This window comes from Anastrepha obliqua, chromosome 2 (assembly GCF_027943255.1).
Source record: "Anastrepha obliqua isolate idAnaObli1 chromosome 2, idAnaObli1_1.0, whole genome shotgun sequence".
NCBI lineage: Eukaryota > Metazoa > Arthropoda > Insecta > Diptera > Tephritidae > Anastrepha > Anastrepha obliqua.
This window is the reverse complement of record NC_072893.1, coordinates 23,487,672-23,631,850: the sequence shown is the minus strand read 5'-3', so window position 1 is coordinate 23,631,850 and position 144,179 is coordinate 23,487,672. Positions and strand designations below refer to the sequence as shown.

General features: G+C 36.5%; 8 protein-coding genes across 17 annotated transcripts in view; 3 read left to right on the top strand and 5 right to left on the bottom strand.

The window, feature by feature from the left end:
• The first annotated feature begins 46,105 nt into the window (after positions 1-46,105).
• LOC129238048 (uncharacterized) lies at positions 46,106-48,776 on the top strand. The gene is made up of 2 exons (XM_054873089.1): positions 46,106-46,771; positions 48,720-48,776. Exons 1-2 carry the CDS (start codon positions 46,106-46,108, stop codon positions 48,774-48,776), a joined length of 723 nt encoding a protein of 240 aa, XP_054729064.1.
• Positions 48,777-52,989: 4,213 nt separating this feature from the next.
• On the bottom strand, positions 52,990-56,708 carry LOC129238486 (zinc finger protein DPF3). Its single transcript, XM_054873515.1, has 2 exons — positions 55,887-56,708; positions 52,990-55,811 (listed from the first exon to the last, which is right to left on the bottom strand). The coding sequence occupies exons 1-2, from the start codon at positions 56,189-56,191 to the stop codon at positions 54,989-54,991; spliced, it is 1,128 nt and encodes a 375-aa protein (XP_054729490.1). The 5' UTR covers positions 56,192-56,708; the 3' UTR covers positions 52,990-54,988.
• Positions 56,709-69,027: 12,319 nt separating this feature from the next.
• LOC129236783 (AP-1 complex subunit gamma-1) lies at positions 69,028-106,141 on the bottom strand. Of its 9 annotated transcripts, none has more exons than XM_054871002.1 (16): positions 105,718-106,141; positions 101,516-101,876; positions 86,912-86,973; positions 86,146-86,287; positions 85,821-86,009; positions 85,128-85,366; positions 84,847-84,923; positions 80,780-80,797; positions 75,879-76,135; positions 75,420-75,804; positions 74,915-75,333; positions 74,516-74,795; positions 73,940-74,401; positions 73,730-73,873; positions 70,018-70,125; positions 69,028-69,949 (listed from the first exon to the last, which is right to left on the bottom strand). In XM_054871002.1, exons 2-16 carry the CDS (start codon positions 101,530-101,532, stop codon positions 69,848-69,850), a joined length of 2,901 nt encoding a protein of 966 aa, XP_054726977.1. In that variant the 5' UTR covers positions 101,533-101,876; positions 105,718-106,141; the 3' UTR covers positions 69,028-69,847. The 9 variants fall into 9 exon arrangements, with proteins under 9 accessions (XP_054726977.1, XP_054726978.1, XP_054726979.1 ...); XM_054871003.1 differs by having other exon boundaries at positions 105,771-106,141; XM_054871004.1 differs by having other exon boundaries at positions 105,854-106,141.
• Positions 106,142-115,238: 9,097 nt separating this feature from the next.
• On the bottom strand, positions 115,239-116,323 carry LOC129236785 (ADP-ribosylation factor-related protein 1). Its single transcript, XM_054871010.1, has 4 exons — positions 116,070-116,323; positions 115,760-116,012; positions 115,520-115,691; positions 115,239-115,446 (listed from the first exon to the last, which is right to left on the bottom strand). Exons 1-4 carry the CDS (start codon positions 116,160-116,162, stop codon positions 115,362-115,364), a joined length of 603 nt encoding a protein of 200 aa, XP_054726985.1. The 5' UTR covers positions 116,163-116,323; the 3' UTR covers positions 115,239-115,361.
• A 3,672-nt stretch (positions 116,324-119,995) lies between these two features.
• Positions 119,996-123,119, bottom strand: LOC129238700 (NECAP-like protein CG9132). 2 transcript variants are annotated; one of them, XM_054873819.1, is made up of 5 exons: positions 122,917-123,119; positions 122,188-122,393; positions 121,928-122,118; positions 121,640-121,845; positions 119,996-121,575 (listed from the first exon to the last, which is right to left on the bottom strand). In XM_054873819.1, the coding sequence occupies exons 1-5, from the start codon at positions 122,997-122,999 to the stop codon at positions 121,515-121,517; spliced, it is 747 nt and encodes a 248-aa protein (XP_054729794.1). In that variant the 5' UTR covers positions 123,000-123,119; the 3' UTR covers positions 119,996-121,514. The 2 variants fall into 2 exon arrangements, with proteins under 2 accessions (XP_054729794.1, XP_054729795.1); XM_054873820.1 differs by lacking the exon at positions 122,917-123,119 and adding an exon at positions 122,617-122,798.
• Positions 123,120-128,792: 5,673 nt separating this feature from the next.
• LOC129239046 (transcription factor IIIA) lies at positions 128,793-130,309 on the top strand. The gene is made up of 3 exons (XM_054874317.1): positions 128,793-129,117; positions 129,176-129,471; positions 129,531-130,309. Exons 1-3 carry the CDS (start codon positions 128,935-128,937, stop codon positions 130,285-130,287), a joined length of 1,236 nt encoding a protein of 411 aa, XP_054730292.1. The 5' UTR covers positions 128,793-128,934; the 3' UTR covers positions 130,288-130,309.
• Positions 130,310-130,345: 36 nt separating this feature from the next.
• LOC129239048 (39S ribosomal protein L22, mitochondrial) lies at positions 130,346-131,302 on the bottom strand. Its single transcript, XM_054874318.1, has 3 exons — positions 130,970-131,302; positions 130,683-130,896; positions 130,346-130,622 (listed from the first exon to the last, which is right to left on the bottom strand). Exons 1-3 carry the CDS (start codon positions 131,186-131,188, stop codon positions 130,405-130,407), a joined length of 651 nt encoding a protein of 216 aa, XP_054730293.1. The 5' UTR covers positions 131,189-131,302; the 3' UTR covers positions 130,346-130,404.
• Positions 131,303-142,287: 10,985 nt separating this feature from the next.
• Positions 142,288-144,179, top strand: part of LOC129238047 (post-GPI attachment to proteins factor 2-like) — an 8,219-nt gene continuing 6,327 nt past the window's right edge. The window contains exon 1 of the mRNA XM_054873088.1: positions 142,288-142,362. Coding sequence (XP_054729063.1) covers positions 142,288-142,362 — 75 coding nt within the window. The remainder of the gene's footprint in view (positions 142,363-144,179) is intronic.

The window sequence follows — 144,179 nt, the reverse complement described above, 5'->3', positions numbered from 1 at the left end:
TCATTCTGGGGCTTTGTAGCCAAAATTGCGAAATATTCTTAACAGTTTTGTTTGTGTCGTAATTGGACATTAAAAACAATATTACAGATAGACAGTTAATTTTAACTGGCTGACAGCTAGTAATTATGGTAGTTCTGGGAAAGCATAGCTGGAATTGGTGCACATAATTATGTTTTATTATAAGTGGCAAACGTGGAAAAGTGTCGACAAGCGAGCTTTAAACTTGACATTCGTGTGAAATTTTAACCGCTTGAAAGTTTCGAAAGAAAATAAAATGTCACGAATTCGACATGGCAGTCGCACTAACAGAAAAAAAAAAAAAATAAAAAAATGTAAAAGTGCATGAGAGCTTTTCGTACAACGCAGTTATTTTCGAACTTCATTTTTAGTTGTACCTTCAATCAATATGAAACACCTTTTAGTTACAGGGTGAAAATAAATTAATTATTATTATTATCATTTATAGGGAATATACAGGGTTTGATTGAAAAGTAATTAGCCATATTTTTTTTAAGCAGTTTTATTAAACCTTTTGGCTTATACAACTAATATTCTTCAAAATAGGACTCTTGAGCGTCAATACACCGCTGGTAACGGTCCGTCCACTGCAGGAAACATTTTTTAGACTCATCCGCCGCAATCGCGTTCAATTCGGCTGTCACAGTTTTTTGGATCGCCTGGATGGTGTCGAAACGTCTTCCCTTCAGCTTTCTTTTCAAGCGCGGGACCTAGAAGAAGTCCGGAGGGGACAGGTCTGGGCTGTGGGGAGGGTGAGGAAGCACCGGAAAAAGATGATCAGCATGGTTTTGACCTTAGATTTCGACATGCGCGCCTTCTTGGCGACTGGCCACCGTTTTACCTGGGCACTGGACAGAGATTGGTCCACGTAAGCCTCCTTGAGTAGCCCAATGGTTTCGGTACTCGTTTTGTTTAGCTTTTCGCAAAATTTGACGGAGTAACGTTGCTCCAACGATCGCTGCATTTTCGCCACTGCAAAATCCTAACACACTTTTAACACGCAGCTTAACAGCTTTCACGCGCGGAGCGATGTTGACTGCACCGCTGTTACCAGCGAACTGGGACCGGTTTCTAGTGGAAGGGGAAGGTCCAACGATCATTTTCCCCCACCAGCCGATTCGGTTGATCGCTTGGCAGACGCTCCGCGCGGGAAGGCTCATTACTTTTCAATCAAACCCTGTATACAATATAAACCTAACTTAATTAGCACACTGGCTACTAGGAATAAATTAATTATTACTTTGAAACTGTAAAAAAAAAGAATTTGATTATAATTTTGTCTAAAGCAGTTGAGCAGCATCAAATAGACCCTGTCGTTCTCCCAGTACGATTTACACCCAACCAAGGACTGTTACTCTGGCAGCATTCCCCTTACATGTAGGAATGTTTATGCTACTACAGAAACAACAAGACTCTGTTCTCTCGACAAAAGGGGTAATTTACGTATAAATATGAGCACCTATAAAATTTGAATTACAGACTTTTTTAAACTTTGTAATTTATTAAATTTAATCAAAACCAACAAAAAATATATCGAAATAATAATTGTAAATAGGGTTTCATATTATATTTAAGGCTCTGTAAATTTTCCATTGACTTATTTAGTGATTTTTAGGTGCAAAAAAATTACCAACTTCTTGAACAATTCGCGATTTCACTATTCAGTGTTCTTTCCCCATCTTTCAGAAACTATCTTCCCTTTCGATTAAATGTACAAACATACAGACACGTGTATGAATATAAGTAAATACATAGTTGCAGCTGCAGTCAAGTCAGCTCAACCAACTTCCTCTTCACATTTGGCTGTTCAGCACGCCACTGTGCACCCCGACAAACCAACACACACACTGCCCGACTCTTAATTTTCAACTTCCTGAGTGGAGGATTTGCTTTGTTAAAAAGTAACGTATTTTCGCCACTTAACATGCAAAAACATTCCGCAAATCAGCTCTGCAGAAATTAAGTGACGAAAAGGGCAAAATAAATATAAATTCACAAGAAGTTTTCGTGGTGTAAGAAGGGAAGCCTAAAAGCTGGAAACTGATGTTTGCTAATAGTAAAATGAACGTGAAAAATTCGCAATGCTTCATAAAACAAATGAAGCAAACAAAAATTAAGTATAAAAGAAAACAGCTGAAAAGTGGTTAAAGAATCCATAAGCACACAAGCGAACGACCTTCACAGTCATTGGACCCAGAATTGCAGACTCCAAAGCAGGCAAAATCAGCGAATGACAACAACATCAATGGCGAGTAGCGGCAGTAGATAGTAACAGAAAGCGGGCAGGCAGCAGGCAGGCAGGCTAGGCAATCAAGACAGCGAATGCCGCGCTCTGTGCTAATCTGGAAAAGTGACTGGGGAAGTTGCACCAATAAAATGAGAAAAAGTTAAAAAAAAAAAGAAAATAATAAAATAAAATAAAGAGAAAAAGAAAACGACAAAGATATGTAGAAGAATTGCCATCGCCGCTGTTGCTTCTCTTGCGACTTTGCTTTTGCTGTTGTTGGAAGAGCTGCAGCGAGTTGATTATATGCATGCAAAAGCCAGAAAAACAAAAACAACCACAGCAACCGGCAGTAGAAACTCAACTTTTTAGCAAGAAATTAAGAAAGAAATGTGTTTTTTTTTTGTTTTTGTTAATTCAAAATACAAGAAATAAAACGTCCGCGACGTTGCTGTTGCGCTTGACGAACTTTACGCGCTCAGTGTCGAGAGAAAGGGGAACAAAATTTGCTAAAGAGACAGTAACACAGAAGGGATGAGAAGAAGTTGAGTGGAGTAGTGAAGGCTGTCGTAGACGACTTTGCGAATGCGTAGAATGTCAGTTTGTTTTGTTTGCTATAAATTTCTGCACTGTCTTGCATATAGAAAATATGGAGAAAAAGCACAATAACAATATTAAAGGTAAGAAAGTTGACAAGCCGCAAAAAATACGCAAAACGAAACGTTAAAACAAACAAAATCAGGCAACAAAAATTTAAAAAGACAATGGAAAATAACAACAAAATATATGCAATGTACGGAAAAAGGGGGAAGTGTTTTTGCGCGAACGAAGTTTGCAATCGGTGAAGGGGTAAATAAAGACACATGCGAGCAAAGATATTGCGAAGTGGTAAATAAATGGGAAAAAAGTCAAGAAAAGAAAATACAACGCTGACGATAAGACGATGGAAATGTTGGGACTTTTAAGGTTAAAGCGAATTTAACCGACAGCAATTAAGAGAATATTTGTGAAGTTTTTTGTTAAATGGCAATCGCTTGAAATTTGTTTAGTGCCGATAATATAAAAAAATAACTCGCTTATTTTATTTGAACAACAATTCAATTAAAACATGTTGATAATGTTATAATAAAATAATGATTTGAAGACTCAATAAGTAAAGAAATACAATGAGTTAAGAATTAAATGACTATAGTAACGGCATAAAGTTGCGGTCCAACTCGAAAAATTCCAAATGTTCAGGAGAGGAAAAAAAACAATTCCATTACAGTCAAATTCAGTTCCATAAATAAGAAGACTTTCATGAAAGCCAGCTGTGCTGAAGTTTTATTGATTTTTTTGTTTTTTTTTTTAATAATTTTGAATTATGAAATTTTTCATTTCGCTAGTGGTTGCTTAAGGGGTTACATGGGTTTCGTCGGGTAAAAAAGGCCTATTTTCAATATTTTTTTTTGCTATGTAAAAAATTATTTATTTAATTCTAACTTTTTTTCTGTCTTATAGATACATACATACATATTTACATATTCTAGTCTAGAAATTGAAAAATATCGAAAATTGTTTTTTTTTTAATTCGATAGTTTAAGTATTCAAAAATATCTCCCTAAAAGGCTTTTTAAAATTCGAACTATTTTCGAAGTTACAACTATTTTAGACTAGGTTTGAGCGGACAGCGAACTTTAAACGTGTTTTTCTCGGAACTACTTCTTTCGAAGCGGTCGACACGATATCTCAAGTTCTAATCAACCGATTTGCTTGAAATTTATCGTGAATATTCTTTAAATATATCTCTATCGGATGAAGAAAATGATCAAAAACTGGAAATCTCAATTTTTTAATATGTGTAAACAATTCAAGAAAGCTTTAAAATTAGGGAAAAATCGAGCTCAATTTTTGAGTGGCCGTCATTTTATGAAAAAAAAAAAAAAATGTTTTCCCTTTTTTTCTGCGTCATACGATAATGACATTCATATTAATTAAGAATTTGCCATCGTGCTTTTTTTCCAGGTGGACACAATGGTAGAAATCGTGACAACGAGGACACTGCCCCTTCCACTTCAAGGACGCATAATTCTATGATTTTTTTTTTGTTTTTTAAATCCATTTTGTGTGCTCTTAATATATAAATAAATAAATGATAAAAAAATTGATACTAAAAATATCAATCAATTTGTTTTATTCACCGTCAAAAAATGTTCGATATCGAGCCTCTAGATTAAAATACCCCCTTAAGCTTAGAAAACTTGCATAAGCTATTTCTCTAATATTATTTGACAGCTGTTTATATGTTGAAAAGAATTCAGCAGGAGTGGCCAGCGTTAGACCGTTAACCTGTTCATAGCAAATTTGAAGGAATCAACTGAAATACTGACGTAACAGGGGATGTGATATCGGCGTTTGGTTACGAGAAAACTGAGATCGTGTTAAGTGCATACTATATTATTTTAATTTATATGTATATATATTTGTAGAAACCAAATCGAGAAGTTTTTGTAATTTACTTAAATTATAAAAAAATAAAATTCCTTTGCGCCAAAGAAGAAATGAACTAATGACGAAAAAAAAATTTAAAAAGAAAAACCAGCTGCTTCGACTCAATCATTCCCCTGACAGTCGGTTCTACGTTACCGGAACGACCCGGTTTTATATCCGGCCAACGGCTGTCACTCCAACAACATTCGCCGTGCATGTGTGGGGAATGTTTGTGCTGCTACAACAACAACAACAACAACTACAACTCAATACAAACCTTGGTAGTTAGGCTGACAAGAAAAGGCCACCAGCGTTCTAGGTAATCACAAAACCTTCTCTATTTGTTAATGTAGTTTTACGAAAATAAACAAACACACAAACGAACATCAGATGGGCTGAGCAAAGAATACAAAATGAGGGCTTAATTTCAATGTACACAAAGATTGCCACTGTGCAAAGCGGACGTTATGAAGGAAGTTCGTGGCAAAATATGAAAAGTGCATATGCATTTGGATACAGTAAAACCGCGATATAGCGAAGCTGAAGGGGATGGATAAATATTGTGTTATATCGATAAGTCATTTTATCATTTTAACCATTGATTATTTATGCATAAATCGAGTAATACTTCGCAGAAGCTGTAAAATCTTTTAATTAGACTTTTTGCGGCATTACTTCATATTTTCTCGTTAAATCTATGCAAAATTTTTGTAATAAAAACTAAAAACTAAAAATTTTTCTATCCAGGAACACAGCAAATAATGCCTTATGTATGGATTCCACTGTACGCACATACATACTTATGCAAATAATTCTCAGTGGTATGTGTGTAAATGTGTAACGCGAGTACAAATATTTATGCAAATTGAGAACACACGGCTTGGCCGGCCTCAGTCTTAAAACTAATGAGTAACGATATACTTATACATGCATGCATACATACACATACAGGTAAATTTCTGCAAAAACGCGCACATGCACACACACAGAGGGGAAAAGCAATATTCATTCAAAACAAATAGAACAGGGCACTGATGTGGCGAATGCAAAAAGGGCGAGTCATTACGGCAGCAGTGATGTTGAAGCAAAGGAGGTGCAAATTCAGTTACATATTCGAAACAAACACGAGCACAATTATCTCATAAGCAACAAAAAAATGCAACAACCAAAGAGAACGATATACAACAACAGTCAGACAGAACAGAGGCAGAGGTATAGGTGCTAAATGGTCAGTAAACAAATGCAGATATTAGAGTTGCTGTGCAGTTGTTGTTATACGAGTATTTATTAGAACAATACTCAATTGCAGATATGTATGTATGTATGTATGCGCGTATGTACTTCCACACCCTAAGATTACCTTCATTTCTTCAATATATATTCTGCTTGTGTTAGAAAACCAACAAAATTGCAAATTTTGCTAAACTGCGATATTCAAAATAGGCAAAAAATTCAACCAACCAAAAGAAAATGAATAACAACTCAAGAAATATAGCAACTAAAAAAAACATGCAAGTGAAATAAAAATAAAATGCGAGCACAAAAAAAATCAAAAACAAAGATAAAAAAAAAACGTAAACAAAACTCGTTTGTGCAGTTGTCTGCGCTTGAACGTACACTCTGTTGGGCATTGGTCGAGCCGGGTCTTGTTTTATTGGACTGGTCTTGTTGATGTTGTCTCGCATCGAATTGCTATAGCTTTCGAGTTGGACTACTGGCAGTTGCTGCTGATGCCGCTGCTGCTGCTAACGACGTTGTCTGACCACCACCAGTGACGGTAACGGCGCGGCTATGATACCATGGACATGTAGCAGCCAGCCAATATGGTCGCTCTAACCGGCGCGTCGCAATGCATAGTCCCTCTAAACGCGACTGCAGTTTCATTTTACGACTTTCTTTTAAATGCTCTGACTGCTGTTGTTGTCGTATTTGTTGCTTTCGTCTGATTCAGTTTTCGCTTTTGGTTACCGAAATCGTCTTCTCAGTCATCCTCCGGCTACCTTTGTTTGCTTTTGCTGTATTTAGCAAGTTTTCGCTAACCCATTAGAAGAAACTGAACTGATGCCGGTGAGACATTTCATATTTATATGAGGTTTCAAATCATGTTTTTGAGAGGTAACATGAAATGGATAGGAATTACTATGTACATTTTGAAATGTTATTTTTTTGTCTGTGGAATTTGAAGGCCGGCACAGCAATTAAAAACAGTACATAGTACTAAAGGGTGATTGAATTGGAGGTACTTTTTCGGTTTTTGACAGATGACGCGTGAGTAATGTCAAACTAAATACTATATTTTTTTCAGTATTCATTACATTTCATCATGGAAAGACTTACGTCTCAATAATAAATGGCCTCAAATCGTATAATGGATTTACTGCGTCATCGTTTCGGTAAGGAATTTATGTTTTATCTCGGACCAGTGGATTGGCCACCAAGATCGTGAGATTTCACACCCTCGGACTTAAATTAAATTTATTTGATAAACGTCGTTTCCCGATTAAATATGGATAGTAACAGAAAATATAAAATGCAGAATTTTACTTAAGCCGATATTTCAAAGACGATTGTTAATGATTTTAAAATTGTTTTTTTACATTTTACATTTCTTTATTTCATATTTTCTATTTTTTTTTTATATTTTTCATTATTATTATTTTCTTATTTTTTATTACTTCTCTGATTTTTTATCATATTTTTCATTTTTTTCTTTTTTTTCGTTATTTTTTTTCTTTATTCTTTTTTTATTTTTTTCATTATTTTTTTCAGTTTTTTATTTTTTTTCATTATTTTTTTCAGTTTTTTTATTTTTTAAATTTTTTATTTTTTTAATTTTTTTAATTTTTTTTTTATTTTATTTTTTTAATTTTTTATTATATTTTTCATTATCTTTTTTTTCATTTTTTACTATTTTATTCGTTTTTTTCTATATATATTTCTTTTCTATTTGTATATATTTTTTTATTAATTGATTTAATTACTTTTTTCTTATTTTTAATTTTCTTATATTATTTTATGTTTTTTATTTATTTATTTTTATTTTTTTCTTATTTTATTTTTATTTCTTATTTTATTTATTTTTTTTCTTATTTTATTTTATTTTTCTTATTTTATTTTATTTTTTGGAAAAATAATTCACCGCCAATTTTTTTCTCTCTTTAATACAGTAATCATAAAACCAACATTTCGCAGACACTGCCAAGAGAATGTGGGTTTGGTCTTAATGTCAACAGTGTTGCTTGTCAAAGCTGTTAGGTAGCGTGGCTTAATTAGAAAATATGATACCAATGCCCACAGACAAAAGGAGCACAAGCAAAAACACGCACTCGCTACTCGCAGTTGACCATATAATACTCGCCACAAGTGGCATTGACTTCCTGTTGTCAGCAATTTGTTACATTCTGCCACGCTGCTCTTAATTTAAATTATGAAACTGAATGCATTTTGACAAGTTCATACATGCATGCGTATGAATAGTAAATGTGATACATTATTTATGCAAATTACGAACAACAACAACATACACATTGGCAAGCTGAAAAGCGCAAGCGATAAATTCAAATCTATGTAATTAAATTGCATGTTCATTCAGATGTACGTAAATATTTATGGCAGGAACCCATCATGATATGCAGGTAAAGATGCGCTATGCAAATAAATTTTATACACTAACTCATATTTGGTAAATGCAGATACATAAATATGTGAGGAGCCCACGAGTGAAATTTTTATATTCTGAAAATCTGAATGTGACACTTCTTGGTGAAGCTAAACCCACTGGAATGTTATCACATTAGATAACTGAAGCAAAGAGATATGCAATCACAATTTAGACAAAAGAGTGTATATGCATACATACATAAGTACATACATACCTGTGTACATATATACCGTAATAGACCATTCGCTCATGACACAAATTTATGAGATTACGAATTCTAATGGCGATTTTGTTTCTCACAAAAAATTTTGCCTTTTCATTGCCCTCTAATTCAGCGTGTTCGATGCAAAAATTAGTGTAATGAGGCGAGAGTGTTCTCTTTTGAGAAGCTTTGTTGTTGTTGTTGTAGCAGCATAAACATTCCCCCTACATTTACGGCGAATGCTGCTGAAGTGACAGTCCTTGGTCGGATATAAATTCGGGTCGTTCCGGTTGCATAGAACCGACTTCGTTGCCCTGAAGATTAACTAAGTAGTCAGTTAATTTTACGAAACACGGCAAAGATAAAAAATTACGTATCTATTCGCCAAGGCGAACTGAGCACTGATGGTGGCATCTTACCAAAATAGTTACTTTATTTTTCGCGTCAGATGTCTTTCGAATACAAAAGAAACTTACAAAACAAACAAAAGGAGGAAAATTACATGTTTGTGAGAATTCGATGAATGGCTTAGCAATATTGTGATTTGTGAGATTTAAGGGGGTCTTCTGGTCTCCAGCGAAAAAAAAATCGATTTTTTTTTTGCATAATTTTATTGTATGTGTATGCGAGAATACGCCACAGAAAGGATTTTTTGAAAATCGCATTTTTTCACATTTTTCTGGGCACCGAAGTGTACCCTCCTCCGGCCGTTTTATCATAAACTTTATCTTTAAACGCGTTTCCCCGAAAATCGTGTTTTTTAAGCATTTTGGTCACACTTTTCATAGTAGTTATACTCCGATTTCAATGGTTTTGGTCTTAAAAGGTTCGGAAAACTTACCGCTAAGTTTCCCCGTGTACGATTTTTGAAATTTTTTTTCATTCCATTTTTATAACCTTTTAAAGTTCAAAAAATGAGCAAAAAAAAAATTTTTTTTGCAAATTGTTGCATAACTTTTGAAAAAAATTAAAAAAAAAAAATCTATCACGGGAAAACTTAACCAGGGCAACTCTGAAGACAACGCATATCTAATTTTTGCTTTCTGATTACCCAGGTGGAAAAACCGTGACCAAAATGGAGACCTGTTTCGTTTGGAGGTGGACGTCTTCAGCGCCATTTCAAGGTCGCGGGTGTTAATTTTTTTCAAAGTCAAAACCATTTTTTAAAAGCCAAGACATGTACCTTTAAAATAAAAAAATTTTTTTTTTAAATATTCACAGGATTTGTCACAATCAATCCCCAAAAAAACCCTTCATTTCAGGGCCTCGAGACCAGAAGACCCCCTTAAATTAAATAAACTAATAAAAATGAAGTACTGCGTGTTAATCTGTGAAAGTACAAATTAATATAAAGCCTAAAAATGCAGTTTTTTCGCATTTTTATTCTACCATTCTTGACTACTCGCACAGTATTGCGCTTTTTTTTGGGTAGGCAAAGCACATGCCCATCTTTTACAGAGTCGAGTGCAACATTGAACAATTTGTACACCGGGGAAGGGCAACACTTTTTCCTAGGAGAGAAAACTGCACAAACATACATACACAATGTGGCGCAAAGTTAATCATATAATTTTGTTTTTGAATAGGTTTTTTGTTTTATTTTTTAAGAAAATAATTCTTTTCAAATAAAATAATTTTTTTTAATCAAATATTTTTTTTTAATGAAATAATTTTTTTTTAATAAAAGAATTTTTTTTAATCAAATAATTTTTTTAATAAAATAATTTTTTTTAATAAAATAATTTTTGAGTAAAGTAACTGTTTTTTAATAAAATACTTTTTTTTAATAAAATATAAATATTTTTTTAACAAAATAATTTTGTTTTAGTAAAGTAACCTTTTTTTAATGTAATATTTCTTTTAATAATATAACTTTTTTTAATAAAATAGTTTTTTTTTAATTAAATTAATTTTTTTGTAATAAAATAAGTTTTCTATAATAAAACAATTTCTTTTAATAAAATAATTTTTTTACTTTAATAAAAAATATTGTTTTTTTAATAAAATTTAAATTTTTTGTTTTAATAAAATAATTTTGTTTTTAATAAAATATTTTTTTTAACATAATACTTTTTTTAACATAAATGTTTTTTAATAAACTAATTCTTTTTCAATAAAATCATTTTTTTATATTAATAAAATAATTTTTTTTAATTAACTAATTTTTTTTGTAACAATATAATTTTTTTTTAATAAAATAATTTTTTTTGTAACAATATAATTTGTTTTCTTTTAATAAAATAATTTTTTGTTTGAATAAAATATTTTTGTTAACATAAATGTTTTTTATTAAAATATTTTTTTTTAATAAAATAATTTTTTTTATAAAATAATTTTTTTTAATAAAATATTTTTTTTTGTATTAAAATATTTTTTTGTTTTAATAAAATAATTTTTTTTAATAAAATAATGTTTTTTAAATAAAATAATTTTTTTAAATAAAATAATTTTTTTTTTCGATAAAATAGTTTTTTTTGATAAAATATTATTTTTTGTTTAGTAAAATAATTTCTTTTTTTAATAAAATAATTTTTTTTTTTAATAAATTATTTTGAGTGATGTAAATCTTTATTTTGTCTTTCACGCGCTTTACAGCTTCTCTGTTCGTTTGCTGAAGCTGTCGTACGTACGAGCATTTGTGAAAAGTATAAATCTTCCTGTAGGGTGTTTAATTTTGCGCCACCTTTTATTAGGTTCGCATTATTATTGTTTTTTTATTCAGTCTAGGAAAACCGAAATTCAGCACTAAAAATTTTGTGTGCATTGTCAAAATATGGTTCCTAATTCACACATATATGCTTATGATTTTTGGACCACGCAGGCAAAACACGAAGCATAATAATAACACCAACACTTTTGCAATTCCATTATCTCATTCAGATAAAATTCCAACGACTTGTGAAAAAAAAATACTACAGCTTTAGGTTTGCTTCGTTTCATTAGGTAGCCAAGATGCACACACTAGATTAAATACTCGCATTAGAAGCAGGCAAGAGCGCAGAAATAATTGTAGGGAAACAGCGAAAAACAAAAACGCACACAAGCGCACCAGCAAACAAACAAACGAACAAAACAATGCAACAATGGAAAACCACCTGTTTGTTAACACTTTCGGCGAGTTATTGCTGTTGTTGTTGTTGTGGTTGTTATAGCTGCTACTGCTTATTTCAGCGTTTTCGGCACATAAGAAAACATCTGCGTTTGCATACATACATATCTACATATGTACATATGTATGTATATTCTATATAAAAACAAACAAACACACACACAAAGAAATGGCAGTGAATATGTCATGTTTGCTTTTGACAAAGTCTATAAAGTTGAGATGACAAAATGTTATAAATTAGCAGACTTTTGCCAGGTTTTTTTTGTACAGAATGAATAAATAAAAACCAAGAAGTTGAATAATTAAAACAACCAAAATAAATTGTTAACTACCTTTAAAAGTTAAGTACACATTTAATTCCTGAAAAGAAGTGACATTAAAAATGATGATAAAGCAATGATGAGGACTTATATACATACAAACAAACGCGCACAAATACATCCATATGTACCTATATGGATATGCACACGCAAGAGCTGAACGAAGAGCTTTGAGAATATAACTGCAATACTCACACTTTCAGCACACACACACACACACACACACATACAATGCATTGGTGCAAAAACAACTGGCCACCAACAACTGAATAACAAACTAAAAAATCTGCTAACAAAGCAAATTTAAATCGCACACGAAAAGAATTACGGCAATTCGGTTTGTCCAACTGACTGTCAGGTTGACTAACAGAATAGATGCCTTGCTTTGGTGAGCGATCATTACCTGTGTGACGGAAAAGAAGACTAGGCATTAAAACAGCTTTGCGCGTTAACCAGTTATAAAATATTCGTACATACACTCATACACACACACAAAAGTTTCCAATAAGGTTCCGATAGAAACCTATGAACGTATTTAGCTACAGACGATTGCGAAAAAGCAGTTGTTCACTTTTGTGGGAAGCGACAGCGAAAAAATCGCAGTTAATAAGATATCTTTCTATTTTTTTGGTTTGATTTAAATTTGGAAGTGACGAGATTCAAAAAGAATCCGTGAGACGACACGGATTGGAAAAACTACAACTGGGTATTATTGAAAAGTTGATCAGTTGAGAGGAGAAGAAGAACAAAAAAATATGGGTTTAAAAAAATTGGCTTACGCCTTATGTTTTTTTTATATTTCGACTTGGAGATGTTTTTTACCTTTGTATACTAAAATTTTAAAATTACATATTTTGCCTTTGTAACAGTGTTGCCAACGCCAATAAATCCGAGTCGCTAGGGCCAATATCAAAAGTCGCTAGAAAGTCGTTAACTTCATCAGGGGCGGATCCTAAATTTCATTCAAAATAATTTGGTTACTCATTACAATTGTGTGAAACAAGGTGTAATTGAATTGGAATATATTTTATTATTTCTTAATACAACGTATGATTTTTGTTAATTTCATAAAAAATTTTAAGTTAAAAATATATTTAAAATTTCAATTATAGATCGATAATTTATCGACGATAACACACCAATAGGTAGTGCGTTATTGTGTCTATAGTCAGTAAATTGTTACTCTAGAGTATGGAAGGTAAAGGGCACACACGGGTAATCAAGTTAACAGAAAAATATCTATTGCCAAAAACGGTTTTGATATGCGCTCCAAAAGTTGTCAGATAAGTCGCTAAATCATTTTTGTCATCAAAACTTTTTTTTTGTCGCCAAAACTCAAGCAAAAGTCGCCAATTCTAGCGACAAAGTCGCTAAATTGGCAACACTGCTTTGTAAAAGTAAATTTCTAAAACTTTTTTTATATTTGCAGCTGTTGTTGTTGTAGCAGAATGAACATTCCCCATATATATACGAGGAATGCTGTTGAAGTGACGTAGAACCGACTGTCGTGGAACAGCTCGTATACTTCTATTTGGCTGAGGTTTTCCTCCTATTTGTAGCGTGTGTCTTAATGTTGTTCCATAAATGAAGGGTCCTACAATTTTAAGTCGACTCTGAACGTCAAATGGTTTTTTTATGAAGAGCTTTGATTACAGCTCGAAAATACCGTACACAATAATATTAAACTGTTTTTTCATGGAAGAAAATAATGTTTTTATTGTTGTAGCAGCTTATTAAACCCTGTCAGTGCGGCGCATTTACCGTCATCTTCGTCTAACGCTAGACCCAGAAAATGTGCTACTTCGACAATTTGGGTCCAGAAGTAGAAGAGAAAAAATAATCTTAAGGCCTGCTGTTGTTGTTGTTGTAGCAGTCTAATATTCCCCATATACATATATACGGGAAATGCTGCTGAAGTGACAGCCCTTGGCCGGATATAAATCTGGATCGTTTCGGTTACGTAGAACCGACTGTCATGGAACTGGATTCAAATGCATTGGCTTATTTTTCCTTTTCTTCGTTAAGGTATTTATTTATAATAATAATTTATTAATTTATAAAAATATTTCTAGCGCTTAGCAGAATTAAAAGCGACAAAAGCAGCTAATTTATTTTCCCCAAAAACTCGGGGCTTAATGCAATTTTGTGTGAAACCCACAAAGGTATTCTTCGTAAAAGTTTCAGAATAAATCTAAGCGGAATAAACTTAAAGGGCAACACCACTGTGATTTTTCAAAAAAAAATAGATTTTTATTTTTTTTATTATCTTAAAGTAGTTACATTCAAAAATATATACAAAAAAAATGTACCTTAAAATCTTGAAAATTTACGTAGTTATACCCAATACAATAAGTGCACGTAGTGAGTTACAATGGCCAATGAAAACGTTAAACGCGTTTTTCTCAAAACGGCTGGCCTCGATTTCTGGAATACTTATGAATCGATTTAAATTTTTTTTTTTAATTTTCGTACATGTATTGGCTACAGTCGTATGTAACCGTTTTTAAAAATTCCAAAAATTAATATTTTTTCAAGCCTTTCGAAAACAAAAAAGGGTAAAAGCACAAACTTATTTTTCAAAGCTGCACCATTTTCTCAAAAAAAAAAAAAAAAATTAAATTAAAAAAACCGGCACGTACGACGATAGCCATTGATGTATACATTAAGAATTTTTTCAGATGATTTTTCACCGCTGTATCGTGGCCATCAGGTTGCATCAGTTTTTTATGACGTCATTGCATTAATATTAATAACAACTGTAATTTTTAATATTTTGAATAGTATAGTTGAATATATGTTAAATAAATTATAATTTGTCCGATCCTCAAATCCTCAATCCCTACTTATAAATCACTTAATTTTCCCGCGTTCAGTGGTATTGCCCCTTAATTTAATTTATAGGAGAACATGCTAAAGAAATACCTTTGAAAAATTTGCACAGTTTTCGTGACTAAATAAAACCATTTATAGCGGGTGTTTTTATTTAGCTTAAAAATTGTGGAGATTTGTTTTGAAAAAAAAAAAAAAGAAAAATAATTATATAAAAAAATCTGTTCACGCAGTCCATAGAACGAAGTATCGAAGAACCCGACGTCGTACTCAACTTGTTGGCTCTTGACCTTCGACTACGAAACTTCGCCTTGGAAAGTTTTTCGCAAGAATCTTGGCCTTGGAATCGTATGTGCCTATAACAGACAGCTCGTACCAAGCCAAATGACCATCGTTTGCGTCGCATTATTGCTGATTGAGCTCATTTAGATTTATTATTCAGATTTATTGAAAAAAGTTGTCAAAAATGGGACTATTTAACTCGTAGCCGCGCCCCACATTTGCCGTATATCAAATAAAAAATAAATGTCATGAAATTATTTAACAGATTATAATAAAAAAAAAAAACCATTCCAACAATATTTCTGCTTTGTATTATCATTTTAAAGACTCAAGCTTTCAAAAACACCCGAATTCGTAGAAATGGCTGCGGCAGAGCAACAACTACATTTACATGTTGTTGTTGTATCATAAATATTCCCAATATATATATATATATATATATATATATATATACATATATATACGGGGAATGCTACTGAAGTGACTGCCCTTGACCGGATATAAATCCGGATCGTTCCGGTTACGTAGAACAGACTGTTATGGGAACGATTACATTTACATGTATATTGTTGTTTTTGCAATTTGGTAATTCGAAGAACAAAACTACAATGTGAATGTAAACAAACAAATAAGGCAACAACAAAAAGCAGTGCCCCTTGATATTCCAACGAGAAAATAGGAAGAAGAAAATTCCATTGAATTGCTATAGCAAAACCACCTTATGAGAATCTATAGCGAAGTCACCCTATGGGAATTTCTCTTGACATGCAATGGCGCATTCATTAAAGGTGATGGCACTAAACCAACAACAATATTTTGTACTTCTGATTGTGAACGAATAGTTTAGGCAAATTAGAAAACAAGGAAAGAATTCGGCTTGTTTCATTCTGGGCGGCTGTCAGCCCATGGACTTGCCGAAAGAAAAAAAAAAACAAAAACAAATCAGCTGATTTACCGATACCACCTTTAATAGATGCGCCTTGCTAGACGTGTATATGTTATAATTTTCGTTGTCGCCTACCTGGCAAATGGTGTCTGTTCCAATTCGTAGATTTCATTGATATCGTCGGCGACCAGCAATTCTTTAAGCCGTTCTTCGTTGATGTCCAATAGGCCATCACCAATTGGAAAAATGCCCTCGGTAAACATTTTGTTTACTTGTCGTTGGAAGTTTGGTTTTTTGAAAATTTAAGATATTTTTTATTGATGCTTGAAATTGAAATTTCACAATTGCGCTGTTTTGTTATGCAAAATAATTTTAATTTAATAATTTCAAAATAAAACTTTTTTACACTTTTTAAAAATTAACTTTTGAATTTATTCGCTGCGCGCAGGCGTACACTTTATAGCACTAATTGGTTTGATATTTTTTTTTTTCAATTATTGTACTCCTTGGTTCGATTATGAATTTTTGCAAAGGAAGTGGACGCTTTAGGGAAATTTTGCCAATACTGAGAAATTGACCAACTTGTGATGCTGCGAAGTTTCTTTCCAAGAACTGCACACTCAGCGCAAGTTAGAGACGTGGTGTTTATCTTTGAAAAAAAAAAATACTTTAAAGCGTTGTGATGAATAATAAGAAGCGTAAAATTTCGACTGGCTTTATTTCACAAGGCAGATTATAACGCGACACTAATTGTAATGTTTCAAAAATTTCATATCCAATCACAAAAACTTGTCTCCAATTTGATACTCTGATACTGATTTTATTCTACGCCTTCACTGCTGCGTTTCCTCACTATTTTTGTACATTTGTATTTGAAGATTCGTTGTCAGGCAGTTACGTCCCATGTATTTCGCATTCAATTTACCACTTCTTCTTTCTGCTCTACTACATCCTCTACTTCTCTTTTACAGCTTTCGTTTTTCTTTCGTTTATTCGCACGTTCGTTTCTACACTTGGCTATGCTATGTTCGTGGGTCAACTCAACATTTTTTGAGTTTAGCTACTAACTTCAATGAATTCAATTTTTCTCCACTCTTACTAAATTGTGTTCTATGCATTTGCGCAAACACAATTCACTTTATTCGTTTGGGAAATTAGTCCAAATATTTTATTTCACATTTAGACAATAGTCGAGGTTTGAATTCGTTGTCGAAATTGTTGGTGCAGCTGCCAATAGGAGTTGCAATTTATTACAATTTCTTCTTTCCCCCGTTTTCCTTTTATTTTCCGTTTCACAAACAACGCAACGCGACGAAAGGCGGGCGGGCGAACGAGCAAGCAAACGGAGTTGAAAATCAGAACGCGTTTTCACAAATTAACAACACGAATTTAATTAAATTTTTACCAAATCATGCGGCTTTTTCTATTACAATTAACACAAATTTCACTTTGTATCCAAATCGATAGTTTTGTATTTCCGAAAAAAAGAACTTAATTCCAGATTTAGATTCAAGAAAACATGTTTTGTGCTGCGTCCGCTTTGAACATTATTTTCACCTTTACGTACAAAGAGTCATTTTCGAATGCCTCAACATTTTTCTCTTCAAGCTCAACAGCGCCATTTCAGCTCGCTGACTGCAAACAGCTGCGGTGTTGCCAGCCGCATGATATGTATTTTGCGTTTGTTATGTTTTCTGATGAGATGTACAGAGCACCACTAAAACCAAGTGGCAGCCTTGGTTTACAATTGGAAACGCCAATTGGTGGGTATTCGCGAGCAAATATTATATTTAAATATTTTAATTAAATATTATGGATGAAAATCAGTTGAATATTAATATCGCAATGCTCATTTCATATTTCAGTTCATAGCACTAAATAACGCTAACGCTCTCCTGATTGGAAATTGTGCTTATTATTATTTGAGTCTTGGTGGTAGCATTAAGCTGTGTTTATTATGAACTTGGGTTGATTGCGCGTTGCCAGATAGAAATTACAATTACACAACTTTAAGTATTTGTTCGAAGTATTAAAGTGCTTTATATTTAACCACTTTATTAACTACTAGCAAACCCGGCCCCCTTCGCTGGGCACAGTAAAATAGAATAGATATGGTTTAGAACAGAAAATATATGGTTTTCATATTATTTATTTCTTTATTCTTTATTCAAGCGCTTTGGCATAAACAATATTTTTTGTTTTTCTATTTGTTTTTGAGTAAATATAAAATATAAATTGAAAATCAGGAAAAAAGAAGATTGTTTTTAAATTTCAAATCAACGCATATGAATAAACAATCGTCTTTTTTCCTGATCATCCATGCATTTTTCGTTTCAATTTATATGTTTTTAGATAGATATTTTGTATCGATATAGAGAATGAGTTAGCATTAACATAACATAATATACTTTAACATAACATAACATAACATAACATAACATAACATAACATAACATAACATAACATAACATAACATAACATAACATAACATAACATAACATAACATAACATAACATAACATAACATAACATAACATAACATAACATAACATAACATAACATAACATAACATAACATAACATAACATAACATAACATAACATAACATAACATAACATAACATAACATAACATAACATAACATAACATAACATAACATAACATAACATAACATAACATAACATAACATAACATAACATAACATAACATAACATAACATAACATAACATAACATAACATAACATAACATAACATAACATAACATAACATAACATAACATAACATAACATAACATAACATAACATATCATATCATAAAGCATTCACCAACAGCTTTCATTTGATACCCATATTGTACATACACGTCCGAAGGTTACCCGGGTCCACGTTTTGACCTATATCTCGAGACCCCAGTCACGGAGCGGCATGCAAAATACTCTGGACTAAAGCATTCACCAACAGCTTCCATTTGATACCCATATTGTACATACACATCCGAAGGTTACCCGGGTCCACGTTTTGACCTATATCTCGAGCCCTATTTCCAAAATAAAATATAATCCATGTTACTCATGGATGATGTAGCTTTAGAATGGTGAAAGAATTTTTAAAATCGGTCCAGTAGTTTTTGAGCCTATTCATTACAAAGTTTTCCTCTTTATAATATTAGTATAGATGATACTATATTTTATACTATAAGTAAATTCGAAATAAGTTACTATGCCATAAAACTCGAACGAAATATTAGAATAAAAAAAATTAAACTCCAAAAGTATTAAACTGAAAGCTACACATTCCTTTTTATTTTTTATTGTGTTTGGAAAATATGAGAACACCTCTTTTAAACTTTTATGGCATGAAATTTCTGCATAATCATTTCATTTTATTAAAAAAAATTCATTTCGTTTAAATTAAGTTGAATTATTGACTATTCAAATTAGAAAAGAAAATTGCCTATACTTAAAGATAAATCGGCCAGCAAATAAATAGAATTAATTGAAAAATCATTAAAATTTTTCATTTTCTCAATTATTTTCTAATAATTTATTTCATATCTTTACATCTTCTTTTTTTCTATTTTGGTTTACAAGTTCTCTACCAGCAAAATTGCCATTTTTGGGCTGAAGCGCAACCCGAAGCCATGCGATAATAGCCATTACCTCCATTAAAAACAACCGTTTGGCCTATCAGGAATCATCGGCCCATATTTCTTCAAAAACGAAACTGGCGAAAATGTAAAAGTGAATGGCGAACGCTATTGCGCCATGATAAACCACTTTTTGATGCCGGAAATTGAAGCCTGTGATCTTCAAAAAATTTTATTCACTGGTTCCAACAAGACGGCGCTACCTGCCGCACAGCCCGTGAAAAATAGATTTACTGCGTTTCCGTGAGAAATTTATCTCTTTATTTGGACTTTTATTTATGAGGTTATGTAAAGTCTAAATGCTTTGTAGATAAAGCAGCTTCGATTGAGGTCAACATTTGAAAGGGATTATCTTTAAAAAATAACTGTCATGATTGATTCTACACAAAAACAATAAAGATTGCCCAATCAATTTGAATGTTCGTTGTTTTATTTCAATTTAAAATCCCTGTACTTAAACTGGAAACGGATTCTTAAACGGTTACAGGAATAAAATCGGTTAAGTTGCTGCAATGACAACTAAAGGCTGGTTGAACGGTAAGAAAGCAAAAATAAAAGAACGCGAATTTCTGAATGAAATCAAGTGTTTTATTCAATATAATCTGCCTCAACTGCCATACACTTAGGCCAATGGATCTCCAATAATTTTGGTGCGTGACTACCATTCGCAATTCACCGAGAGAACGTCGGTTCGAATCTCGGTGAAACACCAAAATTAAGAAAAACATTTTTCTAATAGTCGGAGTCGGCTTAAAACTGCAGGTCCTTCCACTTGTGGAACAACATCAACACGCCCACCACAAATAGGAGGAGGAGCTCGGCCAAACACCCAAAAAGGGTGTACGCGCCAAATTTATATATATCTCTGCTCGATAGCTTCTAACACTTTTTACGAACTTCTGTTGCGGATAAACTTTCCAAAACCGAGAATTTTGTCACTGCACGGTCTTTGGTTGTTTTTCCATTTTAAAAAATTACACTGACACAACAAAAAAATTTTGATTCCTCATCTAGTCAACATTTCATATCGCGGTAGTGGCGGGAAAGTACCTTTACCACTACTAAGTACTAAAGAGTAAACTTCAAGAAGTTGAATTTCATCGCGGCAGTTGACGCTTACTTACTTACTTTTTCTTACTGCATCGCTTCGGGAAAAACTGTTCCCCGTAAACGTTACCTCCTTGTTATGAGATAACATACCATCAGGAAAATACTTAGAAGTGAAGAGCTAAGGCTAAGAGACGTGAGTTGGCACCAAATTATGGGGCTACGGAGGGAGGTAAAAGTCGACGACATACCAATTCCGACTGTTAACAACCCCAAAATCTTGAGAGTTACCTTCGACAGTTAGCTCCCCTTCTCTGCGCACACAACCGCTATTGCCGAAATCGCAACGAGGTCCTCAAATCGCTTGCCGGCAGAGACAAAGAAATGTTGCTATTGACATTTGAGGTAATTGGCCGGCCGGTTTTAAACTATGCTGCGCCTTCCTGGTCGCCTGGAACCAGTGATTTGCAGTGGACGAAGCTACAGACTTGTCAAAACACTGCTATTAGGACTGCGACAGGATGTCTTTTAATGTCCCCACTTCAACATCTACACGACGTGGCCCCTGTGCTCCCTGTAAAGAAGCATAATAAACTGGTCGGCAAGCAGTTCCTGTTCGGGTTTTACCGCAGGTCCCACCCATGCAGACACCTGCTTGAGCCTGAGCCGGTTCCCAGCCACGTCAGGAGACACCTCCTCAATTACGCGGACGAGATCCAGGCAAAAAAAAAACCATCAACTACTGGATCGGTCAGTGTACAGAGAGACAATTAACGACATTCATCTGGAGACTCTTACCACCTTCTTAAGCTCCCGACCCCTGAATACCGTCATCGGAGTCCAATCACCACCCATTGCAGACAAAGAGCTCACACTTCCCCGAGAGTCCCGCGTAACCTTGGCACAACTACGTTCTGGATACTGTAGCAGGTTGAACTCCTACCTGTCCAGAATCGATCCCGACATACCGACATGTGTCCGGCATGTCAAGGCACCCCGCACGACAATAACCACCATAAAATTATGTTGCATGACCTTCCGTTAGAATCCAGAATATTACTTCCTTGCAAAGATTACTAAGTTCATCTTGTCTGGATATACTTCCAGTCCGACCATTACCGTCCACTTGCAGATCTCTCTAAGCGTCCTTGTGAGTATTTCACTCATCGTTTGTGGATACTTACCTGTGATGATAACATCCAAGTTTGATGAGAATCAGATTTATCACTAGGTTCCATAGAGTTCCAAAACACTGACAGCCTTCTGGAAGTGCAAGAGTGCTTTTGGGAAAACGTGGGGTCTTTCTCTTAGCAAGGTCCTATGGATCTATACGGCTATGATAAGACCTATTATCACCTATGCATCAGTGGTCTGGATGAGTAGATTCCTCCACGTGGGACTCAGGAGGGCCTTATCAAGACTACAACGCACTGTGGTCATCAGTTGCGTCGGAGCTTTTCCGACTGCTTCAGGCCCAGCATTAGATGCGCTGATTAGTCTACCACCACTTGATGTTTTCATCGAAGGAGAGGCCTTGAAGGCCATCTGCAAGCTGAAACACAATGACAATTGGTACGGCTCCTGTCCGGCATTGGACAACAGAGTATGAATGGACTTCGATCCAATCGTCCTCACCATGCCCCTTAACTCCATGCCATCCAGAGTCATGCTTGATAAGAGATACAGTGTGGTGCTCCTAGAGGCTCAACTGTGGTCAAACTCAGAAAATGAGCCCGGTAAATACTGTTTTCGCATTTTCACGAATGGCTCCAGGATCGAGCACGGCTCCGGCTCTGGAGTCACGTGGAATCCGTATGCTGGTCAAGAAGCAAGGAACTTTGTTATGAAAAACAAGTGGAGAGGCAGATCTGTATGTATCTGCAGCGACAGCCATGCTGCGCTCGTGGCCTTAGACAATCCCCCCAACCACATCAGGGGTAGTCGAGTCTTGTAAATCCAGGCTGAACTATGTCGGTGGACATAATAGCCTGATGCTAACCCGGGATACATGGGCCAACTTCCTTGGCCCGGAGCCCATTCTGCCATAGCAAACGGGTTACTCTAACCCACAAGCGAGCTTGGCAGGCTGAGAGATGCTGCAGATGGTCAAAACTGATGACAGGTAAATGTTCGATCGACTGTCGCAGTTCCTCCTGGGACTGTAGGAGGCCGGTTGGACTGATGATCGGCCACTTTCTATGGGCAAAGTAGAGTCCGCTCTGCCCAGCCCCTGGAGAGGAGGCTGCGACGGCGGACCACTTTCTGTGCATCTGCCCAGCCTTCGCTCGAATCAGGCTTGAGGCCTTTGGCACTGATGTGTTAAGAAGCGACCACCTTGGCTCCTTGGCACCACAAGATCTACTCAGATTTCTTCGGAGATCGGGTAGATTTAAGCAATTAAAAAGGGAATTCGAGTGCAATACAATGGACTTAATTGTGTCTGAGTGCTGTACTTGATAATCTGTCCCGACAAAAAAAAAGTTTCATAGAAGAGGGAAAAACACTCCGCCTTTGGAGTTCCTCAGTTTGCCTTTTTCGAGATTATACTAGACCTTCATTCGCCTATCACTATCCGACAGTTTAATAGGCTGCAGATGAAGATCTCTTCAAAGTCACGCAGGCTTAAGGCCAACCTAGTCAGAACAGAGACTATACAATCGGTATATGAAAAGAGAACTCACCCAACACGAAGATACCTCTGAATACGGCCGATGAAGACAAATGATCTAAACACCGATCTCCCTTTTGAATCCAACCCGGCTACTTCGCGGTAATCGATGACCGGACTTGATAGACTCATTGCTCTAGGCAGAGATTCATTTAATACTATTTTATAATAGTCTTACACATAGGCACACAACCATTTTTTACAACTACATAAATGCATTCTTATATCTAATTTAACAACAGCGAATACAACCCAAAAATAAATACTAAAAATATGCAATTAAATTGAACATTTCGTTTTAAACCAAAAATAAACTGGCATAATAAAAATCGGTAATGAATGCATAAATTCTGTAATGACTAATAAAAGCGAGCAATTGAAATATATCATCGTGCAATAATACAGCTAATTGTGTACTAATTTTACATCTCAAATATTTTCCGCACGAAAATTTGAATTTGTTAGTGAAACACGGCAACGGACGAGTGGCGGCAGTGCGTGCGTACGTTCGTTCATATGCGTTCGGGTATGCATGCCTGTGTGTGTGTATGTGCGTGTGTGCGGGATATGCAAGAATGCGAAAATGCACGTTGCATTTAAAAATAGTTTACAGTATTTTTATACGCATACATACAAACAAACATTTATATTTGTACTCTCTGCAATTGAAGCGCCGACAACAGCTAAGTGCAAAAACCTCAAACGGATTTACGCGAATTTGGATTTTCAACACAAACAACTCAATCGAACGAGCGCGCGCATCCAACAGCCATAGCCGCAGTCACAGGCTAAGTGGGATGGCTGTCCGCCGGCAGCTGGCAAAAGTGCATTAGCGGATATGCCTTACGATGCTGTAAGTGAAAGTCAAAACGGAATGGAAACTCAGCAAGGGGAAGGGCAGTTCTGAATGTGCGCTAAATTCCACGATTAACCAAATGTTGATATTTCTAAATTCCCTATACACTTCTTACATACTTACGAATACTGACGCATGCGAGTGATTTTTTTTTGTAGCAAAGAGTATTTAAGACCTGCAGATTTCTGTGGATTTCATGAGCTATCAGAAGGTGTTTATGTTTAGTTTTCTGCTGCGGCGCACAAATTTAGAATATGAAGTTAATAAGCAGGCAAATACTCGAAGGGGCGACAGTGGCTATCAACCCACTCAAATGGTCGGTCTGTCTGTTTGTCTGGAGTCCGTCTGACGGCAGAGTGCTAAAATCGGGCTGTTCTGTTGGGGTTAAATGACTTTACGTATGCGGATTTTTTCTTCTATTTGGATAAGAGAACGTGAGCTATAAGAAATTGTTAACTTTAAAATTCTCATTAGAAACCGTTCGAAACCACAGTACTCGGTCCATCATATCCACGAAGAACTCGACATACCGACGCATCCTTGTACTATTTGCTCTGTAGCAGAAAATTTATCAGAAGCAAAGAATTTTCCTTCACAATCGCGCTCCGCACAATCTTTTGACCTGATGTCAGCTGTTTGATCTCATCATTGTATCTTATTCTGGAAGGATTTAATATGGAAGAGGTAGTTATTTATGTTAGATGTCAGTACCCGTGCTTCGCAGCCATTTGTAGCTCACACAGCGTTTTTAATGTGCACACCCAGCTTTTTAAAACTCTCCAGTCGGTGAAAAATATATGGTCCGACCTCCAGGTTGCCATAGCGTGTAGCGCTTAAAGACCTAACGAAGTATTTTGTCTTTTCGGCATTAACTTCAAGTCCGACTAGTTTTGCATTAGTTATCAGCTCCAGCGTACGAGGGGTGCCTTTTATATGTCGGGATTAGAGAACAAAAACAAATTTTAATCATCGAAAATCACTTTATTGTTTTCAAAATATTCTCCATGAAGATCTATACACTTTTGCATGCGTTGGAACCAATTGTCGAAGCACTTTTGCCACTCTGAATGAGGTACCTCCAAAACATGCATTCTGAATGCGGCAACCGCTTCTTCAGGTGTCGAAAAACGTTGACCTCTCAGTTTGTTTTTTACGTACGGGAATAAAAAGAAGTCATTCGGTGCCAAGTCAGGACTATACGGCGGATGACCCATTAATTCGATGTTGTTTTGGGTGCTCAAAATGCAGTTGTTTGAGCCGATGTGTGAGAGCTCGCATTATCCTGGTGAAGAGTGATCCGTCTTTGGCGATTGATTTTCCTAATTTCTTGGAAGACAACCGGCAAACAAATGATTGTGTACCACTCAGAATTTACTGTTCTGCGTTGTTCTAGTGATACGGTTGCGACATGTCCAGTTTTTCCGAAAAACAGGCGACCATTTGCTTGGAAGTGCTTCGTGCGCGAACAACTTTTGTTGGATTTGGCTCATCTTGAAACACCCATACAGTCGACTACTGTTTACTTTCGGGCTCATACGCGTAAATCCATGATTCATCACCTGTCACGATGTCATAGACGTGTTTCGAAGCCCCGCGATCGTATTTTTTGAGCATTTCCTCCGACCAATCGACCCGAGCCTTTTTTTGAGCGATTGACAATTTGTGTGGGATCCAACGCGAACAAATTTTTTTGACAGTCAAATGTTTATGCAATATTGAATGTATGCTGGTTCCACTAATGCCTGAGGTTGTCTTAATCTCACGATAGGTCACATGACGATCTTGCAATATCAGTTCGCGCACAGCATCAATGGTTTTCGGAGCAACAACTGATTTTGGACGACCTTCACGAAACTCGTCTTGGAGTGACTTACGACCACTATTGAATTCACCATACCATCGATAAACACTGGCCCTTGATGGAGCTTCATCGCCAAAAAATGAATTAGGTTCATCCATGCAATGTTGCTGAGTTAATCCACGTCGAAAGTTGTAAAAAATAATCGCACGAAAATGTTCACGATTTAATTCCATTTTTGGACCGAGATGAATCTTTTAAGTTACTGTAAACAACACAAATAGCGCTGGTATTTCAAAACGTTCTGAGTACGTAAAAGCCAAAAAATGTCAAACTTTGCGATACAGCTGTCAGTTGCCAGATTGCAACACCAGGGTTGCCAAATCCCGACATATAAAAGGCACCCCTCGTACAGTCAGCAATGCGTGTTGGTTTCTCGCAACGATAGCAAAGTCGTCAGCAAAGCAGCATATCTGGTTGCTTTTCGTGAAAAATGGTAAATGAAAAAAATGGTAGCTCCAGGGTCGATATCGCTGACTACAAAATTTAAAACTAGGTTAAATATCAAATGAGTCTGAAGTTTGTCTTTGTATCACCATCTTGGATGCTGTTCCTGCCAGCTTCATTGATACCATAGGCGCGAGTTTCTTCGGCATTCCTTGCCGACGAAGCATTGAAGGCAGGTTGTTTAGATCGATGCTACCAAAAGCTTTTTAAAATTCACAAATAGGCAGTGAATGGCAAGACCGTGTTCATAAAAATTTTTGAAAAAATTGGCACATTACAAAATATTGATCAGTAGTTGATCTATTCCCTCTGAATCCACATTGATATTCGCCCAGAATATCCTCTGCCACCGGATTATTTGGAATATTAATTCTTTATTATAGAAGTATTCACTTTACAGACGCGTCGTCGCCCTTGAGTAACTTATCCCTTCTATTTTTGACGAAACTAAACGACTGACGGCGGCCGCCGTAGACGAATGGGTCGGTTCGCAATTCACAAACCTCCGAGTGTATTTCTGCCATGAAAAAGCTCCTCATAAAAATATCTACCGTTCGGACGCTCACCACAAATAGGAGGAGGAGCTCGGTCAAACACCCAAAAAGGGTGGTATATATAAAGGTATATATACATATAAACGACTGAAATATACAAAATATAATATATTCAGATGCATAGTTATAGAGCACAATGTACTACTTTTGGTTTTGAGTTCATCCGATTTAAGAATAAATTAGATTAGATGCAACATCTTCTTGAATCTCATGAAACTAATGCCCAAGAATGCCTTAATCTAACGGTATGTGATATGATGATCTTGCTTAACCATATTTATAAATAGGTACCCTTGTATTCCCTATGCTACCAAGGACGGCTTCGGTAGAGGAAAAGTCATGTCATCTAAAAACATGGAATTGCTGAGCCTACAGCTTCCCTTTACCCAATTACCCAGAGATGACATCGATGAAGTCTGAATTGAACTGGACGACAAGATGAACTGGAGGCATAGTTGCTGGAATATATGGACCCAGAACTAAGCGTACAGCCAAGCATCTTCCAACCGGAGGTGTATGCCATCTGTGCAGAGATAAACTTAGACAGAAATTCCCAGAATAAGCAAATTGTCATTCTGAGAAACAGTCAGGCGCCACTCAAAGCTCTATCATCCTATGAGATTAAGTCCTCACTGATCATTGAGTGAAACTGAATCTACTAGGAACGCACAATCGCATCCTGCTAATTTGGGTCACATGACACAGAGGTGTCACAGGGAACGAAGTAGTGGACGCATTGGCGAGAGAGGCTGCGGACTCGCCATTAATAGAACCAGAGCCCTTCCTTGCTATGGGACAACACACTATCAAGGAAAAGCTTAGGAGTGGACAGCTAAGGCTAGGTGAGGTTTGCTGGCATCAAACTGTGGGGCTACGATAGGTGCAATCTTTACAAAAGGGTACAATCAAAAAATATTTAAAAAACTCAGAACCCTCCCTAAGGATGAATTGAGAATGCTCACGGGCATTCTAATAGGCCACTGCAGACCCCGTAGTCATCTGCACATGATAGGGAAATGGTCCACTAATCAGTGTTGTTTATGTGACCAATACTAGGAGACTCCAATGCACCTTCTCCTTGAATGCAGCGCTATACGCGCGAAGAAAGTTAAGACATCTCGGCCAGCTGCAAACAGAAGAAAGGCACATACGCTCAATCCAACCTAGCTCTATCTTGAGTTAAATAAGGAAACGATGTGCAAACTAATATGCATCTAAATCTCTACCCTCGTATTAGTTTCCAAATTTGCACCTTTTCGAAAAGTTTCCCTCAAATCTTACGGGTAGAGGGTGCCCCGCCACCCGCTTCTCCCCTAAGAGTGAGAGAAGCAAATGGGATTGTCACGCATACGCAGCCGTTTGGGCCATGAAAATTTATCAGCCAGTCATTTCAGAAGTTGTATACAGACCAATTTATTGACAGAGAGCAAGACATCTATGTAGTTGGATCTTCTGGAATTGCGGCCTATCGCTGGCTCCCAGCATTACTAATAGAAACATTCATTCACATTTGTTAATTATTCCCTTCGATGAGGACTAGCTAAGGAACATTTCATCTTATCCGGTGGTTGCGTATCAGTTACATACATACCCATATGAAAATGCTGTTACGAGTATATGGTATGTTCGTGCTTTAAAACGTTTACAAAATTTACATATTTTATCACGGGCTCAGGATTGCCGATCCACAACCTGAAACACAGTGCCACAGGCGAAGTGGCACCTGCCACACAACTGGCGAAATAGTGGACTTATGTATGAATTAGCTCAAATGTTCTTGAAGTACGAGGTGTGTTCAAAAAGTATCGCGAATTTTGAATTTTCGCAGGTTACGTATATTTGAATTTCAATTTTTTTGTGGCGATATGTTGGTACTCATGCCTCTCACTTATGCCGACAAGTTCGGCCATTTTGAATGTTCAGTTAATTGTTGACAGCTTGCACGTGTTTCGGCTCGTCTTCGATTTTTACCTATTCAAAAAGGTGGATCAAAGAACCTGTATCAAATTTTGTGTGTTGGCTCGAATTCCGAATGTTGACTGTGTCTTACGAAGAAGCTATTTTGGACCAAAGCAACGTTTATCGGTGGTACAAAATGTTCTCAGAAGGCCGAGAGGATGTGAACGACGAAAAGCGTGTCGGGCATCCGAACACTTCAACAACAGACGAAAAAATTCTTGAAGTGAAGAAAATGGTATTGGCCAATCGGTTGAGGACCTAGACATATCGATTGGGTCGTGGCATTCGATTTTTTTCAATGATTTGGGCACGAGACGGGTCGCCGCAAAATTCGTACCAAAACTGCTCAATTTCGACCAAAAGCAGCAGCGCATGAACATTGCTAATGAGGACTCTGTCCGCGACGACCCACGAATCGTGGGTTTATGGTTATGACGTGGAAACCAAAGCTCAATCATCTCAATGGAAGCTGCCGCACGAACTAAGACCGAAAAAAGCGCGCCCAGTTCGGTCGAATGTAAAATTTTTGCTTACCTTTTCTTCGATAGCAGGGGCGTTGTGCATCATGAGTTCTTGCCACAGGGTAAAACGTTCAATAAGGAATATTACATCAAGACTCACGCCAAACACCCCAAAAGAGTGATAGTGCCTATTATACATATATAGCAGAGACAGGGGCCATGACTGAATGGAGCCGTGGGAATACATCTCTTTGCTCTGCGTTATCAGCAGTAAACGCATGAAATACGAAGTTTCAGAGCTGGAGCGACACAAGACATTTCTTGCGGTAAAGCTGGAACTTGATTTGATGCATTAAGTCTACGTCATTGTAGACTTTACAGAGCTCATTGCTTCATCGCCTGTAACATTGGAGTCGTCAATGCGCAAAGCTGGCTGTCTCCTCATCGAAAAACGCAAAACCAAATCGATCAGGTTGCCATAGATGGAAGATACGCTTCTAGATGTACGTACGAGCCGAGGATCAAACACTGACTCGTATCATTACCTTGTTGCAGAACCAAAAACCGAACATCTTCGATACCAAAAAGCTGCAGTCGCAACAGACAGCTCTCCACTTCACTCTCACTCTTGCTCTCGCAGAGTACTACCCAACAATCCGGCATGCACGAGCAATGGAACAACATTTCTCGCTTTCTACGTAAGCCGCCGAAGAAGAAATCGGATTTTGGCGAGCCCGAAAAAACAGTTGGTACGACGAGAAATGTCATGCTGCCGCAGAAAGCAAAGATGCTGCCTATGGGGCCACGCTGCTATGGGGTGCAAGGCGAGCCCTGCGGGATCGCTACCTAGAGCTAAAAAAGGAAAATCAATCAGAAAGAAAAAACGAGAGGCCAAAATACGTTAGTGCGAGGAGCTTGAGATGCTGGCCAAGAGGAATAACGCCCAAAAATTCTATCAGAAAATTCGGCGACTTACTGAAAGTTTTCAAACCAAGGCGTTTTCCTGTAAAAACAAAGACGGCGATCTGGTGACTGACATCCAGAGCATACATAAATTATGGAGGGAGCACCTCTCAAACCTGCTAAATAGTGACAGCTGCTCATGACACAGAGAGAGTGTGAAGATCCCGATACCCAAATCGTTGACGACGGAATTGTCGTTCCGCTACCCGACCATGACGAGGTGAGAATAGCGATAACGCGGCTACAGAACAAAAAATCCACGGGACCGAGGAACTGCCGGCTGAGCTATTCAAACATGGCGGCGAGGAGTTGGTAAGGTCCATGCATCAGCTCCTACTCAAAATATGGTCGGATGAAAACATGCCTGCCGATTGGAATTTAAGTGTGCTCTGTCCAATCCATAAGAAGAGTAATACTGCAATCTGTGCCAATTATCGCGGGATTAGTCTTCTAACTATCGAGTACTAAGATCCTAGCGAGCGTATTGTGTGAAAGCCTGAAGCCCACCATCAAACAACTGATTGGACCTTATTAGTGTGGCTTTAGACCTGGAAAATCCACCATCGACCAGATATTCACAATACGCCAAACATGGGAAAAGACCCATGAAAGGTCTTATTAGAATCAGCTCTCTTGCTAGCGGCGAATGGCCTTTCGATTTCTACAGCAGTCTTGATCAGATATCGGAAACCTCTTTGTTGTTATTGTAACAGGATAACAGCTCCCAGAAATGTTTGGGGGATGCTGCTGTAGTGACAGTCCTTGGCCAGTTATAAATCCGGGACATTCCGGTAACGTAGAATTTGTTTGTTCTCAGTTTGCTGCTGCCGCTTTTTCGCTTGCCCTCTGTTTCTCAATACCCCGAGGTAACCTTTGGTATATTTATAGTTGAATATAGTATATTTTTAGAAACCACGCCTTTACAAGTATTTGCACACTTAATTCCATTTCTAACAAATCCCACAGAGTTGAATAGTCGGACCAAAATATACCTCGCGATTCACTTTCGATTCGAATTTTTAAGGAAGCAAATGTCTTGGCAAATTTTCAAGTTTAAAAGATCACAGTTGCGGTTTCTTCCTTAACCTTTTGCATTGTTATCAAAGCAATACCCTCTTAGAAGAGTAGTGAAAAAATATTCTGTGGTTCCGCTGCCAAATGCCAACAGCACGTAGTTTGTTGAACTGAAGCGCTGAGAGAGTGCGGTGGTGGCGAAAAAGCTGTAGCTGCCTCATCCCCATTAGCTGCATTTGCTATTTACGATTTGCCTTTTTACAAAATATTTGAAAGTACGCCCTGTCGACGAATTCCTCTGCGCTGTCGCAGTCGGCGCACCTGCTAAAAATAAGTGCAAACACCAAATGGCTTTACTTTGGCAATGTTGATCCAAAAACGTGGTGCATTCTTGCCGAACCTCTGTGCGTATGTATGTATGGATGGATGGCGCGCGCCATGCGACCATACGCATGTACGTCTGTTTAGTTGATGTACTCATATGTAAGTATGTATAAGATGTACGTATGTGTGTGTTCGTATTAACTTATTTCTGCAATGCGTCTGCATTTGTTGACGACAATCATGAGCGCCTAACCGCAGATGAAGCGCAGGAATGCAGCGGCCGCGTGTTCGCAATTCTAATGGCTTGGGCGCCTTAAAATAGACATATTTTTCTCAAATTTATTTACTTGTTTTCGTTAAACCAAAACAACAACAAAACGCCAGTATCATCAGCATTAATGTGGCCGCCTTCGCTGTCGCTGTTCATATTGTGGCCGCTGTCGTACTCATCATCTTCGGCCCATAACAACTCATAGGTGGCGCCGGCACCAATATTGGGAACACCAAAATGTTGACATCACGCTGACAGTGAAGTGCAGTGAAGTGAAGTGACGTAGTAACTGTGAAGACGAATAATTTGGCAGATAATTGAGGAACTTTACATATACACACCCTATGATCAGAAAGTACCGGGAATGTTTAAATAAAACAAAACAGAGTTAAATTTCAGGCAATTTATTTTATCTCCTTCAAAATATGATCCGCCTAAAGCAACACACATGTGTCAACGTTTAACTCAGTCCTCCATGCACCCTTGGTAGACCGACGAAGGGATGGCCTTCAGCTCCTTCGTCGCATTCTCTTTGATCTCCTCTATCGATTGAAATGTCCTTTCACGCAGTGGTAAGTTCAACTTGGAAAACAAAAAGAAGACGCACGGGGCGATATTAGGTGAATATGGCGCTTACACGATGGTATTTACTTGGTGTTTGGTCAAGTAATCTAGCACAATTTGGGCTCGGTGCGATTGAGCGTTATCATTATGCAAAATCCAAGAATTGTTTGCCCACATTTCTGGCCGTCCAGGTGGACACTAATGATCCGATGGCGCTAAAAAGTGACAGATGTGTGTCTTACAGTCCTACCAACATAAGAAAAAAATATGGACCGGTTCCCACATGCGCGGTTCGTTTAAATTAAACATTCCCGGTACTTTTTGATCGTAGGGTGATATAAAGGGTGATCAGATTGGAGGTACTTTTTCCAATAGGGGTTTTTTCACAGATCACGCGTCACTACTGTCAAGCTAAATACATAATTTTTTTCAGTATTCAGTATTGAAATTTCATCGCGAACAACAAAGTTTACAAATCGTACAATTGGATTACGAAAATCGACGCTCTTAGTCCGGGAGCCAGGGTTCGATTTTGGACTGCATTTTATACCGTTAAATTCTTGACTATACATACTTGTGATTTAGCTTTCATGAATAGCGAAAGTGAACGTTAGCTGGCGCACCCGCGGTGGGTGTGATTGTGGGATGGTACGAAACGTTTCGAAATAAAATTTCTACCAACTCATTTTATACCGGCTGAACTTTTTTTTGTGTATTGTTGACATTTAGTAGAATAAAAAAAAATAGTCAGCTGCGCAGTAGAAGGGGGAAAATATGTCAGCTGAACAGGTGAACTTGTAAAAAAAATTGAAAAGTAAAACTACTTTATACCGATTGAAATTTTTTTACATAATTTTGGACACTTATGAAAATATAATAATGATGGTCAGTTGCGTTTATAACGGTGGAAAGACCGTCAGCCGAAGCAAGAATGTATCATTGCGTTCAGCTGACGTATTTTCCCTCCTCTACGGCTTAGCTGACTATTTTTTTTTATTCCACTAAATGTCAACAAAACACGAAAAAAACCTGTTTTCGGCTTCGTAGCTACGTCAATAAGCAAAATTGTCGTATTTGGGCTGAAGAGCAACCCGAAGCCATGCAATAATAGCTATTACATTCATTGAAAGCAACCATTTGGTGCGGCCTATGGGCTAGAAGAATCATCGGCCCATATTTCTTCAAAAACGAGGCTGGCGCGAACGTAACAGTGAATTATGACGCCATTATAAACGACTTTTGTAAGCCGACAATTGAAGCCCGTGATCTCCATAACATTTGGTTCCAACAAGACGGCGCTACTCGCCATACAGCCCGTGAGACAATTGATTTACTGCGTCGGCGTTTCGGTGAGGAATTTATCTCTCGTCTCGCATTAGTGGATTGGGCACCAAGATCGTGTGATATCACACCTTTAGACTTTTATTTGTGGGGGTATGTAAAGTCCAAATGCTTTGTGTGTAAACCAGCTTTGATTGAGATATTGGAAGCCAACATTGTTGAAGTTATTCACGAGATAGCGACCGAAGCCCTCCTGCGAGTCATTCAAAGTTGGTGTTTGCGGATAGCCGAATTACGACCAATGACTGGAATATACCATAAAAGCGAGCAGCTTAAAAATGAACAACAACAACAACAATTGAATTTGTCTATACCCTTCAACTAAGGGCTAAGGGAAAGATGAACTTAAAGGGAAAGATGTACCTTCTTCATAAATCTCAAATATTCGATCTTCTGAAGACCAATAAAGGTTGGTTAAAAAATGAACAATATTTAAAAAAACCAAACTAAAAAATAAAAAAATAAAGAGAGAAAAAATTCTAACCCGAAAAGCATTGTAAATAGTAAAAAAAATCATCACTGAGCTGTGATCGCCACTGCATCTACGTGTGTATGTATGTATAAGTATAGGGTGATCAATCATGAGGTGCTTTTTTCAATAGTTAAAAAAAAAACAAAAATGTAAATTATGTTCAAAACCTTTATTTATCATTTGAAAGGACATTCTTTGACATTTACTTTTTGAATATGACTTCATTCAAATGTTGGCCGCAACTACGCTTAAGGTGGTCCATTCTGAAGGTCCAATGTTCAATCACTCGTTCGAGCATTTCGACTGGTATGTCGTGAATAACACGCGTAATGTTGGCTTCCAGAGCTTCAATCGTAGCTGGTTTATCAGCATAGACCTTGGACTTCACGAATCCCCAAAGAAAAAAGTCCAAAGGTGTGATATCACAAGATCTTGGTGGCCAACTCACAGGCCCTAAACGTGAAATCAGCTGCTCTCCGAAATGACTTCTCAATAAAGTCATTGTTTCACGAGCTGTATGGCAAGTGGCTTGTCACAGAACGCTGATTTTCATAATACAGTTGAACAATTTGTAGACGTTGTTGCGGTGTGAGTGTTTCCATGATGAAATGCCAAACGCTGTTCAACAAATCCACGATGACAGTTTGCCACAACTCGCGTGCGATCTGTAAAAAAAACGCAAATGAAAAAAACTCCTCTTAATTGATCACCCTATACATATGGAGGTCGTTAATCATTTGACTTCATCTAAATGGTTTTTCAATCTCATCTACGAGTATATTATTATTATTTATTAGAATATTATAAAATATTACACTAACTTAAAAACAAAAAAAAAAAAGAGCACACTAGCTGCTTGGGCCTTCGGTGCTTGGTAATTATAAGGTTATGTTTAAGTTTTAAGGTATAGGATAAATGACAATTTTACAAGCTTTCAATTAGCCCGATTACCTTAATAAAGTTATATATTTTAATGACATTCCCTGTTGTGGTATTTTTTAGAAGTTCGGAGGGGTTTTTGGAACCAAAGATAAGTACACGTTTAGTATTTAAATTTGCACAGATGTCTATTATGTGTATAAGGTTGAGTTGATCGTTACAGAAAGGACATGTGGGAGGAGACATGGATAAAAGAAGGTGTTCATGGGTTAGCCTGGAGTGACCGATCCTTAAACGCACGAATACAGAAATTTGATTTCTTGATAATGTGGATGCATATATTGCTTTTTCACACTCTAGGTTAAAAGCTGTATACGGGTGCCTGAATTGCGCCCACGATGCATATTTTTGTCGAAGGAGATAGCTGTTTATGTAGGCTTGAAGGTCTTTAGAGACAAGTGGAGTAAATAGAAAGACTGGGGATTGGTGCATGTATTTGGCCGCTAGATCTGCCGATTCATTTCCCAGAATGCCTTTGTGACTTGGAATCCAGACGATACGTAGTTTGTCTCCATTTTTTATTAATAAATCCCGTATTTGGGAGAGAATTTGACTACTACGGTAAATGTTGGATAGCCCTTGTATTACCGAAAAGCTATCATTAAATATGACAAATTTACCTTTCGATTTCGACGCAAAGTCCATTGATTTAAAGATTACGGTTGCTTCATATAAAAATATTGAGCTATAACTTGGTAACAAGCCTCCTGCACCATTATTGTGTACTACAGTGAAAGTTATGCTATAGCCGGATTTAGACCCGTCTGTAAATATGTGAATTCTATACTAGCGAACTCTTCTCTGTTGACTAGTTCGCCGTAGAGTTGTTTGAACAGTTCGGAGCTAATGATATTTTTATAGAACTTGTGGAAGTCAGAGTTTATTGAGGTGGGGGAGAAGGTGCAGGGGGCCTGTTGACACAATTTAAGCGATGTTTTTGGGATTTGAATTCCCAGGTTATACATTGATGAAATGCACTCTCGTATAGCGGACTTTATCTTGTATGTTCGTTTGTGTTCGGAAGCAGTCTTCAGGGTATTAAAAATAAGTCTATTGGTGGTGGTCAAAAGCTTAGGTATTAGCCTAAAGTTGAGAATTATGTATCTATCAGGGATAGAGGGTAGACCAGCCTCGGAAAGTATGCACTTAGTAGGAGATGTTGGAAAGGCGTTAAAGCTTCTACGAACTGCGATATGGTAAGGCTTGTTTAGTAATTTTAGGTTCGAGATTGCGCAATTTCCATAAACAGGTAGCCCATAGTCTATTTTTGATACTAATAAAGCTCTAGTTATGTTAATAAGGGTGTTTGTGTGGATATGAAGGTGCTTAGATGAGAGGTATTTGATGATCTTAAGTCGGCTAGTAAGACTATTCCTGAGGTACAGACAATGTTCTCTAAAAGTGAATTTGTTGTCGAATACAATACCAAGTATCTTCAGGGCATTAACCTGAGCTATACTATATTTGTATTTTGATGATTAATTTGTATTTGTGCGCATCGTTTCTTCCGGCAGAGATGCAGTGTCATACATTTCCTGTAAGATAAAATTGCTCCTGAATGTTTGCTCCAGGAGCTAATATCGTCAAGCAGCTTTTCGAATATTGATTGTACTTTATTTTTATATTAAATAATTTACTAAATATCAATAAATTCAGTCAGTCCACAATGTGATGTGTTGCAATACTTGCCTGCAATCGCTGCAAGTTTATTTCTTAAAAATTTAGGGTACATGTACATATGTATGTGTGCGTGTGTATGCTTAAGAATCTTGTCGCTGAATTTTTGCGATTTATTTAGCACACAGTCCCTTGGGATGTGGCATTTGCATTCAGCACGCAATGACTCTATTTGCTATTTGTTCTAAATATTTTTCCGCAGTTTTATTTTTACTTTCGAAAACTCAAACGGGCCTAAAAGCAAGTGAAAATAAAATAAATGGGAAATAAAATTAAGTAAAAAACTAGAAATTAAGTAAAAAAATATAAAATAATATGATTAAATAAGGACAAAATGAAAAATAAAATATTTCTAGTTTATATAAGTAAACAAAAACAACAACAAAAAATAGATCTAAATATCATAAAAGAATACATCAAGCGAAAAACAAAAAAGAGGTTGTCTGCACAGTCGGTTTACTGACGATAGTTTAACGTGACAACGTCATAAGAAAATACTGATGTAAGGGTTGCAATTTTCAAAACAAAATTTTAATTTTATTTGTTTGATAGATATTTTGTATGGATATAGAGGAGGAGGTAAATGGAATTGCAATGGAATAGGTCAAGTTACATTTACACAAGCGTGCAAAATGACGAAACATTTATCAAATTCATGAAAGATAATAAGTCAACAACACTAAGAGGCACCATCATTGATTTGCCTTTTTCAAGACACTTTACACTCGAAACACTCCCTTTCATTTCCTACTTTTCCTCTCATCGTCCTATTCTCAACAGAGAAATGGTTCATTACCGTGCACACAGGAAGAAGGCATATGCAAATACAAATATGTGAATTTATATACATATTCGCATATACATACATACATATGCTCACTCAAGTAGGTGAGAGCCAGATGTCGACCGTTGCCGAATGCGGGGGCCGATTGTGCTCTTTGTCGTTCGTTCCGCGCTCTCGCTTGCAGTTCAATGTAATGCAATGTAACGACGCATGAGCAAGATAACGACGTATGAGCAAGATAACGACGTATGAGCAAGATAACGAAACATTTTTTCATGCGTGCAGCCGGCTAAATCGAATTATAAGACGTTATCACGACAAAAATTCAGTATTGCTAATATCTAAGAAACATTTTTCAGCTTTTTGTTACCATCTCTTCTAAAAAAATCATTGAATGGACTATGACACTAAATCAATCCATGTAGATTCTACCAACAAAAAAATGCAATATCGTGCTAAATACATATCAGGCATTCAAATGCCGCACTGCAACACTGAGAAGTACTTAGGAATGACGCTTGATGCCAAATTAGTGCTGGAAAGAGCACATTAAAATAAAAATTTCTTCACACTTTATGTACGGACAAATTGGATAACAGATTGCTGTAATGTTCATACACTTTCTTGTCTTTGATGATATATTTAATATTTTTTCTATTTGAGAATGATATATGTTTGACTAGCTAACCATACCCAGAAGGAAATGGTGCAATATCTTGCCTTCATAAGCTATTACAGAACAGCTTCTAAGCAAGTGAAATGCTTATGTCAACAGCACTGCTCACAGAGCGCTTCCAGTGCTCCTTCTCGAGAAGTGAGTAGGCAAGGTGTTACAAAATAAACTGTCGAGCTAACGTTTGTACCTATACACAATTGTCGAAATTTACAGTAGGCGGTACAAACAAAAAAAAGTGACGCGTTCATTTCTGTAAATTTATTAAAAGTGTATTTTTGTGATGAAAAGACGTGCTTCGGAAAGTTAGAAATAACTTAAGTAAAATTTATAATAAAAAGAGTGAGTGTAAATTAAATTAATTAAATGGCCTTGTGCTGAATAGCCGGGAATTTAAATTCGAAATCAGAGCTTTTATATGTGATACACCAGCACGTTCCTTCATGTGTGATACTATGGGTCATAACGCTTTAGCAGGCTGCGGTAAATGTTACCAGAGAGGGGAAAGAATTAAAAATGTTACAACTTTCAAAACTAAATCATCGCTATTAAGAACCGACAATGACTTTAATGAAAGAAAACTACCTGATTTTCACAAAGAGATGTTTAAAAATAATCAAAGCAGTCTACAAACAATTGGCATAAAAATGATCACACAATTTCCGTTGGAGCCCATGCACTTGTTGGACTTAGGCGTTATGAAAAAGATGTTGCACATTCTATTTAATGGGAAAATAGATGTTTCAATCACCACCGACAGAAAGAAAATGTTATCCACTCGGTTGTTATCATTAAGTTCATATATAATAATTTAATTACATTTATTTATCTTTTTTGTTTAAAATTCATATTTATAAAAAATAAATAAATAAATAAATCATCTATTAAAATACTTATAATTATGAATATTAAAATAATTTTTTGAAATTATCGTTGCTGTTTGGAAGTAAGATAACATCACATGACAAAGACGGCTTCCTGCAGCCCTTACAAAGTAAGCGAGCAAGAAGGGCATACTGCCAGGCGTTTGTGAAGCGCTTGAAGACAGCTCCTTCTCAAAAGCATTCTCGTACAAGCGGTGGCATAATGACTTGCAATAACACCTTCTATAAGATGTTCCGTCGCAAGCGAAAATGCAATGGCTTGCGTTTTGGCTCATTTCATATAAAAAATAATTAAGGAAATCATGGAGATGGTAAGGCCCTCCCGATTCCAAAGAAGAGCTGGGTATACTCAAGTAAATTTTCTCCAATAAACAACTCTATAACACGTGGCTACGCATACTTGCGATTTTGGCATAACCCGGGGTTTCCCTCAAAAGGTGCCAAATTTGGTTTATCAGTCGTTGAACAACTATTATCACATGTCACAGTATCTTCTTCTGAAGCGCTGTATTGTAGTGGCAAACAAGAATGCTTTTGATAACTTATCATACCGCTATCATCACTGAAATCACTGCTCACAGAACATTCAGACAAAGAATCAACAAATACTTCTTCGTTTTCGCGAGTTAAATCCATTTTAAAGGATTAAAATTTGAAAGTACGTAAATGCACCGTAAAACACAATCAATACTATTATAAAATGAGACACCGATAAGAAGTCTCTTCAATAACTAGTTTTCTTTTCACGAATTCCTCTACGACACTATTACACTAACGACAAGCAATTCACAAATGGCGCCCTGAGAGATTACACCACTCAACAGATAATTAGGATGCATTTCGTTATCTACATTTCATAATCTAACGAAAACATTCCCTTCGGGCACTCATCATCGCGGCACCTTTATCCTATCATACCAATAGTACGGTTTAATTATTTTATTGCGCTACCGCACACAGCAGGTAGTTTAGTTTCCTGAGCGCCTGATAGTTAAGTTTCCTGTTTATGACAGGCCGAACCAAACATCGATGTTGAGTTCCCAGATTCTTTCTCAAAATTTTAAGTAAAGGGTTTTCCAATAAGAGGTGTTATTTTGATATTCAAAGAAAAATGCAATTTTTTAATATAAGGTAGTAGCCCGGTATGACGGGTTCAAAAAATCGAATTTTTTATTTTAACATTTTTCGGAAGAAAAACATCTCAAAAATATACTATAAAAATTTCAGACAGAAATTTTAATTATTTTTAAAATTATAGCTAAAATAAGAGAGCGCGCCGTAGTGTGTATGAAAGCGTGTGACACGCCAGCAGCAGCTGCTCTGACCGTCTTTAAACGCGTTTTTCTCAAAACCATGTGTTAGAAATTTCGGGAAATCACTGACTCAAAACTATTCAACCGATTTGGCTAAAAATTTAACCCGTTATTTTAGACACACATATCTAGATCCCGGACCCATAAAACATTTAATTATTTAATAATAAACTATTCAATTTAAACAATCTATGAAGAAAAAAAATTAGATTTTTAGAACTTTTTTACAAGTCCGCCATTTTGTTTTTTTTGAAGTGAAAACTTCTTTAGAATCGTTGGGAGTGATTTGAGAAAAAGTGAAACGAAAAAAGCGACACTCTTGGCTACGAAGCGTTATATTATATGTTGATATAAACGTAGCGACGAACTAAATAACTTTTAGGCCAGCGCCGACAGCATGGCGCGGTAGCCGAGCGACTAGCAATGTGAGCTTCCGATCCAAGAAAAAAACTTTTTTATACAGTTATTTTATTTTATTTTATTTTATGATATGTTTATGAGGAGCTTTTTTTCATGGCAGAAATACATTCGGTGTTTTGCCATTGCCTGCTGAGGGGTGAGCGCTATTAGAAAAATAGTTTTCCTTAATTTTGGTGTTTTCACCGAGATTTGAACTGACGTTCTCTCTGTGAACTCTGAATAGTAGTCACGCACCAACCCATTCGACTACGGCGTTTGTTTAATTTTACTGATGCAAAAATGAGGAAAAATATATGAATAAAGTTTGCTTACTGTTTACACATTTTCCAAAGGTGACGGAGAACCAAAAAAAAGTCGATTTTCAAACAAATACGAGTGCATATGTGTAATTGTGTTAGAGTTTCGGTCACGCCCCAGCAAAACCTGCGTGCATATGTGTTTGTAACATTCAAAAAAATGTAATTGTGTTAGAGTTTCGGTCACGCAGGTTTTGCTGGGGAGGCTCTAAATAGCAACCGCGTGTGTATTTTTATATTCGTAAATATTTTCATTTTTAAATATTTACCGCAATTATGCCGAAAAATACAATAATACAGAAAAGTGTCGTGAGTATCGACAGAAAAAAAAAATCACGGAATTCATTCACGAAAATTTAATAAAGTATACACCAGAAGTATCGCGGATACTTAGAAAAGATTACAATAAAGTTCCAATGATTTTAAGTGGCGATTTTAACGTAAATTTTGCATTGGACACAGCGGTTCCTTTAATTGACGTTCTCAATACAAAATTCAATTTAAAAATGTGTAACAATCGCACTGAATCGACAACACGATCAAAAACAACATTTGACGCGGTATTTCAAAGATATGTTGACAACATAGAAACCAAAGCATTTGTATTATATTTTAGCTATCATAAGCCACTCGTATCATTTGTTGAAATTGAAAACATTGAGGATGAATAATTATAAAATGAAGAAAATAAAATATGAACTTTATAGCAATATTATAATGAACCTATAATTATCCCGCTCCTAATGCTGCTTTCGTCTCATTCTCTCTCAGTTTGATTTACGGAAGGTTTCACTTCTATCGCGTCTAACCGTTAGACTGGTATTTTTTTTCTTTATTTTTATGTAAATTTTAGGGACCTAAAATAAAGTCTACAGAATAATAATCGCTTTGAATTTTTTATTTCAGATGACTTTGGAAGGCTGTGTGTTTCCCCGAACCAACTGATGTTTTTTTTAAAGACTCCACTTTGACGTCAAAAATTTTAAACAAATTAATATAAAATTAACTTAAAAAATTGTTTTTTATATACTTCAAAACATCAATAAAAACATGTAAAAACTTTAAAACGATCGCATTTTATTTTCTTTTTAAAAAAGATTCATGAAAAAACGTCGAAATTGCGGTCGTTACACCGGACTACTACCATAAGTGATCAGATGTTTATTTCATTATAAAGAGGAAGGTATACCGTTAATTGTAGAAAATAGCATCAGGCAAATAACGACAGGACAATATCCTTTTTGATGAAATTTTCCATAAGCGAATTGCAAAGTGGCTGCCCTATGTCCTCGCTAGCCTCACGAATTCCATCTTTGAGTTCTTGAATCGACCCTGGGCTGCTGGCGTAGACCTTCTCTTTCACGTGGCCCCAAAGAAAAAAGTCACAATGTGTTAAATCACAAGATCTCGGTGGCCAATTGTGGTCCCCTCTTCGAGAGATAACACGGTCCGGAAACTTTTCCCGTAAAATATCTATGGTTTTGTTGCTTGTGTGGCACGTAACGCCGTCTTGTTGAAAATAAACGTTGTCCAGATCAATACCATCCAATTCCGGCCATAAAAAATCGTGAATCATCTCTCCTGTTTAACACCTAACACCTGTTATTGGAAAACCCTATTATTATTTGCTAGCGCACCGGCTTAGAGCGCAAATTGTCAATACAAATAAGTTCCATTGCGATCGATTTCTGGCTTTAAGCTTTATTTGCGGCCATGTCAGCGAATCGTCAGTTGTCGTGAATTCATCGTAAACGGTTTCCCTCCAAGATCCTTTGCTGCTGAAGTGACAGTCCTTGGCCGGATATAAATGAGGGTCATTGCGGTTATGTAGAACCGACTGCCGTGGCAACGAGATACTTTGGGTCGACCTCTACGGCGTGAGCCTTGCGGATTGCAGTCTATGCGCATTCTGTTGATGTTAGCCGCAAATTTTTGCAAATCGATCTCTATTTATGCTCGCGAATCTCAATTTCAACCGGTCTTTGCCTACCTCAGGTGATGATAATTTTACACCCAGTTTCGGCATGCAATCTATCCTATGCACTGGATGACTTTAAGGCAGCGATTTATGAAGGTCTGCAGTTTTTTTGTTGTTGCAACGGCAACAGATCATGAGACTCTTTATATGATATTATCATTCCCATAGCAGTCGGTTCTACGTTACTCGGGGTTTTCTCGACCAAGAGCTGCTACCCTAGTAATCTAGCACTGCCTGGTGTACCGTACCTTACCTTACTCTTGATTGTATGTTATATAATATTTACATATAGGTTGTCAAAAAAGTCTTGCGGTATTTCCGCAAGCTTGTCTTTGCAAGCGCGTAGTTCTAGTTGTATTCGTCGCATCGGTTCACGCTAGAGCTTGTTGGAGAGCTCTTTTCACGTGCTAACACGTGTTTGATTAATTGTTGTTTGCTTTTAGTCGTCCGTGAGTTATAGCGTCGCAAACATGGAGCAAAATAAAGAGAAAATACGGCATATTTTACAGTACCACTACGATAAAGGCAAAAATGCATCTCATGCTGCCAATAAAATGTGTGCAGTTTATGGACCCGATACAGTTTCCATTTCCACCGCACAACGATGGTTTCAACGTTTTCGTTCTGGTGCAGAGGGGATCGAAGATGCGCCACGGTCCGGAAGGCCTGTCGTCGAAAATTGCGATAAAATCGCTGAATTGATCCAAAGAGACCGGCATAGTAGCAGCCGTAGTATCGGCCAAAAGCTGGGCATGAGCCTTCAAACCGTTATAAACCATTTGAAGAAGCTTGGATTCAAAAAGAAGCTCGATGTATGGGTGCCACACGACTTGACGCAAAAAAACATTTTTGCCCGTATGGATGCATGCGAGTCGCTTCTGAATCGCAACAAAATCGACCCGTTTTTGAAGCGGATGGTGACTGGCGATGAAAAGTGGGTCACTTACGACAACGTGAAGCGCAAACAGTCGTGGTCGAAAAGCGGTGAAGCTGCCCAGACGGTGGCCAAACCTGGGTTGACGGCCAGGAAGATTCTTCTGTGTGTTTGGTGGGATTGACAGGGAATCATCCACTATGAGCTGCTCCCCTATGGCCAAACGCAATTCGGACCTGTACTGCCAACAACTGGACCGCTTGAATGCAGCACTCATGCAGAAGAGGCCATCTTTGATCAACAGAGGCCGAATTGTCTTCCATCAGGACACCGCCAGGCCACACACATCTTTGGTGACGCGCCAGAAGCTCCGGGAGCTCGGATGGGAGGTTCTTTTGCATCCACCGTATAGTCCGGATCTCGCACCAAGTGATTACCACCTATTTCTGTCCATGGCGAACGAGCTTGGTAGTCGGAAGCTGTCCACAAGAGAGTCCTGTGAAAATTGGCTCTCCGAGTTTTTTGACAATAGGGAAGCGAGCTTCTATAAGAGGGGCATTATGAAGTTGGCATCTCGTTGGGAACTCGTCATCGAACAAAACGGCGCATATTTGACTTAAATCGCATTATTATAACCAATTTTATGAACAATTGAAAATTCAATAAAAATACCGCAAGACTTTTTTGACAACCTTATATATACTTATTTATTTTCTCACTTTTTTTGCATTACGTACAATTAAAAATTATTTAAAAACCCAAAAATGTGTATTTTTTGTATTTATAACATTTGTATACACCTATAATAAATTCTAAAATATACAAATTTTTGTATATTTCGTAATTGATACAATTAAATATTTTCCCATTTTTGCTAATGAAAATACTTAATTAACAATTTGTATTTATAAATGGTTACAGCCAGTCGTAGAAGTTTATAGCATTACTATACAGTCACTCACACCTTATTTGATACAGATGCGATTTTTGTAAAGTGGTTTTTTTATATTTCATAATATTACAATATAAATTTTTTTTTATTTTGTTTTATTTCATTTTTGAACATCTATATATATAAAAATCAATTGCTGTTCGTTAGTCTCGCTAAAACTCGAGAACGGCTGAACGGATTTATCTTATCTTGGTCTTGAATTATTCGTGGAGGTCTAGGGAAGGTTTAAAAGGTGAGAAAAATTCGAATAATTGCCGGGAAAATCCTCAAAACAGAATTTTTCTATTTCCCATACAAACGTTTTCTAAATAAAATGTATGAGTCGATGTAGTTTTGTTTTTTAAGTTGTGTTGAAAAAAGAAGATTTCTGTAAAATATAAAATTGAGGGGAAAAAAATAAAAGAAAATTTAAGTCGTGCGCGTTGGAGGATATAATATCGCGTTCTGAAACTAAACAAAAGTGAAAGTGAATCGCGAACGCGACAAAATTGTCATTCGTTCGTCCTGCATATGATAACTCTGAGTAAAAAGACATACTCGACGACAAAACATATACCATATAAAATCCATGCCTGCATACATAAGTAAGTAAGTACATAATAGTTTTGTTCCCAGATAAGTTGGTTAAAAAATGCGGAATTTAAAGATTTCTACCAGTTTTGATTATGTATTTATTTTGGAGGCACTGGACAGAACGTTGAAAGATCTTCGTGACAACCAAAATATTTTCGGTGGGGCCATGATTCTGTTGTCAGGTGATTTTCGTCAGACTCTTCCAGTTATTCCCCGATCAACTGTTGCTGATGAACTAAATGCATGCCTAAAATCATCAAATTTGTGGCAGTACGTAAAGACACTCCACTTAACACCTAACATGCGAGTATTTTTGCAACAAGATGAAACTGCAAATGTGTTTGCGAAGCAGTTGTTAGACATTGGAAATAATAAAGTTGCAGTGGACACCTCGACCGGATTCATCACATTACCTACAGATTTCTGTCACATCACAGACTCAAAAATGGAGCTTATTCAGCGAGTTTTCCCAGATATAGCGCAAAAGTTCAATAACCATAATTGGCTGGGTGAACGAGCAATATTAGCACCGAAAAATAAAGATGTCGAGGATCTTAATGCGACTACTCAGAATTTTCTTCCAGGACAGTTGGTTTCCTTCAAATCAGTCGACACCGTAATGAACCAGGATGACGTAATCAAGTATCCCACTGAGTTCTTAAATTCACTGGAATTGCCTGGATTACCACCTCACAATTTGCAGTTAAAAGTAGGATCAGTTGTCATCATGCTGCGTAACATTAATCAACCACGACTATGCAATGGAACCAGACTGGCTGTGAAAAGACTGATGAATAACGTCATTGAGGCGACAATCATAAAAGGAAAATACAAAGGAGAGGATGTCTTGATCCCGCGGATACCGATGATTCCAAAGGACTTACCATTCGATTTTAAACGCTTACAATTTCCAGTACGTATGGCCTTTGCGATGACCATAAATAAATCGCAAGGACAGTCGTTAGAAGTTTGTGGAATCAACTTGGAGTTTCCCTGTTTTGCGCATGGACAATTATACGTCGCGTGTTCGCGCGTCGGAAAACCGTCTTCTTTGTTTATTTACGCACCACAAAACAAAACAAAAAATATAGTTTATGAGAAAGCTTTAAATTAATTAACAAACTGTATTTTAACAGTGTGTGTCTGTGAATATCATATTTAAACCTTATAAATAGCCAGTATTTCAGGAAAACTCTGTTTTCTAAGTAAGCAACATGATGTATCGAAAATAATAATAAAACTTCATCAATAAATGCTTTTTTATTAAATACGGATTCGATTTGTTTGTTTTAAAATCATTTTATACAAAAGATTAGGTCTTTTATTTATCGATGAGGCAGTACAAAGTCTGCCGGGTCAGCTAGTAGAATATAAAAAAGTGCAAACAAAACAAAAAAAAAAAAAAACAAATAAAAAATAAAAAATAAAAAAAGAGCAGCAGCTTAAAAGATACAGTTAAAAGTATCGCTATTTCCGGCGCAAGTTTCAGCAAACTAAATTGTCACATACATATAAATACTTAAATCTATCTAACTAAGACGTTAATTTTAAGTAAAATCATTTATGGACTTTATCTCTATGGGAAATCCCCACAGCCAACGATAACAGCCTCTAGCCCGGTTTACCATCAAGCCGCCAAGGTGTGCATATGTGTCTGCAGAACTACACCCGTTAAAAACATTTTGGCAGAAGCGGGTCTACCAACACTATAGGAAAAAATACGCGTAATCCACGCTCACTTGGTACCTAAAATAGTATCTTCATCATTTTAACCCACCCAACATGGATTATTAAAAAAACATCATTCTGACCACAGTCTTTCAAGACTCACAAAATTCAATGTTTCTGCTGATGCCTTTCGTCCGTTATTCCTGGAACGTAAAGCTCGCTACAGGGTTTGATTGAAAAGTAATGAGCCTTATTTTTTTAAGCAGTTTTATTAAACCTTTTGGCTTATACAACTAATATTCCTCAAAATAGGACTCTTGAGCGTCAATACACCGATGGTAGCGGTCCTTCCACTGCAGGAAACATTTTTTAAACTCATCCGCCGGAATCGCGTTCAATTCGGCTGTCACAGTTTTTTTGGATCGCCTCGATGGAGTCGAAACGCCTTCCCTTCAGCTTTCTTTTCAGGTGCGGGAACAAGAAGAAGTCCGGAGGGGACAAGTCTGGGCTGTAGGGAGGGTGAGGAAGCACCGGAACTCCCATCTTGGCCAATGCAGAGATGCAGAGGAAGGCGGTGTGCGCCGGCGCATTGTCGTGATGAAGGGTCCAATTGTTGACGAGGTCGGCCGAACCCGGGCGACGCGGTTTTTCAGCTGAAGGAGCACTACTTTGTAAAATGCCGCGTTTATAGTGCTTCCTGGAGGTACAAACTCCTTGTGGACGATGCCTCGAGAGTCGAAAAAGATGATCAGCATGGTTTTGACCTTAGATTTCGACATGCGCGCCTTCTTGGCGACTGGCCACCGTTTTACCTGGGCATTGGACAGAGATTGGTCCCCGTAAGCCTCCTTGAGTAGCCCAATGGTTTCGGTACTCGTTTTGTTTAGCTTTTCGCAAAATTTGATGGAGTAACGTTGCTCCAACGATCGCTGCATTTTCGCCACTGCAAAATCCTAACACACTTTTAACACGCAGCTAAACAGCTTTCACGCGCGGAGCGATGTTGACTGCACCGCTGTTGCCAGCGAACTGGGACCGGTTTCTAGTGGAAGGGGAAGGTCCAACGATCATTTTCCCCCACCAGCCGGTTCGGTTGATCGCTTGGCAGACGCTCCATGCGGGAGGGCTCATTACTTTTCAATCAAATCCTGTATGAAGCGGAAAAATGGGTGTTATGGTACACAGGTGGCTCCAAAACGCAGTTGTCGACACAATTCGTCACACTCTAAAAATGCAAATACTACCAGACATTGCATCTGCGTTCACCGCAGAAGCGACCGCCATCCGCAGCGCAATCATCATAGCGTTAAAGACCGCTTCCAAAGTCCTCATATGTACCGACAGTTAGTCAGTCCTGAAAGCAGTCCAAAATCCAACCCATGCCTCGATTACAGTCAATTCAATATGCTTATCGAAAACGATCAAAAGATTAAATTGCTATGGATACCTGGACACATTGGCATCATGGACAACGAAGCAGCAGATCGTGTCGCAAAATCGACTAACTCAACACCTGTAACAACAAAGAACACAGTCGAAAAAGTAGATGTCAGGCGATTTATACTAAACCACATTCGAAACATAAGAGTATAGAATGGGCTTAATTTCAACCGCCATTACACAGCCATAAATTGAGAACTCATGACGGCTACTTATCCAACAAATATTTCAAAAAAGCACTTTCAAACGTTCATAAGACTCCGCCTAGGTCACACTCTTTGCACCCATCAACACCTTGTAACAGGCAATCCACCACCAACTTGACCGCTCTTTCCACATGCTTTGACTCTTAACCACATTTTTTCCGAATGCACTGCTCTCGAAGAAACTAGAAACCGTCTTCTTAAACACAATTGGATTGAACTCCTCAAGATTCCCAATGAAGTGAACATAATTTCAATCAACAACTTTATGAAAGCAACAATCTAAAATTAGTAGAAAAAAAAAATTATAGCAATATATTCATACAAGAAGAGTTAATAGCAGCTAATTCTCATTAGTACATTTTTAACAAGTTAATTTATTTAATTTTGTTAATAAATTATAATAATAATAAAATATATTTAGTATTGGTTACAGTGGTTAGAGCGCCAAATGAAAAAAAAATCCAGCAACGAGCGCTCCAAAGTTAATTGAAATGGCCAAAAAGTATTAAGGTAAGACTTGCGATCCAGAAACTGTTCGAAAAATACTAAGGAAATCAAATTTAGATGTTGGAACAAATCTTTCGCAAGTGCAAGGGATAGAAGTACGAGTTTGCAGTTTGCGCATGGCCATCTAAATAAGACCACAGCATTTTGGAGGACAGTACTTTTTGCAGACGCACAGTGCGGCCGATTCCCGAAAAGCTGGCCAAAACTCAAAAAATTAAGTAATTGATTCAAAATTTCTTACTCGGGGGTTGTCGGGGTCGCTGATTACGAATTTGATCTTAAAATTTTGAAAATCCACCCCCTTCCACCCCTATTGGCCACCCCCTCACATGAAATAGCGTATATTCAAGAACATAATCAAGATGCATGTTAATTTATATGTTTTCGGGGTCGCAAGGTAGCAAGTGGTAGCAGCTGAATCTTGTTTTATTCAGTAACCATTACTTTTTTGAGTAACCTTTAATAGGTTTCAAAGCAGCATATGACGGCGTTGTGATACTATACAGTTTGAAAACTCAAATTTTATAAAAAAAATTGCAAAAAATGCATCTACGTATTGCTGCAGCTAAAAATTTTGTGTCGAGGTATTGATATGTACTAAAGATTTCTCGTATTTTACTAACCTTCCGAAGATGATTCCATTTGGTTTTGTTCAATTTACTCCATTACAAAATCTTTCAAATGTGTACAACTTTCACTATTCATCGACAGTAATACGATGCTCAAACGAAGGCCACGTTGTGACTGAAAATACAGAGGATACTTAGGATACAGGACGTTGCTATGAACGGTTTTCACTACTCAAGGCATTACTGTAGCCAACCCAAAGACAAAAAAAAAACTCTATCTAGAAACTTTTTTTTTCGACTTTTGGCCAGCTTTTTGGGAATCGGCCGCACTGTGAGACGCGGCAAAAATAAACTTATGGGGATGGCAGACCTTTTATATGGTGCGAAGGCAATATGGAGCACAAACCTCAAAATTTGCGAGCTACAACGGCGGCGACGTTATGGATTGGGCATGCAAGTCATCAAATAGAGTTGGAAATTTTACATTTCGGGAAGAAACAATGAACAAATATGTTTACTTAAAACTTCTCCAAGAATATTTAGTTCAAAGCGCGAGAAAATTACAAATTGAAAATGACTTTCGCTTTTATCAAGAGAACTACCCTAAGCACAAGTCGAAAATAATACAAACTTTCGAAAATTGCTGGTCGGTTTTGAAGACAAATATGAGAATATATGACATCCATAACAAATCTGATTGTAAAAAGGCGATACTTGAAATGTGGAACCAAATTAGTCCAAAATACACAAAAAAAAAAAAAATTGGTTGACTCCATGCCACGTATGTAGATCTCAAGCTGGAGTTGATAATAAAGAATACCCAACAAAGAACTTCTTCTTAAATGACACAATAGTCGTTTAAGCGATTTTGGCCGAGTTGAACAAAGCGCGCAAGTAGTTTCTTTCTCGTACTAACCAGCGCCAGTTGGACACACCAATTGAAGCCAAGTCCTTCTCCACCTGGTCTTGCCAACGCAGATGACGCCTCCCTCTTCCTCTGCTGCCACTAGCTGGTACCGCATCGAATACTTTCAAAGCTAGAGCGTCTGTATCCAGTCGGACGACTTGACTCAGCCAACATAGCCGCTGTGCTATGTCTATGACGTCGTAAAGCTCATGCAGCTCTTTCTTCCATCGTGTGCGATATTCGCCGTCACCAACGTGCAAAAAATCTTCCGCAGAATCTTTCTCTTGAACACTTCAAGTGACGCCTCATCGGATGTTGTCCCAAACAAAGAACTGAATGCTTTAAAATTTGAAAGATCCGCAATTAATAATTGCTCATTTTTAAGTTGCACTATTTAAGCTGCGGCAAATTCTCTGAATGATTTTTGAAGTGAAAACTTCTTTACAATCGTTGGGAGTGATTTGAGAAAAAGTGAAACGAAAAAAGCGACACTCTTGGCTACGAATATTACATATACACGTAGCGACGAACTAAATAACTTTTAGGCCAGCGCCGACAGCATGGCGCGATAGCCGAGCGGCTAGCAATGTGAGCTTCCGATCCAAAATTCTTGGTTCGAATCACAAGAAAAAAATTTTTTTTATACAGTTATTTTATTTTATTTTATGAAATACACTCGGTGTTTTGCCATTGCGTGCTGAGGGGTGAGCGCTATTAGAAAAATAGTTTTCCTTAATTTTGGTGTTTTCACCGAGATTCGAACTGACGTTCTCTCTGTGAATTCTGAATAGTAGTCACGCACCAACCCATTCGGCTACGGCGTTTGTTTAATTTTACTGATGCAAAAATGAGGAAAAATATATGAATAAAGTTTGCTTACTGTTTACACATTTTCCAAAGGTGACGGAGAACCAAAAAAAAAAAGTCGATTTTCAAACAAATACGAATGCATATGTGTAATTGTGTTAGAGTTTCGGTCACGCCCCAGCAAAACCTGCGTGCATATGTGTTTGTAACATTCAAAAAAATGTAATTGTGTTAGAGTTTCGGTCACGCAGGTTTTGCTGGGGACGCTCATAATAGCAACCGCGTGTGTATTTTTATATTCGTAAATATTTTCATTTTTAAATATTTACCGCAATTATGCCGAAAAATAATGCAGAAAAGTGTCGTGAATATCGACAGAAAAAAAATCAATAAATAGCATCACGGAATTCATTCACGAAAATTTAATAAAGTATACACCAGAAGTATCGCGGATACTTAGAAAAGATTACAATAAAGTTCCAATGATTTTAAGTGGCGATTTTAACGTAAATTTTGCATTGGACACAGCGGTTCCTTCAATTGACTTTCTCAATACAACATTCAATTTAAAAATGTGTAACAATCGCACTGAATCGACAACACGATCAAAAACAACCATTGACGCGGTATTTCAAAGACATGTTGACAACATCGAAACCAAAGCATTTGTATCATATTTTAGCTATCATAAGCCACTCGTATCATTTGTTGAAATTGAAAACATTGAGGATGAATAATAATAAAATGAAGAAAATAAAATATGAACTTTATAGCAATATTATAATGAACCTATAATTATCCCGCTCCTAATGCTGCTTTCGTCTTATTCTCTCTCAGTTTGTTTTACGGAAGGTTTCACTTCTATCGCGTCTAACCGTTAGACTGGTGTTTTTTTTTTTGTTTGCATTACACTGAAATGAGTGAACACTTTTTTGTATTTTGTATTAAAAAATGAAATAAAATAAAACAAATAAAATATCTGTAAGCTCCGTTTTTCCATTTTCGCAAAATATTTTGAAATATAGAACACTTTACAAAAAAAAAAAAATGTTTCCATATCAAATGAGGTTGAGTGACTGTATACACATTCATTTAATTTATGCATTTATGTATATATATTTTTTTGTTGTTTTTTTGATTTTGTAAAACTTAAGTAATCATTATTTGCAAGTGAATGTAAAAAGTTGAATTGCGCTAAGCTATTTGCATTTTTATTTCGTTTTGTAAATAATTGATAACGGTAAAGGTGTGAAAAGTGATTTAACATACAACATTGCAACGTCTCATATAAAACATCAGGGGCCAGCTAACAGCTATTTAAGTGATAAATTTGTATTAAATATTCGAAAATCGCCTTCGTAGCTTAAAGTTCGATATATTCACTCTCTCGCTTCAAATGTGCTTTTATTCAGTTTTTGTTTTATTTATGATTTCTTGCCGCTTGGCGGACTTCATACTCGTAGTATTTATTATATGTATGTACATATGTATTAATAAGATGTTCAAATGCTTTCGTAAAATTCTGTTAAAATGCTGCTCTACACGCATTTGTGTATTAGCTTCAAAGTCATCTCATTTAATGATTGATCCATTTCAGTAAATAGTTCTATATGTATGTAAGTGGTAAATTGTTTCAATTCATGTAAATTACATTTAGTCGTATTTGTTTGTGTGTATAAATTACATAACAATGAAGTTCGTATATGGTACATATGTATGTGTGTATTTGTCCAGCGCGCATATGCTAAATTTATATTTATGTAACTAATTAGGTATTTTATATACATATGTACATATGCGTGCAATACAAAGGAAACCGTATTCATATCAATAAATACAAACATACAAACATATTTTTGTATAGTACGTAAAGATATTCTACAATTCAAAGCAATATACACAAGCCGCGAATCAATAGTTTCTCTGGTCAGTATAAATACATACATATATTTTAAATAAGTATAATAATCTTATTTCATTTTGCTAATAATTCACATAGCTATTTTTTTAAATAACAAATTAAGAAGTAAAAATAAAAATAAAAACAATTTACTATTATAATCTGCTCTTAGTTTGGGTACAATAACAAAGGCGTGCTTGTAAATCAACTCTCTATTGTTCATTGTTGCTGTGAGCATAGTAACGTTTTGCGAAATTCTGCATATACATACATACACATATATGCATACTATATTTGTGTGATAACAATTCTCTTTCACATTAGACAGCCACGCGCTTATATAAAATCTAATTCAGATAGAATTGTAATTTGTTTTCTAATGCATTTTTAAAGCAATTGTTATCAAGTATATATAAAATAATATATAAAGAAAAATTCTGTGCGAAAGTGCTTAACAATTCATAGATTCATCAGCATGAAAAAATAAAAATGTTTCCACAATTCAGATTAGGTGCTTTGGTTAAATGTATGTCGCTAATTTTATAAATATTTTTCCAATTAAGCCATGCAATTTACCGCCTTCACGCATCTCTTGACACCGAATCATTCATAAGTGTCCTGTGTGAATTCAGTTTGATTTCGACGCAGACAAGCGCACTACGCACTTGCATATCGCACACGCAATGCAAGAGGGTAACAACTCGCAGTTTTGAGTTTTTTGTTGCTTTTTATTTGAAACACTCAGTACAATTTGCGCTTAAGCTAGATTTCTCAAGCATTCTAGGCGCTATGGCTTTCTGCTATAAAAACGCTTGGCATGAAATTCTAGGTTAGGTTCGGTAGTACTGGCTGTTCTGTAGCTTCACAGCAAACTCGGCATCCTATCAAAACAACAAATCTAAATTATTTATGTCTGCGAAAATATGAATGCAATTCCATTTTATTTGTGAATGCAACCGTGCCAACGCAAGTTTCCGAGTTGTGTCTCTATTGCATTGAGCGTGCGACAAATTGACATCTTAAGTTTAAAAAAATAGTGCGTGGAATTGTTTTGCTGTGCAAGGTAATGACACAACATAAATTGACTTTTCAACAACTAAATATCCAACAACCAATTAGCTTTGTTTTTCTCTTTTTTACGCTGTAAAATTTTCGCGCAACTGGCAACGTGGCCACTTTGTTACAGGAACTTGCGATAATTCCTTAAATCGGCTTGCTCATCACTCACAACGCCAACACCTGTTAGATCACCCATCACACCCACCGCCGCTGCAGCACTTTCAAAGGAGGGCGGTTCACTATTCAATCCCGGGCTAGGCGGATCACAGACATTTAAATTGTTCACTTTTGTACGACGACGCCCACGCGTGCCACCTGTACCTCGCGGTCGCCGCCCAGTACCACTACTCGATGTTGGTGTTGCTGTAATGTCACCAGTTAAGCCACTGCTGTTACCATCATTTGTGTCCAGTGCCGAGAGTGATGCATCAGAAACGGTTGCTGGTGTAGAGGCCGCCGAGCTTCGGCCGCGATGCCCGCCAGTACGACGCCGTCCACCACCGCCGGCGCCGGCGCCGCTGCCGCCTCCCTCGCCCATTCCAGTTGAGTTGCGTTTATTTGGACGCCGCTTTCGACGCTTTTTGGTGCCATAACGTGGATCATAGTCGAATTCATCATCGGCAGGTGACTTGGGATCTTCCAGTGTGTCTAGCTCGTTAATTTCAATATCATCGTAGAACCATTCCTTTGACATGTCATCCTTCAGCGGTTGGTGCGCTTGCTGTTGCTGCACTATTAATTGCTGACTATCTTTGCTGTCTGATGTGTCGCCACCAGCTGCGCCCAAAGAGAGCGATTCATCTAGCAATGTGCCATTCAAATCGGCATCAAGTATCGAGCTAACACTGGACCCAACCAAAGGCGACGTAACTAGGCCAGTGGTTATATTATGTGCGCTGGTTTCGTTATCTTTGCGCAATGCTTGAAATGGCCGATCGGGAAACCTGTAAGGACAGCAATTACTTTAAGCTTAAGTAGTTCACAAGCCAATGAAACTAAAAGTGATTAAGTCGGCTTACCGGTACATTTTATTCAGATACTGGCGCCGGCTTTTGCGCCAACGCGTTGCCGGGTATGTGTAGATTTGCCCTTGACGAAACCCTGGCATCCGTTGCCGTTTGTCCATGAAGAGATGTGAATGATTTTGTGCAACACGGGTTTGAGGATCGAAAAAAGGTACGCGCAGTCGGCGTTCCAAACACAGACGTGTATTAAAGTTAGCACTGAATTCGATTGTCTCGCGATACGAAACATCTTTGAAGAAATTTTCAATTTTATTCAGGTTGGGTGCCGAAACTATTTGTATATCCACGGCTGAGGTCATGTTTGCTGTCAGCAGTGTATCACCTAAAATAGCCTCTAATCGCAAATCAAATACCAAAAAAAAATTCTTGCCTAAAGGGCTTGCGTTGCCCAAAGGCCGTGTAGGTTGCAGCGACAGCGGCAGCAGCAACAGTTGCTGTGTGAGGTGGCTGTTGCTGTGCCGTCACAGTTCAAATTATGTTCTTATCTATTTGTGGATTTCTGCTTTGATTTTCAAATTCTACTAAGCAAACGTTTCTCTTTATTTTGCGTTCTATTAATTTTACCGATGCATTTACGCTTTTGAGCGTAAAGATTTTAACAACATTTTTAATGGGTATCTAGAGATTTTATTAATTAAATTCCGTAAAAAACTTAATTCCTTATATTTCTTCTTCGACACTCCTTTCACCACTTCACACATTAATAATCCTGCTGTTCTTTTTTTTCACAACTTTCGCCGTTTCCGTTTTGCTATGACATTTTTAGACGACAGGTGATGACACGTTTGTTATCGATAAATATCGATTGTTCACGTTAATCTGAACTACAAATATGTTGAATTTGGATATTATTTTTAAATGCATACGAATTTGCAAGAAAATAATTTATAGAAAGAGAAAATATGCAGTAAAAAAAATATGCAGTAAAAATATTCATAAAAAAAGAGGTTGTCTGTAAAGTCGGTTTACTGACGATAGTTTAACGTGACAACGTCATAAGAAAATATTGATGGAATGGTTGCAATTTTCAAAACAAAATTTTAATTTTATTTGTTTGATAGATATTTTGTATGGATATAGAGAAGGAGGTAAATGGAATTGCAATGGAATAGGTCAAGTTACATTTACACAAACGTGCCAAATGACGAAACATTTATCAAATTCATGAAAGATATCGCACCCTAAATACAAAAGGGTCACAACTCAAAATTTTGCAAAACTGAGTTTTTTGCATAAATTAATTCAGAGTACACATTTCTAACTGCTGCAAATATTTCGTTCACATAACTATCTTCTTTGACTGGAAAAATACAGTTATGTCTATTTTAATGTCAAGTGTGTTGCTTTTGCACGATCAACTAAAGAGAATTATTTTCAGTTGCGTTAATGGGCTCAAGAACAGCTGATTACTTTTATTACACATAAAGAGTTTTATTTTGAGTTCTGCCTTTATAACTGTAAAAAGTGATAAATTTCGTGGTATATTATTTTGCATTGTGCCTCTTTAGTTGTGAAAAGTGAGTTCAATTAGGTTAGGAAACTTATAAAATTAAAACATTTTATCAGTTAAAAAGGCACAACTTAAGATAATATACTAGCTAATCGAAAAAATTTCAGTTAAACAGTCATAAATCAAAATTTTGTTTTTTTTCGCAAATATAATAATATATAAAACTGAAAAAAAAATAGTAGAACCTTCTTCAATGTTGTATATTTTCATGGTGGAACAATATTTTCTTTAAATATTACAATAATTTTTACATAAAACGTTTTTCGTCTCTCCTGAAAATCTTAGTATTTTGAGTTATGACCCTTTTGTATTTAGGGTGCGATATGTTCAATTTCGATTGTGCATCAGACGTTAATAAGTCAACAATACTAAGAGGCACCATCATTGATTTGCCTTTTTCAAGACACTTTACACTCGAAACACTCCCTTTCATTTCCTACTTTTTCTATCATCGTCCTATTCTCAACAGAGAAATGGTTCATTACTATGCACACAGGAAGAAGGCATATGCAAATACAAGTATGTGAATTTATATACCTACATATGCGCATATACATACATATATACGCTCACTTAAGTAGGAGAGAGCAAGATGTCGAACGTTGCCGTTCGTTTGCTTTGTTTGCTTTGTCGTTCGTTTCGCGCTTTCGCTTGCAGTTCATTCAAGGTAACGACAAATGAGCAAGGTAGCACTAATGAGCAAGGTAACGACACATATTTTCGTGCGTGCAGCCGGCTAAATCGAATTATAAGACGTTATCACGTCAAAAAAAAATTAAATTAAATTAAAAAAAAAACATTTATATTGAAAGTTATTACATCAAATATGCGTTGTTGTTGTTGTTGGAAAAAACTAAAATTCCCCATACGAGTACATATATGTACGGGGAATGCTCCTGAAGTGACAGTCCGAGGCCGGTTATAAATCCGGGTTGTTCCCGTTACGTAGTACCGACTGTAGTTGGAAAGATCAAATGGCCGTAATTTCAAACAATTATCTATAGACATTTTTTGTTTCGAGCTATTATTTATCCTAATAGTATAGCAGTTGTAGATTTTATGGCTGAAAAATTGATTCTCGCACATTTTAGGAGTCCTCTAATATGGTATACTCATCCTTACCCTATTAAGGAAGATAAATGTACATATAATTGGCGCGTACACCCCTTTTGGGTGTTTGACCGAGCTCCTCCTTGTATTTGTGGTGTGCATCTTGATGTTGTTCCACAAATGGAGGGATCTGCAGTTTCAAGCCGGCTCCAAACGGCAGATATTTTTATGAGGAGCTTTTTCAGGGGCGACCGCTATTAGAAAAATGTTTTTTTCTTAATTTCGGTGTTTTCACCGAGATTCGAACCTGCGTTCTCTCTATGAATTCCGAATGGTAGTCACGCACCAATCCATTCGGCTACGGCGGCCGGGAGTCAGGACTACACAGTGATCAAAGATGCATATCTGCCATCTAGGTTAGTTTAGGTGCGCCTGGTTGGCAATAAGCCACGCACAGACCTTCTGGTCCCTAGCGATACCAGATGGTGACCGACCTCTATGAATACTGAAAGTAGACATCATGTAGGATGTCGCTTTTGAGACGTCTTCCAAATCCTCATATAATGTTGTCACCTTTTTTATTCGTTTCCATTCACCCGTCGGGTACATTTGACGTTTGAGACACGTCATGCCCTTATTTGCCCTAGAAGCGGCGTGTTTTGCTTTTATTACTTTATTTTTGTTTTGCAATTCTAATTACCTGAAGTCTTCTTAATATTACACATCACTAATGTTTTAAAAATAAATAAATTCTCATGTAAAATGTATTGCTTTTACCTGCTACTCTAAGCAACCAAAAATTCAAGCCGTTTCGTTTTCTCAAATAAATCCGTGCCGAAGTTGTTAAATTTCCGACTTCTTCTTCTTCTTAGCATCACAGTCATTGATGAACCATTGCTTCATTCGCAACCTTGCACCATCTGTCTCTATCTAAGGCTACCTCCTTCCACTGCCGCTCGTTTAGCTTTTCAAGGTCAACTTCCACGCCTTCGAGTCATCTTTTTCTAGTGTGTCCTCTTCTCCGGCCTCTAATAGGACGTAATTCAACTGCTTTTCGAGTTGTTATTGTTGGAAAATGCTGCTGAAGTGACAGTCCTTGACCGGATATAAATTCGGGTCGTTCCGGTTACGCAGAACCGATTGTCGTGGGAACGGCTTTTCGAGTTGTTCTCTCCTTGGGCAATCTAAACACGCGTCCGTGCCATCTTATCCTCCGAGATTTTATAAATTTTATCACAGTTTCGTTTTTTGTTAGGATGGGAGCCTGCTTTAGAGGCTTCAAAAAATCGATTTTTTGACGTGATAACGTCTTATAATTCGATTTAACAGGCTGCACGCACGAAAAAATGTGTCGTTACCTTGCTCATTAGTGTTACCTTGCTCATTGTCGTTACCTTGCTCATATGTCGTTACCTTGCTCATTGCCGTTACCTTGAATGAACTGCAAGCGAAAGCGCGGAACGAACGACAAAGCAAACAAAGCAAACGAACGGCAACGTTCGACATCTTGCTCTCTCCTACTTAAGTGAGCGTATATGTGTATGTACATATATGCGCAAATATACATATATAAATTCACGTATTTGTATTTGCATATGGCTTCTTATTGATTATTATTAATTTGATTTACTTGAAGAATTTAAAATAAAACCAAGTTTGTTAATAATACCTGTTGTTTTAATGTTATTATTATTTTTTTTATTTGACGTGATTATGTTATGATATGTTATGTTATGTTATGTTATGTGATGTTATGTTATGTTATGTTATGTTATGTTATGGTATATTATGTTATGTTATGTTATGTTATGTTATGTTATGTTATGTTATGTTATGTTATGTTATGTTATGTTATGTTATGTTATGTTATGTTAAAGTATATTATGTTACGTTAATGTTAACTCATTCTCTATATCCATACAAAATATCTATCAAACAAATAAAATTAAAATTTTCTTTTGAAAAATGCAACCATTCAATTAGTATTTTCTTATGACGTTATCACGTTAAACTATCGTCAGTAAACCGACTTTACAGACAACCTCTTTTTTTTGCATAAATGTCTTCCCAAACTATCCAAGAATGTGTCCTCAAAATGTCAGAAGCAAATTCAAAATATTTTCGGAGTTACAGAAGAAATTGTGAGCAAGCGTCGAGCAGGTATACGAGCGGCCGGATGGCTCGAAGTGCGAATTCTCGGTTTTTTATTTTTGCGATTTTTCCTAATTGGCGGGAAAGATAGGGAAAAAGTTAAACGTCCTATCGAAACGAGATAACATTGATTGTATTCGGAATTAAATTCTCTTCTAGTTGAACCTAAAAAACCTTAAGAAAGTTATGATTAACCCACTTTTTAAACAATTTAAAGTGAATTTGTTTTTCCAAAAAAATTATTTTTTTTTTTAATTAGAGAAAAATTGTTGAATTTCTCACTTTTTGTTTAATTTTCTTGGTTTAACTAGAAGCTATACTATACCAAAATAAAAACTTTTTGGGTTTTTGATTTCAGATTAAAATTGCGACCTGCATCTTTCCTGCCGCACGACGCATGCACACTCGAGGCGCTTCGGCAAAATGCTTGTACCAGGCATAATATGACATAATATTTGAATGAAAAAAATTTGAGAAGACTGTAGGGTTATTCAATAGGTGCGCTTCAACTTTTTTCCGATAGGGAGGGCGAACGACGCAATATTTTTTTTTTCGCTTGTCATTTGTAAACTTCATTAGTATACATTTCATCATGGAACGCTACACACTTGAGCAACGATTGCAAATCGTGCAAATTTTTTATGAAAATAATCGTTCTGTTGCTGCAACTTTAAGAGCATTACGGCCATTTTACGGTCCATTTAACAAGCCGTCCCGTTTTGGAGTTATGTGAAGTCAATTGTCTACAGTCACAAGTCGGCGACGATTTGTGAGCTCAGAGCCAATATTGAACGCGAAATTGCTGGAATTTCGGCCGATTTATGCAAAAGAGTGGTCGAAAATTGGGTTCAACGATTGGACTTCGTAAAACGTGCACGCGGTGGTCATGCAAAAGAAATCGAATTTCATACTTAAATGTATATGTTCAAACTCGATAATAAAAAAAAAAATTAGTTAAAAAAGTCAAACCGTTTGTGTTTTATTCAAAAAAGTTCAAAAGTTGAAGCGCTCTTACTGAAAAACCCTATATATAACAATAAAACCAGAAAGTTTCGTTTCAATCGAATATTTCTTTCCTTCCCAAAAAAATCGATTTTTTAAGCCTCTAAAGCAGGCTCCCCCCTTACTAGTTTCAGCTCATGTTTATGACTAATTCGATAGGTACCGTCTTGCAGTCTTAAAGGTCCGAATATTTTTCGTCATATTTTTCTTTCAAATACCGAATTCAATCTAAATAGTTTTTTATAGTAGAGATCAGAGCTCCTCGTTTGGGCAGGCAATAGCAGCTCAAAATGCAGTGCAAGTTTCTTAAGGGATTATATACAGTTAGCAGGCCGAAAACAAGCGAATTTTCCAGAATTTTTTCTGAGAAAACTTTTAAATTTATTGATCTAAAAATTTGTATACATATTTTAACTGTATTTTAAGACTTAGTATTAGTAATTTATCTTAATTAGTATTAGTATTTATCTGAAAATACGCTACAGCTGATCGCCGGAAGCTCCGCTCAAAAAAGACGTTTTGCGGTTACCACTATATCTCTAAACTGGATCCTCTGAAATTAAAAAGCCAAGCAGATTTCGTTTAAGTAATGTTAAGACTAGTAACTAATCGACGGAATAAGAAAAATCATTTTTTTTTTACAAAATGGCGGTTTCTCAAAAAAAAAAAAATCGATTTTTTACCAAAATTTCGGCCTTAAATTGTTTATAAAAAGAATGTTATCGGTGAGAAAAAATCTTCGATTAATTACTAAAAACTATATTTAAGAAGCTCGTGTTGAAATTTGAGACTAATAGGTTTAGCCGTTTTTGAGTAATGTTGGTCACCGACTTTGAAAACACCATTTTTGAGAAAAACGCGTTTAAAGTTTGAAAAGCACTTTACATAGGATAAATTTTTTTTCTTTAACTTATATGGAGTTGTCTATTCCAGGACCATATAATACACCCCCATCCGCTTTGACAGTTTCTAATAACTCGAGCAGATGCTGTCTGCGGGCCAATCTTCCATCTCGGGTGCTCTCACGCGCTCTGAGATCGGAAATGGGACAGCGCTGCGGCCTTGTGCTTTCAAACACTTTAAAACGCCTTTTCAAATTTGCGTGTTACTTCGAAAATATTCACCGGAAAGATATTAAACTTTCTGTGTGCATTCTTAAATAAATATATGTACACTAGCGTACCCTCGCCCGCTTCGCTAGACGATAAATTCAATGATTTGCTGAAAGAGAATAAAATTAATACGAAACAAAGCAAATTCTTTGATACAATTTCATTCGAACTTTATTGTAACACTTTTTGGTAGACAACGTTTTTGGTTTTTTCATCTTTCGCGTGAATAATGACGATGGTTTGCCAACTCGTGAGCAAGCTACATACAATTGCCCATGAGAAAAAATTGGGTATTCTAAATTAATGCCGCACATTTGTAGAGACTGTCCTTGCGCCTTATTAATTCTCATAGCGAAGGCAAGGCGAATAGGGAACTGCAAACGTTTGAAATCGAATGGTAAATCCGCCGGAATCAGTGGAATTCAGGGTATCAAAATGTCTTCTCCTTTGTACTTCCCTTTCAAAATTGTTGCTTCGATAACGTTACCCATTAGCTTCTTCACAGCGAGTCTGGTACCGTTGCAAAGTCGGGGCACATTACTTTTGCGCAGCTTAATAATCGGTGCTCCAATTTTTAATCGTAAATTATGAGGTGGTAAGCCTGGCAAATCGAGTGAGTTTAAGAATTCAGTTGGATAATTTACGACCTCATCTTGATCAGTAATAGTGTCCATTGACTTATACGCAACTATGTCACCAGGTATTTGATCTAAAATAGCTGAATTTATATCATTGACGTCCTTATTTTTCCCAACTAAAATTGCTCTTTCGCTGAGTCAATCATGGTTTTTGTAATGTTGAACTATGTTTGGAAATACACTCTGTATCAATGCCTCTTTAGACTGTGCAAAAGTGCAGAAATTGTTAGGCAATGTTATCATTCCTGTTGTTTTTGAAAAAAGGTTTATTTTTTTTGGTTAAAAAGTGTTTTTTGAAGTTTTGAAAAACACTTCGCTCTAACAAATTTCTTCTCAGTTAATTGCTGAAAATTAAGTATTTTGAAAAAACTATTTTTTTTTTAATTTAACGTTTTTGAGAAAATTTTGTTCTTGAAAAAATTTCATACTTTTGTAAAAGTTTAAATTGATTTGTTAAAAAAGATTTTTTTCCGCTTTGAAAAACACCACCTCGAAAAAATGTATTCTCTATTAATAGTGGAATATGAAATGCTTTGAAAACACCTTTTTTTTTAATTTTGTTTGGTTTTCAGAAAATTTTGTTTTGAAAAAATTGCATACCTTTGAAAAAGTTTTATTTTATTTTATTTGTTTAAAATTTTTGAAATTTTTTTTTTTTGTAATTTTAGAAAAACACTCTTCGAAGAAATTTCTTTTATTTTTTTGAGGAAAATTTGGTTTTGAAAAAATTTCATGCTTTCGAAATTTTTTTATTTTACTTTATTTCTTCAAAATTTTTGAAAACAATTTTTTTTATAATTTTCGAAAAACACCCCTTTGAAAAAATGTTTTCTATGTGTCATAGTGGTATTCCATTAACTTTTAGGATTCTAGTCAAATACTTACAAATATCTACGCTTTCACAAATAGCAACAATAAACAAATTTCCTCAAAACCAAAAAATGTACTTTTTTTCTAAAAAAATTCTAAACAAACAACGTAATAAATTTAGAATTTTGTGTTCACGAAAAAACAGTATTGTTTTTATTGTATTAACTGAAAACCAAAATGTTGCAAAAAATCAAAACAAAACTAAATTATTTTTTGTGTTCATTTGGTCCATATATTCCATAAAAAGTTGATATGGTAAATAATATGCAGGGTCTGATACACGCAAATTTCCATTGACCATTATAGTGACAAAATTATCGATCACCAATTCCAACAGGATTTCAAAATCAGAGTTGGAATGAGTTGTTGTGTGGTGTACTTCTGAAAAAATGAGAAATAAACAAAATAAATCTAAAAATTCGAATTCTAACTTTATCTTGTGTATGTTCTTATTACCTTTGAATTTTTCCAATGAAGCACCATTCATTTTAAATTTTCCAAGAATTTTTTTATCATTTCGCGTTTCTTTCCTTTTTCATTCGATTCCAACATTTGTTCATAGCCGAAAACATCATTTGCAAACGCATTCATTTCCATATAGAATTTTTCAAAGAAAGCATTGCTCAATTGAATTGAAACATTATTTTCATAAATACTTAGGACCTTAACTAATGCACCTTGGTACATACCTAACGCAGATATTCATCGCGACCTTGACATCGATACTATTGATGAAACAATACAGAGCGCTAGCAGAAGACACATAAATATACTATTAACGCATACAAATCCTATGATGAGAAGACTACCAAATAAAGAAAAATCTACCCAAAGTCAGCTTAACCGTCAAACACCAACAGATCTTGCAAAATCCTTGTAATCAATTGTCAACTAATCGTATATGTCATTGTTTGTTAACCACTTGTTTTTAAATAATGTGTATGTATATATTTCTTCTAAATGAGCTTGGGGGCATTGGCCCTTCAATATCACTCTCATTCCATCTTTTTGTAAATCAAATTACTTATTGTCTAACGACAGGTGTAATATTTTATGGAAGAAATAAAAAAAAAAAAAAAATTTCATTCGAATCATTTGAAATTTCTGTATACAATAACGAAAAATTCAAAAAAAGTTGTACACATAAAATGAATGTCGATTCGAAACTTACTTTAATCTAAGAATCGAGCAAGTTTTGTTTTGTACAATATTTTGATTTTTTCTTTTTTTTATATGAAGAAAATATTTAAAAGAAATTTTTTTTTGCTAAAAACCTTCGCCTAGTGGATCCCTATAATATGAAAAAAGAACGAATAAATTAGCCTCGTATCGGCCCAAAAAAATGCGTACAAACGAACATCATTTCATTTTTATATATATAGATAGATAGATAGAAGAAGATAGATTAAGAAAAAAAAAAATCGATTTTTTGAAAATTCTAACTGTATATAACCCCTAAGTTACTAATAAATATGCATACATCGTTGCGTCCTTGGCATCTCGTATTACTCGACAAAGTTCAGCGGCATCACTATTTTTTATTCCAGTAACAGCATACATTTATAGTGCCACGGAAATTGGTTTAGTAAAAGTATGTGCAATTAAGTGGTGGTGATCTCTTAGATCTCTTCTGCAAATACTTAGCGGAATGCTTCGCTTTAAGGCTCAGAGCGAGCTCACAATGGAGGACTGTCACACATGGACATTCAACCATCTTAGACTCCTACACGGATATACCCAGTGACTGTGATTATCACCCTCGCATTCTCTGCTTCGAAAGGAATTTCCTAATGAAAATCCCTTCTAGACTGGAATGGTTCGAAGAAGATTCAACACCCAACACACCCGTTAAGATCTACACGGACGGATCTAAAATGGACACCGGTGTAAGATCAGGGTTATTTTGCGAAGAGCTTTCTATTAGTGAATCCTTTAAACTACCGGATCCCTGTAGTGTTTTTCAAGCGGAAATAAACGCTATTCATGAAGCCTTAAAGTGGTTAAAGATAAACAGAATATCAACAACAGATATCTGCATTCTATCAGACAGCCAAGCTGCCCTACGAGGCCTGGATGCATTCCAAACAACAACAAGGAGTGTCTTACGTTGTCGCCAATCTCTAAATGGGATGGCCATATCGCATATACCAGGGAATTGTAGGGCTGACCAACTTGCAAGAGAAGATACCTGGCGTTTCCACGGCAGTCGGTTCTACGTTACCGAAACGACCCGGATTTATATCCAAGGACTGTCACTCCAGCAGCATTCCCCGTATGTAAGTATGGGGAATGTTTATGCTGCTACAACAACAAGAAGGTACCTGTATGCCAGACATAAGTAATTTTATGGAGATACCTCTCGCAACTTGTAAGCTTCTCATTAAGGATGCACTAATCAATTCTGTAAATCAAAGATGGATTGGCGTTAACACCTGTGAAATTGCTAGGCAAACATGAATAAGGCTAAATCTAAGTCTGTACGAGAGTATTATAAAATTGCGTAGACTTCAAATTAGGACCTTAGTAGGGGCCCTCCCAGGACATTGTCTCATAGGAAATCACGAAAGGAGATTCGGCGTTTACACGCATGATTTCTGTCGTAGTTGCAGGAATGAGGAGGAGTTGGAAACAATGCAACAACTTTTTTGCACATGCCCAGCTCTAGCCAGAAGCAGGAACCGTTTTTTAAAATCCTACTTTTTAACGAATATAGATAATCTATACATTTTAGGTATCAACAACTTTTTCGCTTTGTCAAAAGCTCAGGATGGTTTAATATGGAGAGAGAAATGTAGCCCAGCCCCCGCGGACCCATTTCGTGGTTGTTGTTGTTGTTGTAGCAGTATCTTTGCCCTGTCAGTGTGTCGTAATCACCGGTCGTCTTCGTCTAGTTCATCTAACGGTAAACCCAGGAAACTAGCTGTTTCGACGGGATGGGTCCAGAGGGAGAGGGGTGTTACATGAGTGGGTTTAATGGGGCATGTGAAAAGGAGGTTAGTGTCGTGCGGGGTGCCTTCACATCTTGGACATATGTTTAGTATGTCGGGGTCGATTCTGGACAGGTAGGAGTATAACCTGCTACAATATCCAGAACGTAATTGTGCCAAGGTTACGCGGGACTCTCGGGGAAGTTGGAGCTCTTCGTCAGCGATTGGTGGTGGTTGGACTCCGATAACGGCATTCAGGGGTCCGGGGGTTAAGAAGGTGGTAAGAGTCTCCGGATGAATGTCGTTTATGGCTTGTCTGTACACTCGTCCGCGTAGTTGAGGAAGTGCCTCCTGATGTACCTGGGAGGTGGCTCAAGCTCGAGCAGGTGTCTGCATGGGTGAAGCCTTCGGTAACACCCTAGCAGAAACTGCTTACTGAGCAGTTTCTTATGCTCCTTAACACACAGCATTTCGGCCTCATTATGCAGATGTTGTATAGGTGACATCAGAAAGCATCCTGTCACGGTCTTTAAAGCAGTGTTTTGGTAGGTCTGGAGCTTCGTCCACTGTGAATCACTGGTTCCACGCGACTACACAGGCGCAGCATAGTTAAGAACCGGCCTATTGCTTTAAAAGTCGACAGCAACATTTCCTTGTCTTTGCCCCAAGTGCTGCCGGCGAGCGACTTGAGAACCTTGTTGCGATTCTGTACTTAAGTTGCAATAGCGGTGGTACGAGTATGCGCTGAGAAGGAGAGCAAGCTGTCAAAGGTAACTCCCAAAATTTGTCGGAATTTGTGTATCATCGACTTTCACCTGGAGTTGTAGCTTAACTTCCTTTGTCCAGGTGGTGAAAAGGGTCGCTGTGGATTTAGTGGGGGAAAGTTGTAAGTTCCTCGTAGTGAAGAAGCGAGAAAGGCTGGCGAGGTAGTCGTTTACCTTGGAGCATAGGCCACCAATGTCATTGCCCGACCCATATCGTGGTCTAAGTGGCATTGTGGGTTCCCATGTGCGATGCGGCTGCCAAACCTAACCTAACCTAAAAGTGGTGGTGATAAATTAAACAATATTTGATGTTTTATTAAAACAAAACTTTTTTATTTTACCTTACATGTGAAATCATAAAACGTTTCGTTTCCTCGTCATAATAATAATAATAATAATAATAGTAATATTAATGTCTGTATAATATTTTTGATGCATATATTAATATTTATGTAGTATTTATTTTATATAACTATATCTGCAAGTAACTAATTTATATATATGTATATATATATAGATATTACCTAGCTTTCTTCTTCATTATTATTTTTAATTTATGCAATAGTTCACTTGCTCCTTTGTTTTATATCCCACACACTGCACTTAAATGTTACACAATATTTCGCCTTATATATTTTTAAGTACATTAGCGCTTTTTATTTATTAGCTGATCTTGCTTAAACTAAGTTAAAGAAATTACAATAAAATGTTTAAAATAAGCGCAACGGACAAACAATAATTAAAGGAGGCCAAAAAAAAAGAACAAAAATTTTAGCAAACATTGTATAAATTAGCTTTAGTGATAGCCGCAAAATAAAGCCGCTAGTTATGGTAAAATCGGCACGTACATTAAAAAAGGGTAAACGCTATGTGCCTTTAACTTTAAAACACTATTTCACACATAAGCAAACCGTTTTTTGTTTAACCTTTAGCACATACTAATATACATAACTATAAATACACAAGTAGCATATCAGCCTAATTGCAGGGTGCCTACTAAATTTCAATAATAAAACCAGTTACAGATTTAAGTGTTTTTGCTTTTCTCTCTCTCTCTGTTCTGCACAAAAAAATCAACCGAGCGCATACATATTACAATAACTTTGCCAAATAACAGTTAATATTCACTTTATTCACTAACAAAAGCTTGCAAATATAACACGATAGCATGAATTTCTCCATTACCAACATTATTTATTATCTTAATACACCACACAGATATTTTGCCAATCAATACACATTGTAAAAGAATAGTAAAGTGAGTACGAAGCGCTAAGCGTACAACAACAGACAATTCGCAGTTTCCCAACAAAAGTGTCTTATGTTCGCGCACACTGCATTTTATTTAGTTTTTTTTTCATGTGAGAACAAGAATGTAGGTTTGGACTTATAATATTTATTATTATTATCATTTCTATATTTTTTAATCGTTTTTTTTTTTGTTTTTTGTTTGCTTTTTCATACGCTTAATACATAATACAGTTATATGGGAGGTGCCATGTATATTTTACAAATTTCACATGAGCGTGTAATGATTATGGACATGGATTTGATTGACTATCTTGCATCGTATATCCTTTGTAAACATTGAAAATGGAGTGTACGTGTGTTTTTGTTTGAATACACGCAAATTTATCAGTTAAACTGTGTGTGTGTGTGTTACCGAATGCTTCGTTAATGTATATTACAAAATATATATTTATAAAGAATATATAGTTTGTGTAGTTTACGAAGAACACATGTATACCATACTTGTATGAAAGGAGAACAAGGAGAGAAAAGGAGGGAACAAAGGGAGGGATATAGTTTTTGTTTTTCTCAGTGTTTTGTTAGTTGCCAGTTTCGATCTTTTTGTGTTTCCTGCTTAAACGCTCTATTAACATTGCATATGCTTATACTGCAAATTTCATTATTTATATTTTGATTCAATCCTATTCGGGTGCAGTGTCGGGGAATCCGCTAACTTCTGTTTGCTCCGCCACGGGTTGCCCATCGACAACATATGATATGCGTAACCTCATACGAAGGGTAGCCTGAAAAAGGTGACAACGCTTATTAATGAGTTGTGCAAGTGTTTTAATTTGTTGTGATTTTTACGCACATTGGACGTACTAACAACACGCATCTCTTGCGTTATAACACCACCTGGCGGTAAGACCGACCCAGAAGGCGATATCATTTGTAGCGTGAATACTCTAGGAACTGCGGCCTGTAAAATAAATGTAAAATAGTAAAAGAAGATTTCGGAAATGCAATATTGTTTAGGTAAATATTTTGGTAGAATAGCAAGCCTAAATGTATGCTATACCGGCAGCAATTTATATATTAGTTTGGGGAAAAAGAAATCCATTATTTTCTCGATCTTCAACAAATATTTCAACTCAAAAACTTTAATTTTTTTCTTTTGAAATTTGTATAGAGGACCATAAAATATATTTCTGTAAGCAAAATTTGCTGGACATTGAGAATGGGATTTCTTCTTCGCAGACTGATAAGGATGGGCTGTCCGTAATTTTTCTTAAAAACTGCCCGGCTATTGTTTTTCCTCTCAAATTAGTTTTTAATAAATCTCTATCTTCGAGAGTTTTTATCAACGATTGGAAAATCACAACTATCACCCATATTTCCAAGAGTGGCAAAAAGAATGATGTGTGCAACTACAGGCCGATCTCGAAGCTTTCTACTATTTCTAAACTTTTCGAAGGAATTGTAAAAGAAAAAAATGTATTTTGCAACTAAGAGCTTAAGGGGTAACACCACTGTAGAAATTTCAAAAAATTGATTTTTTTTTTATAAGCTTAAAAAATTCTTTGAACCTTTTAAAATACAGAACAAAAAGTTTTATACGTTACCGAAGTCTATTTCATAAATATTTTAAGCTTTTAACCAAGCGTTAGTGACTGCTACCTAACGATTTCTCCAAATTTCCAAACTTTAAACGCGTTTTTCTCAAAACACGTTTTCTGAAATTGGCACGCAGCATAACTCAAACAATTTTAAATATTTTTAATCAGGTTTTTCACTACGTCTGTATAATAACCTTCTTAAGAGAAGAGCGTAGGGGATTTTCGATAGATTAATTTAAACGATTGTTATAATTATTTAAGTGCCGTTTTTTTAGTCCAAAATAGAGTTTTTTCCTTCAAATGCTTGCTAATTCCACAAAAATAAATATTTTTTAAATCCCCTACGTGTTTCTCTAGCTATTCTTATCTAGATTAAGAAAAAAAATGTTTCTTTGTTCCAGATTAAAATTTGCACCCTCTGTGCTGCGTGCCGCGGAGCTCCTTCAAGAGAAACCACATTACAAAAATGTCTCCAATGCCGCCATTTTGTAAAATTTTTCGATCAAACTTTGTAGTTTTGTATTTTAGTATATAAGTACTATACAAAAAAATTCTTTAAAAATCGTGTTTATTTTACGCGTGTACAGTGGTGTTACCCCTTAATCTCGCCCAATCAGCATGGATTTATCTCGGGTAGGTCTACAGTTTCCAACCTGGCTGCTTTTGGTGAATACTGCTTTGGAACTTTTGCTGAAGGTTTTCAAGTCGATTGTTTTCATACGGACTTTTCTAAAGCATTTTATAGAGTTTCTCATGCAATTCTATTACGTAAATTAGCCTCGCTTGGTTTCCATTCTGTTTTCTTTCAATGGTTGAAATCTTATTTATCCGATAGACGATGTGTGGTTACGATTGAGGGTGAATGTTCGGAACCTTTCATTGCATCTTCAGGGGTGCCACAAGGCAGTGTTTTAGGGCCTCTTTCCTCCGTTCTATTTATTAACACGTTCACGCCGGCGCTGTTATTCATGGTCTTCGTCCACAGACGGCAACGGTGGTACGCGCTGCCAGATGACGCAATCTTGTGCGGGCCACCGGTGGTACATGCCGTCCCATGAAGCAGACTTGTGCGGGCCACCGGTGGTACACGCCGTCATGAAGGTGTTAATGATATTTGTACCTGTTTTTCATTTGCCAACTTTCTTTTGTATGCTGATGATTTGAAAATATTTTCGGCCATTAGAAAAAATGAGGATGTTCCTATGTTGCAAACGGAAATGAATGCGCTCGTTCGCTGGTGCAGTAACTCTGGCATCTCTCTAAATATTAAGAAATGACTTCATGTCACCTTCGCTAAAACTCAAAATGTTTTCCAGTCATCTTACAGCATTGATACTACTTTACTTCAATCTGTTTATGAATTCAAAGATCTAGGGGTGATCTTTGACTCACATTTTTCTTTCAACAATCACATTAACTTTATTGTGTTCACTTCTTACGTAATCTTAGGTTTTATACGGCGTAATAGCTCGATGTTCTCGGACCCTTACACTCACAAATTACTTTTTACTTCCTTTGTTCGCTCTAGATTAGAATATGCAACTTTTATCTGAAGGCCTTGCCACCAATTTGCAATTGAGAGAATTGGACGTGTATAGAAGGTGTTCCTTAAATATGATCTCAGGTCGTTAAAATTCTCAAATCCTATCCCTTCCTATCATTCCCGTTTGATTTTAATTAAGTTAAAATCTCTTGAGAGTAGAAGGCCTATACTCTCACTGTCTTTTGTATTTAGTGTAATTAAAGGTGAAATGGACTCTGTTCGTCCCTATTACGTTGCATTTACTTTCATATTCCTACTAGACCGTTACGCAATACTTATCCATTTCATCTTTAATTTCTTAATACGAATTATGCGCGTAATGCTCCTATTCCCCGCGCTTTAAGAGAATTCAATGATATCTTGAGTTCTGTTCCGCTTGACTTTTCGGTTTCAAAGAATGAATTTTATAAATTTCTAAACTCTTTTTACTAATTTATTTAATAGTTATAGTAATATAGTAGTAATTTAAGCACATATTAGCTCTAAGTGGTCTGTAACAACAATAATTACGTTTTAGACTTATAATAAACGGAAATAAACGGAATAAAGTGTTTATAAGATAAGTATAAGGTATAGCTCTCTCTCTCCTTTTCCTCTACGTTAAATCTTTTTTCTCTTTCGCGGAACGAAAATGCCTAAAACGTTGCATGGCCCTGAAATTTTACTCTCCATTCCCGCTCGTCCACCGACGCCTACAAAGATTCACTTCAAAAACCATCCTCCTATCATTTGGTATTTCATACATAGAGATTCGAACCTGTGCACCTCCGAATGGTAGTCACGCACCGACCTAGTCGGCTGCGGCGGTCGCTTATATATTAGATTACGGATAGATAGGACGAAACATACGCTTTACATTGGGATATAGACCGCCTCTAGGGTTACATTCAAAACATTTAAAAGCACAATGGGTGCCACATTCGCTAACAATAGAACAAAAATACATTCGAATGCGACTTTTTTCGAAAGTATAAATTGGATTTTGTGCACCGATTCATCACTATGGATGAGACCTGGATCTATCGCCATGATCCTAAATCAAAATAAGAGGCTAAAAAGTAGTGTGAATCTGTTTTTCATCAAATGAGGCCATAACAGCTGTGGAAGCGCATTTTACAGCCCTTCCAGATTATCTCTTCAGGGCGAGCGTCTTGATGTTGTTTCACAAATGGAGAAACCTACAGTTTCAAGCCGATTCCTAACGGCAGATATTTTTTTATGAGAAAGTTTTTCAGGAATGCCCTCGGAGGTTTGCTATTCTCTGCCGAGGGGCGACCACTATTAGAACAACTTTTTCTTAATTGGATAATTTATAAATGTTGAAATTATTTTGTAAAACAATTCTTGAATCGGCTTCTACCGATCGTTTATCATTTGCACACGAAGCAATGGCTACCTGAAACTTATCGCAAATTTCGACTCACCTGAAAGACGTATTGCTCCAATGTATTGGCTGAATTATTTGTGGTTGTCATAAATATCTGTAAGCAGTCGTTGCTCCTAACCGGCACCAGCTGTACCAGCAAGCCGTTCCTATCCAGCACAGTCAAAGTGGGACCCTGAGGAGGCTATGCAGGAACAAAAACAAAAGCAAAATAGTAATACAAAAATAAATATACATTCCACATATTTACCACAGCAATATTGTTTGGTGGTGCAACATTCGCAATTGGCGCCGCTAACTCGGAAAGTAACGCATTGCCCGAAATAGCGCCAGGCTGCGACAAAATACTGTTCGACCCTAATAGACCACCAACACCGATGCCACTACCAACACCACCACCACCGCCACCTCCATTGCCGCTTAACGACATAATATTCGCCAGATCGTTGCCATTTATCGCTGCGGTCGCCGTTGGTATTGTCGCCGCCGACACACCACCACTCAAGTCCAGGCCAAGCACATTATTCATATTTGTTGCCGTATTGGTGGTACCAGCTGATATATCCAAATCGAGCAAATCAAGTATGGCTTGATTATTTGACGTTTCATTAGCATTCTTCGTATTCTTCTTTTGCACAGCCACAGAATTGGACATATCTGTCGCTGTGGGTGAGCTTAAATCGGCGCCACCCAGCAAATCGAGCAATATATTCTATAGTAAAGTAAAGAAAGTTTATTATAAGTAGGTAGGTAGAAATGGCAGTCGGTCTCTAGACCCATGAGCAAGTTTAGACTTCTTATTTGTATATAGCAAACAATGACTCACCGTATTATCACCCATCGTATTCATATTACTCTCTTTGCCTATTTGTTCATCGCCAATGCCTATGCCATTCTCAATCAAATCCGGACTATTGTCATCGTATGAACCGCTGCTCTCGCCATTCTGCGACGAGATGCGACTGATTTGCATTGGTGGCATTTTTTCTAGCAACGGTGGACGCAAATTTTTATAGGTGCCAAATAATTGTGTAAACTCGACGCCACGCTGCTGCAAATCCACATTCAGATGGCTGCCGAATGAGGTAATCAATGCCTGAATTTCTCTAAAAAAAAAAAACCCAGAAAGAAATGTTAATAATTCGTTGATGATTTCATCTTTAAAATGAAAAAAAAAAAAAAAAAAAAAAAAAAAAAAAAATTAATTAGTTTAGGCGATACGTACTCGACACAATTCTGCAGACGCGTGCTTAGTTTAGCGAGTGACACTAAGGCGTATTGCTTGCTGGTTATTGATACTTGAGCAGAGGTTAAAAACTTATGGTACATGCTAATTAAATCGCTTTCCGATGGACGTTCAAATTCTGTTGAATGTTGAAAGAGAAAAATTGCACATTTATTGAAGATTATTAAATTTAAAACCATGTACGCACCATCTTCGTTGGGACCGTACATAAAAAGATCGCCATATTCGCCAATGGCCCACACGGCTACTTGCAACAGCGGCTGCTTGTCTTCGCAGTGATTTGCCACCTGCAGCGACTCCCAGAAACGATTCGTTATGTATGTCTGCTCAGCCACAGGGCTACTCGAGACCAGCTGTATGGTCGAAGAGACCACATCATCGCGCACATAGTTGCCAGCCTTTTGTAGAACATAAATATAAAATAAGACAACAAATTATTTTGGTAGTAAAATTAAATGCTTAGTTGTAAAACGTCACCACTAACCGCATTCAACACACTCAACTGCGTGTCCAGATGCCATCGCGCATTGGGCGAATAGCGTTCAGCAGCCAAAATCATGCCCGAACTGCATTGCGCTTTGAATTCGGGATCAGCCTTCTCAAGGAACAGCAACAATTCTTTCGTCATTGTACGAATATTTTGTGCATTGATTAGCGCAAACGAGAGTTCCATGGCGCGACGCCTTATCGAGACATCCGGATCTTTCAGGCACTCCAAAATAGTGGTGCGATGACGTTGCACCGCCGACGTATCCGCATGAACTGTACGCAGCAACGTATTCAATGCGACATAACGAATATTCTTGTCGGAATTAAGTAGAAAACGTCCAAGAATGTTAACAGCCAACACACGGAGGCCACCTTCCGAACTGTGTTGAAGATTAAAGCAATTTAAAAAACTCGATCATTTCATTCATTGATAAAAACTGATTTCTATACGTACCGTATATCCATGATGGAGAGTACCGTCTCGTACAGGATAGTGTTGCCGACATTTTTACTTGTCTCCGTATTGGTGGCTACCTGCGCCAAGATATCATTCATTGCCTCCGATGCATCCACATCATTGTGGCCGAGTATGCGCAGCAAACGTAGAATTTTCACCTGCAGAAATGGATCGCTCACACCGCTGACGTCATGCTCCGGTGAGTAGCCGCCCAAAATAAGATTCTTCAGAATGCGTACCAAATTTGGCACAATCTAAATGGAATTTATGGATATTATTTATTAGAAATTAAATTCATTTATATACAGAAAAAAATGTGTTTCTTTTAGGATATCATTGAAGGGAGAAGAGCGAACGAGTATAAGAAAGTGAGAAAAATATTTGAAAAAAGCGCGCAACATGAAAGATTTGCTTAGATTGAGCGGGTGGTGAAAAAAAGTTCGTTAACGTTAATGTCTGTGAGAGCGAGTGTGTGGTGTGTTAATTATACGATTTTTCATGGTGAAAAGATGTTAAATAGAAGCTGTAAGAGAAAAGTAACTCGGGTGAATTTGATAAAGCAGTAGAAAGATCGGCAAGTGGTAGTGGTGTGTAGACAAAATGGCATGACTAGAAACTTATTTTAAAAAACTAGTTTTACGTATGTTTTTATTTTTAAAATAGTAAAGAGTAAGAAACTTTCAAAGCATACTACGCGTAACGAAAACAGCAGTGATTAGTTAAGCAAAGTGTGGCTATTAAAAGTGAGGTTATCAACATTTGTGAAATTTTAAAAAAATGTTATAAAATCAAGTACTTCAACAGGTGAAAACTTTTATTCGAAATATGAAGCGGGGAACAGCCTGAAAATTATATTTTTTTTTCATTGCAATAAAAAAGCCAGTTGAATCGCCCACAAACCAAAGAATAGCACGAGCGAATTTTTGTTTTCTTTATTGTAATTGGAGAGACTGTTTTTTGTATTCGAATGGAAAGCCGAATTTTTGAAATCTTTAGAAAACTTCAAGGTATGCATTCGCATTGATTTTTGAAAAAATTTTATGGCTTGCTTCTTTTTAAGTCAGCGTAATTTGTGTTCCGAACAGTCAAATTTATTTTGTTCACCTAAAATTTGTTTTTTCTAACGCAAAGCAAGTGGAAAGAAATGTACCATATGTACATCTGTGTTTAAAACAACGGGTTAACAAATTTTAACAATTTTCTTTTATAAATTATTTTGTTATATATTACAATTACATTTTTTTTATGTCTTTATAAAATAATAATTGGACAATAATTGGAGCGCGACGGGTTAAGAAATTTTAACAATATTTTTTTTTAAATTTGTTTTTTAATAAATATTTTGTTTTACAATTTTTTTTTTATAAATTAAAAAAAAAAAAAATTGTTTTTATACATTTTTTTTATGAATGTTTTTCTTTTATAATATTTTCATAAATTTGTTTTATAAATTTTAAATTATAATTTATACAGTAGACGTTGCAGGATTTACAAATCTATGTAAAAGTATATCCGAGATACGTATCATATTATGTGGATTCGAGAAAGTACAAATACAAGATGAATTCTAAAGTAAACGCGATTTGTTAAAGAACAACAAAAACAATAAATATTTTTTTTATTAAAAAAAAATACATAAATAAAAAATATTAAAACAAAACAATATTAAAAATATATATATATATATATATATAAATATACATAAAACAAAAAACAATGAAAAAAATAACCAAATTAAAATAAAACAAAAAATAATTTTTATTTCGCCGAAAGTGTTCATTTAATTCCATAATATTTTGACTCAATGAAGCGATTAGAGCGTCTAAAAGTACAACGAATGCGAGTTTTAGATCATCGGCAGAGAGTCCTTCAGAATATAACGGACGACTTCTACGTATCGTAACACACTTTTCTTTCATTGTTAAATTATATCTCCGCACAGATAAAAGTCATACGCACGGAAAGAGCAGTACATATATCTGGCCACTTCAGCAGCACTTCGGACACTTTTATGGCGAGTGATTTTTGCTGTTCAAGAAATAACAACTACATCGATTTCGCACAAACTCAAGCAACAATTGGATTTGCACTTAATCCAATTGTGTACATATATACGTATTGGCGCAGTGGCATGAGCTAATTGTGAGCCTTCTAATCTTAAAATCAAATCAAATTAGTCTTCTTTTTTGACTCCTTTAAGAGATTTTTTAAATTTTAGCTCGTCTGACGCCTTCAGCACTTTGGCATGCGTTTTTCGAAACGTATTCAAAATCACGTCAATTATATTGAGGCCAAATAATTGATGACCTCTTTGGATTTTGAAGTATATTTAACACATGGGTTGAAAAGTCCTGGGCCCAACACCAGAAAACATCAAAGAAATCCACAAAATCGTTTTGAATGATCGAAAAGTGAAGTTTAGTGAGTTAGCTGACATCGTAAAGATATCAAAAGAACGTCTTGGCTTTATATTGCATGAGCATTTGACTATGAGAAAGCTCTGTTCAAAGTGGGTGCAGCGTTTGCTCACTGCTGACCAAAAACAAGAAGTCACAAGACAATCAAAACAATGGGAAAACTACATGAATTGAACTTCGAATTGCTCCCACATCCACTGTATTCGCCAGATTTTACTTCCAGCGACTACTGGCTGTTCAGTCGTAAACAAAAGCTCGCCGGTAAGAAATTTCGCTTGAATGAAGAGGTTATCGCTGAAGCTGAGGCCTATTTTGAGGCAAAAAGAAATCGTTCTACAAAAGAGGTATTGAAATGTTAGAGCGGCTAATTTTGAACAAAAAAAGGCGTTTTCTTTGTTAAGCCCTGGAGTTTTCAGCCCATGCGTTAGTCAGCGTTCAACTTGTGCGTACGCGCTAGAATGGGTCACTTTGTTCTACAAACCAAAATAATGGGCTTTGTTTTGGTGGAAGCATATTCGATTCGTTCGATTGTTTCTATTTTCAAAAATTTGTGTATGTATTATTTTTTAATTTTTTAATAATTCTAAATTAGTTAAACTCGGAGCGAATACATAAATATTTCTATGTTATGCCCTCCAGCTAAAATTTTTTAGCCAAAACACCATCAAAAAATTCCTCGCACCCAGAAACGCCCGGATACAGTTAGGAAGGTAGGTAGAAGCGTCAGTCGGTCTCTAAACCAACTCACTTGGACCGTTGGCGATCCATTGTGATACCACCCCGAATATACTTTCTTCTATAAAATGTGTAAAACAATATTTCAAAATAAAAAACCTCTGCCTCGCGTATAAGGATTAAAAAAAAAAAAATAAAAATAATAAATAAAGATTACAAAAAATAATAACAATAAAAAAGGATAAAAAAAAAAATAAATTATTATTAAAAAAAAAATAAATAAATAAAACTAAATAAAAAAATAAATAAGAATTAAAAAATAAATATATAAATAAATAAAAATAATAAACAAGGATTAAAAAATATAAATAATAATAAATAGGGATTAAAAAAAATAAAATAAATAAATAAGGATTAAAAGAAACTAAAAATAAGGTTTAAAAATAATAATAAATAAGGATTAAAAAATAATAAAATAAGGATTAAAAAACAAAAAATAATATATAAGTATTGAAAAATATATATAATAAATGAGGACTAAAAAAACAAATAATAATAAATAAGGATAAAAAAAAATAAATAAATAAAAATAATAAATAAGGATTAAAAAATATATTAATTAATTAATAAAAAAATAAAAAAAAATAAATATGGATTAAAAAAAAAAAGATAATATTATATTATCTAAATAAATAAAAATAATAAATAAGGATTAAAAAAAAAATAAAATAAAAACAATTAATAGGGATTAAAAACTAAAATTAATAATAGCTTAGGTTAAATGGCTGCCCTCGCTTGGGTACCACTTGGGCAAATATTCAAAATTCGTCCGTTGTGATGCTATACAAATTATTAATAAGAAGCCTCGAAATCTTATAAAACTTTTAACTGATAATATTAACTCGGGGGGAAATCCATTATTTTTGCATAAATGGTTTAAAACTGTTGTTTTATGGTCGATCTTGGGCGATGCTACGACTAGTAACATGCCCGTCAACTTCGATTATTTCTGTGATTTTATCGACATTTTCGACATTATCGACATTTTTTTTAACAACAAAAATGCCTGAGCAGAATCGACTGAAACTACATTGCACTGAATTGGCTGTTACAGTATCGGCACCATAAGCACCATTCGCAATTTCAGCGGTCTGACTTGCATTTTCGCCTACATCAAAGAAAAACTGTAAAATGTACCGATTTTTCTCTTTGTTGACTTGCATTGTTAACACCCTGTAACTCACAACTGAATGGAACAAACAATAAACAGCAAAATGGTTTCTTTAGTGTGAAATGTCAACTTAACAACGGGAATAAACTTTAAATTGTTTGATCGATACCTTACGAGATATCGCTCGCTACAGCCATCTACCGAGAAAATAATGGATTTTTTTTTTGCCCCAAACTAATTTGTATACATTTTCGAAATCATCTTGTATTTCATGGTACTTTTTTCACAGCAGATACATTTACAAATGAACGAAATTACTATTTGTTATATTTCTACACATTAAACTGAAAAAAAAAATCACAAAAAGTCAAATATATTTACGTATAAGGTAATTGCAACACATTACTTTGGTTCAGTTACAAGGCTATGTATGGAAAATAGTTGGGTCTTAATTTAACCATTTAAAAGTCAACTAGAAATTTTTATAAAAAAAATAATAAATTCAAGCTCTAGTGTTCGTATTTTGTTTAAGTGTATACATATATATGTATGTGTGTGTGTGTGTGTGCGTATATGTGATAATTGTACTAAGTATATTCGTGGTGTAAGTGTTCATAACTTTGTCAAGGTCATACCTCTCGATTTCCGCTATCCTGGCAAGCAAATTACAAAAATTTCGGTTTTGGATTTGTATTGTATGCGGGTTTTCAAAAGAGTTAGCGATAAAATATTACAAAAAGTTGTAGTAGTTAATGTTGTAGTTTGGTTTTGATAATTTTTGTTATTTTTTTTTTTTTTAGTGGAGAAAAGCAAGTTAAATATATGTTTAAAATTATATAGCGAAAAATATGTATGTAAAATGTAATGCCTTTAATCAAATGGTATTTAATCGAAGAAAGAAATTTTTCATCAAATGAGACACACAAATTTTCAAAAATCATATGAATGGTTAAAATTAATTTGAAATAAAAAATGGAGTTTGTTTTGAAATCTCCGTTTAAGTTCATAGTGTTAAAGGCCGCTTGGCCTACGACAAGTATTTGTTTGTTTTTTTTTTTTGCGCAAATAGCTTGGCACAGAGCTTACATACATAAATTGTATTTACAAGAGCTTATGTGGGAGACCAAATAAACTGATAAATGGAAGCGAGTTTAGTAGCAAATGCAAATAGGAAAATTTACGTTTTAGGGTTGCAGTTAAAATTTTACTTGTTTTTTTTTTTTACTTTTGAGCCAATAAATAATTTCTTAGTAAGCCAATTTTATTTTGAAGGAAATGGTTAATGTGTCAATGAAGCAGGTGGAAGAGTACATTTGAAGATTTTGATTTTTTTTTTCGCTGTATATCGTAAATGTGTATTTATTTTACAATTGTGTAAGTACAATAATATTGTGGTCAATTCCACTAAAGGTATATATGAGTATGCCTATGCAACATAATCTGTCTTGTTTTTTTTATTTAAGGTACATTTATATTCAGCTACTTCACGCACCCTATTTTAGGCTATTTTATAGTAAAATAAAACTGAGTATTTGTACAATAATATAAAGTGTCTCATGAATACGCTTCCTTTGGCATGAAATGAACTTCAATGTAAATTATCTAGAATAGGCAACTGTAACTGCTTTCCTTGGCAGTAGATAACACACAAGCGTATGCTGTATCCGATCATTTTAATAGAAGGTGAAGTCCAAAATAAACAAGACTGGTGTCATAAAAATTTTTTTGATGGCGCCATCTTTTTAATGAGTTAGTGTAGTGGAAGTTACATCCCTAGCTGACTTCCAGTGAAAGTTTGGTGACATTCGGTTCAGTGGAAGTGAGGTTATTGCGCCTAAAGCGTCAGTATGTTTCATGTATCATCGGTACAAAAATTAAGTCGGTACAAAGAGCTAATATCAATTTTGGTTTTAAAATCGGTGAAACGTTTACCGAAACATTTGAATTGATGAAAACAGTTTATGGCGATGATTGTCTATCTCGTGCCAGAGTTCATGAGTGGTTTACGCGTTTCCACGACAGTCGGTTCTACATACGTTACCGAAACGACTCGGATTTATATCCGGCCAAGGACTGTCACTCCAGCAGCATTCCCCGTATGTAAGTATGGGGAATGTTTGTGCTGCTACAACAACAACAACAGTGGTTTACACGTTCCAGAGATGGTTGTGAGGACATAAATGACAATGAACCTACGGGCCGCCCAAAATCACCGAAAACTCCATCAAAATTGTTCGCAAATTTATCAAAAATAAACCGAAATCATCGTTGAAATTCATGAAATCGGAGTTGAATATCTCCAAACATCGATTTATCGCATTTTAACTGATCATTTGGGCTTACGAAAGGTCTGTGGACGATTCATGCCGCACAAGTTGACTGAGGACCAAAAATTGCTCAGATTTCAACATTCGAAAGACCTCATTAAAGAGGCGAGAAAAGACGAACTTAATTACCAATATTATAACTAGTGATCTTATCACCAACTGGTGTTTTCAACATGAATCTGAAACTAATTAAGCGTCAAAGTGCCGAATGGAAGGCCCCAGACGAGCCAACACCCAAAAAATCGTGTTTGTAGAAGTCAAAAATCAAGTCGATGCTCGCATCCAAGGGAGTTACCCACAAGGAGTTCCTGCCAATGGGCCAAACCGTCAATGCAATTTTCTTTCTTGGCGTTTTGAAGCGTCTGTTGCGTCGCATTCGTCGAATTCGTCCTGAGTACCACGAAGGAGGCAGCCGGCGCTTATTGTACGATAATTCACCATCTCATCGATCTACTCTTGTGACTGAAACACTTTTCGCGCAAAACAGTGTAGCGAGGCCAAAGGGGGCTTATTATTATGAATAAATAAACTCGAAGTCATCAGAACAAAGATCCTGTGATTTCTATTTTAGCTCAGTCTTGTTTATTTTGGACTTCACCTTGTGGGGTCAAGCAAGGTGATACTTTATCCACGTCGGTGTTCAACTTGTAACATACATTTTGCTATAAAGAAGGAAGTAAAAACGGGAAACCTTGTCAGTAGATCAGACCTAACAAACGCGTACGCCGACGACATGCAGATAAATGAAAGTAAAACGAAGTACCTAAGCTTTCGCGATGCGAAAGGAAATGCTAACTGAAAAATATAACTATTGGAAGTTATTGTTTTGCAGGAATTTAGCAATTTAAATACCTCAGTGATTTACTAAAAAACGGCAAAAATATGCACGACCCAGTACAGGACCGAATAGAAATCTTACCAAGTCAAAAGTTCTTACACTGGGTGCAAGCTACGGATTTACCAAGCGGTAATATGCCCCATTCTTATCTATGGATGCGAATCATGTACATCTGCGTGGTGCAGATGAGATGAGCAATGCCTACATATTTTTGAACGTAAAATACTTCGAAAGATCTTCGGACAATTTCGGGAAGTGATGGCACATATTGAATATGGTACAACGACGAACTTTTATCTTTATGCAAAGGAGAAAATGTTATTAAACACATGAAATCCCAAAGAATACGTTGGTTGGGTCATACCGAACGTATGAACAATGACCAATTCAAAAGCACGAGTACGCGTAAAACTGTACTGCCTGGAGCAAGTCATCATTGACCTAAAAAAGATGCACGTAAACGACTAGAAATAGCCGCCAAAAAATTGTGACGCCTGGAAGAAAATTGTGAATGAAGCTAAAGCTCACCCCGAGCTTTAATGCCGCCTGATAATGATAACTCATACCAGCAGCAAGCAAAGAACATCGCTGACAAAAGCCCGCTAAAAGAATACAGCCCCAAAAGATTTAAGTAGCTAATACCTCAGAGATTAACCTAGAAGTACTTAAAGGACGAAAGGAGAAAAGTCATATGCATAACAAAGAATCTACTACTGCTGTAAAGACATCGCAGGTGCCTACACAAGTGCAATGTCAAATAAGCTACAACATCTTGTGCTTACCAAAGAATACGATAGTAATTGTGATAACCACGAAGAGAGGGAAACGTTAGAGCACCTTCTGGGTTTGTACCCTGCGTTAGCTAGAACCAGATTGAAATGCCTAGGAGCTCTACAATATGAGAATTTAGAATGCTTCTCGGGGTTAGAACTTTAAAGGTTACTAAGATTCGCAAAAGACGCAGACGTATTACAAAATGTCTACTACAAAGAAACGCAAAGGTCTAGCTCCATCTGGCAACACTAAGTACCAATAAGTTTAACGTTCCCAAGACAGTCGGTTCTACGTAACCGGAACGACCCGGATTTATATCTAGCCAAGGACTGTCACCTCAGCAGCATTTCCCGTATATGTAAGAGAAATGTTTATGCCGTTACAAAAACAATAACCAATAGGTCTACGTGATGGCTTTCAAGCCAGCCACTCAACCTAACCTATCCTAATTGTGATGAGCAGTAAATTTCGTTTCATTGACAATGATTTTTGAAGATGCAGCTTGGCTTATCTAATTTCAACAAATGCACATAATTTACTTTTCAAGCTGTGGATCCAATTTTAATAGATAATAAAAATTTACTTTTTTATCTGTGGACCTATTTTTGACGGAAAATAGAAATTTACTTTTTTAGCTATGCGCCCATTTTTGATGGCTAATAAATTACATTATAGTGAGTTGGAAATGTATTCATGAGACAACTTTTAAAAAAAATTTCCAATTATATTTTTGTTGTGTAACCCATAATTTAATGCCACTCACCTTCTTGAAATGCATTAAAGTGTCGGCGCTGTTCTCACACATCTCGGTGATGAGGGTTACGCCAGTAATTAATATGCCTATAAAATGAATGTTGTTACTGTAAATACATATTAAAATAGTTGTTTCTAATAAAATTGCATGTATATTGCGCAGTCTAAATTGACGCGGCTTAAAAAGGCATTAATTCAAAGCTAACACAAGCCATGCCATTGCGTGACTCAAGGAGAAACTCAATTTCAAATGCGCAATATTTATGCATATTTAACAGCTTTAAGGTATACCATGATTCTTCTCGCTAAGCAGTGAACGTGTGGCCGGTAAGAAGATTTCCATCAGTTCTGGTACTCGTCGTATAACACGAAAGGCGCACAATGTGGCCTTTTTGCGAATGTAGGTGTTGGGCGACTTCATTAGACGCTCAACCTCGCTAGCCAAATCACGTGCCATTTCGGGCGATGCTATGGCGCCCAGTGTGCACAGCGCCAAACCCACCACAAATTGTGTAGAACTATTTAAATCACTGTAAAAGGCACAAAACGAATGGAATACATGAAATGAAACTAATTAAGTATTTGGAGACCAAAAACAAGAATAAATAAAAAAAAAACAAAAAAAAGCCGAAAGCCGAAAGCACATCAAACTACAAAGCTAATGCCAACTAAGGCCACCAGCCAAGCGCTTTAGGATCAAAAGCAACAAAGCACCAATAAATAAAAACAAAAGCAAAAACGGCGTTTTGTAGCCAAGCAACTGCGGCCAACAAGCCAGCCAAACAGTAACATTTTTCTGTTTGTTTTTGTTTTTGTTGGTGGCAATGACTTTGCTCAACTATTCGACTGCATTTACGCGCGTGCAAGCGAAAGTTCATTTCCGCCAATTTAAATGGCAATAATGGCGGCGACCTAGGTATGGTTGTTGTTGATGTTGTTGTTGTTGTACCTTACCCAGGTATGGCAGTGCACAATGATGCTTACTTTTTGAGGCAATTCGTTATCAGTAGATGCACATCCTGACGTTCGTCCAACAACAGCATGGCACCCAAATAGCCAATGCGTTTGTCGGTGAATCGTGTGCTGGCGGTGAGTTTCAGACATTCCAGCTGTCCGAAATGCGCTGGATAGCCCAACATGTGAATATAGAGCAGCTTCGCAATGTTGCGGCATCTAAAAATGAAAACGAAATTAAAAGAAAACCAGTAAATTAATGTAATTTAAGGTGGAACATAAAAAAAAATGGTTAGGTTCATATATGTATATATGTACATACCCCGATGTAGGCATGCTCTATTAGTTGACTTACCGCCACACCGAATCTTCCTCCCGGAAAGTACTGCGGATGTAGGCACATTCTTTGTTAACTACAGCGCGCTCCTCTGCGGCTGTCCTGGCGGCGCGTATTTGCCGTATGAGATCTCGCAGGCGTGTGGGTGTTGGCATTCTCACTGCATTCGCAAGATTCATTCAAATGCAAATATAAAAGAAACAAAACAAAACACCAAAAAAAAAGCATGAATAATTTGCACAAGAAACAGAGAAATTTTACAAGTCTCTTGGTTCCTCTACTGTGTGTGTGTGTGTGTGTGGGCTAAGTAAGTACATATTTTATGTCAAAGACGCTCCTATCGTGTCTATTCGTGTACGTTAGCAATCTGTTGTGTCTCATGTGTTCGGGTGTGTGTGTGTGTGTGTGTATGTAGGTTGATGCGCTTAAGTACGCTTTAGTGGGTGGTAATGATTTATGAAATTCGCTTAACGTCCGACGAGTGTTAATTGAATAGATCTTTGAATTCTCTATCCTATGCACGCTGTCTCATTCAATTAGATCGAAATATGCATACACACACACATACATCATACGCAAATGTATGTACGTTCCTTCAGGGCGAAAAGCAGAGCTAGTTGTTGTAGTAGTGCCACAGTGGCAGACAGGGTTAAGCTATACAAAAGCCCTCGAATATCTAGTGTAACACGTATAGGCATTTCTAACAATCGCTGCACTCTGTCGGATTCTTTGCATTTTCTTATTGCATTTTGTTGTTGTTATTGTTCGCTATCGATGCACCTACCTCGTTCAACGGCCTCTGTGAATGCTTGGCGTATGGTCGCCATATTAAAGGCTGGATTAAATCTGCAAATGTACAAGAAGATGGCGACAAGCGGAGCGGGCAAGCACCACAGAAAGGAAGAAAGTGATTAGTTCAACATGCAATGGATGTGTGGCTTATATGTATGTAGGTATAAGTACTTGTACAAAACAAATAGGTAAGCTGGCTTTGCGATTGAATTGATTTAGTAAATACAGTAAATGATTAAAAGCAATTTTCTCGGCGCCGTCGCGATAGAATTCATGTACTCGCAGCATTTTAAAAAGGCATAAAATAAAATGCGGCCATTTTATTGGCAAATTTTTTTTTTAATCAAATTTAATTAAATTCACGTTACTCTACCGTAACGACTTTCATTCGATCACGAGCGCCGAGCATACAAAAGGACTAGCCTATTTTATATATAAATATTTTAGAAAGGATATCTTTTTATAGGATAATACACAATAACTTAAGAAAATATAAAAATTAAAAATAAAGCGATATGTAAACGGGTGCCTCATTCGTATCATTATAGAAGCAACCAAGGCGAATCTTTTAAAGGTGGTTCTGTTAAAGAAGCTGGTTTTTTTTTCTTTCGCCGTGTCCATGCGGCTGTCAGCACAGAATAAAACAAGGCGAATTAATTTTTTATACTCTACTTTTCCAATACTTTGCCGTGACAATCAAACGTACAAAACATTGTTGTTGGTCTAGTGCCAGCACCTTTAAAGAATGCGCCTTGGAAGCAACCTTTTTTTTTTTTTTTTTTTTTTTTTTTGTCAGGACAACTAGCAATTGCAGCACTCAGACATTAATTAAGTCCATTGCACGACACTTGAATTCCCTTTTAATTTTCTTTAAATCTACCCGATCTCCGAAGAAATCTTAGTAGATCTTGTGGTGCCAAGGAGCCAAGATAGTCGCTTCTTAACACATCAGCCTAAAACAAAAAGTAAAATACTGGGCCCAAACTCTATTAAATCAGCATTGGAACAACGTAGAGGGTCTTAGACACTCCAAAAAGTTCCTAAGTTTCAATGCTAAAAAAGCTAACACGGCCCTCACGTTAAACAAAAAGAGCATTCGCACTCTCACAGGCGCCCTCACGGGTCACTTCACCTGCAACAAACACTTACATAAATTAGGCATAACTAACACCGGCACCTGCAGATTTTGCTGCGAAGATGAGGAGTCTATAGAACATCTCATCATCGAATGTCCGGGGTTGACGCATAGAAGGAAAAGGTTTTTAAACAAGTTCATGCTTATATCTGAAGACCTTCAATCACTCCCTCAGAAGGAGCTGGTACATTTCATAAGCATACTTAACAGTCAATAGACAGCATAGGGGGCACAATAGATCAATATGGTCGCAGTGCTAAAGGCCCATACCTTAACCCTTTACTACCATTAACACATCAGTACCAAAGACCTCAAACCTGATTCGAACGAAGGCGAGGCAGACGCACAGGAAGTGGTCCGCCGTCTCATCCTCCTCTTCACAAACTGGACAGAGTACACTCACTGAGATGCCCAACCTTTCCATGTGCTTCGCCCACAAAAAGTGGCCCGTCATCAGTCTAACCAGCCGTCTGTACTCCCCTCTGCTTGATGACAGAAGGGTTTGCGACAGTCGATCGGACATGACAGGTAACATCAGTTTAGTCCATCTGCAGCCGCTCTCAGCCTGCCGCTTGTGGGTGGTAGTTACCCATTTGCTAACCGTGGCTGTAATGGTCGCAGAAGGGAGTGGCAGAATGGGCTCTGGGTCAAAAAAGTTGGCCTCAGAGCCCATCTTAGCTAAGGAGTCAGAGGTCTCGTTATCCGCAATACCAAAGTGTCCCGAGATCCACGTTAGCATCAGGCTATTACGTCTACCGACATAGTTCAGCCTGGATTTACAGTACTTGGGTACCCCTGATGTGGTTGGAGGGCTGTCTAAGGCCATAAGCGCAGCTTGGCTGTCGCTGCAGACACATATAGATCTGCCTCTCCCATCGATTTTCCACAACAAAGTTCATAGCTTCTTGAACTGCATACACCTCCGCTTGAAACACAGATGCATGCATTCCAAGAGCAAAGTGCAGTTTTGTCCCGCTGGATTCCACGTAGACCCCAGAGCTGGAGCCATGCTTGGTCGTGGAGCCATCCGTAAAAATGCGAAAACAATGTTTGCCGGGCTCATTTTCTGAGTCTTCCCACAACTGAGCCTCTGGTAGCACTACACTGTATCTCTTCACTGATGGCATGAAGTCAAGGGGCATGGAGAATCGTTGGATCGACGTCCATGCCTTCTCTGTGTTCCAATACCGGACAGGAGCCCATTGTGTTTCAGCCTGGGAAGCAACCTTATGCAATTTTGTACTCACATTTTCACGAATTTACACCTATGTAAATATTCCATAATAAAATAACTTAAGTCGACTCAACACTTTTCTTCTGCCAAGCACCGAATTGCTTGGCTACAATGGGGTATTCAAATGTAATAAAAGCTGAATAAAAATAACTATTACATTTTTTTATGATTTATTAAATATTACATTTCCGGATTTATTGACATAAAAGCAAAAACTGTTCAAGTCAAATAAGTTAACCTTTCAAAAGCCTGCCATATTAAATATTTTAAATTTAACTTATTTGACAGCCCCGGGAGGGGGTCCGGGGTGTTTCTCTAGGATCTGGAGGTAAACTTCGGCGATAGCCTCCTCAATCCACCTCCATTTTTCCTTAGGAATGTTCTCTTCCCCCTCTCCCTTGTCAATGACGGCCAGTATCTCACCGCCGCCTTTTACGACCTCACTGAACGTTGGGTATTTATGGCTACCTATTTTTAGCTTTTTGGCGACCTTTTCTTCTGCTTTCTCTGCAGAACATTGCCTTTTAGGAGTAGCACTCGCCGGTTTTCCCGAGTCGGATATTACTCCCCTTGCCCATACCAACGATTTAGCCTGTTCTTCTGTTAGTTGTTCTGTTGCTACTTCTCCTAGTTTAAATAAGACCCTACTGGCCGCCTTTTTCTCGTAGTAACTTTTTCTTAGAGAGACGGACATGTTTAGCCTGTCTCCCCTGCCCTACAATAGTACTTCGCCTAGAGGTACTAGGCCCTTCTATGGCAACCTGCCGGTTAAACCTGGAAGCAGGTGCCGACCCCCGTCCCCTGAAAGAGGTTGAGGTGAAATAGGGATTGCTCGCCCTAAGCGGAGATGTACCTGTAACTCCTGGTGTTGGTCGCTTGGAGACCGGTTTTCCCAAGCCTCCCCGTCCCGCGCTGCCTACTGTAGTACTCGTACTGGGACCAGCCCTATCGCTCAAGCCCCTCTGTCTCCTATTAATGGCGTTCTGACCACTTGCTCACAGCTGTGGCAGCAGTCGGGTTCACCATCGTCGGCTTTTTGGGAGGACCGGCCTCCTTGTTAGAAACATGTTTATTTAAATTCTTCTCCATTTTTGGTCCCACGAGTGTCGGATAAGGGAGGTCCGCCTGCACAGAGGTCCGTGTGTTCAGGTAAGGCTAGACAGAACCGGAGGTCGCCAGGTATCCGGAGCACTCCGTTCACGACTGGGCTATTTTTGATCTGGGTCCCCAGCCAGGCTGAACCTCGGCACGGGTCGTATTACACCTTGTTCTAACCCAGAGTTTTTTTTCAAGAGGTTTGCTCCTCCGGTTGGCAGAACTTGGTCCTCGTTCAAAAAGGCAGTCCGAACCATAGGAATGGAGTGAACTAGTTTATTACTGGAATGTACGTAAACGAACCCACTGGTGCGAGAATCCGGTAAGTGCGTCGATTCCATGTAGGACGGGGTTCTACCCCCTACGACAACACCGTTCCCCTAGGCATCCCTCCTAGGGCGTTGACCGAGCGGTGCGCATATTGGCTACCATCCTGTAGGGGATGGCGGGTCTCGCTGAACCCGTTAGAGCCGCGCGCGACTGATCCGCACCCCCCCTCTCAATTTTGGGGGGACTAGGATCACCAATGGCAGGGACGCGAGTATAATCGGCAAAGCCGACTCGTCGACCTGTTGTTGACAGGGTCGCACAGGTGTATCAGACCTGTGAACTCCGACCATTGGTCCACTTCACTTGACGCTATAAAATTGCATACTTGAAATTTTTTCAGATATTCTGAGAAAAATATTTGAAATTTGAATGAATATTTGCTGAATTCCTACCAATTTTTTACAAAGTTTGAAACTTTGCTTTATATGGTTTTTGTTGTTGTATAGTATGAACTCTGTTTTTATAAAAGAATAATAGAAATTAAAAAGTAAATTATTGAATAGGCAAAACTAATTAATATATTTTACACACCTCCTTTTGACGTTAACTGCACAAATGTCGTACAAAATACAAAGCTTTTCGCTGAAATACCGTTAGGTATAAAATGATAAGCGACACTACGCCCTAAAAATGTTCTTTACATACCGTTTCGAAATACTATATTGAAAATCTACTTCCAAAGTTTCTGTAATCAGTTTCCTTCGAAAAAATGGTGGATTAACCCAGGTTTTCTAAATCAATGGTAGAGCGGAAATCTTTAATTGCGAGTTTCAAATGCATATGGACATGCCCTAGTAACACATTAATATAGCGAGCCGCTTGATGCAAGATGGACGCCCGCTGCTAACGCCACTAACCTATGGTCAGACGCTACAAGGTTTTAGTTTCGATGCTCGCCATCGAACTTACCGGCTTCAGAAGCCCTACCAGTAGCTACGCTACGCCGGCACCGCTCTCAGAATCACTACACCTACTAAGCCTCCTCATCAGGGCACAAAAGACCATGAGGTGGAATTGCAAACCTCCTCATCGCAGCAAGATAACAATCCCTCGAGGACCGTACTGTCTACTTGGCGTTAAAGAATATTATAAAGGGTGGTTAAATTTCAAGGGCCCATGTTGAATGTGAACCACACCTAAACGTCAATTTTTTTTCTGCATTTCATTCGACATTTTTCAATTTCAGACTAACTCAATTTGAACCATGGAAAGATACACAATCGAGCAACGCGTTAAAGTTTTTCAGGCTTATTATGAAAACGAGCGTTCAATTCAAGATGCATATCGCGCACTTCGAGATTTTTTCGGTCAATTTAATCGTCCAAATGTGCGTACAATCGGAAAAATTGTGCAAAAGTTTGAACAAACCGGGTTTGTAGAAGATGTGAAAACACCAGTGCGTGCTCGCACAGCTCGTACTGCAGAAAATATTGCTGCTGTTCGCGATAGTGTGGTTGAAGAGCCGTCCACCTCAACTCGTCGTCGTGCCCAACAATTGCACCTCTCACGCTCGTCGTTGATGAACATTATGCATAAAGACTTGCATTTACACGCTTACAAGGTGCAATTGACTCAAGAACTAAAGCCTCTTGACCATTTCAAGCGTCGTCAATGGTCAGAATGGTGGCAGGGAATGGCAACAGTGAATGACCAATTTTCGAAGAAAATCATCTTCAGTGATGAGGCACATTTTCACCTCAGTGGATTCGTCAATAAGCAGAATTGCCGCATTTGGGCGAATGATAATCCAAGAGTGGTTGACGAAAAACCAATGCACCCACAAAGAGTGACTCTTTGGTGCGGTTTATGGGTCGGCGGCATCAGTGGGCCGTATTTTTTCCAAAATGAGGACGGTCAGGCAGTTACTGTGAATAGTGTTCGCTATCGTGAGATGATAACGAACTTTTTATGGCCCGATTTGAAAGATATGGATGTGGACGATATGTGGTTTCAACAGGACGGTGCCACTTGTCACACAGCTAACGAAAAATTTGATGGCCGAATAATCTCATGTCGCGGCGATGTCAATTGGCCGCCAAGATCATGTGATTTGACACCGTTGGACTTCTTTCTGAAAGTGTGCGTCGAAAGAAAAGGTGTACGTCGAAAAGCCAGTAACAATTCAAGAGCTAGGGATGAGAAAATTCGGCATAGAACTTCAATTATGCCTCAGCGTCATCGAAAATTTGGACCATTGGATGGAGGTGTGCCACCGAGGCCGCGTCGGCCATTTGGCCGATATTTTGTTCCATACGTAATTGAGCCATACCAATATTACCATAGTAAAGAGAAATGACAATAATTTCCTAAAAAAATTGTATTTTATTCAAAATCAACACCGGCCCTTGAAACTTAACCACTTTATATATATACAGGGTGAACGATATGAAGTGTTACCAACTTCACACTGCTTGTATCTGTAAAACAGCTCATGACATCAACGTCAAAATTATTCTAATGACAGTTGAATATATTTTGTTTATAAGCCACCAAAAGCATTTGCGTCTCAGTTTTGTTGAATTTTTTTTTTCTGTGATGGAATACAAACGTAAGAGTGTGATTGCGTTATATTTGGCTGGAAAATCACAACCAGCCATTGTTCGTGAGCTCAGTCACCTCAAAGTGAATAAAATGTTTGTGTATCGCACTATAAAACATTACAATCATACTGGTAGCATTGCAGAACGCTATGGAGGTGGACCAAACAAAACCGCAACAACGCCAAAAATGGCTCGGAAAGTGAAGACTCGACTTGAACGAAATCCACATCGAAGTGGAAGAGAAATGGACAAAGAACTGAAAATATCGCAAGACAGCGTTCGACGCATATTGAGAAATGAGCTCAAGGTCAAGGCTTACAAGCTCCAAAAAGCACACGATCTTTCACCCCAGCAAAAAAAAGTTCGGTGCGAAAGAGCAAAGGAGTTGTTGCGCTTGCACGAACGTGGCGAATTTCCTAACATTGTGTTTTCTGATGAAAAATATTTCCCAATTGAGCAGTTCATAAACACTCAAAACGATCGTGTTTACTTGACCGAACGCTCATACGAGAATTTGAGCCTACGTATGGCCACTCGAAGCAATTTCCCATCGCAAGTAATGGTTTGGGCCGCAGTGACCGCTGATGGACGCTCTCCAATCGTTTTTATCGTGCCCGGTGTCAAAGTGAATGTGATTTATTATCGTGGAAACGTTTTAGAAGCTGATTTAGAGCCGTGGGCACGCAAACATTTCGGTCGTAGACCATGGACGTTCCAACAGGACTCGGTACCGTCTCAAAAAGCTCGTGTGAACCAAAAATGGTTAAAAAATCATGTTCCACACTTCATTTCGTCCACACAATGGCTTTCGAATTCGCCAGACGCAAATCCGATGGACTATTCCATCTGGTCCATTTTGGAGAGCAAGATGGGGCTAAAAAATATGCCAGTATGGATGCGCTGAAAAAAGCGATTATGCGAGAATGGGCCAAAATACCTCAAGATCACATTCGTGCAGCATGCAACTCATTTTTTGACCGTTTGAAGGCTATAGACAAGGCAAAAGATGGTCATATCGAGCTAAACTGAATATATGTTAAAATTGTAATCATTTTTGAACAATTTTGTCTTTGAAATCAATAAAAACTAATTTTACACAAAAAAGTTATGGTGTTTTGAATAGGTAACACTTCATATCGTTCGCCCTGTATAAGGATAATATCGCAAGAGCCATTCATGAGATATACCGAAATCGTCAACATGGTTTCGGAAAACTGGGTTCACCGCGACTACAAATAATATTAATAAGTTATAACTTTATTAATGAAGCTCAAAAAAATATCTAATTTGTTGTTGATGTTGTTTTTAATTTCGAAGGAAAACTACTTCAAATTTAAATAATAAATGTATTTTAAAGGTGATACAACATTTTCTTTAACGTCAACAGATTTTCAGTCTAACAAATAGTTTCCTTATAGCCCTAAACAATATGAATGCCATCCTCAATTAGTCTTATCTGGGCAATTAAGTAAATTAAGCGTATTTCCTTGTTTAACCAACTACAAGTACAAGTAGTATTTACAATATTTAGCCTTTTTAGTGGTACATTTTAATTTTTAATGGCCTGTTAAATTTCACCGATAGAAACCTTTATACTCTTTCTCCTTACTTTCTCATCAAAACTTGCATTATTTATTTCTATAATTTTAATTTGAACTGAGTTGTATCAACAAGTTGAGAGTTTGAACTGACAAAATACATTCAAATCTCGTTTTTATGCCGTTGGTTTTGAGCCGACGACACAATACTTTTCCTTAGAACTTCAATGAGATTAATCTTATTTATTTATATATTAAACTCGGTCAAAAACCATAAAAGTTCTTACTGACTATTGACAAATAAAACAATAAAGAGAAATAAAACAAAGAAGAGAATTAATTTTTATGTATTGTAAAATCTAATGATATGGTATTCGAGATCTCATTCAATTCACGCAAAGTCCGAGCAATAGGACTTGAAATATCTTGAGGATAAAAAGGGTAAAAGCTTCGTAAAGTTTTCGTTGGAATAAGAACAAAACTAACACTCTATAAAGCTCTCATCACGCCCATCCTAACGCATGGCGCAGAAGCGTGGACGCGTCGCTTAAAGAGTTTAAGAGAAAGATTCTGCGCAAGATTTTTGGACCTTTGCACGTTGATGACGGCGTATATCGCAGACGATGGAACGATGAGCTGTGTGAGCTTTACGCAGACATAGACATAGTGCAGCAAATAAAGATCCAGCGGCTTCGTGAGCTGGAACATGTCGTCCGAATGGTTGCAAGCGCTCCGGCTCTGAAAGTATTCGATGAGATGGTGGCAACAGAGGAAGAGGAAGGCCACCTCTGCGTTGGAAAGATCAGGTGGGGAAGGACTTGGCTTCACTTGGTGTGCCCAACTGACGCCGCTATGTTAAGCTCGGCCAAAATCGCGTAAGCGGTTATCGCACCAATTAGGAAGAAGAAAGTTAATGCGTTGCAAAAGAAACGCACAATCAATACAACCTTAAATTAAATTAAGCACAAAAGAAAGCGACAGAATTGTCTTTCTGCACTCAAGCGAATTAAATCCAATTAATAACAAGCGGGAGCTGTAAGAGGGATATAGGACAGAAAATTTTAGAGATCAAATAAATGAGGCATATTCTTAGGTCGAACAAATGGGGTAAACAGTAATTTCAACGTGTAAGGGTCTGAGAAGTTTGCACTGTTACGTCTTATAAAGCCCAAGATCGAATATGATTTTGAGATAAAATAATTAATATGACTTGAAAATGAAAAATTAGAGTAAAAAATTACTCTTAAAGGGCTCAACAAAGTGAATTGCATAAAATTTAAATGCATAATGAATTATGAATAGATTTACATGCACATTGACAGTTTTGTTTCAATCATGAAGCGTAAATCAATGATAGGAATGAACTTAAATAATTGACATTTTGTACACAAGTTTGATAGAAATAAATACACCATATCAAGGCGCATTCATGAAAGGTGATAGCACTAGACCAACAACAATGCTTTGTACGTTTGATTGTCAAAGCAAAGTATTGAAAAAGTAGAAAACAAAAAATGAATTCGCCTTGATTCATTCTGGGCTGACAGCACCATGGACACAGCGAAAGAAAAAAAAAACAAATCAGCTGATTTGCCGATACCACCTTTAATAAATAATAGATTCGCCTTGCACCATACATATATGAAAATTTTTGCAGATAAATTCACAATTATAAAAGCATCACATATTGACAAGTTTCGAATATTTATTTATTTTTTAAATAAAACATTTAGAAGCGGCATAAATAGCCTTCTATATTAAATCAGGAAAACAATCAGAAACAATAATAGTGGCCAGGCTCTAAAGTATTAACATGCGAACTGAGGAATTATGTTGGACACGAAGTTTTAGTCGGTATACTATACACATCTGAAGGACAGATGAACATATGTATAACAATTCACCTGGATTTTATTTTATTGCCAAGTTGTTGTCCCTATTAAGGGACATACGTCGTCCAGAATTTTCAAAAAAATCATTTTTTTTACAGATTATTATTCTTTTTTATAGTTTTAGGCGTATTTCTGTGGAATTCAATTGTAAAAATTGCCCATAGATAAAAAGTTATGGTAGAAAATGTAACTGCCCGACGAGAGTTTGATGCGCACAGGTAGCTCTCCTTCGTTTGAGGCACTTGAAAGTCTAAACTCGTTTTTCTCGAAACTACTTTTTCTTTATTTATTTATTCATTTATTTATTGTCTTTGAATGGATACATTCTTACAGACTATATTAAGCTAATCTACAATAGTTTAGTAGTTACTAAGAAAAGAACGATTTAAGATGATTGACTAAGATGCCATACGGCCATGTAAAATCAGCACCAGAAGAATTGAAAAACATATTTAAATCTGCACATGCCCTAGGAATCGGAACATTCACCCCATAGTTGGTTCTCGAGAAGCCAATTTTAAAGGTTTCGTACAATCGGTCAATCAATAAACATCGAGAGCGGTACGACAGTACAGGTTCAGAAAAGTTTAAAGATCGGAGCGCAAAACGAAGAAAGACTTTCTGAACTCTCTCAATCCGATTGGACAGACCTATTTGGTACGGTGTCCAAATAACAGCGGCATACTCTAATCTTGATCTAACAAAAGCACAATACAACGTTTTGAGAGTGTATGGATTGGTAAATGCAGAACAATTTCGGCGTACGAATGCTAGCATCGCATAGGTTCGTCTTATGACGTGGTTAACATGGCTAGTGAAATTCAGCTTAGAGTCGAAAATAACGCCTAAGTCTTTAATTTCCTCAACGGATTGCAAATGTAAGCCCCCAATACTATACGAAGTATGCAAAGTATTGTTTGATTTAGCATATTTTACGTGAAAGCATTTGCTTATGTTTTATGAATACTTCCCTGTGGGACACCAGAGGACGCAATAAATGCACGGGATGTCGTATTGTCAACGGCTACAGCGCAGTGCCTGTTGGACAAATATGATTTGATCCACGACAAAAACGTGGAGTGTATACCCAATGACGCAAGCTTCGACAAGAGTATTCGGTGCGATACTTTGTCAAACGCTTTAGAGAAGTCTGTATAAATTGTATCAACTTGAGATCTGTTCTGGAAGGCTGAAATGCAGTAATCATTGAAAATAGACAAATTAGTGACCGTGGAGCGACTTGCAACGAAACCATGCTGGTTGGTAGATATTAGGCCTTTGACAGCAAAATTTAACTTATCATTCACTGTTATCTCAAAAAGTTTTGAGACAGACGAAAGCTTCGAAATCGGTCTGTAATTGCAAAGATACCGGAGGACAACGATTTATTAAATATAATTGTAAGAGGCTCAGCGAGACACAAGCAGTTCTTCAGCAAGATGCACGAAAGGCCATCCGAGTCAGTTTTCGATGTAGGCTTAAGCTTCATAATACCCTTAACGACATCAGTAACAGATAGGCACAATGACCCAAAATTAAGAGGGCAGACTAGAACCGAAGTCTAAGTCGGGTTCAAAATTAGAGCAAAAAAAGTCGGCAAATAAATTGGCAGATTCTATGGCACGGTTTGCATGATAACTCATACAGTTTTTAATAGTTTTTGATGCGGTTTTTTTTTTAATATTTGAAAGAGTTTTCTCTATAGTCTATCGAGCCGGATTTTTAATATTTTTAATAAAAAATGTTATAAACATAAAAAGTGTGACATTTATGACGTAAACGCATTTTTGACGCTGCTGGACGTATGTAACCCTTTAAAAGCCCCTTTATATGTATATATGAGCTTATTCTACTCTTTAACTTTCAATTCCATAAAAACCTACGTCCTGAGATATTACGTTTACGTGAATTTCACCACTTTAAGTAGACAAATTTTTAATTAGCTGGAAGAATTCAGTATTGTGGAAATCAGAGATCTTCTAAATTTATTGAAAAGTTCACACTGGTTTTAGGAGAGATAAGGACAAGCTTCCCACGCGGCATCACTTGGGCTATGAGCCTGAATGTGACCCATAGAGGACAGCCGCTATAACCTAGCTTAACCTAATCTATTATATTACTTTAAGAAAAATTATTGTAATAACAAATTCAAAAGATCGACCATGAAGAATAAAAACTAATTACTGAGAGCCAACTAGTAGTCAAATTTATGAATCAAGGGGACCGGTGATCTAGAAATTTAAAAAAATCGATTTTTTGTTTTTTCGATATTTCGAAAGTTTATAGTATCTTAACACGTTCGCGGACTTTGATGCTACAGCACTCAAATTTTAAAACCAAGTTTTGTTCATTTAGTTTCATGTAACTTTAAGTTTTTGTAATTAATATACATTTCAAAGTAATAACAACTTGATTCAAAGGTGGTATCATATGCCGATGACTTGGTCCTAATGGTCTCAGGTTCCTTCCCATCAGTAATGGCTGAAATTTTGGAAGGTGCACTGGCTACACTCAGTAGATGCGCTGCCAGTTGCGGTCTCAGAGTCAACTCTGACAAAACGGAGTTGATGCTATACACCAGAAAATACAAGTCTTCACCTTTTAAACTTCCAAGACTAAACAACCAGTGTCTTACTCTCTCATCAGAAGTCAAGTATCTTGGTGTAATACTTGACCCCAAGCTCCACTGGAAGCTGCACATAGAAAATCGAGTTAAGAAGGCCAATATAGCCTTCTACGCCTGTAAATCTATGTTCGGCAAAAATGGGGTCTCAAGCCACGTGTCGTACTTTGGATGTACAATTTAGTGGTTCTGCCAATTTTGTCATTTGGTTGCCTAGTTCGGTGGGTAGCTCTTCAGAAGGGCTACAACACCACTAAATTAGAGAGAGTGCAGAGAACTGCATGTGTGGGCATCACTGGTGCTTGTAGAACATATCCCACTGCTGCGCTCAACGTTATTCTGCACTTACTTCCTGTGGATCTGCAGGTTAAATCCATTGCTGCTCAGAGCGCTATTAGGTTGAAGGAAATTGGCCTTTGGAGAAAACTTCCTGTAGGACATAGTAGCATCTTGAAGCAGATCTCCCCTTCCTTCTCTGTCTCGAACGTGCAGGAAACATTTCCCTCATCCGGGTTCCTGGGCACAGGAATATAGAGGGAAATGGAATTGCCGATGAGCTTACCAGGAAGGGGTCGGCAAAACCGGTTCCAGCTGTCCCCTTCTCAGACATCGATATCCCCTTGGCCGTCGTTAAAGAGAAACTACACAATTTCTTTCTACGAAAAGCGCAAGATAGATGGAGGTCTGTCTCATCGTGTGCTATTTCAAAAGCACTATGGCCTCAATACGATAGAAACAGAACGCTTAAGGTGATGGGAATCCCCGCCATTCAATTTCCAAACTCATTGCGGTGTTCACTGGTCACTGGGTGATTGGTACTCATGCGGAGAAGCTTGGAATTCCGTACAACCCCTATTGCAGAAGCTGTGGGTATCCTGCAGAGAAAGACTGTGAAACACTTTCTCTGCAAATGTCCAGCTCTGGCGGCTAGGCGCTTGAGATTCCTTAGCGTGTCCTTTGGGGATGACTTGAAGAAATTCTCCAGCCTAGATCCCTTTTCTCTCCTCCGCTATATCAACAGCACTGGACGGCTGTAGACGGTTTTCTCTCCTCCCTAAATCCTTTCACAGGTAGTGGTCCACATTATGGTATCAAAACGGCACGTAAGTGCTACTTGTAGAGTACCTGGGGTACTCTTGCCATTTTACCTACCTACCTACCTACAATCGATTGATAAAAAAGTTCTGTAAAATTAAACATAAATAAAATAAATAAAAAAAATGTGCCTAACATCGAGGCATTCATTGCTTCATAATCAATATTTTTTAAATAGCCTTTCTTGTAGGCAGCAAATAAATAAAAAAAATTGTTTAAGGGGTTAAGGTAGTCAGAATTAACAAAAATTATATTTTTTTACATTTTCTTAAAGCATAATATCTTAAAAATATTGTGTGAAAATTTGAAGTGAATCCGACAAATGCTTTTCGAGTTATTCAACAATTATCAAAGGGCGCTCGGGCGTTCCGAAGCGTTCGCAAAACTTTAAATGCGTTTTTAAAACTCTAAACTATGTTTTTTGAACTGGTGATCACTGATCACTTAAAAATCGCTTGGTAGATTTCAATAAAATTTATACTGCCTTTGAAAAACACGCAAAACTCATACCTGATCGAAGGATTTTTTTTAACAATTCATTGTCGGTTTTTTTTTCTCGAAAATCTAAAAATTAAATTAATTTTGAAAAAAAAAGCTTCGATCAGGTGCAAGTTTATCTATTAATAAAATTAATTTCTCCTGTCCGATTGGTTTTAGATGAATCTCCAAAGACTTGTGGTAATCACGGCAAGAGACTTCTGGAGAAACGGGCTCCACACAAACAGCGATAACTTTTATAATACATTTTTTTTTTTTGAAATTTTGCTATGTTTTTATTATTGAAAAATAAAGCAAAAAAATTATTGATAATCATCATTTTTTCGGACCTCTGACTACCCCTAACCCCTTAAAACTTAACTTGGCTACACAATTTATAATTTTATTTCAATAATTTTTGCTTAGCAGTGAACTTAAAAATTAAAACTTATTGTATAGAAGTTATTTAACTGTATAAAAAACTAAGAAATTATGCATTAATTTCCCCAACTATTATTAACATAAAAAAATCTACATACGTATGTATGTCTAATAAAAATATAAATGAACTTAAAAGTGTTTCTAAAGGAGAGCATATGATATCTAAGTAGAAGCGCAATTACAAAACAGAATTTACCCGTGTTCGGAATTCATTTTGAGCTGTGATTCACTGATTCAGTTGACTTTAATGGTTATTGTTGCTGTTGCTGTTGCTTTCACAGTTGTTGTTTTTGCATATATTATACTCCAATAGCTGTTGCTATTGCGGGCGTGTTTGTTGTTTGTTATTGTTTTTGGTACTTGGTCGTAGGCACAGACACGCGCTAAAATCTGTTACTGCTACACCATCAGTTTTTCACCCGCCTTTAACTCCACTACTCACCTCTATGCTCTGCTCTGTGCAGAGATCGTTTGTAGTTGAACACAGGAAACACACAACTTTTTTTTATGGATTTTATATTACTATTATTTGATTATCACTGTTTTTCTTTTTGTTACTGTTGAATAGATTAATCCAAGTGTTATTGTTAGTGTGGGGGGTAACAACTGAACTTCAATAGCAATGACGACGAGCAATGCGTACTACAAACGCGCTGCGTCGCTAGTGCCGCTGCCACAATACTACAATGAAAACGTATGGGAGGCTTGGTTAGCTGGCCGCAAAAATGAGACTGTTGGCCTGACTGTATGAGAGTGAGCAACTCAATTCCGATACTCAGCTACAGCCGAAGCGAATATATCATATATTAGTTACGTTGACAAATAAAGCAAAATAATGCAAAGGCTGGGCCTAAGTGACTGAGTGATTAAGCCACGCTTTATAGGCTGATTGCTAACTGTTATGCAGCAAAAACAACAGCAAACGGTTAACAAATTTTCCGATGTCTATCGGATGAGATGCTGAATTTTCGGGAAGCCATGCAGTTATTCAAACAGATAATTAAACTATCTATTATAAATGAAGTGCGAAAATGGTGTCTGTGCATGCGAATTTACAGGTATTTGCTGTTGCTAAGTGTATTTTGTTTAAAAAGTATAATAATTCTATGTAGTCAATGTGCTGTTTTCAGGCTTATTTCACAACTCTAACAAATAATTACAGTATTCATGGTTAATTCAGACCTTGCTGAGATTAATTAGTAAACAAAGAGGTAGAGAGACAAACATCTTTGACTTTGACTAAAGGAGCGAGCGACGCAGTGTCCTAATAGTCATCAATTATTTGTGTGATGTGGCTTAAGAAGCTGAACGCATCTGGCATTCGCACGTAAATTTAATAAATAAAGACAAACTGGATGCCGATGACAGATGGTGCCAATTGAAAGACACGTATGTAGGTATGTACCTACAACTATTTATTGCCCTCAAGCATGACAATTTAGTGGACTAGTACTATATATTCAGTTCCACTGCAGCACACACCACCCTTTTGTTTTCATTCAAAGCCTCATACTGACAAATTACAACGTTGCGGCTATTGATGCTAATTGAGCTAGAAGGCACAATTTTACTAGAAAATGCACTCAAGTACTGAAAATGGGAAATATAAAGCTACTTGTTGTGTAAATTTTCGCCGATGTAACCTCCTTTCGCCATTCTTTAGGCCTTATTTGCACACTGCACACCCTGCACTTACTCCTTGCATTCAATTGTGCATATTTTATATACATCTTTTCACTTTTTTATATGCATTCGTAAGCATTTATATGCAGTGGCGAAGCCCACAACTAATGAAAACTACCAATTTGCAGTTGCAATTGTTACTCGTGCACTAAGCGCAAGTTTAGTGGGTGGGCGGCTGCTTGGCATTTGGCCACACAGGAACGGAAACAGGAATGGTGGCATACAAATGCTCACCAAACAGAAACGTACAGCGAAAAAAAAAGGTAAATCGGTGTTCCTTCCTGAGTTGATATTCCTCCGCTTTGTTTGCGTTTTTCCTGTGCCTCTTGGCCAACACTAATGAACACAAACATGGCCAAAACTAAGCAAAAACCAAACAGCAGACAAATGACAGCTTAGTAAGGTGTGGTGAATGGAATTCGTATGCGTGGTGAATAACAAACTAATATTAGTTGGCATTTAACCCATTTTTTTTAGCTGTTCAAAGGAATATGTGGCCTATAATTATTTTCAAGTAACATTAATAGAAGTTGCTTAATGGAGTAGCACTTCTATGCGGTGTTTTTAGTTGTCAAGCATCAAAAACAATTTTAGGGCTGGAATTTAGAACAATGCCGATCTTGGAATTTCTGGCAAACTATAATGTTTTTTTTAATGAAACTTGGTGGAGATGTTAGTGAGGTGTTAAGGAACACTCTTTATAACTTTAAATTAATCGGGAAATAATAATTTTTTAATTATTTACATTCAAAATGCCCTTGGGAACATCAGTATAATTTGCCACATTACACTCTATATTTTTTAACATTTCACTATAAATCACCAAATATACACTCACACGCGTGTTTGTACCGATTTTTATGCTAATATTCCAATTATATCTATTAAAATTAAATGCAAATTCATTTGCCTATGCAATCACATTCCAATTTTAAGCGCGAACAAGAAGAAGATTGGAATTACAAGAGTATGGTGTTGCCGGATGCCTGCAAATGAAAACAAAAATTAAGTACTTGAGTTTAGTGTTAATGATGGGAATGGGGGTTATTGTGCCTGCTTACTACATACACGCATATGACGTTTTAATTTTGGGTTCAATGGTTTTAACACGGAAAGGAGTTTTACGCAAACATACTGTGGATTGCGTAGCCGGAGTTGGACTGATGAGGGTTATTTTTTTGAAGTGCGGCCGAAGGCCGCCCACGCGAAAAGGAGTTTTACGCAAAAATACTGTGGATTGCGTAGCCGGAGTTGGACTGATGAGGGTTATTTTTTTGAAGTGCGGCCGAAGGCCGCCCACGCGAAAAGGAGTTCTACGCAAAAATACTGTGGATTGCGTAGCCGGAGTTGGACTGATGAGGGTTATTTTTTTGAAGCGCGGCCGAAGGCCGCCCACGCGAAAAGAAGTTCTACGCAAAAATACTGTGGATTGCGTAGCCGGAGTTGGACTGATGAGGGTTATTTTTTTGAAGCGCGGCCGAAGGCCGCCCACGCGAAAAGGAGTTCTACGCAAAAATACTGTGGATTGCGTAGCCGGAGTTGGACTGATGAGGGTTATTTTTTTGAAGCGCGGCCGAAGGCCGTCCACGCGAAAAGGAGTTCTACGCAAAAATACTGTGTTAATTAATTTAATTTAATTTTAATTACTTTATTATTTTTTGTGATACGCTTAATATCATTGTTTTTAAGTTTAAATGAGTTGTATGTTTTTATTTTCAAATTCATTTCTCAACTTTAAATTACAGCAAAAAATACTGCAGTTTTACAATGAACCTTCCACTGAACATCCCTGCGTGCGAACTTCGTTTTCATTTCAGGTGTATGGCAACACCAACTTTTCGCTAAATTATAGAACTTTAACATTAAATTACTTAAAAACTATAAGCCTCCGCAGGTTCTGTTTTCAGTTTTAAGATGGTGATACACCCCTCTATCACCCCCTTTTTACCGTTTTTTCCAAAGCGATCGGCATTATACTAAATTCTAGCCAATTTTAGTTTTATGCGCTAGGCTACTATATTTTGTGCATAATACATTCAGCTTTTGACTTTTAAGATATTAATTTGAAAACAATTATCCTGGTACGTACATCTCGTGTGTAAAAGTTAAGAAATTGAAACAGTAGCCACTTATCAGTTGATTTAATGTAGACGTTCATTTGATTTATAAACTGCTTTCGTCCACGTTGATAAGAATTTCTAGGAAAATGATAAAAGTGGCAAACTGATAAAAATGGAAAAATTTTTAGTTCATAATATCTGTCTAATTTAAATAGACACAATTAGATCTTTGGAATTCGCTTACGCGCTTAGCGTGTAAGGAAGGGAGACATGCATTCCTCTGATACATGAAGTTGGCACTTTTTTATAAACATCTTGTCAATTTAACAAAACGGTTACGGTAAAGTACGAGCATGGTTGTGAACGAAAATGCTTAAAGACATAAGCAGGGCATGTACTTATGCATATATGGGTAAAAGTAGTCATACAGTAGAAGACTAGAACCGTTGGCCGCAGGTGCAAAAGCTAGGCTAGACGCTGCAGTGGCGGCAAAAAATTTCCTTGCAGTCTTTAAAGACAAATCTTTGTACGTTGCACCAGCACAGTGCAGCCTTCAGTGCTCCAGTTGCGCGATCAAATGACTAAAATGGATTTCCATTTCTTGAATGCGTCAACTTTCGTAAAACGCTTTTTTGGTTTTATGCAATATGCTTACATGATATTTCAATTAATTTGCACTTTTTTTTAATCCAAATTCACGTATTTAACCTTTTCAGTTGCGAATCTCTTGACGTTTACGTTTTCCTTTTGCTTGCACACACAATTGTTCACGTTCACTGCTGCTCCTTTACCTACTCTTTTTAACTTGTTTCGTCTTTTCTACGCTTATTTTTTCACAACGCATCAATTTACATTTTCTTCCTTGTGATGTGTTCGGCCGATTTTTATTCACTTATTTTCTACTGGAATGTAGCGTTTATTTCGTAGTTTGCCGCTTACTATTAACTTTTTACGGGTTTTCAACGAATTTACACACAAACAGGTGTGGGGAAAACTAAAAATTAAACAAATAAATTGGATTTTCACAAAATAAAACCACTTTTTTGCTAACCGATGACAAACGACCAACACGACTGACGGAACTTGTCAAGTGGCAACGAACGGGACTAAAAAAGGCGAAACAACGTTGACAGCAAAAAGCGAAATCGATAAAAACGGTGCATTTCGGGATGGTGTATTTTGTAGGGTTACTCATTTGTGAAATTTACACACAGTGGTGCAGGAATTATACAAAGAAAATATTTTAAAATAATTAAATCAGATAATATCGTAATTTTGATAAGAAAATAAAATTTCTTATTGAAATAATTTTTTTTTCATTTAATTATAGACAATAAGTTTTGTCTTTTATACTTTTTTTTAGTAAATAATAATAATAATAAAATTTTAAGGAGTCTTACTCTTGTAAAATGTCCATATTTGAAGAATTTAAGAAATTTAAGGAGGAAGTTAATAATAGGTATATATATATGTACAAATATTTAATTAGTAACCCTATTAGTTCAACAAACATTTCACAAAAGCTTCTATGAATTTTTTTCGCAGAGCAGTAGAGTGCCCCAAATTAGAGTAGATTAGGCGGTTAGAGATACTCAGAGGGTCGAAAAAATGATAAATTTCCATAATTTTGATAGTCAATTGCTTAATTAAAAAAAAAAAAACAAAAACATAGCATTAATACATCATGTTTCGATCCGTTCAATGGGACAAGAGAAATTAGTTTTATTAATAGATAATCTTGTGCTTGATCGGTGTTTTTTTCTTTTCTTTAAAATTAACAATATGCAGGTCTGAGTAAATATTTTTCAGATTTTCGAGAAAAAAAACGACAAATAATTTTTTTTTTAAATTGAAATTAAAAAAATTCAATCAGGCACGAGATTTTTATGTTTTTCAAAAGCAGTATACATTTTATTGAAATCTAGCAAGCGGTTTTTAAGTTACAGGGATCACCAAATCAAAAAACATAGTTTTGCTATCGATTACAAGCGCCCTTTGTTAATTGTTGAATAACTCGAAAAGTATTTGTCGAATTCACCTCAAATTTTCACACAATATTTTTAAGAGGGGAGCCTGGTTTATAAGGACAAAAAAATCAATTTTTTTTTCGTTTTAAGCGATTCCTAATATATTTCAGAATATTCACACAAAGTTACAGAGCCTAATTCTAAATATTTCCGTAGATAAGCCAAGGGTAGGCGAGCGTTAGGTAGTTACGCTGTGACCGGACAGCTATAGTACAAACTTTATCTTCTTTTCTCGACTTTTCATTTTTATGATTTCTTACATGAATGAAAAAAAACTAATGAACCTTTTGAAATGAATCATAGCTTGTTCCCTTCAGTATTAAATTCTCTTCTATTTGAACTAACAAAATAGATAAAAAAAAAAATTTTCAAGATTTTTATACCAAGTTGAAGTGAATTTTTTTTATAGAAAGGCATTTTTTTCTTTAAAACCTCCAAAAAGTTGAAATTTTGGAAATTCTCTCAGTTTTCTTAGTTCATCTAGAATAAAAAATGATGATAATTAGAAATCCATTTGAATTTTTTGCTTTAGATAATAATTACGAGCTGTATCGTGTACGCCAGCTGGAAACTCCAGCGTTGCAGCGCTCTACTAATTTCTATGTTAAACATTTTTTTCAACTTATTTCAACCAGTACAAAAATTTTTTATACTTTTTAAATGTTCATTAAAAGATAGAAAAAACTTTGCAGTGCTAAATTAAATTTTTCCTTTAAAAAAAAACGCAAAGAGATGCAATTTTTAGACCTCATAAACCAGGCTCCCCCTTTAAGACATTATACTTTAAGAAAATGCCAAAAAAATCCACTTTTTTTGAAAATTCTGACTACTCCTAACCTCTTAGGTTGGGTTCGAAATAGGAAGAAGTAGCTCGGCCAAACACCTAACAGAAGTGTACGCGCCAATTATTTATTTTTTTTTTGTTTTTGGGTGAAGTTCGAATCAAGGATGCACTTTAGTTCACGGCACTTAGGCAAATCTGCCTGTACAATAACTACGTTGCTAATCACACCTAAAAGCAATTTGAACAAGGCAGACCATTATTTCGAATATCGTAAATAATAACCATATTTCTATCAGGAATTCATTTGCTACTTACCGCAATATCTTAGAAGTTCTAATGTTACAAGCGATTTTTGCAAAATGTTTTTAATACTTTGAATAAATTCTAAAAAATTCGAGTCTAAAACAGAGCCCATGAAAATTGGTAAACACATTGCTTTTTTTAGTTATGCTAAAATACTTCCAGTCTGAATTATCCATATTAACTTGCAAAAATTAATGATTATGGTGCTTTATCCTTGATAGGTGCTTTAAGTGGAGATCCAAATATGCTATTTTGCAAATGAAGGGCGCTATAGTTTCAAGCAAGGCCTGTACCACCCAACTTGACACACACAGACGAACTTTCAATCGAATTTCTTTGACGATTTCGCTCACTACTTTTATAGAGAAGTGTTAAAAATCGTGGTAATTAAAATAGACAGAGTTGTGTCACTTATTATTAATGTAAAAATATAAGAAAAAAAATGAAAAATCCAATAATAAAAATCGAAAATTGTCAAAAGACTAGTTTTAGGGGTCATATGCAGCTAGAATTTTCAAAAAATCGAGTTTTTTTTTATTTTTTTTTTATTCTTAAGGGGGTGGTAGGGTTTAGCGCTAAAAAAACACTTTTTTTTTGAATTTTTTACAGAAATATGGCTTAAGATACTTTAATAAAATCAGTTGCATGTTATTGTACATCGGCATTCGTCGTAGAATCATCTGAAACTAAAAAAGTCGAATTTTTCAGTTAAAGTAGAGTTCTGCTCCGATCCACTTAAAATTTTGACACAACATTCTTGAAATGATTTACTATAAGATGAGTGAAGAAAAAAAATTTCGATTTTGTGACAGTAAATACAACATAATATATATACAAATTTTTAGAGCAATAAATTTAAAAGTTTTCTCAGAAAAAATTCGCTTTTTTCGGCGTTTTAACTGTATACTTAATATTATGGAGGCATTTCCTAATGCGCAAACTTTAAAAACTTTAAAAGTACCTGAGCACTTACTCTTGAAGTAGGAATGAAAACGGAAAATGTATGAAGGTAGTAAAAGTTAAAAGCCTTTAGACGTTGCAATCTCTGCAAATTTGTAGCAGTTGATTCAACCAGCTGAAAGGTGCCGGCTTTACATTAGAACCCCTTTGAACTGCAAATGGTTTCTTTGAGAAGCTTTTCCATGACATGAATAGCTCTTCGGAAATCGTTATTGCTTGAGGCGCGACCGCTATTAGAAAAAACCTTAGCGTTCCCCCGACAGTCGGTTCTACGTAACCGGAACGCCCCGGATGTATATTCGGCCAGGGACTGTAAGTTCAGCAGCATTTGTATTATATATGTGGGGATTATTTAGGCTGTTACAACAACAGCAGAAAAACATTCTGTATGATTATGATTTTTTTGATTTTTATAACTTTTCACTGATTATAACAACAATGGAGGTCGTGCCCAGATTTTACTGCCGCTATGTCACCCACACAGCTCCCTCGGTGATCTAGCGTAAGTGCACTAGCCTGCCATCCCAGAGGTTGTGGATTCGAATCCCACGGAAAGCACGGTCCTCACACTTTTCCAAAGTTACCTACTTTCCCAGTTTCTAAAAAACAAAAAAAAATCTCATTCCTCAACCCCAAAAACGTATTTTTTCCATCCCTACTCCCGCACAATAGTCAGCGCATTATTTGTATTGTAGCTGCTAAAATAAGCAAAAACAAAGAAAAACACACAGTACACATTGCATCAGTGGCGCCAGCAAGAGGAAGCGGGCAACCGCATTAATAGCGCAGACACACTCAAAGTTTAGCGAAGCCCTCAACCATTTGTGTGATCCTTCTACCAGAAAAATGTGAAACACAGATGGTGCTCAAAGCAGTAAGCAGGCGTTGTTCGTAAGCAACGACAGGTGGGCATTTCCAGCACTTAGAACTGATAGCGGCAGGTTGATCACCTACCCCGTCAGAAATCATAATAGAATAACGAAACCAACGCAACACTAAGTCTTGTCGGGGCCCTATGCTCTCAGGAAAAACAAACAAGGAAAAAAAGAGGTTGTCTGTAAAGTCGGTTTACTGACGATAGTTTAACGTGATAACGTCATAAGAAAATACTGATTGAATGGTTGCATTTTTCAAAAGAAAATTTTAATTTTATTTGTTTGATAGATATTTTGTATGGATATAGAGAATGAGTTAACATTAACATAACATAACATAACATAACATAACATAACATAACATAATATAACATAACATAACATAACATAACATAACATAACATAACATAACATAACATAACATAACATAACATAACATACCATAACATAACATAACATAACATAAAATGCTGTTCAAGCAAGGTAACGACGCATGAGCAAGATAACGACGCATTTTTTGGTGCGTGCAGCCGGCTACATAGAATTATAAGACGTTATTACGTCAAAAAATAATAATAACATTAAAACAACAGGTATTATTAACAAACTTGGTTTTATTTTAAATTCTTCAAGTAAATCAAATTAATAATAATCAATAAGAAGGCATATGCAAATACAAATACGTGAATTTATATATGTACACTAGCAAACCCGACCCGCTTCGCTGGGCAAAGACACGGTGGGTCCACGTTTTGGCATATATTTCGAGACCCTAGTCATCAATAGGTATGAAAATTACCCCACGTTAAAGCACTTATCGACAGCTTTCATTTGATGCCCATATTGCACATCCACAACCAAAGGTTACCCGGGCCCACGTTTTGACCTATATCTCGAGACCCTAGTCACGGAGCGGCATGAAAAATACTCTGAACTAAAGCATTCACCAACAGCTTCCATTTGATACCCATATTGTATATACACATCCGAAGGTTACCCGGGCCCACGTTTTGACCTATATCTCGAGACCCCAGTCACGGAGCGGCATGAGAAATACTCTGTACTAAAGCATTCACCAATAGCTTCCAATTGCTATCCATATTGTACAAACACATTCTAGGGTCCACGTGTTGGTCTCTATCTCGGGACCCTAGTCACGGAGCGGCATGAAAAATACTCTGAACTAAAGCATTCACCAACAGCTTCCATTTGATACCCATATTGTATATACACATCCGAAGGTTACCCGGGTCCACGTTTTGACCTATATCTTGAGACCCCAGTCACGGAGCGGCATGAGAAATACTCTGTACTAAAGCATTCACTAACAGCTTCCAATTGATATCCATATTGTACAAACACATTCTAGGGTCCACGTGTTGGTCTCTATCTCGGGACCCTAGTCACGGAGCGACATGAAAAATACTCTGAACTAAAGCATTCACCAACAGCTTCCATTTGATACCCATATTGTATATACACATCCAAAGGTTACCCGGGCCCACATTTTGACCTATATCTCGAGACCCCAGTCACGGAGCGGCATGAGAAATACTCTGAACTAAAGCATTCACCAATAGCTTCCAATTGCTATCCATATTGTACAAACACATTCTAGGGTCCACGTGTTGGTCTCTATCTCGGGACCCTAGTCACGGAGCGGCATGAAAAATACTCTGAACTAAAGCATTCACCAACAGCTTCCATTTGATACCCATATTGTATATACACATCCGAAGGTTACCCGGGCCCACATTTTGACCTATATCTCGAGACCCCATTCACGAAGCGGCATGAGAAATACTCTGTACTAAAGCATTCACCAATATCTTCCAATTGCTATCCATATTGTACAAACATATTCTAGGGTCCACGTTTTGGTCTCTATCTCGAGACCCTAGTCACGAAGCGGATGGAAATTGTGAATCTAAACCATTCTCGAATCCCATTGAACACACACAAAAAATTTCATCAAAATCGGTTCAGTCGTTTAGGAGGAGTTCAGTGACAAACACACGAACATAAGAAATATATATATAAAGATATGCGCATATACATACACATACATATACGCTCACTTAAGTAGGAGAGAGCAAGATGTCGAACGTTGCCGTTCGTTTGCTTTGTCGTTCGCTCCGCGCTTTCGCTTGCAGTTCATTCAAGGTAACGGCAATGAGCAAGGTAACGACAAATGAGCAAGGTAACGGCAATGAGCAAGGTAACGACACATTTTTTCGTGCGTGCAGCCTGTTAAATCGAATTATAAGACGTTATCACATCAAAAGTGTAGTACACATAACAGAAGTGAAACTTTCAAAACAGACAAAGAAAGAGGGAGAGACCCGATAGAGAATGAGGGAGAGAGAGAGAGAGAAAGAATATATATCTAAATAAATTCACAACATTTGCAGAGAATACAAATAGACAAAATTTACAAAAAAAGGAGAGGGATCGACCGGTGTAGGTAAACGCCGGACACAAACCGTGGCAACAACGCGCACTACTTCGAGCGTTTATCACCCGCACAAGAGCAGCGATTCCAGGATCGCAGCAACGGCACAAATTACCGTAAGGCAATATCAATAAATCCGACGCCGGAATGGATAGCACTTTATAGTACGCACAAGCACTAGCCAGGAAACGGAAATAAACGCCAACAAGTAAGCACCAAAAAAAAAAACGCCAAAAAATTGGGACCAAAAAAGGCCCCCAAATCGTAGGCACCAAGGAAACATAACGCTAAAAAGTAAACACCAAATATATGTTTCCTACAACTTTGCACCAACAAACAAGCGCCACAAAGTAGGCAGTGTTATTTCTCACTAGAAATTAGCAACCACAAGGAAAAACTCAGTAAAAATAGCCGAAAGTGTATCTAAGATTTATATAAAGTATAGCTCTCTCTCTCCTTTTCCTTTACGTTATATCTTTTTTCTCGCTCGCGGAACGAAAAGGCCCAAAACGTTGCATGGCCTTGAAATTTTACTCTCCATTCTCGCTCGTCCATCGACGCCTAAGAAGTTTCACTTCAAAAAAAACAAAAAAAAAAACAATTTCACCTATAAGTACAATTACTTGCGCTGGCTGGTGGTGTACATATAAAGAGATTATAATCTGTGGCTACTTACATATGCACACATATTAGGGCGGGTCGATTTCAAAATCGCTCATTGCTCTGTGAAAATCGTATTCTAGGGATCAAAATAAGAAACTTTGCCGAAGGAACCATACCTCTAAAACGAATTCTGATGTCCCCCAATTTGGGTCGAACGGAAAATCCCACTTTGACCCATTTAGAGTGCTCCAATCAAGTCCAAATGTATGACCGACCCCCACTAACTTCGGACAGCTGATCCACCCATGCCCGTGGCACACCCCCTGGAACTCCCCTGGGGGATTCCCCATACAATCATTTCAAAATATCAGCATTTTTGGCCTTTACATGAGAAAAGAAACTAAAAAGTTCGACCCAAATTGGGGGACATCAGAATTCGTTTTAGAGGTATGGTTCCTTCGGCAAAGTTTCTTATTTTGATCACTAGAATATGATTTTCACAGAGCAATGGGCGTTTTTGTTTTTTGCCTCCCCACAAATCGACCCGGCCTAATATATATATATATTGAAGTTATATAAGTCGAATCTAATTGTCTATCCGAATAATGCCTTTTACCTGCAATCACGATATTTTGATTTTTTTTTTGCGAATTAGACAGTCTCTTTTTGCGCCTAGTGTAGTATACTTTTTTTTCGAAAATATGAACAATTGATTGATTGTAATATTCGTTAGCTTATAGCAAAATATCTATTTATTTAGACATACCTACATGCGTATGTACATATGTATGAGCAGCATATCGTATGAAAAATTACATAGATTTGGTGGGCGTTCACATTCCCATTTCCCTTTGCTTTAACAGCCAATAAGACAATAAGACAAACTACTTATAAATATTTTCTAAAACAGATCAAATAATGCATTAACAATGTTAAGTACCTGCGATTATTTTCAGGCGGCAAAACACTCCAATCTGGTTCGTAATACGGGTACATCGTGGCTCAACTGCAGGAAATTATGAAATTTAATGTCACACACAAAAATTTTTTTAATTTATATTCTACTAAATTGTAATATTTACTTATACTCTTATTTGTTTAACACATATACATATGAACATAACTAGTTTTTGCAATTCACACCATTCACCAAAAATGTACAAGAAACCACGAAAAATTCGATATCACTCACTGACTGTTGCTGATAAGCGGGTAAAACGATGTCGCGATAGTAGCTATTTGTTATCTTAAATATGACTTTTTATATATGTTTGTCTGTTTTTATGTAGGTAATACCGTTTTGATTCCTTCGACGACTTGTTATATTTATTGTTATATATCCACTGAAATGGATGGTTCGGTGCAGCCCTTAGAGAGCAGTATTACAATAATATTTGCACAATAATTTTTAAATGCACTTCGAAAAATGAATCATTTATAGAATATTCAGCATGTTAATCTATTTCATAGAGACATATACCGAAAAACCACTTGTTAACACGTTTGAATTGATGTAACGCTAGCACACCTGTCGATTCCTACTGCATACGATAGCGTCTAATTTATACTGAATAACATTTCAAACCCTAGTGAAATCTACTTCAAGAGTGCACGAGCGCCTATTTAAAGAACGCTCTGCTCTATTAAATGCAAGTTGTGCAGACCGATGAGCTAATTCGCGTTAGCAAGCACCAAAAATTCTGACACATCTCCTACTACCTGCTGCTCTACATTGATATCAAAAGTTTTATGTTATCTGGAAGGCATGTGTGTACATGTAGGTAAATAATGTTAAAATGGCTTGAGAGAGCAAGCAATGGGGAACACTTGAAAAAATAAAACGTACGAATTTAACAAAAGTCACAACATTTTATCAGCTACTCGGTAAAGTATTAATTGGAGTACCAACTGATAAGCAGCAAAGGTAGAGTGGTTGCGCTTGAAGAGGGGTTGACAGTTTGGTTGTATGGAAATATTCTCATAATCTCTTTAAACACCCATCTGCACTCTCTACTTATGGTAATTGTGATTTTGCATTTATTACAAAATGTTTGATTTTATTGTATTAAATTTTAAAATTGTTTGCATTTTTCAATATACTTATTATGACGCCTAAAAACTAAAATTTAGTAAAAGTTATTTTCCATAAGCGAATAACTAAACGTATGTATGTATATGGTATACTTGTAAATACTTATTATAAAAATTTGCACATACAAATTTGCACAAATATGCACAATTTACAGTTTCATATTTTCCATTGTAACAGCTGCATACAAAATACTAAGCGCTCGATCAATCGTTCTCGCGTGGCGGTCTCACTATGGAATGTCGCTTGATTGCTTCAACCAACCATTTAATACCTTCATCGACGCCTTCACTGTAGTGTAATAAGTTGACAAATTCAAAATATTGCCATGGTACTATAAAACCCCATTATTTTTATTGCCTACCCTGTGAGCGCTGACACTGGCATTGTCAAACAATCGCGACGTCCGATTAACGCGCCAGATTGTTGGAAAACAGGTTTGATATCGCGCACGCCCATTACATCGGGCAGATCCTGCTTATTGGCTAAAATTAGTAGTGGCACCCCTGAGAGCAATTCGTTTTTGATCATTTTATCTGCAAGTAATCAAGCACTCATTTTCACTTCACTTTGCATAGTAGAAAATTTGTTATTTTATATTAACCAAAAATCGCCTTCGATTCATCCATGCGTTCGCGATCATTCGAGTCTATCACATAAATTACACCATGCGATTCCTGGTAGTATTTATCCCATAGTGATTGCAACTCTTGCTGGCCTCCTAAGTCCCAGAAATTCAATCGCACACCTGCTACGTCTATTGTGCCAATATTCAAGCCTACCGTTGTTGTGATCTTCGTCGGATTCATACCCTTGTAGTTTTTTGTAAATTTAGTTTTCGCTGCCTCCAGATAAGTCTGCATATAAATGAAATATATTGGTAATAAAAACAACGATAACCGGAGCAACCAAACCGTTTTGCCAGCATTGTCCAGTCCCAAAATTACTACACAGTATTCCTCCTTTTGTGTGAGGTACTTGTAGAAGCCGTGCAATAGAGTATACATTGTATTTGTTAATTATGTTAAAAATGCTCCGCTCAACACTAACAAATCGCAGAATTATTCAATTTTAGGCTGTAATATTAGCTTTAATTCTAATTGAGGCGAAATAAATAAATCTGCCAACCAATAGCAAACACAGCTGATGCTTGTTTTGGCGTATGTTCAGTTAATGCTTTGGTTGGCTTAAGTTCTCTACTGTCGGCAATAGTAGGTGTTGAGTGACTGAATAGGAGTGGATTGGTTAGATTTAGATGCTCCGTATTATATTCTTACCAGATAACACATCTTCTGATTAGCATTATTTACAAAATATTAGCGCTATCTTCAAAATACTTTCCTGCATGGAGAAAAAAATATTTCCACATATCTTATTTAAATTTATAAAAACTAAAACTTCTTACTATTGGAATTGCAAACTCATTAACTAATTAGTATACAGTTATTTTTTTTTATTTGCTCACTACAAATTTTTACTACTTCTTTTGCTATTATTTAAATATTTCACTCAAAAAACTAAACAGTTAAGCATAAAAAATCTGTAATATCAAAATTTGCATCCAAGTGAAACAGGAACTCAGGGGAAGATAATATTGCGCGAGAGTATTTTTGCAGCTCCTCTCAAACTGCAGTTAGAAACGTCGATAAAAATCGATGCACAAAAAATATCAATGTTTTGCCTTGATGCATCGAACATTTTCCACTCAATGTATAAATAGGCGATTGAGTGTTTTTGAAAACTAGCATCTATAGTATCATACATTGGCAGCTATTTAAGTTTTCAATTGTACAAAAACAAAAATAATAAAAAAAAAAATGATTATTTCAATTTTCAAAATTGTGGAAAAGAAAATAACAAAAAAATAATCATTTCAATTTTTAAAATTGTGGATTGTAGTTTTTTATAGAAAAACTTTTGTTTGCAGGTTTGTTATCCACCCTACTTACACAAATTAAGTTTCTTAAATGAAGCAATTTCCTCGAGTAGTTTCAATTTTTAGGTTATATTTTGTGGTCATCCTCCATTATATAAATAATAATTATAAATAAGTAAATAAATAAATAAATAATAAAATAATATCAAACCTAACCTAAACATTATGGGAGAATTTAAAATCTTATAATTTCTATTGTTTTTCGAAAAAATTTTTGACCCGATTCAACAGTCCGTTAGAAACACAATTAGCTCAGTTATAGTAATTAATTAAAAAAAATTGTTAATTTTGCTAATAACTTTTTTATTGTGTGATAATATTTGAAAAATCCTACTCAAATGGAGGTATGCCCTCCGATGCATCGAAAAATATCGATGCGTCGAACCTAAGAAATACATCAATGCAACATTACTGCATATTTGCCATTGAAATCTTTGGCGCCAGTTTTCCACGAAGTGACGTTTGGAGCCTCTAGAAACACCAGCCTGTAAATGTTATTACATTGTTACTGCACGGGATCCATTTTCCATCGTGAGCAGTCTTTGAAAATTTCACTCCAATGATTGGGCGACCAAAGCAAATTTTCAAAAGGGAGATAAAGAAACAAATTCGCTGCAGATGTCATTGCTATAAAAAAAAACTTTCATGAAAATATTAAAAATTGTCAATCATATTCAAATTTAATTTCTTTTGTGCTAAATAATTTTTTTTTTTTTTCAATAGGGCCTCGAGAAGACATTTGTCTTGGGTTGGTTACTTTAATCTATTAGATTTCTGACAGGGTAGGTGATTAGCCTGCCGCTACCAGTCCTAAACTTAGGAAATAAATAAATAATACAATTATCTATTTTTTTACTTTAATCTGAAAAACGACATCTTTCAAATACACAAATCTTCAAATTTTTAGTTTTTGCTAAAGAAAACAAAAAATGAAAAAATTAGCTTTTGCCAAAGAAAACGCAAAAAAAATTGTTTAGCTTTTGCAAAAGAAAAGCAAAAACAATTTTTTGCTTTTGCCAACGAAAACAAAAATTTTTAGCTTTTGGTAATGAAAACAACAAGAACAAAAAAAAAGTTTGCTTTTGCCAAAGAAAACAAAAAAAAAAAATGTTTAGCTTCTGCCAAAGAAAAAACAAATTTCCAGCTTTTGTGAAAGATAACAAAAAAAAAAAGCAAACATTTTATCTTTTGCCAAAGGAAACAAAAAAACATTTAGCTTTTTCGAAAGAAAACAAAAAAAAAAAAATTAGCTTTTGCCAAAGAAAAAATGTTAGATTTAGCGAAAGAAAAAACAATTTTTAGCTTTTGCCAATGAAAACAAAAAGAACAAAAAAAATTTAGCTTTTGCCAAAGAAAACAAAATAAAAAAAAAGAATTTAGCTTTCGCGAAAGAGAACAAAAAAAAAACATTGTTAGCTTTTGCCAAAGAAAAAGAAAATTTTCAGCTTTTGTCAAAGATAACAAAGAAAAAAATGTTAGCTTTTGCCTAAGAAAACAAAAAAAGTGTAGCTTTTGCGAAAGAAAACAAAAAAAAAGTTTTTGTATTTTGCCAATGGAAACAAAAAGAACAAAAAAAATTAGCTTTTGCGAAAGAAAACAAAAAAAAAAAAATTAAGCTTTTGTCAAAGATAACAAAGAAAAAAAAATGTTAGCTTTTGCCTAAGAAAACAAAAAAAATGTTTAGCTCTTGCCAAAGAAAAAAAAAAAATTTCAGCATTTGTCAAAGATAACAAAAAAAATTTTAGCTTTTCCTAAGAAAACAAAAAAAAAAAGAATTTAGGTTTTGTGAAAGAAAACAAAAAAAAATATTTTTAGCTTTTGCCCAAGAAAACAAAAAAAAAAAAATTTGCTTTTGCCAAAGAAAAAACAATTTTTATATTTTGCCAATGAATACAAAAAGAACAAAAAAAAATTAGCTTTTGCCAAAGAAAACAAAAAAAAATTTTAGCTTTTGCCAAAGAAAACAAAAAAAAAAAAGAATATAGCTTTTGCGAAAGAAAACAAAAAAAAAATGTTTAGCTTTTGCCAAAGAAAACAAAACAAAATTTTTAGCTTTTGCCCAAGAAAACAAAAAAAAAATTTTGCTTTTGCGAAAGATAATAAAAAAACAAAATATTTAGCTTTTCCTAAGAAAACAAAAACAAAATTAGCTTTTGCGAAAGAAAACAAAAAAAATTTAGCTTTTGCCAATGAAAGAAAAATTAACAAAAAAAAATTTAGCTTTTGCCAAAGAAAACAAAAAAAAGCATATAGCTTTTGCGAAAGAAAACAAAAAAAATATTTAGCTTTTGCCAAAGAAACAAAATTTTTTTTTCGCGCTTTTGTCAAGAGGTTAACCCTTCGATGTCATTAATTTCAAATTTATGCCAAATAAAGCTAACAGGTTAACCCTTTGAAGTCATTAATTTCAAATTTATACCAAATAACCCTCACAGGTTAACCCTTTGAATTCATTAATTTCAAATTCATGCCAAATAATCCTAACAGGTTAACCCTTTGTAAACGTAAATTTCAAATTTATGTGAACTAAACCTAACAGGTTAACCCTTTGAAGTCATTAATTAAAAACTTACGCGAAATAATCCCAACAGGTTGACCCTTTGAAGTCATTAATTTCAAATTTATACCAAATAACCCTCACAGGTTAACCCTTTGAATTCATTAATTTCAAATTTATGCCAAATAATCCTAACAGGTTCACCCTTTGAAGTCATTAATTTCAAATTATTGCGAAATAAGCCTAAAGAGTTAACCCTTTGAAGTCATTAATTTCAAATTTATGCGAAATAATCCCAACAGGTTGACCCTTTGAAGTCATTAATTTCAAATTTATGCCAAATAATCCTAAATTAACTAATACCCACCTAATCTCACTGCCGAAAATGCCATTGAAATCAATCGATGTGTGTTTGGAATGCCTTTCTTTAGCATTCCTTCTTTTCAAGTTAAGTTTATTTATTTTGTAAATAAAAATAATAGTTTTTACTTAGTTTCGGCATCGATATTCACCAATTTGAAGTTTTAAATACATACATAACTTAGTTTTAAAATTTACTTTACATACTCATAACCTCAAAATCAAACCAGCGCATACATAAATATGTAATAAAATAAAAATATATTTTTTCACATTTATTTGCTAGATTTTGAGGCTTTAAACTTGTTACTTTGAAATTAGTATTTGATGAGATTATAGAAACAATTATTGCCATTTGCAAACAGTTTTCAATCGATTATTGGGGTCTCAAAGAGCTTCTTTTAAATATGCAACAAAATATATTACTAAATTCAATAAATTCACGCACTACGTAATTGCAAAAGCGCTGAACAATCTAAATACGCGCGCTTGATATAAATACATTTTAGGCTATGCTGCGACATTCTATAATGAACTTTTTTACATTTAATACAATTTTCAGTTGATTACAGTCATAATGGTGGATGGCGTGCAATTCATCACGTAAATTATTTAAGCACGTAAATATGTATCACTCAATACAAACGCAATTTATTTCCGAACAAAAGATCACATAGTTTTTGAAAATACTAGAATAATAAGCTATATGTTTTTTTTTTTTTGAAACATAATTCGTGCTAAAAGACAATCGTCAAACCAACAATAATACAAAATGGAATGTGTATGCAAATGTGAATTAAACAAAAAAAAAATCGTATAAGGCGAATATAATCGACGCAAATGATGTAAGTACATTTCATAATGTTAGTACTTTTGACTTACCAAACAAATTTAACTAATTTTTGAAATCGCACAAATTTTTGAAATACCGCACAAAAAGTAAGTTAATAAATTTTTCACACAAATTTACAATTAATGCCATGTTAATGCTATGCTACATCAGAGAAGTTTGTTAATTGAATTTCTTAATCAGCTTAATATTATAATTCTTCGTGTATATGTATGTATATATGTATGGTTTTCCAAAAATTTTATTGTATAATTAAGATATAATTTTACTAATAAACTGAACTCTAATATTTTACTTTATATTACATTAACAAGTTTTACATACACATTTGCCATGCTTTTTCTTTACTTTTACATTTTCGCTATACCATAAACTGGTTTGATTACCGTTTAAACTCTTTGCTAATTTCATAAATTTCGTTAAATTGTCGATATCGTATGTTTACTGTTACATATATTTATATATATATACCCGCGCAAAATATTACTAACATGAATGCAATAAATTATATGCAGTACGATTCTGGCCAAAAGCTTTATTATTATTTTTTTTTTTATTTTAATTTTTCGCTTGTCGTTATATCCTGCTAGCTTTAGTATGTTATTAACGTACATACAAATGCGCATACATGCATGTATGTATTACACATTTGCAGTTATGTAGGTGTATCTGAATGAGTTATGTTTATATGCATGTAAATATTTGTTTAAACCTAATTAGAATTGCACCCAATTTGCATTTGTAGTATTCTGTTGCTGTTGTGCCTGGCCTTGGCCACTGTAATCAGGTACAATAGTAAGTTACTAACATTTTTTTTGAATGAGTCAACGACAAAATTTACCCTGCTGAGGCGTAATCCGTCCATTCGGTGCCTGCACTGCCAGGTGGTTTGTGTGCAGGCGATGTTCCCGGACTTTGTCGCACCGAGCCGCCGGCTCCCGAAGGTGGTGGTGCAATCTTGCCGATGCCACCTGGCGGTGGAGGCAAAATACCAGAAGAAGGTTTAGCTTTGCCAGTGCGTGCAGTGCCCTCAGAACCATCTTTTTTCTATTGCATAAAATATAAAATAAGAGAAGCCACATTAATTTTAATGGTACCAAAGTTGTTTGTGTATTGCGTTAGTGCTCACTGTTATTCGCATGTTAATTTTGATAGTTTCGCCTTCTTTGAAACCCAAATCAAGCTGTTGTTTGGGTTCCGTTTTCTCTTTTTCAATTTGTTCCTGGTTTTTCACCCACTTGAAATGATCCTGCAATGCTACATTTAAGTCGAATGAATCTGAACGATCACCAAAGCCGAGACCCAAAAAGGCGGAGCGGCCTACGGGAGCACAAATATATAATATCTTCTAAAATATAACATATTTTCACATCTGCTTATGTTAACTACCGTTATCGTCCTGCACACGTATTACGAAGTAACGGGAACTGTCTGAAACCGCCTCTATAGCAACACCAGGATATGTATCAATTGGACAATTGGCGAAAAGCGCACCCGTCGTCTTGTCTTCCAGCTTAAGATTGCATGCTGTGCCTTTGGCCACCAAACGCATGCGGCCAGTCCATGTGGGTTCACCAAGATTCCAATCTGCAGCTCTGTGTATAAATAGTAGAAAAAAAAACAACAACATACAACCATTATTTGTAAAGTATTTTAAATATTAAAATGTTTGACTAATTCGAAAAGCACATCAAAGCGGCAAAAGTTTATTTAACGGCCTTGGCGCATTCATATTTCCAATAAAAATTGATAAGATCCTATTCAAACAAGAGATTTGATACGCCGAAAAATCAATTGCTTTTGAACTTGAAACGTAACCTTGCCGAAAAGAAGCTGCGGTTAAGGACAATCAATAAAGCGCTCTCTTTTATTGACCATCTCATCGAATTATTTTAGATATTCGTCACAATTTAATGTAAACTTTGCTATGCTCTCGTTGACGTGGTCCATTGCTAGCAGTAGCAATTTAAATTTTTTTCAACTTAGATTCTTTGTCGTCGTTGCTTGGCAGTGGCAATGAAAAACAAAAAACAATGGCAAGCAAGAAATGGGGAAAACGAACAAATTTTCCACGAACACACTTTTCCCACTGGAGCACCGCCACCGCGAATAGCTTACCTGTAACCTCTGTTGCTGGCGCGTGGTGGGATTTTGTAAATAAATACCTCCGGCTTCACAATCAAAACGCTTTCGTATTCCATTTTTACAAAAAATTACGCTCAAATTTTGTCCAGATAACTTTCCAACTAATTTTTCTGATTTTCGCTTTCTTAGTTGACTCCCCCTTTTTTCTTCGGTTCTCGTTTGTTGGTATTTTGCACAGCACCAGTGTTGCATTGACACAATGACGTAGTTCAAATTTTTGCACTATTTGACTTACTTAAAAAAAATTGTATTTTAATTAATCGAAAATAAAGCAATTTCATAATTATAGGGCTATTCATATATATGTATATATACAGAGCATGTTTATTGCAGCTTGGGGCACTAAATGCTTTAATTTATTTTTATTTATGTAGTTTTTTTTTTCAAACTCAATAAAGAATATAGAAATTTATGAACACAAAAAAATAAAAAAAAATATGTTAATAAAATCCTCCAAACGAGGTTTATTGAGATTAAGGGGACAGATACCTGTAAAATATCAAAAAAAAAATTTTTTTTCATAAAAGTTAATATAATCCTTTAAGAATATGTCAAAAAAAATTTTAGAACGTAAATTTAAGTATTTCTTATATTATAGATCGTCAACCGTGACGACTCTATTCCTTGCGTTCGAGCGCTTGGAGAGGTATAGTTACGTTGTATTCAAACTTTAGACGCGTTTTTCTCAAAACTATATTTTTCAAATTGGCGTACACGATAACTCGAAAAGTTATTGACCGATCTCCCTTAAATTTTGCACACATCTTTTTTATGATATTACTTTCTATGTGAGTTTACGAAAATTTTTCGAAAAAATAATTTTTTCGAAGCAAAAATAGTAGGAAAATTCGACCCAAAATTCATTTTTTTTAAGCATTTTATTCCGCGAATTTTTTTTTGTTTTTTTTTTCATTTGTTTAATTCATATAGGTAAAAGTTATGACATCAATAAACAAAAAAATTTTTAGTTTTTTGTATTCAGGTCACTGACGCCGATGCTACAATGCCCGCCGATTGAGAAGCTCCATTGTGACCTTCCTGGAAGAATTGAGTGTACATTCGACATTTTAAATGATTAAAAAAAAATATAAAAAAAAGTATATTATTTTAATGTATAAATAAACTGTATGCCAATTTTGCAAAAAATATATTGACTTCTTCATTTTAAATAGTTTTAATGACAATCAGGGAAAATATGACCGTTTACAGGTATCTGCCCCCTTAAGTAAATTCTTAATAAAAGTGTAGTTAGGCACAACATAAATGTATAACGGTATCTATGAAAATGTATCCAATGTGGAAGTTGTTAGTAGACGCCCAGCCTGAAATTGAATTTTTTTTTATGAAATCGTGTTAGCTTATATATCTTTAAATTAACAAAACAAAAAAAGTGCGAAAGTGCCGAAAGTGTATCTAAGATATATATATACATATCTCTCTCTCGCTCTCCTTTTCCTCTACGTTACATCTTTTTTCTCTCTCGCGGAACGAAAATGCCCAAAACGTTGCATGGCCTTGCAATTTTACTCTCCATTCTCGCTTGTCCGTCGACGCCTTAGAAGTTTCACTTCAAAAAAACAAAAAATCAATAAATAAGTACAATAAATAAAAACCACTGTTCGCTTGTTTCGCTGTTTTTTTTTACACATGGTAATATGTTTATTTGGCAGTAACTAAAATATATTAAGTGCCAAACGAAAAAAGCACTAAACGATACTTGGTAGTTGTATTTGTTGTAGCAGCAAAAGCATTCCCCACATATGCACGGGGAATGCTGGAGTGACAGTACTTGACCGTATATAAATCCAGGTCATTCTGGTAACGTATGTTAGAACAGACTGTCATGGGATTGCCGAATAGATCGACAACCGTGATAGTTAGCCGACGGGTCCCATTCAATTTCAGTACGAATTCTCAATTGAGAGAGTTTCTATAACCAATTGAAATGAAAAATATACCTCGCTCTTGAGGTGGGACAACACACATTTCGTTCATTATATACGAGTATGTGTGAATGCTTTATAACAAAAACTAGCAAAGTGTTTTGTAATCTATGGAACTTTACCTTTAGCCTTTTTTTAAGGGGTTAGGGGTAGTCAGAGGTCCGAAAAAATGACTATTTCCAATAATTTTTGACGTGATAACGTCTTATAATTCGATTTAGCCGGCTGCACGCACGAAAAAAGTGTCGTTACCTTGCTTATTTGTCGTTACCTTGCTCATTAGTGTTACCTTGCTCATTTGTCGTTACCTTGTTTATTTGGCGTTACCTTGCTCATTTGTCGTTACCTTGCTCATTGCCGTTACCTTGAATGAACTGCAAGCGAAAGCGCGGAACGAACGACAAAGCAAACAAAGCAAACGAACGGCAACGTTCGACATCTTGCTCTCTCCTACTTAAGTGAGCGTATATGTGTATGTATATGCGCATATGTACATATATAAATTCACGTATTTGTATTTGCATATGCCTTCTTATTGATTATTATTAATTTGATTTACTTGAAGAATTTAAAATAAAACCAAGTTTATTAATAATACCTGTTGTTTTAATGTTATTATTATTTTTTGATGTGATAACGTCTTATAATTCTATGTAGCCAGCTGCACGCACCAAAAAATGCGTCGTTATCTTGCTCATGCGTCGTTACCTTGCTTGAACTGCATGTTATGTTATGTTATGTTATGTTATGTTATGTTATGTTATGTTATGTTATGTTATGTTATGTTATGTTATGTTATGTTATGTTATGTTATGTTATGTTATGTTATGTTATGTTATGTTATGTTATGTTATGTTATGTTATGTTATGTTATGTTATGTTATGTTATGTTATGATATGTTATGTTATGTTATGTTATGTTATGTTATGTTATGTTATGTTATGTTATGTTATGTTATGTTATGTTATGTTATGTTATGTTATGTTATGTTATGTTATGTTATGTTATGTTATGTTATGTTATGTTATGTTATGTTATGTTATGTTATGTTATGTTATGTTATGTTATGTTATGTTATGTTATGTTATGTTATGTTATGTTATGTTATGTTATGTTATGTTATGTTATGTTATGTTATGTCATGTTATGTTATGTTATGTTATGTTATGTTATGTTATGTTATGTTATGTTATGTTATGTTATGTTATGTTATGTTATGTTATGTTATGTTATGTTATGTTATGTTATGTTATGTTATGTTATGTTATGTTATGTTATGTTATGTTATGTTATGTTATGTTATGTTATGTGATGTTATGTTATGTTATGTTATGTTATGTTATGTTATGTTATGTTATGTTATGTTATGTTATGTTATGTTATGTTATGTTATGTTATGTTAAAGTATATTATGTTATGTTAATGTTAACTCATTCTCTATATCCATACAAAATATCTATCAAACAAATAAAATTAAAATTTTCTTTTGAAAAATGCAACCATTCAATTAGTATTTTCTTATGACGTTATCACGTTAAACTATCGTCAGTAAAACGACTTTACAGACAACCTCTTTTTTTTAAGAGGTTAGGGGTAGTCAGTGGCCCAAGAAAATGATGATTTCCAATAATTTTTTATTTTACAAAAGTAAAAAAATAGCATTAATATATGTATTATCTTTCAACTTGACTTAAGCAAAACTTCAAAACAAAAAAAAAAGTACTATTGTAAACATACAAATACATATACAAAATTTTTTCCTCACGAAATCTGAGATTATAAAATAATCCTAGATAATAGCCATACCCTTTCACATACAACCCTGTGTTTACTGTGTAATTGATCATTATTTTTACGAGTTTAGAGAAAAACCTCAAAGTAAAAACTAATTAAAATGGATGCCAGCAAAGAAAAAAGGTTTGTAGACATAATTCTAATAAAAAGTTTGTTAGGTATTATTAATTATGCATTCATATTTCAGAAAAAGCGTGTGTCCATAAACCCTTAGCCCTGTTATTACTTATTATAAAATGTAATATCGAATCTCGTATGTGTATTGCTGCTGTAACTTTTTGAAACCTCAGTAAACGTCGTTTACGGGTTTCCTCCAACTGTTTATTTGTTTATTACTAGTAGGCAATTGCGCAATTAAATTAGCTATTATCTTCTTCTCCTTGTCTTTTCTTCATGTCGTTAATAATAATTAAACAAATCAAAAACTCGAATTATTCCACCAAAGCAATTTCTATGAAGAAAAACTTTTCAAAGCAGTATTAACAGCTGATTGTCAATTTTTGAGGTAATCTGCCACATGTGAACGGGTAGATTAATTTTGTAGATTTATAGCTAATTACTGCATATGTGAACGTACTTTTACCTTTCTCTATGTTGCCACAGGCAATTGTTGATTTAATTTCACGTATTCCTGTTCAATTGATATACCCTTTCTCTCGCTGTTCCACATTTTGCCGATTAATACTTATAGAAACACATTATGTTCGACAACTTTGCCGATTTCTTACAGAAACGATTTAATGGATTGGAAAATAATTACACTACATTTTTGTTCTGTGTCACACTTTACTGTTAAGGCCTTTATCAAGATGTTATAATAAATCAAATATATGATTAAATCATGATGGAAATAATAATAAGATGGCGCCTATCGTGTTACCGTTACTTTGCTCTCAGCGAATTTGACAATGAGTGACGTCGTATTAGCACCAGCATGGCCAGATTACCATCTTCGTAACTTGATTTAGCATAGTTTTTTTTTTTGATATTTAATCTCGGTGTTTTAGTTCTTTTTTCATGACATTTTTCTAGCCTGTTCTAATTAAAAGTAATGTTTATAATTTTGTAAGATATACATTTTTTTTAAATTAGTTCAGTAATTCACTCAGCTCTTTTTAGCTTTACTTTTTTTGACATCTGGTCGCATTGCCCGCGATTGCAGTTGTTGTTGGTGTTTTTCTGCTTTCAGCAATCAAATCTCTCTATCGCTACTGCAGTGTTGCCTAGCTGTGTATATAAAAACGCACTAAAATGCCCATTTAAAGAAAATAAAATACCAAAGTTTTATGGAATTACTTAGAGAACTTTGTATGCGTGATAAATTGTCTTTAAAATAACAGTTTTTTTTAAATGTGTTATGGATATGTACAATTTAATTTATAAATTTTTTTTGTTAAAATAAACTCTTTTGTTAAGGGAACGACTTATTTGCTATATTTCAGGTTATGTAACAATATAAGGTACTCTTTTTGGAAAAATGTCGTTATGTTTTCTTCAGTATTTTCTGGAATTTTTTTGCTTATTTTTACTATGAATACACCTCTTGATGCCCTATGTCCCACTAAGGATTGAGAACCGGACGAAGCGATTACACCTCTATGGTTTTAATTCACATTCAGTAAATTCAAACGCTTTTTAAAATGTGTAAAAAGGTTTTCAATCTTAAGAAGAGTTGAGAGAGAGACATTTAGTATGCTTGCATAACCTTAAAAAGAGCAAAAAATTAAATTCACGCTTTCAAAATATAAAATTTTATGAGAACCAACTAATTTTCATTAGCACTAAAATCTTCTGAGAGTGGCCTTTTTTAACCTTCTTTTGTATAATAATACAGTTTTTTTTTTAACTTAAAGTTTCGGTAGCTTTAAATTAAAAAAAAAGAAACAAACACGAAACTTCAAAATGTTCACATTTTGGGTATAAAAAATCACTTAATTTATTGTGAAGAGCTAATGGTTGGCAACACTGCACAACTTGGCAAACGTGACGTCACGCACTCTCTGATGGGCGTAATCTTGTTTCTATCATTCTTGTGATTAAACAATGTATTGCTTTTTGCTGAACAATCTGGCAATCACTTTGGCATTCGCTTACCAACACTTCTTCGTCGAACTTATTTGTTGACATATAAACTTCGCGTGTGATTTTGTTAGTTTGTCCATGCTGTATACAAAAGTCAAAATAATCAAAAGTTGCTCAAGAAGTGTGGAGGTGTAAGTTAAATAAAAAAAGAGTGTCTCCAACTCTAATAAGATGACTCCAGGAAACCAAGCAAACTCAGACAGCGATTTGGAAAGTGTTATTTCATTTAAGGAAGTACCAAAGCTTCGACGCAACAGCAGTGGTCCCAAATACGTTTGTAGTATTGAAGGCTGCAGTCAGAGTTTTAAGCGGTTAGATAAATTGGATCAACATGAATTCCATCACACAGGAATAGTAAGTCTTACTAAAACAAAAGCATAAAATATGTAACCGAATTTATTTTGCTTTTCAGAAAAAACATTACTGCATCTATGATGGTTGCGATAAGGTCTATTCCATTTTGACACATTTGAAGCGCCACTTGCGTACAACGCATGAACGCGTTGCGCCGGCAGAGAAAAATGTGCCTTGCCAAATACCCGGTTGTTTGAAAATGTTTCAAACTGAGACCAACATGCGTCGCCACATACGTGAAGTCCATGAAAATCCAAAGATCTATTCATGCAAATTCTGTGCAGAAAAGTTCACGCAGAAACTGAAATTGCGAAGGCACGAAATACAAAAACACACTGGCGATTATCCGTATACGTGAGTTTAAGAATTGTTATTGTGTTTGTAATGTATGTAAAAATGCAATTATCTTACAGTTGCGAGAAGTGTGCAAGGGGATTCTATCAGCAATGGCAACATGACCGGCATATCTCTTGTTGTAAAGTGTACATTTGTGCCAACTGCGAAATGCAGTTTAATAAATGGACGCAATATGTGAAGCATTGCAAGGTGAAGCAACATGGGCGAAAGTTTTACCAGTGTGAAAATTGCGAGCGTGTATATGGCAGACCAAGTGAATTGCAAAAGCATATAGCGGCGAAGCACATGGATAGCGAGAAGAAAATGATTTTCAAATGCCAAACCTGTGAACGCAGTTATGCGTATGAACGAAATCTGAGGCAGCACATGCGCGTTGCGCACGATGGCAAACATTTTGAGTGCACTGAGGACGGTTGTGAGCGTGTTTTCAGCAGTGGACAAAACTTGGCAAAGCACTTAGAGCGTGAACATAAACGTCCAGCCATTGAAGGTACAAATGTGATTCAACAGAAAAAGAACAAGCCCAAAGTGGCGCGTAAAAAACGTAAGGACGCTGGCCGGTCAATTATATCGAATCTATCAAGATTTAGCGGCGTTGTTGTGGACAAAAATTTAGATAAATTATTAAGAGAACGTGAAGATGACGCGTTGGATATGGCTGGAAAAATGTTAGTTGAACAACATAGTGAGAGCGATGATAGCGAAGATGATTTGCCACTTGCAAAATTTGCGCGAAAGCAACAACCCGAAATCACAAAACCAATCGAAAATGGGCTGGAAACATTGATGAGCGCAATTTTGACCGATGCATAGTATTTGTAATATATATTATTTTATTTAGTTAGCTGCAAAATGTACGTACTTAAACAGATTATAATTAAAAATTCACTTTATTGCAACAATGAAATTACATTAATTAAGCACAAATTTCTAAAGGGAATTCGTGATCTTGCGTTTACGCATTTGCTCGATCCATTTTTCCAACTGCTGTTCAGGTGTTTGCACAGGCAGATAATAGTCCTTGGGTGGCTCACCCTCTTCCAAACGCACGAAATAGTGGCAATGCTTGTATTCAACCCTCCCCGTACGTCCACGCGCATGTCGGCGCACACCGCGGAAATAACGTCCTTTGCCCACAAAAGATTCAGCTGTAAATTATAGAATAATTGATTGTGATATGCATTTGTTGATAATCAAATTTTGCATACCAATCCATAAATTGCTTTTATATTCCACATTGTGTTGGCGCACAGCCATTTCTTGTGCTTCTTGTATCACCTCCTTGACATGTGTGGCGCCTTTCTTCAAAACGAAGCTTAACTGCTTCACGGCTTCATCGACGGACATGCCACGCACAAACGAAGCGATATACCACATTTTATCTGGACTATATTTAATGTTGGTGCGCAAATGGCAGACATACTATATGAAGAAGTTAAAAAAAAAAAACAAATTAAATTAATTGCAAGTTTTCTCTGGCATAGCAATAACTTACCGCCTTTCGTGGCTCTTCATCTGGCTTTTGTGGTGGATGGACTACTTTATTGTACTGCAGCCACTTGCGTGGTCCGTAATTTGCTTTATTCCAATTAGAGTTTAGCGCGTCGGAAGTGTGCAGGCTGTTAGTTGCGGCGAGTAGCAGTTTACACGAACCTTGCAACAGATTTTGTTGTGTAAGACTGAAACGCATCATCTGCCGCACTAACGAATTCATTGTTTTTAGTAAAGTAAATACTTTTAAGTTAATTTAGAGAAAGACAAAAACAAGCAAAATTACGACATAACCCAAAAGAAATTGTTATGGAGCCCGATTGGCCTTTGATGTGCATTGACAGCTGATAACAGCTGATTTTAACTGTACTGCTAGTGTTGTAACAGGACAAAGAAACCACAGGGTGTAATTCAATTCTAATAAAACTAATTTGTGAGTTTTTAAATTTATGCTAAAAAAGCAACAACAAAAAGTTACATGCTTGAAAAACGCTTGTAGGTATAAGGATTCTGATCTTTATATTTAATTTTTTTTTATTTTAATCAACAAAGAAACCATTTATTTTTTATAATTATAATTTATAATCAATATCTTTTTATTGTAAGTTTTTCGTGGCAAATGGGAAATTTTGTGAAAAAAATAATAATGAAGAAAAAGGAAAAAGAAAGTAAGGTGTAGGTGGATATAAAAATGAATTGATTGATGAATATAGCTTTTAAGTACACAATTTTAGGTTAGAAAAATTCAACAAAATTATACATTCAAATGCATGTACCAAGCACCAAAATAATGTAAACAAAACTTTGGAAGAAATTTTGATTTGAAGGAATTAGTCTATTTATAGCTTGCTATTATCTCGCATTTGTTCTTAAAATTATAGAAAATATGTTGAAAAATCGGCAAATTGATTAGTAGCTTCTAAAGAAGAATGGGCTTCCATTTCGTTAAAAAAAATTGTGTATGGAATGCTTGAGCATATTGATGATGCATCTTCAAAAAGCCTTGGGGGTTCATTTTTTGGCTGACTCAAATTATAGAACTTTGTTTCTCTTAAGAATTTCACTTAACCTTTTGAAGTACAAAGACAAAATACACAAGTATCCTTCCATATAGAGAGAAGAATTTGACATTTGAAATTTTTAAAAACATTTCTTCCTCGAATTTTTCAGTGCCCTTAATTCTTTAGTATACCTTGGATTCTTATATACATATATAATTGGCACGTACACCCTTTCTGGGTGTTTGACCGAGCTCCTCCTCCTATTTGTGATATGCGCGTCTTGATGTTGTTCCACAAAAGGAGGGACCTACAGTTTCAAGCCGACTCCAAACGGCAGATAAATTTATGAGGAGCTTTTTCATGGCAGACATACATTCGTAGGTAGGGCGACCGCTATTAGAATAAACGTTTTCTTCATTTTCACCGAGAATTCCGCATGGTAGTCACGCACCAACCTATTCGGCTACGGTGGACTCTTATATCTATATTGTATGGTAGGGATTAGTGGTTGTTGTTGTTGTTGTCGAAGTGGTTCAGTTTTTCCACTGAAATAATCCTAATTAGTGACCAGCACCGTTTTACTACCACTGTTGTCGTGTGATGATGTTTTTTTTTTTTGTTTCCTAAGTCAGATCCATTTAGTGAGGTCCAGCAAATTCTTTATCTCGAGTCTGAGATCTCATTAATTCGCTGCAAGAAAGGCTTGCCGAAGGAGTGGAGTCGTGCCCTTGATAGCCCTGGACATTCACATAAGTAGTGGAAGAGACTTTCCTTCGCTCCTTCTAGCTTCTGCAGATAGGATTGAAGGGTAGGTTGAGTCGAGCTGCATGATCCCCTACTTTCCAATGGCCTGTAAGGGTTGCAGTGATGCGTGAGATGTTTGGCCGAGAGCATCCTAACAGATCATTCGCCCGTTGGATTTTGTACGACGGCCATGTGTTTTTTGTTGTAATAAATGCAGTTAATTGCTTCCATCTTCTTTCGGCTAAAGCATGATAGTGTGAACCAATGGATGCTTTTAATGTGTTGCGTGGGGTGGAGAGTGCCACCGGTTCTGCTATGTCTAGTGTCGAACCTTTTCTTGTTAGCTCATCTGCTATCTCATTACCCCGTATGTTCCTATGACCGGGAACCCATGTCAGAGTAATTTCAAGCCGGCATTAGTGGTATAATATGTATGTATATAAATTTCATTTATTTTAGGCTTCAAAATATCAAAACATTCGAATACTTCGACTACAGTAAACAACGCATCCCAGTCAAGTTAGACAATGGCATCATTAATTGAATCGAAACTGTAGTTTGTATAAAAAAATCCGCCACCGTAGCCGAATGATTAGTGTTTGACTATCATTCGGAAGTGCCTAGGTTCGCATATTCGTGTATGAAATACTGAAATGATAGAAACAAGATTTTTGAATTACGGTCGTTCCTCGGCAGACAACCGTAAACCTCCATGAAAACTCTCCTCACAAAAAATATCTGTCCTTTGGATTTGAACTGTCGGATTTGAACTCATAAGATTCGAATTACAAAGTAAGCGGAGCATGATGGATACCGGGTGTCGATAAAACGTCGAGATATTCATGTAATGAAAAAATCATGCTGTTACTAATAAAATAATTAATATTATAATAAAGAAGATCTAAAATTCGTAAGAGTTTATTCAAAAAGGTATTAACTTGAATCAGATCAATATTTCAACAAAAATTCAATTGAAATTGGCAAAAATGTTTCTAGTAGCGACTGTCAGCTTCCCCTCAAAATGAAATGCCACTTCACTCTTTCAATTTCTCTTACTTTGTTGGCGTTTTGTGTACGCGAACGCGAAAAGCTCTTACTTTGGGATCATCATCATCATGCACAGCACTAAAGTTCGGTGTGAGCCTTAGCTTCCTCCATAATTTTTCTCCATGCATTTCGGTCCATAGCCATACTACGGTAGTTGGTCGCTCAACGTCTTCAACGTCATCTAATCATCTTTTCCGCGTCGCCCTCTTCGCTTTTCACCATACAAGCGTGCATCCAAAACTTTGCGAGGTATTTTTTCATCTGGCTTTCTGCAAACGTGTCCTAGTCACCGGATGAGCTGCGATTTAACAAACCGCACGATACCGCTAGGCGTACCGATAGAAACTAACATTCAATTACGACCCGGGCTCGTGAAGTTTATGTTTGATTCGACTGACTGTAGATGACCTCGGCTCGTGATATTTATTTTTGGTCCGACGATCTTTTCACGAGCTTGGCTCGTCATATTCAGGTTTGGACCAAAATTTGTATCACAAGTCAGACTCGTTAAAGCACGGCAAGGGGTTAACGTGGCTAAATATGCTCTGTTTGCAGCCTGCACACATTCTTGGCTAGCAATCGGTGTTTTATGCGTTCTACTGAGAAGCAGTCCTAGATATTTAATTTGATCCACGCTTTCAAATTTATGATAATCGATTGTAAGCTCTGTCGCTTTTCTCAACGTCTTAAGTCTTGCGAGGTATTTCGTTTAGCTTTCATTGATCTTTCATCCAAAGAATTTTGCTTTTATTTGAAGTGCTTGGTATATTTCTTTTAGAACAATCATATTGTTCGTGAGGATGACCAGGTCACCCACACACTCAATTCTCCTGTACGGCAGCCAAGTATGGGAAATTGTGCTAAACTGCAAAGCCACTCTCAAAGCACTGGAGGCTGTACAACGAACTGCGGCCCTCAGAGTTGTCTCAGCCTACCGCCTTGTCTCAGGCGCAGCAATTTTTGTGATCAGCGGGCAGATACCCGTCGACCTCATGGTACGGGAACGAATGGATGCTTGGGACTCCAAGAAGAAACACTAGCTTCTCATAACAGAGATGCCGGACCATGCTGCGGTGGCAAAGCCGATGGGAAACTGAACCGAGTGGCAGATGGACGGCAAAACTTATTCCATCAATTGAAAAATGGGTATAAAGGAACTTCGGGGAAGTGAAGTACTTCTTAATTCAGTTCCTCTCGGGCCACGAATACTTCCGGAGATACCTATAACGCATGGGCAAGGTAACCGATTTCAAGTGCATGTACTGCGAAGCGCTGAGCGATGAAGCTGAACACACATTTTTTAGCTGGGACAGATGGCAGAAATGCTCTGAGGGAGCGGATTGGAGACATCGTGCAGAGTAACATAATCAACAAAATGCTCGAACCCGAGGATAGCTGAAACGCGGTAAAGAAATACATCGACAATGTACTATGAAAAAAAAAAGATTGACCTCGACACAGTACAACAAAGCGAAGCCGCACAGATAGAGACACAAGAAGACGAGCCTGTAGCATGAAAGCTGGCAACAAATATGGTGGGTCCAGAGGTGGATGATTGGAATTGGTCCTTTATGGGTGCTGTTCTGGGCCCACCCGAAGTAATATAGAAATCAGTCTCGGAAAGGGTGTCTCCCCAGAAGGAGAGGAGGGATCGTTTTAGTGGCTACATCACACGACGCAGTAGACGACGGTCGCTGTAAGTGCGAATGTATTTGAACTCTACCTCACCCACAAAAAAAAAAAAAACAGATCATCAGCAAAGCCACTTATTTTGAAGTTTTGGTGAATATACATAAGTACATACATAGTCTAGGATCAGATTGAACACAAGCGTAGACAACGCGTCTCCCTGCTTTACCCCTGCTTCAACTCTGAATGAATAAGTCCCTTTGTCTTATAAGAGGCGGCTGTTTACACTTAATAGCGAAGCCAATGTTTTAGATATTCCTTGCATGCGTGACAGGTATTCAATTTTGCCTCTTTCAATATTATCGAAAAAAGAGGTTGTCTGTAAAGTCGGTTTACTGACGATAGTTTAACGTGATAACATCATAAGAAAATACTGATTGAATGGTTGCATTTTTCAAAAGAAAATTTTAATTTTATTTGTTTGATAGATATTTTGTATGGATATAGAGAATGAGTTAACATTAACATAACATAATATAACATAACATAACATAACACAACACAACACAACACAACACAACACAACACAACACAACACAACACAACATAACATAACATAACATAACATAACATAACATAACATAACATAACATAACATAACATAACATAACATAACATAACATAACATAACATAACATAACATAACATAACATAACATAACATAACATAACATAACATAACATAACATAACATAACATAACATAACATAACATAACATAACATAACATAACATAACATAACATAACATAACATAACATGACATAACATAACATAACATAACATAACATAACATAACATAACATAACATAACATAACATAACATAACATAACATAACATAACATAACATAACATAACATAACATAACATAACATAACATAACATAACATGCTGTTCAAGCAAGGTAACGACGCATGAGCAAGATAACGACGCATTTTTTGGTGCGTGCAGCCGGCTACATTGAATTATAAGACGTTATCGCGTCAAAAAATAATAATAACATTAAGACAACAGGTATTATTAACAAACTTGGTTTTATTTTAAATTCTTCAAGTAAATCAAATTAATAATAATCAATAAGAAGGCATATGCAAATACAAAAACGTGAATATATATGTGCATATGCGCATATACATACACATATACGCTCACTTAAGTAGGAGAGAGCAAGATATCGAACGTTGCCGTTCGTTTGCTTTGTCGTTCGTTTCGCGCTTTCGTTTGCAGTTCATTCAAGGTAACGGCAATGAGCAAGGTAACGACAAATGAGCAAGGTAACGGCAATGAGCAAGGTAACACTAATGAGCAAGGTAACGACACATTTTTTCGTGCATGCAGCCTGTTAAATCGAATTATAAGACGTTATCACGTCAAAATCTATAAAGAGCGCATGCAAGTTAATTTTACTTTCAAAGCTTTTTAAAACTTTGGCAAAGCTTTGACGGGCCGTCGACCTTCCAAAACTACGTTGCTACTCGCCTAATATTTGTTCAGCGTACCCGTTCAGCCTCTCAGTAACTGGATATTAGTTTATTCCTTATTTGGGAAATTTTACAAAAACAAAATACTTGGAAAGCATTGCCGAATACTCGAGTTGTAACTTTAGTGATAGAAAAGGCGGTTGTCTCTCAGCAGGCAATGGCAAGCCTCCGAGTGTATTTCTGTCATGAAAACTATGGTCATAAAAAAGCATTTGCCGTTTAGAGTCGGCTTGAAACTGTGGGCCCCTCCATTTGTAGAATAACAGCAAGGCGCACGCCATAAATAGGAGAAGGAGCTCGGCCAAACACCTAAAAAGGGTGTACGCGCCAATTATTTATTTATTTTTGACTATTAAGGGGGTCTTCTGGTCTCCAGCGAAAAAAAAATCGTTTTTTTTTTTTGCATAATTTTGTTGTATGTGTATGCGAGAATACGCCACAGAAAGGATTTTTTGAAAATCGCATTTTTTCACATTTTTCTGGGCACCGAAGTGTACCCTCCTCCGGCCGTTTTATCATAAACTTTATCTTTAAACGCGTTTCCCCGAAAATCGTGTTTTTTAAGAATTTTGGTCACACTTTTCATAGTAGTTATACTCCGATTTCAATGGTTTTGGTCTTAAAAGGTTCGGAAAACTTACTGCTAAGTTTCCCCGTGTACGATTTTTGAAATTTTTTTTCATTCCATTTTTATAACCTTTTAAAGTTCAAAAAATGAGCAAAAAAAAATTTTTTTTGCAAATTGTTGCATAACTTTTGAAAAAAATTAAAAAAAAAAATCTGTCACGGGAAAACTTAACCAGGGCAACTCTGAAGACAACGCATATCTAATTTTTGCTTTCTGATTACCCAGGTGGAAAAACCGTGACCAAAATGGAGACCTGTTTCGTTTGGAGGTGGACGTCTTCAGCGCCATTTCAAGGTCGCGGGTGTTAATTTTTTTCAAAGTCAAAACCATTTTTTAAAAGCCAAGACATGTACCTTTAAAATAAAAAAAATTTTTTTTTTAAATATTCACAGGATTTGTCACAATCAATCCCCAAAAAAACTCTTCATTGCAGGGCCTCGAGACCCCCTTAAATTTCGGTCTGAAAAACCTTAACGTATATTTTTATACACCAATATCTTCCTTTATATTGCCTGACTTTTGTATTTGACTGTAATATTTTGAGAAGTTTTTCACATAGTACAATCGGCCTCACAAATACGAGTGCAACAACGACGTGCACATGACAAATATGGCGAATAAAGTGAAAAGGAAAATCCATGGTGACATAACAGCAGCACATCCTCAAAGCAACACTGCTTCCGCGTATTGTGTAAGACTGAAGCGGAAAGTGATTGAATGTGGGGAAAAATCGAAATCGAAATTTGTTATTTAGAAAATTTTCAAAAGTCGCTGACTAAGTGAATCTAAGTGAATTGATTATAAAACCCATGGATATGAAAAAGTAAAAGCAAGACGCACAATTTATAGTGTGGCAAATACATAGTTGATGGTGCACATGCGAATATGCGTGTATGAATATTTGTTCGCCACCCACGCACATTGTTGAAGAAGCGACGGCTTCCAGCCTCACTCAGGCCAGGCAGCGTGTTAGCGAAAAAATCGATATTTCTTGAATATTTACGTAAAGTATAAATAAAATGCAAAGCATGTGGCAAGTGCAGGGCAAAGTGAAATTTTAGCATAAAGCCAATTTAGAAACATACGTTCAGCGAGCGACAGGGCAGCAAAGCCTTGCTATTATTTCGTGAGAGTCTAACGGCGGAGTGAAGTTGTGCAAATAAAGTTTATTTGCGCATACGAGCGCACGTACTCACCTACATATAAGTTTTATTCAAAGCGGCTGTGTTCGGGTGTGTTTTTGTTTTTGTGTTTGGAGCGTCAGGCCTGTGCTGCAATGATGGATGGTGTGACCGCGAATGCTGAATTGAAAGATATGTCCGACTCCAGTGATAAGTGCAGCTTGTGACAGCAGTGGTGCAGTCTTGCGTAACTCAAAGAATTTGACGGCATTACCGCTGGCTCAGCAGGCCAACGAACACTCGAATGATGATGAGCAGTTGGTAAGCTTTTTAAGAGAGAGAGGAGGGTAACGGAAAAATTAAAATAATGTTAAAATTTAAGTTACACTTTTTGTGTGTGTAAGTGTGTGTGCAGAGTGCTTGAGAATGGATTTAACCATCCGTTGGACATCTTTTTTAAAACCGTCGGTTGGGCACCTGGATCTGGACTTTTTTTGTGCTGCTCGAGGAGCCTTTTTAAAAGGATCTTTTTTATATCCATAAATTGATAGAAACTTAAATTTTAGGAAGCTACCTGGAAGCTCAAGTCGTTAGCTACAATATAACAGAAATATGTTAAATTCACGTCCAAAGTAGAAAAAGTCTGGTCAGACCCGGATGCCCAGCAGAGGTTTAATGCCCTTAATAAAAATGTATTAATATAATATATGCACTTATTTTCATGTTTATATTTGGGTAAGAATCCTGTAAGCAGGAGATCAAATCTCTTGGGTGTGGAGGTAACATTTCTCTGATCTGGGTTCCAGGACATAGGAACATAGAGGGAAATGAAATTGCTGATAAGCTTGCCAGGAAGGGGTCGACTGAATTCGCCTCAGAGGCCTCCTACCCGGTCGTCGGTCAAAGGGGAACTGCACAAATAATTTCTCAGAAAAGCGCAGAAAAGATGGGGAGTTCCATTCCTTCATGTGCTATCTCGAAAACCCCTGGGCACAAGAAGATCTCCTACCCGGTCATCAGCATTCCCCTGACAGTTGCTTAAGGGGAACTGTACAAATTATTTCTCAGAAAAGCGCAGAAAAGATGAGGAGCTCCATTTCTTTATGTGCTATTTCGAAAATCCTTTGCCCTGAATACGATATACGACGGACTCAGAAAGCCCTTTGAACTCCTCGCCATTCAATTTTCAAACTCGTGGCTGTGTTTACCGGTGACTGGACGATTGGCACACGCGCGGAAAAGTTAGGGTTACCACCCCAATTGCAGAAGCTGTGGGAACCTTTCAGAGAAGGAGACTGTAGAGCATTTTCTCTGTAAATGTCCGGGTTTGGCAGCTAGACGATTAAGGTCACACTCACTGGGTGCGCCTTTCTTCGACAGCCTGTGGCAGTGCGCCAACCTAAATCATCCCATCGATCTTCTCCCTTATATCAACAGCTCTGGCTGACTGTAGATATCTGCTTGTTGGAGGTCTCATAATGGTATCAAAACGGCGCTTCAGTGCTACATGAGGAATGCCAGACTGGCACTTCAACCATTCACCTACCTACCTATGTATGTATGTATTAACCTTATGCTGCCAATTTTTCTAATTTAAAAGCCCACAACCATCGAGATACGTCACTTAACTTCTTTTTAAGACTCACTGGCTTAAGTGATTGGCGTCTTCAATATCTTGCGTACACTTCTTTTCCTCGCACACGTATTAATTTTCACCCATCTCTGGCTCCACCGTATTTGTAGCCAGCTTTCATGCTACAGGCTCGTCTTCTTTTGTCGCTATCTGTGCGGTTTTGCTTTGTTGCACTGTGTCGAGGAATAACTTTTTTTCCGTAACATGTTCCCGATGTATCTCTTTACCTCGTCCCAGCTGTCAGCATTTTTACTCATTATGTTGCTCGGTACGTTGTCCTCAATCTGCTTCCTCAGAGCATCTCTTTTTGCGAGCCATTTGTTACAACTAAAAAACGTGTTTCGCCATTCATTTGTCACTCGGTTCCGTGTCCCATCGGCTTTGCCACCTCAGCATGGTTTGGCATCTCCGTTCTGAGAAGCTAGTGATGTTCCCCGGCCATGAGGTCGACAGGTATCTTCCCGCAGATCACAAAGACTGTACCGCCAAAGACAGTGCGGTAAGCTGAGGTAACTCGGAGTATTGTTGTTCGTTGCACAGTTTCCAGCGATTTGCGCTGGGGTTTACAGTTTAGCACAATTGCCCAGACTTTGCTGCCGTACAGAATAATTGAGTTTGTGGCCTAACCCTCGAGAAGGGCTTAAAGGACACAATTATAGCTGCACGCTTCTTTTCACATAGCCAATCGGCCGTCACGGTAACATCTACACTTGCTAATGGACACTCTTGAGCTTCTGGTAGAAGAAAAAATGCTGTTAGTTCGTCCTAGGTATCCGGCCACCAGCAAACGTCTTTATGTGACCGGACACATTTTTTTGGCACAGGCTAATCATCTTCTACATAGTTTAAAATTAGTGAGTGGTCAGAAATCAGAGCGAACTTGGTACTGCGGTCCACTGAGGAGCCTCAGTCAGGTGGCACTATTTGGTCATGCGTTTAGTAGAAAGAACTTTAAGGTCCTATGTGGGGCTGACATTAAGTTGCTCTCTGGTCATCTCACCAGTCAAATTGACAAACGGTTTTGCGAGCACCGATCCATCGATGTACTGCATAAGATTTCCTTCTAAATATTCGAGCTCGGCCGGACAGAGATTCAAACGCTGCCAATTCTTAATATTCGAAATTTTAAGTTATAGGAATTCATCTACGAATAACGTAGAACTAACGAAATTCAAAGTTTTAGTATATGGAAATAACGAAATAAAAGATAATTGGCTTTAACTCCCTTTTTTGGGTCTTTGGCGGAGTTCCTTCTTGATATTGTTCCATAAATAAACGGACCTAGAGTTTTATGCCGACTCCAAATGGCAGATTGTCTTTTTTTGTTATGATGAGCTTTTTCTTGGCTGAAATATACTCGGAGGTTTGCCATTGCCGGTCGAGGGGCGACCTCTATTAGAAAAAACTTTTTCTATCATCTGATGTTTGATGCCCGGAGATTCGAATCTGTGTACTTCCGAATGGTATGCCATGGAAAACAACAATCGGCTACGGTGTCCGCCGTACGAGAAACTTCTTGAGAAGCCTTGTCTTGCTCTTTTACAATATGGTACCTGTGGACATTGTATCGGATATAACTACCACTGTACGTGCCGTAATCAGACTAAGAGGCTCAGACCACAGGCTTGACCTCACTTACGGATATTCAGGTATTCTCAGCAAAGATACATTCTTCACGCAAATTCGATTAAGAGAAGAGTAGGCGGTGTGTGGAATACGGAGGCAGGGCCTGGTACACGCATGACCCAAATTTGTATCGAAGAGTTGGTGAATGAGTTTTCTGCGAGAAGCTCCTTATCAAACTCAAGTTCTGGCAACCGGATCACTGTGTATTCCAAGTGGACGGAGCCGCAAGCAAAGAAACAACTGATTGGTTGATCACTTTTGTTGTAATTGTCAAGGAAGTAAATAATTATTCCGAGAGCCAAACGACAATCAGGGTCCTAAGCTCAATGATGTTGCACTCGAAACTGAGCGGGAATGTCTCTCTTTCGATTGCATCTGAATTCTTTGATATTAGGCACATCCGGCTATCTGGCTGCAGGAACATTACAGGTAAGTGCTAGGCGTATGAGCTAGCTGGACAGGGCTGCTGTGAAGTGATTTCTTCACGTAATGAGAGGATTCTAATCCCCATGACTACCTGTGCTCTGCTTCTAGAATGGTGGGCTTCGCGTCAACTCAGCGATCGCTGGGCAAGCACGCAAACTTCTAAGGCTGCGAAATCCTAAGTCCTGAATAAGTGGCGCACGAAGAGCTTCTAAGGTTAGCAAAGGCTGAGCTCTCAAATTTTTTAGGTGCTTTTAGAAGGCATTGTTTGCGAGATATGCATGCTCTGAGACCCGGCATTTTTTCGTGTACTTCGAGCTGTCCCGCTCATGCGGGGCATCTTGGTGCTTACTTTTTTCCTACGGTTGCTGATATTAAGGGTGCTAAATTTATAGCTATCAAATTTTATTAATTTTTAATTAATTTTTAATTAAATTTTTGAAATAAAACAATGAAAATTTAAATTGATCAGGCAATCTTTATTACTTTTGTGTAGAACCATTCAAGGAATTAATTTTTTAAATACAAGGTGAAGTCCAAAATAAACAAGCTGGTGTCATGTTGTGAATGTTTTTGATGGCGCCATCCTTTTAATGAGTTAGTGCGTCGGAAGTTACATCCCTAGCTGACTTCCAGTGAAAGCTCGGTGACATTCGGTTCAGTGGAAGCGAAGTTATTGCACCTAAAGTGTCAGTATGTTTGTGTCATCGGTGCAAAAATGAGTTTCGAACAAAGAGCTCATATCAAATTTTGTTTTAAAATCGGTAAAACATTTACCGAAACACTCGAATTGATGAAAAAAGTTGATGGCGATGATTGTCTATCTCGTGCCAGAGTTCCTGAGTGGTTTACGCGTTTCCACGACAGTCGGTTCTACGTTACCGAAACGACCCGGATTTATATTCGGCCAAGGACTGTCACTCCAGCAGCATTCCCCGTATGGAAGTATGGTGCTGCTACAACAATAACAACAGTGGTTTACACGTTCCAGATATGGTTGTGAGGACATAAATGACAATGAACCAACGGGCGGCCCACAATCAGTAATCACCGAAAGCTCCATCGTAATTGTTCGTAAATTTATCAAAAATGAACCGAAATCATCGTTGAAATACGTGGAATCGGTGTGGAATATCACCAAAACATCGATTTATTGCATTTTAACTTATCATTTTAGCTTACGGAAGGTCTGTGCACGTTTCATTCCGCACAAGTTAGCTGAGGACCAAAAATTGCTCAGAACTCGACATACGAAAGACCTCATTAAAGAGGCGAAAAAGGCGAGAACTTACTTTACAACCTTGTAACTGGTGATGAACCGTGATGTTTCCATGACGAACCTGAAACTAAGCGTCAAACGAATGGACGGCTCCAGACGAGCTACCACCCCAAAAATCACGTTTGAATTTCGGATTCCAAGGGAATTGTCCGAAAGCAGTTCGTGCCAACGGACCAAACCGTCAATGCAATTTTCTATCTTGGCGTTTTGAAGCATTTGTTGCATCGCATTCTTCGAATTCGCCCTGAATACCGCGAACCACCTTCTCATCGATCTACTCTTTTGACTGAGTTTTTGAGTAGAAATCACATTTTAACCATCAGTCACTCACCGTATTCGCCTGATATGGCTCCCTGTGACTTTTACCTATTCGGGGAATTGCATATGGCCATGAAAGTAAAACGTTTTGCATCCGCATAGGCCATCCAAAACGCTTGTACCGACATCCTGAAGGACATTCTGAATTCCGGTCAATGACCTGAAACACTCTTTCGAAAAGTTTTTAGATCGCGCAAAACAGTGTATCGGAGCCAGAAGGCACTAT

Bases quoted from the DNA above. Each gene is read 5' to 3' on its own strand.
- LOC129238048 (XM_054873089.1), top strand. From the start codon at position 46,106: ATGCGAGTATTTTTGCAACAAGATGAAACTGCAAATGTGTTTGCGAAG. The intron at 46,772-48,719 runs GTTTGTGGAATC...AAATACTACCAG, and splicing joins CGCAAGGACAGTCGTTAGAA to ACATTGCATCTGCGTTCACC.
- LOC129238486 (XM_054873515.1), bottom strand. From the start codon at position 56,191: ATGACCTCAGCCGTGGATATACAAATAGTTTCGGCACCCAACCTGAAT. The intron at 55,812-55,886 runs GTAAGCCGACTT...CTGTCCTTACAG, and splicing joins TATCTGAATAAAATGTACCG to GTTTCCCGATCGGCCATTTC.
- LOC129236783 (XM_054871000.1), bottom strand. From the start codon at position 89,336: ATGGAATATTTACATAGGTGTAAATTCGTGAAAAT. The intron at 86,288-86,911 runs GTAGGTGCATCG...TTGCGAATGCAG, and splicing joins CACAGAGGCCGTTGAACGAG to TGAGAATGCCAACACCCACA. The intron at 86,010-86,145 runs GTAAGTCAACTA...TTTCATTTTTAG, and splicing joins GAGGAAGATTCGGTGTGGCG to ATGCCGCAACATTGCGAAGC.
- LOC129236785 (XM_054871010.1), bottom strand. From the start codon at position 116,162: ATGTATACTCTATTGCACGGCTTCTACAAGTACCTCACACAAAAGGAG. The intron at 116,013-116,069 runs GTTTGGTTGCTC...ATTTATATGCAG, and splicing joins TGGACAATGCTGGCAAAACG to ACTTATCTGGAGGCAGCGAA. The intron at 115,692-115,759 runs GTTAATATAAAA...GATTACTTGCAG, and splicing joins TGAATCGAAGGCGATTTTTG to ATAAAATGATCAAAAACGAA.
- LOC129238700 (XM_054873819.1), bottom strand. From the start codon at position 122,999: ATGGAATACGAAAGCGTTTTGATTGTGAAGCCGGAGGTATTTATTTAC. The intron at 122,119-122,187 runs GTAGTTAACATA...GTGCTCCCGTAG, and splicing joins ACGTGTGCAGGACGATAACG to GCCGCTCCGCCTTTTTGGGT. The intron at 121,576-121,639 runs GTAAATTTTGTC...ACCTGATTACAG, and splicing joins ACGGATTACGCCTCAGCAGG to TGGCCAAGGCCAGGCACAAC.
- LOC129239046 (XM_054874317.1), top strand. From the start codon at position 128,935: ATGACTCCAGGAAACCAAGCAAACTCAGACAGCGATTTGGAAAGTGTT. The intron at 129,118-129,175 runs GTAAGTCTTACT...TTTGCTTTTCAG, and splicing joins AATTCCATCACACAGGAATA to AAAAAACATTACTGCATCTA. The intron at 129,472-129,530 runs GTGAGTTTAAGA...ATTATCTTACAG, and splicing joins ACTGGCGATTATCCGTATAC to TTGCGAGAAGTGTGCAAGGG.
- LOC129239048 (XM_054874318.1), bottom strand. From the start codon at position 131,188: ATGAATTCGTTAGTGCGGCAGATGATGCGTTTCAGTCTTACACAACAA. The intron at 130,897-130,969 runs GTAAGTTATTGC...TTCTTCATATAG, and splicing joins ATGAAGAGCCACGAAAGGCG to TATGTCTGCCATTTGCGCAC. The intron at 130,623-130,682 runs GTATGCAAAATT...TATAATTTACAG, and splicing joins TAAAAGCAATTTATGGATTG to CTGAATCTTTTGTGGGCAAA.